General features: G+C 51.2%; 4 protein-coding genes and 1 long non-coding RNA gene across 9 annotated transcripts; 1 reads left to right on the plus strand and 4 right to left on the minus strand.

The window, feature by feature from the left end:
* Positions 1–389: 389 nt before the first annotated feature.
* MRPL21 (mitochondrial ribosomal protein L21) lies at positions 390–17,114 on the minus strand. Of its 2 annotated transcripts, XM_082318596.1 has the most exons (8): positions 17,041–17,114; positions 15,220–15,280; positions 11,149–11,234; positions 8,604–8,717; positions 7,935–8,098; positions 6,335–6,387; positions 1,249–1,352; positions 390–561 (listed from the first exon to the last, which is right to left on the minus strand). In XM_082318596.1, the coding sequence occupies exons 1-8, from the start codon at positions 17,072–17,074 to the stop codon at positions 497–499; spliced, it is 681 nt and encodes a 226-aa protein (XP_082174722.1). In that variant the 5' UTR covers positions 17,075–17,114; the 3' UTR covers positions 390–496. The 2 variants fall into 2 exon arrangements, with proteins under 2 accessions (XP_082174722.1, XP_082174723.1); XM_082318597.1 differs by lacking the exon at positions 8,604–8,717.
* Positions 17,115–17,127: 13 nt separating this feature from the next.
* Positions 17,128–61,712, plus strand: IGHMBP2 (immunoglobulin mu DNA binding protein 2). 2 transcript variants are annotated; one of them, XM_082318598.1, is made up of 15 exons: positions 17,128–17,227; positions 19,018–19,187; positions 21,058–21,250; positions 21,983–22,080; positions 30,402–30,565; positions 30,966–31,166; positions 35,232–35,379; positions 37,721–37,895; positions 48,227–48,409; positions 53,559–53,677; positions 54,525–54,619; positions 55,001–55,124; positions 57,222–58,055; positions 58,761–58,945; positions 61,376–61,712. In XM_082318598.1, exons 1-15 carry the CDS (start codon positions 17,154–17,156, stop codon positions 61,571–61,573), a joined length of 2,961 nt encoding a protein of 986 aa, XP_082174724.1. In that variant the 5' UTR covers positions 17,128–17,153; the 3' UTR covers positions 61,574–61,712. The 2 variants fall into 2 exon arrangements, with proteins under 2 accessions (XP_082174724.1, XP_082174725.1); XM_082318599.1 differs by lacking the exon at positions 61,376–61,712 and adding an exon at positions 60,118–61,367.
* LOC309593667 lies at positions 23,665–26,224 on the minus strand. Its single transcript, XR_014228920.1, has 3 exons — positions 26,112–26,224; positions 25,879–25,999; positions 23,665–24,278 (listed from the first exon to the last, which is right to left on the minus strand). It is a non-coding gene; the product is annotated as an uncharacterized lncRNA (long non-coding RNA).
* A 3,282-nt stretch (positions 61,713–64,994) lies between the features above and the next one.
* SYT12 (synaptotagmin 12) lies at positions 64,995–71,430 on the minus strand (the record flags this gene model as incomplete). The annotated part of the gene is made up of 7 exons (XM_082317274.1): positions 71,388–71,430; positions 69,578–69,771; positions 68,844–69,236; positions 66,528–66,743; positions 66,311–66,431; positions 65,947–66,080; positions 64,995–65,168 (listed from the first exon to the last, which is right to left on the minus strand). The coding sequence occupies exons 1-7, from the start codon at positions 71,422–71,424 to the stop codon at positions 64,995–64,997; spliced, it is 1,269 nt and encodes a 422-aa protein (XP_082173400.1). The 5' UTR covers positions 71,425–71,430.
* A 7,945-nt stretch (positions 71,431–79,375) lies between these two features.
* Positions 79,376–110,016, minus strand: PTDSS2 (phosphatidylserine synthase 2). 3 transcript variants are annotated; one of them, XM_082318516.1, is made up of 10 exons: positions 109,943–110,016; positions 105,615–105,697; positions 95,735–95,869; positions 94,667–94,717; positions 92,008–92,121; positions 90,439–90,557; positions 89,591–89,705; positions 87,463–87,608; positions 82,097–82,282; positions 79,376–81,855 (listed from the first exon to the last, which is right to left on the minus strand). In XM_082318516.1, the coding sequence occupies exons 2-10, from the start codon at positions 105,639–105,641 to the stop codon at positions 81,711–81,713; spliced, it is 1,038 nt and encodes a 345-aa protein (XP_082174642.1). In that variant the 5' UTR covers positions 105,642–105,697; positions 109,943–110,016; the 3' UTR covers positions 79,376–81,710. The 3 variants fall into 3 exon arrangements, with proteins under 3 accessions (XP_082174642.1, XP_082174643.1, XP_082174644.1); XM_082318517.1 differs by lacking the exons at positions 105,615–105,697; positions 109,943–110,016 and adding exons at positions 98,875–98,942; positions 99,723–99,936; XM_082318518.1 differs by lacking the exons at positions 105,615–105,697; positions 109,943–110,016 and adding an exon at positions 97,306–97,368.
* Between the last annotated feature and the right edge of the window lie 18,742 nt (positions 110,017–128,758).

The following is a 128,758-nucleotide window of genomic DNA, read 5'->3' on the forward strand; positions in this document are numbered from 1 at the left end:
AGCCTTCCGCGCGCTCGCGGTCCCGGGGCAGGGAAACTCGCAAGGACACGAATAACGAAGCGCAGCAGCGGGCTCTTTAAATTGCCTAATTATACACACAGATTCTGCCTCCCCCTGGGACGGGGAGGCGGATGGCCCTTCGCCTCCACAACCAGCGAAGCCCAAGGTATTTTTAAGACACAGCTGAGAGCCTGAATTCCTGAAGTACAGAGAGAGGTGCGCAGGCAAAAGCAGACCCAGGTGGCACGAAGCAGCTTGACAGCTAGCAACGGATCCTGGCTTGTTTAAAACTCCTGAGAAATAAACACCAGCACGGCTGAAATAATAGTTTAAAAAAATATTTCTTTTTTTTTTTTTTTTAAAAAAGAAAGTACATATAGATTTCCATTTCCAACAACAGCAAGAAGTCCAGAACTTTCCAATGACAAGGCAGTTTTATTTCCATAATTGCCTAAAGCAATAACAAACCCAAGCCACACAACGCCCGATCAATCAATCATGACAAACAGGGGAAAATTTCTATGGTGTTTATCCGAAGGACGGTCTGTGGGTTCACGATGACTGAAAAAGAATGGAAAGAGAAAAAAAAAGAGGTCAGGTGAGAGCACAAACCTGCTGCGTACCTTTCGGGAGGCTCCCGCTGGCTCAGCTACGTTAGCCGAAGGCACGCCGAGGCGTGACGGCCCCTCGGAGGGGGGTGCTGGCAGGCGCTGCCACGCGGGCAGGACAGCCGTACACCGCTGGTACGGCATCAACGAGCTCTAGGCAGAGCTCCCGTGGGACTGGGTCGGGCCGCTCAAGGTTTTAGCATCCGTTCCATAAAAAACCAGTCATAGTTTTTCTCTCCCTCAGTCCCAGCTGAGGAGGGGCAGGCAGTTGGCAACCAAAAAGCCCGCCACAGGATACTGTTAAGACTTGCTAATAGCTGTGATTACATACCCAATATTTACGGCTTTGGAAAGAGAACAGGGTTGCTTTTCTGCCCAGGATATTTTTTTTCAGCAAGGTCTTTTGCAAGGCTATCCAACAAAGGGTGCCGGACCAAGGGAACATTAAGTCACCGTGCTCCAAACACAGTGGGCCCAGCCGGGGCAGCGGCTGGGGAGAGGTGCTGTGCCATGAGGGGGCCTGGGGAGGTGGCGGACGAGTCTCCTTCCCCAGGCACCGCCCTTGTGCCGCGATACCTCCCTCTCCCGGATCCAGCACCAAAACAGCAGGGAAGGAAGCTCTGCATTCTTTTCATCTTACTTTTCTTCCTTTGGTAGTTGTGCCTCTTCCAAAAGCGCATGTTAATTTTTGGCCATGACTCCGTCTTTTCAATCACAGTAGCCTCCACACGGACGAGATCTCTCCTTCAAAATAAATTTTAGAAGTATCACTTTTTCATTATTTACATTCTCCTCTTACCAATGAGCAGGTTTCTGGGGAAAAGCGAGACGCAGATAACACATCCCGCCTTACAGAGCCCCGCTCCACAGGAGCTACAAAGTCACCATGGAAGGAGGGAAATCTGCCAGGCTGTTGGCCTCACGGTGCAAAACCCAAAGCCTCAAGGCGCTGGCCGTGGATCAGCCAAGCCGTGTGATAGTTTGCAGGGCAGTACCTCTCTGCCATGTGAGGGATAAGATCAGAAACAGCTAGGGAGGCAGCAGTGAGACAAACCTGCAGGAACTTGTAGGATTACAGTAAGATAAGTTCCCCTGGCACATTCACATCACCTGATGTGTCCTACTTTGCTCATGGTACAGGTTAAACCCAGCCGTGGCCCCTTCTCCTGTGCTATGCTGGTCACCGCTGAAGTCCTCCCTCCTTCTGTAAAGCATCACAGGCAGCTGGAAGAAAGTCTTCTCACCTTGCTCACCCGAGTAACTCCTGGCAAAGGCCCAGGGAAAGGAGATTTGGCCCACTGTTTCCAGCAGGAAGCACAGCTAATTGGCTGCTGGAGCAAGTCACTTCTCCTCCCACATGCCTCCCTTCTGCCTCCCACTCGTGGTCTGTCCTGCTTGTTTACCCCAAATCGGAAGAGAAGACGGGGACTCGCTGAGGACTTCAGGTACTGCTCCCCGCCCCGCAGCTGGCGGGGCTCAGGCTGAGTGGTGAGACCACTCAAAGACTCAAATTATTTCTAGATCTCATTTCTACACATGGAAATTCTCAGCAAGTAAACACCCTCTCTCCCCGAGGACGGAGATGAAGAGAAGAACATGGCCTGTACTTCCTTCGCAGGTGAGTAAAATCAGAGAGTGATTCGTCCCTCCACATTACCTTGCAAACACACCTCCTGCCCGCCCAGGGATGCTGCAGAGAATTCCCGCTGAAGTTAGAAAAAAGAGCGCTGGGATTTCTAGCTGCTCTCTGAAAAATGCCAGAGCTGGAAAACAAGGTGGTCTGAAGCACACGCTGGAGGACCAGCTACCTGTCTGCACAACAGCTCCTCTCTGGGAAGATAAGTGCCTCCAGACGAGAGCCAGACTAAAGCTTTGGAAAGCGTGGTTTTAATCAACAGCCACGATGGAGGAGGAAGAGACACTCTTTTATGCAGCATCCCTGCAGAATACTATTAAAAACTCATTAGCATGCTCACTTTGCCGCCGGAAGACATTTAAAGAACATTTTCCTGACAAACGACTCTGTCTGCACTTAAGGGGGGTAGAGGGGAGAAGCCCATCTAGCCTAACTGTTCCAGCAAGGTCACTAGGAGGCCAAAGGCTTTGAGCCATTTACCATCTCTCTTAACATTTACTCTCTGGGGTGTAATATATATCGGAGATTGAATCCTTGAGGGAGGAGGGAAGGACAGCCAGAGGAGAAAACCGATATATCTGCATTAGTGACTAGCCCAGAAGCAAATAGACCTAAGATAAGCTAGATTTTAAGAGACCACTGGGTGTCCCTGACATCCCAGCTAAAGGATGTTATCCAGATCCAGCCCAGCGACGGGACCCAACAGCACTACTGAAACACACAGCAAGCTTTGCAGCGCTCGGAAAGAAACCAAAAAATGAGCTGCGCGCCAGGGGCTGGCCGCGTTTTACCACTCTGATTAGGGACGTAGACTTTCTGGGTCTAATTCCTGCCCACCGAAGGCAAAAGGAAAGCTAAACTCCCACTGACTTCTCCCAGGCTTGGACTGCAAAGGCATGTAAGAAACTCAGTAATGATGATCACGTGGGAAAACTGGACAGCGGCCAGGCCAGATAGAGTGACCCAGTCCCTGCAATCTCCGTGCTGCTCTCGGGAGAGCCAGGGTTTGCAGCAGCACAGCAATCCCTGATACAGCTCTCACCGCCGGACCACGCTAGCTGTCCGGCCAAAAGGAGAAACACCGACACAGATCTGGAGATAAGCGTGTCCCCCCGCATTGCTCACGGATGTTGACGTGCTTTCAAGCAAACCTTTACGGGTATTGTTGAGACATAGTTGAGTATCGAAGTGTGGCTTCACTCTGCAAGACAAAGCTCAAGGCCAAGAGGCCCCGGTGAGTCCTTCTGTTGGACAAAGCACCAGGTCCTGCTGGCTGAACGGCTGAAGCACAGCAGAAACCAACTTGCTGGTGAAGTGCATATGAACAGAAAAGTTCTCAGCAAGAGAGCTCAAGGAAAAAAAAAGTCCTTATCGAATGTTTTAGGTATGACTGGAATGTCCATAAAAATAAAAAGGGGGTCACACATTTCCCAGAGCCTGACACAGACAGTCAGGCCTGCTGCTTTCAGCCGCAAAACGTTTCGTGACAAAGCACATCTATCAGACTCTCGCAGGAGGCAAGAAAAATTCACGCTGAAATCTCATAGATCTAAGTTGGGCTGAAAGCTATTGTCATGAAGCAGTGAAAAAGATCCAGACAGCCTACAGCCCCAAAGGATCATAACTCGAGGCGATAATTTCAGCTGACAGGCTCGCTTGCTCCCTGCAGAAGGTGACTGAATCCCAGCCTGGCTGTTTGGGAGAACAGGTCCAAGGCCCTTTGTCATTTCACTGAAGCCACTGCAAAAATGGGCAGGTAGGAGGAGAAAGAGCAGGGTTCATCTAAAGGAAAACATTCCCATCAGCTGTACTTTGTCTAGAAATAAGCTAAACTTTCTCATAGAGGCACCATTCATTTTACTCAGGTCTAAAATAGCCGAGGGCACTCAGCTGATGGCCTGCAATGCAAACTGGCCCGAGGTTATTCTCACTTCCAATGACAGCTTCAAAAGTGCACAACCATTTCTGCATTATACAGCTAAGCAAAGTACAACTGCATGCTGCTTGATACGCTTGTGCCAATCGACCAGACAGCAAGTTGCTTGAACAAACACAAACCCCAAGAGATTCCAGAGCAGAAGCCAGCTAGAAGTTCCCAGAATAGCCTCTGCCACGCAGATACGTTTTGTTGCACTGTTGTTTTTTAAGGCTTTAGAGGAGTGTCATCTTGGGAGGTATCTGACTGCTACAGAAAATTAAAACATGACCATCTGTCCAAAACAGGACAAGTTCCTACCCGCCTCCGAGTCTGAACAGGGAGGGCAGCTGTAATGAACTGTCTTACGCAGACGCTGGTGCAAGCATTCACGGATGTGTTTACTTTTAAAACAATAGAAAAACAAAACCACCTTTGTTTGCATCCAGCCTCTTATCTCCCCTGCAAAATGTTTGTGGCTTAGGCACGACTGGGAACTACGTGGCAGATCTGGAGCCCGCGTTGCGGGTGACCCGCTGGGTTCTGCTTTCCTCTCCTCAGTCCGTACCGCGGAGCCGGGACCCAGGAGGTTTCCCTCCAGCTGGGAGGGAGGACGGCACCTCTCCACCAGCCTTTCCTTCTGCCTGCTCAGCCGCCTCCTCCTCCCAGAGTTACTGGAGTTCAAGCTAACGCTGGCAGATGTGCGGTGTGGTCTGCTTCAAGCAACTGACACCAATTTCCACACATGTAGAGCACTTGCAGGAACCAAACAGCTGTTTTTCTTCCTGTCCCAGAGCTCCTGGGTCTCGAGCCACACGCCAGGTCCCGCACGCAAACTGAGCGGTACAAAGAACCACCCCAGGGCCACTAGTGGAGAGAGCCAGGTGAAGGATGGTGCTCCTAAACTGCCTGACACGGCATATCCCCGGCTGCAGAACCTGGGCTCTCATTTGAACTTCTGCAAGATGACATTTCTAGTCCTAATGATGAGATTCCCCTTCCTAAAATCTTTCGCAACTGCAATATCTGGCAATAATCCAAAGACTCCTGACATTCTGCTATTCCAGATCTATTTGCAGTACTGTTAAAAGTACTGGCAGCCCTCAAAATCCTGCCTAACACCGGGAACCCGAGGCAGTTCAGCCAGTGCAACTGAAGTCATGTTATCAACTGTACAAACATGCTACAAGTCACTCTCAAGTAGCAACAGCCCCCTGGTACCACAGAAAGCACTCCGAAGTGAAACCGATCTGAAACCACGTGGTATTTCTCACCTGAATCGACAAGCCACCAAGAAACAGTTCTCAGATGTACAAGTTCCTCCTTACCTGACCACCCTCTGCCAAAGTTGCTGCAGTTCAAGCCAAGACCTAAACGTGCGGTTCAGCCTGCAACCAGACCACAGCCAGGGCTTCCAGACACTTGGAGCACCCGCGACCCACCTTATCTTGACTTGCGTTTTACTACTAAAACCTCATGTCCTGGGGAAAACAACAGTTTGTGACTTCGCTTCTGGCTCGTGCTAAGAGCTGAGCAATAACGCCTGGTCTGCACACCACTGCCCTTTGGTAACGAAAAGGCTGAAGCGCCAGGTGTTCTGCCAGCGCGTACAGCGAGGCCTGCAGCACTGGGATGGAGATGGGGCCAAGGGGGGAAACGCCTGCTCCCCAGTTCTGTGGCTGCTGGACTATGTGACTAGGAGGAAGGGAAAATTAGGAACTCTAAAATGAAGATTAAGGCCTGCTGGGTTAAGACAAGGGCAAAAGGAAATGGGTTAAAAAAAAAAAAACAAGTCAAATTAAGGGATTAATCCAAGATGACTATCACCGAAATTAGGGTAAGGGAGTAAAGATGTTGAAGAGCAAGATGTACTGCTAGTTTGTGCAAGGCTTATACCATGAAAAAAAGATCCAACCCAACAGAGGTGAACACCCTACAGTTACCTTAGAAATGGGTACTGCTGCTCTACCCTGGCACTGTGGCAATGGTTAGAGCCAGCAGAGGCTGATGAGCTGCTTTTGTTGGGGACTCTTTCAAAAGCCACGGGGCTGGGAAAAAAAAAGCTAGTGCTGATAAATCCAGGTTTCTCTTCAGTTTCGGGGACTGTAGGAGCCCTGAAGCTACAACTAAGTATAAGAATTGTCTTGAGGATAATTCTCGTATGAGATATCTTACCCCAGGAGCGGCCTTCCAATCAGCGTGAAGTCATCAGCACCAACCAGCAAAACCTATGGAAAATAAATCAGACATATATCACCGGTTCATTGTCCCAGGAGAAATGCAAACAACATCTTCCAAATTCTACAGCCACCATAAAGGAGTCAAACTGCTTAAAAACAGGCCTTTACACATTTCAAACCTGCCACTGTTACTAGAGCGGGATGGTGGGGAAAGGCAGCTAACAGGCAAGAAACAGATTCATTAAACAGACAGTCTTCCAGGAGAGCTTATCCTACTAAAACATACTTCAGAAGTATCTTTCATGTTGATCAGAACACACTGAACCTTCCTGTTCTGGCTCACCAACAGTTGTAAAAGGCAGGGAAAGCAATACAGGGCAGAAGAATAATATGCCTTGTGTGGCATCTGAATGAATGGCAGCTCCTAAAATCATTGGGTTTTTACAGCAATTGCTACATACCCCAGTGGAGAAAGACCTTCCTCATTCTCCTCCATGAGGCCTCAATTGGGCAATAAAGAAATGAACATCGCGGGGGGATTCACCAACCAAGGACCAGCCCTTTTGCTTCGGGGCATTTCAACCCCCTGCCCATGTAAAGGAGCAGGCAGGACAAAAGGATATTGTGAGAAGAGGCAGCATTTCTTACAGCCTGCCTCCTTCCCCCCGCTAATTGTACCGCAGCAGTTAAAAGCAACGTATAAATGGTCATAAGATGTTCTGACTTTTTTTTTAGGCAGATACTTGCCAGTGAAATCCCCAAGGGATTATGGTGGTTAGGAAAGTTTTTCACCTTCTTCACTCCCATCTAGACCTTTGCATTCCTAGCTGGCTGCTCCATGCAAATCACCCCTCTCTGTTGTACACAAGGATGCAGGACACGGCTGAAGGCATGCCTGAAAAGCTGCCTCAAAACTGGACTTCAAAGCAATGGATGAGTAGAAAGACTGCCCGGCTCTCCCTAACTGCTTCCTTGGCTCTAACAATCAACATTAAGATTAAGCCAACAGAATCCCACTTCATAATCTTTCATTTAAGATTTGGATTAATGAGCCTCTACAAGTTGCTGCTAGTTAACCAAAGCTAAGGATAAAGCTATTGAATTGCACCTTGGCAACTCTCCCCCACAGGCACCATCCCTCTCCCTCCACCCAACACGCTCAGCCTGATAAGGATCTTGCAAAGCACTGAGCAGTGACAGTCCCTCTGGGAGCACTGCAAGTATTTTGGGTGTTGGAGGCTCAAGGTAAACACAGTCTTCAGCTGCCATCTCTAGAATCAACAACTGTAATTTTCTTTTTTTGGACGGAGTTAGTACAACAAAAATCTGTCTCCTAACAGAGTCTGGCACGACTCATTCCAACCCTGGTCAACAGAAATCACAGTAATGTTATCACTAACAGAGTAACTGGAATTGGAACAAAACTAAGGCAAAGCAAATAGCTGGAGTGAGAATGGGAGAGCCGACGGGAGCTCTTCAGGACGTGTTTTTAAAAACTGGTTATGGGGTTTGCCTCAAGGAGTGCTCGCAGGCAATCTGCTCTGGCCCCATACACAGCACGGCATCACAGGCGCTGGGGAAGCATGGCACATCACCTTTTCCATCCGGATTCGGTCTCCACACTCAGCCTCCAGTACATTGTCCATCATAATCAAGTCTTCACTGGTTATCTTCCACTGCTTGCTGGCAAAGTGGACCACAGCAAAGAGCCTTCCGTACTGCCCCGCTGCGATCATCTTGTTCACCTTTTGTACCACTTCTGTTGGCAAACAGCAGGGAAGGAATCAGTGTAGAAAACCCAGCAAGGAGCGAAGAGCTGTTCAGAACGAATTCAGCCACACTGCTCTCCCACCAAAACTCTTATCTTCCGGGAATCTTTAAGCCAGGATCAACAGCAATGTTGTTTCCTACAGGGTGTGAGCCTCCCTTTCGTAAACTTAATGACCTACTTGTATTTTAGTTGCTGGCAAACCCATGCTTAAGTAAACACCTAATATATACTGTGCGGCTAATCCAAGACTTGACTTCTCAGCCTATTTCTTAGGCATCCTAAAATGCACTGTATTCAGATATAAAGCGTTCCAGAAAAGAGCGCTTGCCCATGCATCCAACATTTAGAGGGGAGCTCCCCTCCATTTCCAGAGGGGAAGGCCCAGGACTCTGAGCACTGTGTAAGGCACGCAGGAACATCAGGGAGAGTCTGGCAAAGCACACAGGCAAAAGGGCTCCAGCATACCAACAAAGCCTGGCCTGAGAACTCGTACCTGCAGCAGAGACAAGAGAGACCTCTCCCTCGCTCTTTTCCAGCAAATCTCTTCCCGTACGCACATGCACGCAGAGCAGGTGCCCGGAGCAGTACAAATCCCAGGGCCGAGGTCCTGCACATGAGCAAACTCTGTTTTCTGTGATCAGCTTCCCATGCAGTGAAGCCAAAACCAATTTTTATGGGAACATCAGAAGGTATTAACGAGTGCCATTCCACTGCCAAATAGCAGCTTTTCCACGCTCTTGAGCTGGTCAGAAAAAGAACAACTTTTCTATAACTGGAAAAATAGATTTTCTTCATTGTCCTCAAAAGTAGCTGAATCATTTTTTCTTGGAATGTAAGCAAAACAACATCCATTTGGGGCAGACAAGAATTTAGCAGCCAGTCAACCCAAACCCAGCCCTTACAGGAACACGCTGAAAGTGTCCAAGTTTCAACCCAGCAGATGCAAACTATTAAAGGTAGTGATAAGAACAGAAATTATTTGCAAGGCAGTAGCTGCTGCAGTTCCCACTACGATGAAGAGTTTAGCTTTTGTGTTACTGAAATTGCCGTCCCAGAAGAAAAATCCCCTGGGTACTCTTTTTTCTGATTCACAGTGGTCTGCTACAAGAAGTCCAGAGAAAAAAATACAACCCCCTTCTCTTTATGCCCTCAACGGCACAACAGGTACAATAAATTTCTTCCAGCTCTAAACTGCTGCTCTAGGTATATCAGTAGTCCTGTGGTCAACATTTCAAAATGAAAATTTCAAAATGCTGGCCTACAATTTTCTCTTAGCAAAAACCATGCAGAGGCATGCTCTAACAAGGGTTATTTCCTCGTCAAATTTCAACTTTCTGCCCTGGGGCTTTCTCATCTTTTTCTAACCAAAAAAGGTACATTTTCTTCACTGTACTTGGGCTCTGAAGTTGTTGATAACTCTTCCAAACACCTCTACTGACAGGAAACATCAAGTGATGTTACCATTTGATTGTTAGGGTGCCTCGTATCTCAGCACCGTGTGGAGCAACCCTTCCTAAAATACCCGTGGCTGTTTCCATAGCCAGCAGGAAAACAGAAGGCAAATTCACATGCTCTCGCTGTCATTAGCTTTGGATAAGCACAGCCAGGAGGTAACGATGCAAGCTCATAAACAGCAGGAGGTTACAAGGCAGGGAAATCACAGCAGCCCCGAGGATCCCATGTGAATCAGCCAGGGGGACATGGGACCCTGCTCACCACAGGGCTTCAGCAGATCCAACTGAGCAGTTTATGGTTCACTACTGGGTCAAATCAGGCTCCGGGACAGAACGCTCATCTGTCGCTTCAGCAATCCCAGGAGCGCAAAGGAGATAAAAAACAGGATGAAAAACAACCAGAGAGGAGACCTGGAGCAGGAGGCTCTCTCCAAAGCACATCGCTCACGGTTACTAACACGCTTCAGGCAGATGATAGCAGACCATCTGCAAGAAGGCGGCCACAACTCAGCTTTTCTCCTCTCGCTCTCTCCTTGTAAAACCACTCCTCTCCTTTACTTTCTGGGTCTCCCACCTAAAGCAGCGAAGTCAGGTGCCTTTCACAGACGTCCCAGGGGCTAACGCAAGGAGACAGCAAGACTGCCTGTTAATATACACGGGAGCTCATTGCCTGCATGAAGCGCACGACTCCTAATTGCCACCACCACAGCAACTGCAGAAGCAGCTCACCCGCTGGGGCTCATTACTGCCTGGTTCTGGAGACATCCTGTATACGTGTTGGCTTCCCCACGACCGTCCCTAGCACGGTCTGGACGACAACAGCCCCACCTGGGCAATATGAGGCTAGACACATGCCTCATTTGTATTTGATTTTCACATCCCCAACTGCCAGGGGAACCTGTGTCTGGTTGCAAGTGGAAGACCGACATGTTCTAGTAAGGCTAGGCAATAAGGATGGTTGGGAAACAGCTACGGGCACTTCACTCGCTGACTCGGGGGGCTGACCACTGCACGCTCCACGTGCTCCTTTCAGGAGGACCCGTTCAACGGTCCTGACTAGATGTGGGGACAAGAATGTGTTCACAAACATTACGTCACTGCCCAGCTGCTCACTGCCTTATGTCACACCTCTGCAGCTCTGTCATGTGCCCACCATCCAACTGCTTATGCTGGCTCTAGCGTTCTGGTTTACGCACTAAAATACACCAGCTCTCTGATGTGCCCACCATCCAACTGCTTATGCTGGCTTCGGCTTTTTGATTTACCCATTAAAAGAAAAATAATTGTTTTCTCCTGTCCAAAAGGCTTGTTTCATGCTTTAGAAAGCAACATATCACATCAGGTAAGATTCCTCTGGGAGTGCTACAAGCTGTCATAAACTAAGGAGACCTCATGTTCTACCCAAATCTCCAACACCAGCAGCTGGAGCACAAGTCCAGTGACACTAACACATGCCAGAAATGAAACAAAAATGCAAAGAACAAAAACTAGCTCCCATCATTGAAGACACTCATTTATGCTCAGTCAGGCCACCAGTGGCAATACTGGAGTGCCAGTCTCCCCTCGGACACGCGAGACCATTACCTGCATGAAACTTCGCTTCTTCTACTGGATCTGGAAGTTTCACTTCAGGCCACGGGGGCGAAGTCAGAGATGTTTTGGCAACAAGCCTGTGAATGATAAGGTAAGAGTCACTTGTGGCAAACAGATACTGTCAAGAGATGTAAAACACGAAGAGAGGAAAAAAAGGTAAAAGAAGCTGGAGAGGGAGTAGAAAGCGGTTTTCCTCTGGGGGAGCAGAAGTTGTACAGGAGACTTAATGATTTGTCAGTATGAAAGACTTGACCCAAAGCCCACGTGGGCCAGAAGGCAGTTTCCCACACATCACGTTTCACTTTGTAGCAGCTCATGAGCAAGGCGAGGTTTTCTATCCTGGTCTTAAGCGTTGTGGACAGAGGGCGGCAGGCAAGGCCAACGCCATGTTACCTTCCTAGGACTTAATCCCACGGAGGACACTGGATACGGCAAAGTCCCCAGACCTTCCTCCCAACACCTGGCAAAAGCACTCCAGGAGGACGAGAAATGCTGCGAAAGTGCTGAAGCTGCAGCCCGTATCAGGCGGCTGTTCAAAAACATGCAGAAAACACTTGGTCTCATTTCTGAGCTCAGCCCGCAAACACTCCACCAAACACAGTCGCTGCTCCCGGGGCTTAACGTCATTTAGGTCCACCACGAATTGCAGCAAGCTTAAAGCAAAAGGGATAAATGCCTCAGCGGTTGGTTTGCTTTACTCCCATCCTATCATAAAGTTCAGTATGGGGAAATTGATTTATTTTTTCCCCTTTTGCTGTTTGTTTGGGGTTTGTTTTTGTTTTATTTACTTCCCATTTCAGAATGTTATTTGAAATTGTTTGAAACAAAGGAAGAGTGCGGGAAGAAACAGACTGGAAATTAACCGAAAATCCACGCGGGCTCGGTTAGCTCTCGTTCCTGACCTTGAGACCTGCAGCTGGAGGTGCCAGTGGCGAGCAAGCTCGGCGACCACCGGTGACTTTCTACCGCCTTGTTTATACAGACTGGAATTTTGTCACCAACCCCAATGGAAAGAGACCTACCTTAAGCCTTGCTTACACCTGAGTTTTGGATAAAAGGCTCTTGTTAAGCTTTTCCAGGTATAGATACAAGCTACCTCCAGCAGAGCTGAGAGGCTGAACGCCTCAACGCTCCTCAACCCACTTCGGCACCAAATCCAAAGCTCTGAAGTTATCGGGTAGCGGGGAGCATCCGGGAGGAGGCAACGTGCCTTTGATGGGGAAGAAGGGCTAACGAGCATTCTTAAACAAGCCTCCAGCGCTACACATGAATGACTCACGCATCCTTTTTTCCTCTGTGTTTTGAAGCTCTTCTCTGTTAAATAGATAGTTTAGAGAGGGCCTTAAGACCACAGCTGGGATCTTTGCAGGAGAGTTATGAGGCTGCTCTTCCTTTGTCACTTACAGCTGCACTCCCTGAATGGCAATAATAACGGCTTCTCCCACCCCCAGTGCGATTCAGCATTTAACTCCACAAACATTTAGCCCAAAAGCCTCTTCTGTGCTGTTACCACCTCTGTCTGCAATCGACGATACCACGCTGGGTAGGGACTAGCAGAGGCACCCAACAGGACTTCTCAGACCCAGGCCTATCTGGGTTCAGGCTGACCACAGAAGGGAGCCGGAGCGTGCACTGTCCCACGTCCAGCCAGCCAAGCACAAGCGCCGTTCCTCACGATGACTTTGAGCACCAAGATATTTTACTAAAAGGTGCAAATTAAATCCTTATTCTTCTTGAAAGGGTGGCTTCCACTGTTGTGATACAGAGTCGCTTTAATAACATCTCTTTTCAAACACTCTGCAACCGCACCGCTGAGACAGGAGCCTCTCCGTTTCCAGACATCGCACCAGTCCCTGAAGACCCTCCCGGTGCCCAGCCCGGGGGACTCCCCAGCGTCACAGACGCGTCCCTTTGGCATCGCTCAGCACTCGCACAATTGCAGGAGCAACCACAGCTCAAACTGCACCAGCACCTGAATGACAAATTTTGTGCAGAAGACATCTTACCTGAAGCCTGCTCTACTTTCTATACTTAGATGTTGCTCTTTACTTACTGAAAATGGTATATGGCTGGCACAACACGCGACGCCTTCAGTTTAGTGAATAAACTGGGGGCCTGAAGGCAAGCAGGCTACAGTATGGCTACAGAACAAAAGACTGAAAACTGCCCGGGGCGTTTCAGCTAGCAGCCAGCAACATGTTCTCATTAGCTGTCACGGTGGATTCTTTCTGTTTTTCTCAAGATTATCTCTGGGAGGGATCCTCTGCCTCAAAACTGAACTAATTCCTGACCGCCTCAAGCCCTGTACAGTCAGTACCACAGGTATTTGCATGCACACGCCGCCTTTCTTGACAGCGGCACAGACAGCACTAAATCACGAGAACCCCGTCTAAAACATCAGAGCTGAACAACAATTAATGCCACTCAAATGTGCCACAGGGTGTTAATTCAAAAATGAAACACTGCGCGAAACTCACAGTGTGAGTTTGAGTGGAAAAAATGCAAATGGCACTTGCTTATAATTAGCTGTTTTTCAAGATCTCTAGGACAAGGAGCAACAACAAGGAGGACCAGAGGCAGCTGTTTACATCTCTGCATAAAAGCCAGTTACAAAAACTATTGATTTGTTCCCAAAGAACTGGAGAGCAAAGCACCACTCTAAGCAGGGACAGTACTTCAGTACTTCCATCAGAACTGCGGTACACGCTCCAGGGGGCAGGGAAAGGAGGCACCAGTCCATCCTGCAGCATTCAGGGATTATCCTGAGAGACGCCAAATGCCTTGACACAGAAAGAGGCACATGACCAAAAGGCATCAGATTATAGTTCCTTATTAAGCAGGAATCCACAATACCACAGAGAACCTTAGAGTTAAAGAGGAGGGAGATTCACCCTAGGTCTCCATGAGATGACCAGAAAGGTATTGGTTTCTGAAATTTGAAGAGAAAGGTGCTGCTCAGTAAACACCGTCTCCATCACGAATGGGAAATTCAGAACTTCCTGTGCGCTCAGATCCACGCTTTCTATAAATAACACAGGATGCACAAACTGCATAAAATATTCAGGAAACAACATTAGATGCCAGTGAAAGAAAGCAAAATTAACACAACAGCAGTTGTGTTTCATCAGTTTACTCTGTAATGCCCAGCAATGCCTCTCAAAGGGCTTTAAGTTCACAGAAACTCCAAGCGCTTGCGAGCAAGTACGTAACCACAAGCACCGAGGCTTCGTGGGTCTGTTGCGGGGTTTAGTAACAACGTTGGGCGCTGCGGCACAGAGGCAGAGATCCAGACTGTGTTCCCACACGCTCGGGGACCAGCGGGAAGAGGCCACCCCCCTGCACCCTTCAGCAGCGTAGAGGGAACGAGCAAATCTTGCCATTTTTCCCCCCATGCCGCTCACCCAAGTTCTCTATTTCTGCAGTGTCCCCTCCTGGTTAAAGCAAGCAGCAGCACAGCCTGCAGCTCTGCCCAGACACCTCTGCCTGAGATCCCAGCAGGGGAAACAAAATAAAGACACAAACAAGCAGCTCTCAAAGTGCTGAAACAGAGGAAGCCTGAAGTTCCCTGGCTCGCTGCATTGCAGTGCTTGGGCTGTCAAGCACATTTTATGAAGATGGCAGTGCAAGTTCAGTATTTATCAGATATCGGAGACTCCAGGCAGGAGATGAACCGTGCCTGAGGAGCAGACTACCTGCCCTAAAGGGACGAGCGCCAGCTGAAGCCCTTTCTGCAGTTGAGGAGTTTGCAATGTCCTGACTTGAGCGGCTTCTCTGTTGCCTACTACAGGCTGAGCCCACACCGCGGCCCTTTTCTCCGTGGAGGATCTAATTATCTGTCTCTAGACTCTGCTGCTTAATTTCACAAATCAATGGAAGCATCCTTCTGGCAAAGGTGACTGAAGGTAGGCAGAGAGTTCAAAACTTATTGGGAAGCGACAGACCGACAAAGTGGTCAGACGAGCCTCCTTTCCAAAGGAAAACCAAGCTGCCCTCCCCACCCCCACCAAGGAAGGTCAGCATTTCAAGGTGCAAAAGGCAAAGCGGAAAGTCATTTGACATTACCCTTGCTGCGGTGACGTGCTCTGGGAACTCTGGTGCCGTACTGCAGATGAAAGCAGGAAGGCTAAAAAGGGAGAGAGGGGAAAAAAGAATTAAAAATAAGCAGCAACTGCTGGGCTTTTAGTCCCTGGCAAGGCAGCATTACAGCAATGCTGAAGCGCCACAGCGCTGGTCAGCTTCGTGGTACCCTTCTTCTGCCTGTAAAAGCTTTGTTCAGTTTTATCATGAGAGGCAAAGGTAAAGGGGGAAGCAAAACAAGATACACGATAAGAGGAAGGACCCATCAGTTGTGTGCAGCATTGCAAGACAGCACAGGAAAGGCCTCCCCCTGCAAACACACTTATTGCAAGTGACGCTTCCAGCTAGACACAACAATTTAATATGGATCCACTCAGAGCATCCCACCTCTTTTGGAAAACAACGTGACCGAAAGGCAGAGGGGAGGAACACGCAGCCTGAAGAACGCTGTGCTGCACTCTCTTAATCCTGAGGACCAACCGACTCTGCCAGAAGGATCCTTCCCAGCCCCCGGCCCTCAGAAAGGGGAGGGGAGCTATGACACAACATTTACCAGGTGACTCTCAGCAACTTCTACTCAGCCTTACAAAGTGTCCGCTCCGAAAAGAGAGAAGGGAGACAAGGCGCACTGCCAGCCACTCACTGGCTGTTAGCTCCCAAGCAGACACCGTGATGCCAAGTGAAACCCGGTGAACGGGGCAGGTTCAGCAGATTTGCTTTTAACCCTCCTGTGCCTGGGTTTTCACTGTCCCAAGCACACCTCTTCCTTCTAGACAGGAGGAGTGGAGGAGCTACGCAGCTGAACAAGTAACAACAACGGAAGACGGGAATTAGAAAAATGTATTCATGCTTTTCAGAGTGACATATACACGAGCTAACGCTCACTGAAACAGCGAAGCTGTGTCACCGTTCCAATACACAAATATTCCAAGAACAAGTGGTTTACTACAACTTAAATTACACTTTGAGTGTAGGTTCAGCACTTTTTGGAAAGGAGCTGGCCCCGCACACACTGTTAATCAGCAGAAAGAGATGAAGGCCTAAAAACGCATGCTTGGGGATTTACCCCTGTGTTATCTCAGGGACAACAATACGCTTTCTGGAACAATTTGCTTAATTACAAGACAGACTGTGCACAGCTTCTTTGCAGGAACATTACCTCTTTCACCCCCCAGCCAAAGCATGACCAATACCAGGGACTGGAAAGACCTCTTAAAACCAAACGTACTTAACCACCTCTCTTGCAGAAGCTGCGGCTCACCAAGGTCGCACTCAGCCGGCACAGAAACCAAAGCCAGGGCCCCCGAGCCCCCCAGCCTGCTCCCAGGACCAGCGCCCTGCCAGCTGCCCAGCCCAGCGAGGCAGGGAGGGGTCGATGGAGTCCCTACACCACCCCCCCCCCCCGGATTTGGCTGAAAGGTTCACACCAGGCTAGAAAAAAGTGTGTAAAGTTAATTCTCCTTTTTGCTAACGTTCACCCCCCTCCCAGCTTTCTGGCTGCTCCACGGCTGATACTGGTGAAGACCTGAGTCGCTCCTCTTGTGCTCCAGTCACCTCCCAGGCCTTCCCCCACGGGGATAACCCAGGGCCAGGGGCCGGCCGCGGGCTGGAGCCCTGCCCTGCGTGGGGAGGCCGCGGGGGCTCGCCGGGCCCGCGGAGGGGCCGGGGCCCCGGGGGGAGGCCGCGGAGGGGCCGGGCCGCGCCGCGCCGTTCAGACTGCCGGCGGTGGAGACCCTGCCCCGCCGCCCCCCTCCTGCCCTCCCCGGCGGAGCGGAGCTCGGAGCGTCCCGCCCTGCCCTGCCTCACCTGCCGCCCGCCGCCCGGCCGCCGCCGCCGCCATCGCGGTGACCCCGACCCCCGCCCCGGAAGCGGAAGTGCCCGGCGGGGCGAAGGGGCGGGGCCATGGCGGCGGCTCGGCCATGGCGGCGGAGGCGGCGGAGCGGCACCTGGAGCTGCTGCGGGAGGAGCGGGAGGCCGAGCTCGCCGAGAGCAGGTACGGCCGGGCCGCCCGCGGCGGGGAGCCGCAGGGCCTACTGCCGCCGAGAGCGGCCCGGGGCACCGCTCCTGGCCAGGCCCGTGGCCACCTATGGGAAACCCTGATGGGCCCTGCTGGCACCTCTGGGAAACCCTGCTGGCACCCCTATAGGGCCTGCTGTCACCTATGGGAAACCCTGCTGGCACCCGTGTAGGGGCTGCTGTCACCTATGGGAAACCCTGCTGGCCCCCCTGTAGGGCCTGCTGTCACCTATGGGAAGCACTGCCGGCACCTGTGTAGGGCCTGCTGTCACCTATGGGAAACCCTGCTGGCACCCCTATAGGGCCTGCTGTCACCTATGGGAAACCCTGCTGGCACCCGTGTAGGGCCTGCTGTCACCTATGGGAAACCTTGCTGGCACCCGTGTAGGGCCTGCTGTCACCTATGGGAAACCCTGCCGGCACCCGTGTAGGGCCTGCTGTCACCTATGGGAAACCCTGCTGGCACCCCTATAGGGCCTGCTGTCACCTATGGGAAACCCTGGCAGACACACCTCTGAGGGACTCGCTGTCACCTATAAGAAGCCCTGCTGACTCACTCCTATAGGAGCTGCTGTCACTTAGAGGAAATGCTGCTGTACTCGCTCCTATATAACCAGCACATCCCAATAGGAAACCCACCCTATAGGGTCCGCTCTCACTCATGGGAAACCCTGCCGGACTCACCCCTCTAGGACCAGCTCATCCCTGTAGGAATCCCTCTTAGACTCAGGCTTTAGGGCTTGCTGTCACCTGTAGGATCCAAGCTCACACCAGCAGCACCTTGGGGCTCCCCGTCTCCTCCCCCAGACCCCGCGGGGTGCTGGGACCCTGCAGCCCCCCCAGCTCTGCCCTCCTGCCCCGGGGCTCCAGCTGAAACCAAACCCCACCTGGCTCACCTGGGTTCGGGGTGCCGGGGCAGGCGGGGGGATCACCAGGCCCTGGGGTCGCGTGGGGCTGTGCCAGGGGCGCAGGCACCCCCACCTCTGGCGCTGGTAAGGCCTGGCCTCACCCAGCCCTGAGGACGCAGGGTGCCAGGAGGAGGCCATCCCACAGCTGCCTGAAGTTCCCTGATGCTTCAACTCCCTACAGACCAACCTACAAACCAAACTGGGGGACTAAGGAGAATAAACCTGGGGGATTTTCCTTTTTGTTTTGATCTATTCAAAAAATAAAGACACCCCCCCAGGCGAGGCTGTGGAGCAAACGCAGCTGCTGCAGCAGACTTCGGGCCCAAAGGACAGCAGTCTGCAAAGCTACTGCCTCTATTTTGTGCCATAGTCACTCGTAGCCTGCAAGTCTGTGCCAGACCCGCTCCTCTTCCCCGTGCAGCCGCCTGTGGGGTGCTTGTTGGAGGTTAGCGCAGCTTCATGTAAAAGAAGGGTAAATCTTCCATTTTAGCCCTTATATGCGATAGGAGAAAATTCAGGTTATTCTCTCCTGGGTCGTGGGACATGGGTAAGTGGGCAGGTCCTTCCTTTTCACACCTGGACAGGAGAGGGGAAAACACACAGAACCAGCTGTTGCATCTTCTCCAGGCTCTGTGAGCATCTCCCTGTTTCTCAAAATAAGCCTGTGGAAGCCAATCTAGTTACATCACTACAAAGCGATCGTGTAAGCCAACACCTCAACAAGCTGATGTCTCTTTTGCCACTGCCCTCCCCCTTCTTTCCCATCTCCTCCCCCTGTCTTTTTCTGTTTTGTCATCTGAAGCTTTCAATCTCAGCTTCAGTCCAGCAAATGTTTTTCATGCCTGTGTGTGGTTTCCAGGGCCTGGCAGGAAAGCGTCTCCCTGAAGGAACTGCAGCGCAGAGGCGTCTGCTTGCTAAAACTCCAAGCTGCCAACCAGAGAACCGGCCTCTATGGACGGCTGCTCGTGACGTTCCAGCCTAGGAAATACGATGCAGACGCCGAGCTGCCCTATAACAGTTTCGGGCCTGGTAAGTGATATTCCTGTCGGTGCGAAGTAGATAGAGTAAGAGATGACCAACGTCTTCTTCCTAACATCTTTCTAGTGTGATATCTGTAAAGACTGAGCAACTGATGCAAAAAAGGAAGGGAGAAAATGTTGTTGCTACAGGTTGAATCTAGAGAAAAACAGCCTCTTTTTCCCTTGGCTTGTTACAGACGTGTATGTTGCACCAGAAAATAGTGCTGGTGATTGAAGAGCTGGCTTTCCTCCTTCTGAATCCATAAAAATGAAGCCTTGGTCCCTTGTCATTAAGGATTTTGTGGCATTCTTTGTACAAGCCAAAGTGTTCATGCTTATGTCTTGTGGTAGGTAAGGAGCTTTTGTCGCTTAGACTTTAATTGCCAAATGGAAAGTGGATTTTCTTTTTCCTTCCTGAGTTGCTGTATTTCTGCCCTTCCCGGTACTGTTATTTTTGGCGAGGACGAGAAAGAAGTATGTACCATTATTAGTTGACGCGCCTGGATTTCTGTTGGAAGTAAAGGTACTAGAGAAACACAGAGTCACCAGCACGTCAGCTGGTGCCCTTTTCACTTGTGTCTCACCCTGTGCCGTCACTTCCACGCAAACACGACCAGGGGTGACAGAGCTGAGCTGTTGCCGGTATCCGAGGAAGGCGAGGGCGCTGCCTGCCACGCTGTAACCGGCTGTGCAGGCTCACCCCTTAGGACTTGCGTTTGACACTGAAGCAGTTCCAAGTGAGTCTGCAGTATGCTCTCTATTTTTGGCCTGCAGAGACCCTTCTTCTCTTTTCCTTAGGCAAGAAGGATATTGCCTTGCACTCGCCAAAACTGGTCCACAAGAGAGAAGCTGGCTGCACCAGATCACTTTCTGGTTTCGTTTAGTAATTGTCTTGGTTTAGTTTGCTAGATCATTGAGCTTGCTAAGCAGGTGCATCACGGGGAACCAGACTGTGGCTGACCCCGGTCGCACGATGGTGCTATTTTGAAGTGTGTTGAAGTTCGGTTTGTTGGTGCATTCTTTGTCACCCAGGCCTCCGAGCTGCTGACCTTTGAAATTAAAATGACTTGTTGCAGATTGGGGTCACAGCCTTGGCAGTATCTGCCGGTGCTCTTCAAAGAGAAATAACATTGCTGTAGCAGTAAATTATTCCTGGGATGCAAGCATTTTAATGTAAGAGCTGATGGACCTTACGGAGGAAAGCTTCCATAGTTTGTAAATCTGAAATTTAATCCTCAATGGATGTGAGCCCCAGCTAAGTTACAAACTTAGTCAGACACCCTGCTCAAAATCTCCATTTCACCATTACACTGTGTAATTTGACTCTCGTCGTCTCACCGTGACTGTGAAAAGCTGTAGCGAGTCCTTAAAAATCTCTGGTCTTTCTTAGTTCTGCTGACTGGCATGCAGCGGTCATCTGGGGCACATATTGTCATGCAGACCCCTCGGCTATTATTAACAAATAAAATGGATGTCAAACGGTTTGTCTGAGAGCTCAGAGAAGTCAGGTCTGCATGAAAGCGTGGTGGCTTTCTGAGCAGCTCTGGCTATGGGGAGCACTGCTGGTCTCCACCCCAAGACCTGTGGTGTGTGGAGGCCCGAAGGCAGCTGGTTTGTTGCTCTCTGGTGTCTTCCCACTGCTAATTGTCCTTTTGTCCCCTCTTGCTGTGTGCTGTCAGCTAAGAGAAGGATATTCTCCTTCGTTTATGGGCTTGACACAAATTCTGACCTTGGCGGGAAAGACCGTGCTAGAGCTGTGGGTGGTGTAGGTGGTTCTGCTGTCTGCCCTGGACCGTGCTTGGTCGCTGGGCTCCCCAAAGGAGCTTCTTTTCAAAATGTTTGCCCCACTTCACGCTCTCTCTTCAAACTTGTCTTTGCAGGGGACATTGTGGGCCTGTACGATTCAGCTGGCCAGGGTGATCAGCTCTCCACCGGCATTGTAACCCGCGTCACCTCCAAAGCAGTGACCGTTGCCTTTGAGGAATCTCGAGATGGCATGCTGAGCTTGGACCGAGAGAGCTCGTACCGCCTGCTGAAATTAGCCAACGACGTCACCTACAACAGGCTGAAAAGGTAAGGGCCGCGGGGCTGCAGCTCACCTGCGGTCACTCTGCTCAGGAGTGCAAAAGCCAGTTGAAAATTGCCAAGTTTATTCTGGAAAAGCTCTTCTGAGACAGATCTCGGGTTACTTCACTCGGCTTGGTTTCTTTCCTTCCCTATCTTATTCCTCTTACTCCTACAGCAGCTCCGCTTAGGGGAGGCATCCACCTTCTGGATGTGCCTTTCTTTTTCTGCTAGCTACTGGGGGAGCCCATACTGGGATAACTCAATTGGATGTGTTATGCTACAGTGTCACAACAGCCTAGATTTATCTACCTGCTGTCTGGTATAGTCCTGCTCTTCCCTCTTCCTCTGCTGCCCCTCATCCCATGCTACGTATTTTGGTCCCGTGTTGTATCGCTTCTGGTACTCATTGGATTCTGTGTAGAGCCTTTTCCATCCTGGCAGGAGAAGTGTGTAGCTCTTTGCTGAATTAATGTGCTGAAAAGGCTCGGCACAGGGTCTGACTGTGTCAAACTGGAGTAGCAGCAGAAAGCAGAAGCCTGGCCAGCGTAAGGGACGTGTGTGCGAGGGCTGGGGGATGCAGCAATTAGAAAGGATTAGTCTGTTGTGGGGTACCATTTTTCAGCTTTGGAAGAGTTGAATCTGTGCCCGCAGTCTTCTGTCACTGGGCCCTAAGGTGCGCAGGGATCTCTGAAGGAATTAATGCTGTGCACGTAACCTGGCTATCTTCTTCTTTGACAGAGCTTTAAATGCACTAAAGCAGTATCACAGCGGACCAGCCTCTGATCTGATCGACGTCCTCTTCTTTGCTTCCGATCCAAGCGCATTCAGTGAAACAAGTAAGGATGCTTCTTTATAAGACTTATAGCAGACTGATGGCAGAACCTTCACAGCCAAGTACATAGAATCATTTAGGTTAGAAAAGACCTTTAAGATCAAGTCCAGCCGTAAATCTAACACTGCCAAGGCCACCACTAAGCCATGTCCCCAAGTGCCCCATGTCCCCATCTTTTAAACAGCCCCAGGGATGGGTACTCAGCCCCTGCCCTGGGCAGCCTGTTCCAGTGCTTGACAACCCTTTCAGTGAAGAAGTTTTTCCTAATACCCAACCCAAACCTGCCCTGGTGCAGCTTGAGGCCGTTCCCTCTCATCCCATCGCTTGTTCCTGGGGAGAAGAGACCGACCCCCCCGGCTCCAGCCTCCTTTCAGGCCGTTGCAGGGAGCGATGAGGGCTCCCCTCAGCCTCCTCTTCTCCAGGCTGAGCCCCCCCAGCTCCCCCAGCCGCTCCTCCCCAGCCTTGTGCTCCAGCCCCTGCCCCAGCTTCGTTGCTCTTTGGACACACAAATACCTTGGCCAGAGACATGCAGAATCCCCCGCCTGCATCCATCAGGGATACATCTGCAGCAAGGCAGATCTACTGTTTGGCAGGCCTCTTAGCCAAGCCTGGCACCAAAAAGCATGCACCGAGACTGGTACTGATTTTAGTGCGCCTTAGCACGTGAAGCTGAGAGTTACGCAGGTGGAGAGCTCTTCTGGGTGGACTGCTGAGAGCAGCAATGTTGCTGCTCTCATGCCAGTTTTAAGAAAAGATACGGAAAGTTATTGTTGGGAAAGCAGGGGGGAATCTTCACTCTCCAGAGCAATCAGTAAAGCCTGAGCTTCCCTGCCCACAGGATAAGGGCTCTGTCCCTGCCCAGTTAGGAGGGTGCTCACCTCTTCAGATGTCACATCTGACAGAGGCAAAGAGCCAGAGCCTTAAGTGATGACTGTGCAGGCATTTCCCACGCTGTGCTGCCATCACTCCTCTTCCAGTCCTCCCAGTCCTGTCTCCGGGGATGCCCAGCTGAGAAGGGTGCTTGTGGTCTCTCAGTTCAAGACCCATTCTTTGAAATTGCCCATGGGAACATAAATAATTCCGATCTTTGCAAAGTTTTTATCCGCACCAAACATGCGGCTTGCTCTGCTCCAGGAAAGGCCCGAGTATTGAATGTCAGTAATAAGTGGTGTTGCAACTGGCAGCCCTGAACATTTACTTTTCATACTGGTTTATGGGTCACTGGACACACTCTGCTCATGTAAAGACCCTTGTCATCACTGAGAGAGAGACTATTCAGCTAGCTAATGCTCACTTTTCTCAGAGTGTACCAAGTAAAGCTGAATTCTGGCATAAAACAAGCAGGATTTGTGATGGGGGAATTTGCACACATTCGTGAGTCTGAAATTCAATTTAGTTTATGAGGCATTTATTATTTGCTTCCTGCCCCAATCCCATCCATAAACTTAAAAGATCAGAAACTGCCAGCGCTGCTTCTATATTGAAAATCCAATAACTCTGCCTTCATGAGAATTAAGTGAATGTGGAACTACTGCAGTTTGAAACAGCATGGGAACACTGTTATTTTTATTTTTACAGCCTTCTGATTGTGTTCAGTCAAGTTGGAGATGTACAGGCTGCTCTGGTTTCATCAAATACTTAAAACCTCACAACTTGCTTTTACCAACAGCTGTCAAAAAAAAAATGCATACAAGTAGAATCCCCTTTTAGTCCGATCTTTTTTGATGTGAGTCTTTGGGAAAATGAAAGATGAAATTACACGGCTTACCCTTTCAGAGAAACCGTGGGGAAACCAAAGCCTCTGATCAGCAGAATATCCGAGTGCTCAGCAGCTGCTAATGAATATTATCCCTTGGCAGAAGGAAAATATCATCTGGGCTGCAAAAACCAGGGAATGGAGGCGAGGGTGGGTTGAGCTGCCCAGCAGGATCGGGCCGGCAGTCCGTATCTAAGCCACGTGGAGAGCTCAGGTCCCTCCTCTCCCCACGCAGCAGCATGCCGCGGGCGAAGCCATCCACCCCGGCCTGGTTCCTTGCCGGCCAGGGTTCTGCTCCGTTTCCTCCCCACCACAGCTCCGTGTGCTCTGTGCTGGCTGTTGCAGCTTTCCTCTTTCTTTGATTGCTGTGTTTGGTTGTCCCCAGTGGTTTGCCTCTCTCACACACAGGCTCCCGTTCCCCTGCAGCGTACCTTCAGGCTACATAGCTGATACGATATACCGAGGACAAAGAATTAATGTTAGCGTGAGTCATATCTCTGTAGTTCTAAGCACTGAGCTTAGTCCAAGTTAAACCTCTTAGCCTTTCGGCTACCTCCTAGGGACCTTGTCGTACTCTGGTTTTTAATATTATATAAAAGAATTAAATTTTAATGAACTAACTTTCTTAGTAGCTTCAACTCTGCTTTTTCCCTTGTGGTAGCAGAACAGCCTCTCTAATGAAGATAAACCTCTTTTTCACCAAATTGCTCAGATGTGCCAAACTAAGCACAGAGATTAATTTTACATCTCCCCAGCGTTGAGAATATTGATTGATAGAAACATGCAGCCCCATTAGACAGAGGAGATGCAATATGAGAAGGCAGCATATCACCTGAGAACAGCAAAATGCTCTGGCAGGGTGGAAAGGCCTTCCATTTACCTGCTCGATTTATAGCTCATTTCTCCCCAACTAGAAAGCTGTTATACTAGCCAGGAATTAAATAATAATGACTTTAACTTTAAATAGGTCCTGCAAGGTGCCTTGAACTGCCAGCTTCCACTGAGTTGAAGGGGAAGGCACTCAGCAGCTGGCTGGATAACTCCCGTCTCTTATGCTTGTGTGATGGCACGTGCAGTTCCCCAGGTGTCCCGTACACCCTGGGACACGTGTCCCTGCAAATAGCATAGAAACTCGCAGATGTGTGGACTGTCTGCAAAAGGCAGCAAGTCTTTCCCAGGTGCATGCCCTGACACGGAAGGATAGAAAACCTCACAGCATTTCAGGCTGCTTCTCCTCCATGACACAATATCTCCTTTCATGACCAAGCATCTTTTAGCCTGGTTTCTTAGGGAGATGCTTCCCTGCATCTGTCTCATCCCATCCATTATCTGATTTCAAACAAACCCATCAGGAGTCTCAGAGTTAATAAGTTCTGTACATCTCAAAACTGGCTGTCTAGACACACATCTATATTAATGCCATTCCAGGATGCAATAGAAGCTCCGCTTTAATCAGAAGCCCAGAAAGCCAGGGGTAGGACTGAGACCACAAACACCCACCCAGAGAAAAAGCTAGCGCTGGCACTTGTGGAGGAAAAGAGGAAGGCCCAGAGTAGATGAGATCCGTACCTAGAGGGGGAGCATTTGTCACTGTCTTCTGTACAAACAGTGGGGAAGAACCAAGTTACAAGGAGATCAAGAAGCAGAGGGGTCAGTGGAAATCACAAGCACCCAGCTCTATGCCTGGATGTTCAAGGGTGTTCTCCCAAGGGCAAAATAGGCTCCAGCAAGTGATATGCGCGGCAGCAGAACCCTAAATCAAATTTTTTAAGTGTGGGGAAAAAATTAGAAGCCTCATTTCTCAAGCATGGAAGCCTCAGGGCTTCTAGGTGGGTTCTGATACCACTGTGCATTTTCATAAAGCGTGTAGGCACTTGATATCAAGTCAGTTTGAAACTGCTCAGCAGGTTCAAGTGTTACGGGGGTGTGAAGCCAAAGGGCAACAGACAGGCAGCGAGGCTGTGCCAGCTTCACGTCCTCGAGAAGGCGGGCTGTAGGTGCCCAGGCTGCAGCACACAGCGCAGAGCTGAAATGCAGAACGCTCACCGGTACCGTTGAAAGATGCAGTGGTTCTTCCCGGCAGCAAAGCCAGCGGAGTCTCAGTGCCATCCTCTGCGCCGCTGCTGCTCTCCGCTGGTGGCTGTTTCCCAACATGGAGCACTGTAACCTGGAGGGAAAAGGGAAAAGCATAATTTTTCTTTTTTTTTTTCCAAAAGGTTGGTTATACAGGGTCTCTTTAGGGTATACCCAAACAGAGTTACATTATCCTTGTGGCCTACCTGGTAGATAGCTTTTAGTTGCTTATTTTTTGCTGTGCTGCATTGCGATCTCATGACTGGATCGCAGCTGCCTGGGTTATCTTGGGAGAGCAGGCTGTCAAGTGCTGTGCCTGGAGGATCTATATTAAAGTCTGCGTCGTCCCACGAGGGTGCCTAAATCCAGCCACCAACCGATTAGGTTGACAAGGAGTCTGATAAAGCCAAGGGAAACATGGTTTTGAAGTAGTTAGTGGCTGCTGGTGTCCGACCAACACATGATATTGGCTTCTAAAAACACCCCATCAGTATGCACAGAAGGGTAATAATGACAAAAACAATTTAGTGCCCTTTTACCCAGCTCCTGATGACGGGCAGAGTTGCTGCTGCTATGCTAATTTGCACACAGCCGTTTCCCCACAGTGTCAGGAAAATCCTGCTCACTCCTTGGGGGATGAATCCCTCCCAGTAGTAATGGGTACAGGCATGACTCCCCCAGAACAGTGTCCTGGAGCACATTTTTGAGGAGTGGGCTTGTGTAAGATGGAAAAAAATGCCAGGCTTTTGACCCTAAGAAGCCCGAAGTTAGTTTGTACCCACCTTCTCATCCCACGGTCTTTACAGGCAACGGGAAATCTCACAGCTGGGGTTCCCACACCATTGCTACTGCAAGACGCTGGGGTTGCCCCCCTGGGCCTAGCCAGGCGTATCTCTGGGCTCGGGGCTGAGCAGGGCCAGGCCTGATAAACGTTCTGGGGTCTGAACTGTGAGGGGAAAGCCAGGGGCTTCAGGCGTGATTCAGAAAGCCGGTGGCTCCCCAGCGGGTGGGAAGCGGCAGGGGTACGCTGGAGGCTCTCCCCTACGCAAAGGGCGTAGCTGAAATGCTACTGGAGATCGTGAAGAACGTCAGCGCGCTCTCACAAGCCCACACCCCTTGCGTGGCCAGCAGGGTTGCATTAGCCGAAATCTGTGCTTTTCACCTCTCCTCCTCAGCTGCTGGGATTGTGCATAGGTTGAGGTGTAACCTATAGCAGTGCGCATCAAAGCCTCAGTCCTTTCAAAACACTTGAAAATGCAGCTCAGAATAAATATCTTTGGTATAACACAAAACCACTAGACAGGCTCTGGGAAGAATAATTATGGAGTAGTCGAAAGGAGCATACGACAGTATCACCAGTGGGTAAATGGGATCTGCAGCTAAGAATGGGACTGGTCCCCGCCACAAAGCATTTCCAACCCTTACCTTGCTGCCTCCAGAAAGGCACCAAGTGGGAGAATAAGCTTCCTAAAAGGCAAACTCTGAACTGAACAGGATTTCTGCTCTTGGCAGACTCTCTGGGAAGCAAAATCCAGAAGCCCATCCATAAGAAATGCTCTGCTTGGCTCTCTTCCACTTTAACCTGCACTCATGGGCCAGAAGCATTTAGAGCTTTCACACCAGAAGTCTCGGACAAGAAACCCTTCCCTGCTCACAGCTGCTGTCTTGCAGCATCCCATACGTTGTTGTGGATGCACAGAGAGGCTTTGCTTGCCAGCAGAGGCCAGCATTGCTCTGCCTGCTGGATGGACACGTTCCTTTTTCTTTCAGAAATAAGGTTATGCCTTATTGGAGGCATAATCCTGTGCAGATCACCAATAGCTACCAGCTCTCTCCTGTAGTCTTGGTCTAGAAAAAGCCAGGGGCTGTTCCTCTCTGTGCCCAGACACTGACTGGCTTGCGTGGTCACGTGGAGTGCAAAAGGCATGGCTTATATCTAATTATGCCTATTGCTGTAAAAAGACGTTTGAAAAGAGAAAGAAGGAAGAAGAAAAAGCCTGGTGGAAAGGCAGGGGTGTCCCCAGTAAAAGCCGACCCAGCAGGTAGAGCACTGGGGAAGCACCAGGGATTTCTAGCAAAACTTCCCCGGCTTCTTGGCACAAGTCCCACACATGTGCCGAGTCACCTGCAAAAATCTCAAATGCTCCTCGTCCCTCTGCCGTGGGATACCTCTTGTCATCCCAGAGCCCATGAAGAGGCCCTCGAGATCTATGGGGAAAACTAAGCAGTCCAGACAACCCAGCTGCCAAATACTTCACAGGGAAAGTTCCTTGTTTCGGGCTTAATTACCCACCTGGATTTTGTCCAACAGCGTTTGGCTGCAGTTAGGTTGTACCATAGAGGAGCTGGGCACGGGGTCCGGTTTGCTCTTGGTGCCCATACACACCGATGGCGAAGAATATACTTGGGCAGGTACGTTGAGAAGTGAGAGGCTTCCAGCTCTGGAGAACTTGAGCTCTTCCTGGCAGGAGGGACCGTTCCCACCCATGTTTGGTGCAAAGACCCCTTTCCTGGACTTGAATGTCACCCTCCAGCTCACTTCACCTGAACTGCTGGTACTGTGCAGAACAGCGTCTCGGTTCCTGGAAATGTTGTTGGAGAACCAACCTTGATGGCCAAGGTGATTTTTTTCCAATGCTACACTCCTAAATCAAGTTGTGCATCAGGGGCTGACCTACCTGACCACCAGCGAGACCCATCCCTGCCAGACCCAAGGACGGAGATTTACGTTCATGCTGCCCATGGTCTGCGGCGGGGGGCTGAGCTGGACAGCCTCGGGCAGAGCAGGAGGCAGCAACGCAGAGCGGATGCCACAGGGCTAGAGCTGGGTTAACGGGTGTCTGCTGGGAGCATCTGTGCGAATCCTAAACTGATTGCTTATGAAGAGCCCTTGGGCCAGCCCTGCTGGAGTGGATAAACTGCATTTCTTCGGGTGAGCCTACTTAGAGCCCCGCTGGTGGATGGAGAAGAGTTTAGAGGAGCCACAGCATCCCTTGACAGGCTCTGCCCTCCGCCTCACCACTAGTGCCCCCAGCCCAGAAAAGAGGCACATTTCCCAGCCTGCCCACACAGCAACGTTTGGCAGCCTGGGATTAAAAGCAAAGAGGGTGTGCATACGTGTGGAGAAGCCTGTTTCTGATCTCATTCCTTCAGCAAGGAAATATCAATGACTCCTACGTCCCGGCTGTTCCTCATTGTGGGAAATGCCTTTCAGTTTTTAAGCTATTATTTCATTTTTCCCCAGCCCATGGGATGCTTCCTAGGCTTCTCTTAGTCATTAGCACACTAACTCAAAAATTATGTATAAAGCAAGAGGCAGGTTAACGGGAAAGAGTACCATTAGTCCTGTTTCTCTCTTCCTCACCAAGCATCTTTTTAACAAGTGTTATTTGTTTAACCTGGACACCTCATTTAGTTGCGCTGCTGCAAAAGTCAGTGCCAGAGGTTGCGTGGGAGTTGCACACACGTTGACCTGCCTAAAAGCAGAAGAAACATTCATGCTTTTAATCAAGCCCTTAATGCAGAAATAGCGATAAAACACATGATGCCCAGCAGGGAGCAATGCCCAGAGATTTGTCTTACATAAGCTTTTGTGGGAACATTATTTTCGGTAAACCTCAGTGTAATGAGTCATCATCTCTGCTGTAATTAACTTCCGTAACGAACAAGGAGATTAGCAGCAGGATTATGGGGGATGAGCATAAATATGGGTTTAAATTAGATAAATCTGGGAGGTAAAAAGCAGCTTGTGAGAATTTGGTCTTCTCCAGGGAAACCAATTCTCTCATAATGCAATATGCATACTCTTTTCCCTTTTTTCCTTTCTGAACATTAAAGCCCAAACTAATTTTAGTTTTCGTCATTTATATTGCTGGTTTGTATCTTTTTCCTGCCTTCCTTTTCGGTCATTGTTGAACAATACAGGACTGCTCTTTTCTGCTCACAGACACTGTAGTTTTTTCTGCTGCTTTTTCCCTGGTGCTGTGTTGGGTTTGTTAACGGGAATAGGAGCAATTTGTTTGCAAGATCAACTACTTCCTCCCCTCTTTTTATTGAAGGTTTACTAAATATGCTGGCTCACCTTTAAATAAAGCCAGAGCACCCTCCACCCCAGGAGATCCTACATGTTTGATGCTATAGCAAGTAAACGCCTCTTTAAATGCTGAAAGGTTCCAATACAGACTAGCTGTGTTCACAACTGAATGCTCGCTCCTTCTGCAAAACAGCAGAGTAGGAGAGAAGGGGGAAGGCGCGGATGCAAGATGGGCAGCCTCTTTGTTTTGAAAGCATAACAAGCCTTACTTTTACTAGTTTGTGGTCTTTTAGCCACCTAGGTGGTACACAGTGCATCTTCCTCCCCAGGAAGGTTATTCTCGTTATCAAATTGATTTGGGCCAGCTACTGAGAGCTGCTTATTTGTATTCATGGATTTGTGCTTCTCAGCAAGCACCCAGGTGGGGGCTGAGGTCCAAGCGAATCTCCTGCTGTCTCCCCAGAGCCTCTAAAGCTGTACAATGACTCACTGGATGCATCGCAGAGGGAGGCTGTCTCCTTCTCACTGGCGCAGAGGGAGCTTGCCATCGTCCATGGACCACCTGGCACAGGGAAGACCACAACACTAGTAGAGATCATCCTGCAAGCTGTACAGCAAGGCCTGAAAGTGAGTATCAGTGGCAGGACTGCAGTGACAGGGATCCCCTTGGGTTATTTTGCAAACTCATTGGGCTTCATGGCAGCTGGAGCAGATCCAGTAACAGCTGTGCTATGCTGCAGTCTGGCTGGGCTTGCAAAGACCAGGGAGTTTCCCCTATCAGCTGAAATTAGGTGCAAAGAGAAGCTTCAAAGCTCAGGTTTGCTATTTATTGAAGACCCTGCACAAGTGCTTTGAAGAAAGGCGAGAATTGCTTTTGGTGTCTGGAGGCTGTGGAGATGTCAGTGGTTTATTCCTCATAGATGTGCGTTGGTCTCCCTCTCTGCTGAGCATCTTCCTGCTCGGACACCGTTGCTCCAGCATTTTGCTGTCCTCGGCAGTAACGAGCACTTGGTTTCTCTCCTTGCAGGTCCTGTGCTGCGCCCCTTCCAACGTCGCTGTGGATAATCTGGTGGAAAGGCTGGCTGGCTACAAAGCCCGCATCCTGCGGCTGGGGCACCCTGCTCGCCTGCTGGAGCCCATCCAACAGCATTCCTTGGACGCAGTCTTGGCCCGTGGCGACAACGCCCAGATCGTGGCAGATATCAGGAAGGACATCGACCAGGCCTTTGTAAGTGTCCCTGCCACGTGCCCCCTGTGGGTTACCTGGGTGCCAGCTCTCTACATGAGCAGTCCCTGATCTGCAAGCCAGGCAAGCTACTTTGCCTCTAAAACTAAGGAGCAACTCTGCCACTTCTTGGATGTTCTTAGAAGACAATCGCTACAGCCAGGTGCTCTGGGTTGCCCCAAAATCAGTGGCTAGAGGCAAGTCACAGTGACTAGTCCTGATGTGAGCCACAGGCAGCATGCAGCCAGCCTGCACCCTGGTTGAACCTGGTATTTGTGGGTTCAGGGCTCCACAAGCCCACAGTGATCTTACTGTATACAGGCAGGGGTAAAATATTGGTGGGCATGAGCCTCTCTTTGTGGTCAGTCCACAGTAGAAGGGGCGCTTCAGGGGAGAGGAAGGGAAAAAATAGCATAGGGCAGGGGACTAACAGTGACAGTTGGAGATGCTTGTGGTCTGGATTAATCCCATTTACTCTGGTTGGGAGGCATTTAACCTTGGAGGAAAGGAACTGAGCTGCAAGCCTGGCCATTTTAGAAATGGGGAAGGCTTCCAGCCTGAAAAAAAGTGTCTCAGAGAGCCTCTCTACCAGGGGCTGCCTGAGCCTCCTCGGTCATCTGCCACCAGTGCTCATCTTCATCTGCTGTAGAAGGAGCTGAGCGCAAAACTCCTCCTAGCTGAATTCCTCATTGAAGTGGCAAAATCATAGTCATTACTGCTGCGTGGGGAGATGCTGCAGTGCCCTGCTCTCCAGATTATCTGTCTGGCATTGTTCATGCAATCCTCTTCACCAGAGAGCGATAAGCATTCACATCATTAATTCACTTCCTAACAAGATGTCTGGCTGTCCTGACACTCCCTCCTACTCTCAGCCACCTCAAGTGGAAAGCAGAGCACACTATAAAAATGCATCCTTAATTTCTTCTTTCACAACCTAATTTTCCTAAACTTAATTTACGAAGTAGCATTTTTACTTGAGATGATAGGTTTTGATACTAATTAGATTTTTTCCCCTCCTCCATCTGGTGGCAGCATTGTCCAGAAGCCATTTTGCAGATGCATCCAGCTCAAGAGAGATCCTGTCTCTATCAAAGATGCAGGAGGGCATCTTCATACCCTGCACACATGTTGTGTCGTACTTACCCAAGTACATCGCCCTGCCCTTCAGTAAGGCACTGCATGCTTACCTTTTTTAAATGATGCAGACCAAACACAGCTTTCAGCTCCAGCAACATTAATCTGCAGCCACCACTGGCAGCAGCTTCAGTTTTCCCAAATGTGGTTATGCATCGTGCAGCGTTTCTGCTGCTGAGCGGCTGGGGAAGTCACTTGGCAGGCAAGTTGTTCTTGCAGGTAACACAAGGGAAGGAGAAGGCATCTGAGGGCTGAGTAAAGTTGTACTTGGAGCTGAGAGGCAAGTTCATGAAGGGGATGTATTTATCTGCTGGGATGGAGTCCTGGTTGTAGTCACAGCTCTACACCAAGTCTTTTTTACATCTTAATTTATTTTCTGTCTTTCTCACTAGTGATTAATTTTCCCTTTCCTCTCCTTAGGAGGCACTTTGAAAGGTGGGAGGAGGGTTTTTTCACTGTTGATTTTCCATAATAGAAGGGAAATCAGGGAGAAAGCAGAGCCTTCAGCACTAAGGTCTCCATCCGCTTCCTCCCTAGAGCAGGGGGTATGTGGTGATAGGGGACAGGAACTGGCCACCAGGGCTTGTTCTGCCTTGAAATACCAAGCAAAAACCCAAGAGCTAACATAACAAGTCAGCTTGCACAGCAATGCTTTGAGCTGCCCATGATCAGGTCTTTCGCAGAAGGTGCGCCTGACTCATTAGCATCTCTGGCTGCAGAGGGCTCACCCCTGAGGTCCTGGCCCATCTTTCCCTCATCCTGCCTCAGTTTCTCCCCTACTTGCCCCATAATAATTTCTTCTTTTGTCCACTCCACATTTTGCCTCTTCTCGCTCCTTTTCTTCACCACTATGCCCAACCACAGGGAAAATAGTAATATAAGTGAAAACCCAGGCTCTCTTTGCACATTTCCTACCCCTTTGTCTCCTTCCCTCACCTTTTCAGGCTTCAAGCTTTCCAGACATCACCAACAAGGGTGCAGTCCCACAGTACCTGAGCAAGAAAGGCAGTGGGGTCCAGCAATGTTGAGCAGGGTCAGCCAGCAGTCCCGATCACCAGGCAGGTCCAGAGCGATGAGGCAGGTCTGCAGTCAAAGCCAGACCTAGGACACAGACCCTATAGATCAAGGAAAGGGCAAGGTCTGGCCTTAAATGCAGCTCCCAGACCAGTGGGTGGGGGCCCAAACGAGGCAGGTCAGGACAATTAGAGCCTGCTGGCACCCACAGAGCTGTAACGAGGAGTGAGTGGGATCCGGGCTCGCAGTGAGCCAAGCGGCGTCCTTGGGGCTGACGGGCAGTGCTCTGTTACCTCGGGGCTGGGCCCCCTGCTCCCTCCGCTGCTTTCAGAGCTGAGAGTCAGCCAGGTGTTTGGATCTTAATGTTACCAGCCAGCATCGGAGAACAGTTGCTGTTTATTTACTAACTAGATCTGTTTTGCAGAACAGACATTAAACTCGGCCCTACTGGCACCATCAGTTTTGCTCTTTAATCTTCCTCTGTCTCTAGCAGAGAGGAAGCGGATGCTAATCTGCTTCGTCCTTCAGCTCAATGAATGTCAGGACTGGCGCCCACCCTGTCCTTACAGATCAGGCGCCTGTGTGATCACGTTATCCGTGTATCTGTCTGCGATCCCTCCCCTGAAACTTCTGAGCCTGTCAGCCAATTTTGATTACGCTTGACAGACATGTAGAGGCCTCACAGGCATTAAATACCTACAAGTTTAACCAAAACAGGTGGCTGAGTAAAGGAGCAAGACACATGAATGTCTTTGCTAGGGGAGAGGCTGCAATATGAGCTGAACCATGTTAGACACCGGAGAATCCATCCATATGAGTACAGGAACCATCAGGTCTTATTCATTTGGCTGCTTATAAAAGCTTCTGTCTGCAGCTTTTTTAGTTTTCTCAAGTCGTCAGCCTTACCTCCAAGGAAATAATCCAAATTTCTGTCTGAGAGTGTGGGTAGCTTTCTCAAGGTGACTTGCAGCGAACGATAGCTTGGCCATTGCCTCATAGCTGTTGGTCTGTAGCCGGGGAAGTGCTAGCAACCAGTGGTGATGATTTGATGTGTTAGATATATTTAATAGGCATTGCTAAAAAAAGCCATGAGCCTGTCTAGATATTGCTCTGAATCATTTACAGCAACTCAGAGATGCCTTTTTAAAAATGCAAAGCCACTGCTTTGGCTGGACATGGCACAGTCAACTTGGGGAGCCCTCCTGCTTCAAGGTCACTTGGAGCCAGAGGGTCCCTGCTTCCCCTGAGCAACAGAGCAGAATGAGATGGGAAGTCCCGGTTCCTCACCCAGCAGAGGCACAAGACCCTTCTTCCCATTAAGCCCAATCACCATTATACATTGCTCCCTGCTTTGTGCCCGGATGCTTTGACTGGTGCATGGACTCAGCCATCGGATGGACTGAAGCATCTGACCTCATCCTGCTGATCTTTGGGGCATTGGGAAAGTACAGGGCAGAGCAGGACAGGCTGAACAGAGGATTTAAGGACAGGGAGTTACTCTTCAACACGTTCTGCTCACAATTCAAGACTATCAAAATGTGCAGCCAGAGGAGTTTAAGCATGGGCCAGCTAAGTCTGAGAAATCGCTGTCTGGAGCCAGAGTGATGGTGTTACTCCTGATGCTCCCGGATGGTCTGATGGGCAGCAATATTCTCATTTTGCTGCTTCATGCTCAGAGCCTGGGGTTGTATTGATATAGGTCATCTTTTGGATAGACAGAAATGCCTCAAGCAACACTGATTGTGGAAGGGGCTTTCTGGCAGGAGAGGGAAGAGAAACCAAGGTTTCGTGGGGCTGATTATGATAAGCCATGTATCATGGTGGACATAGAGAAGCCATGCTGTATCTGGGTTCTGAGAAGCTGAACATATCCCTAGGACTAGAACCGGTTTGCGCTATCTTGATTTTTCTGTTTTGTAGGCAAAAACCAAAAAGGCTCAAGACAAGGGAGAGCGGAGCCATTTTCTCAGTGAGATTAAGGCACTGAGAAAGGAGCTAAAGGAACGAGAAGAAACTGCCATGGCTGCAGCCCTTACCCATGCCAGTGTTGTCCTTGCTACGAATACAGGTGCGAGATCCTCTTTTCTTTGCAGTATTTTACCTCTCTTGCCAGGACTCACGTAAAACACGTGCCCTGCAGTGCAGCATCCTGCCAGGGTAGGAGGGGGACTTAGTCTTCCTGCTCCGAGCTCCTGGGAGTTCATCAAGTTTGCTGCAAGCTCTCAAACTCCTCCACAGCAGGCTTCTCCCTGCTTACACTCTGGCACATGATGTTGTTGTTTAGCAAAGAATATGGGTCTAGAATTTGGTGTGAGCCAACGTGGCCCATCTTTGCTAGTTCTGAGCTTTCAGTGAGTAAACAATTGCTATTGTAGGTGTGCAATCTGCTTATTGATTTCATAAGTCACATGGAATTACTTTCCTGCTTGGATAATTTCCATGACTGATCGAATACAGCACATGTTTCCGTAGCCTGGTCTCAGTCTGCATGTATTTGGTTATTTCTGTAAGTCTCCCAAGTGGTGTGAACGACATGGGATTTAGGGAACAGGTCCAGGTATTCGTCGGGCAGCGCATGGAGGCACACCTGCATCTGCAAGTAGGAAAGTAATACCCTAGCAATCAAAGGGGAACATAAGTGCTTGAAGTTTAACACGTGCTAAAGTGCTTTTCTAGATCAGATGTATAATACTCCAGGGCCCACTTACAATCTTCAGATTCGGTTGCTCGGGGATTATTTGCTGAAGGGAAACATCAATAATTTTAGGTTGTAAAAAAGAACCTCATGGGGCATTCACAAGTTACTAGTGTGAAGGTTAAAGGAAAGATAAATCCTTCCAGTGCGTTATTTGCTGGGAATTGGCCTCTCACTTCTTTTAACTTTGCCTGAAAAAATAGGGAGAGGTTTCCTTTTTTCAGTCAAACTGGTATTTTGTGCTGACCGTTGTGTTGATCAGATGTGATTTTCTCCTGGGACTCTGGGGCTTGCTAGCCAGTGTGGAGGTCTGTGCAGTTCTGCTTCAGCAAAAGGTGGTGGACAAACGAGGGGCTTGGATTTTATATTTTTCTCAGTTAAGCAATCTTGGTATTTGTCTGAAACCACGTAGTTTGATGGGAATTATAATTTATGCAAGCCAAAGTGCTCTGTTGCTAGGTTCAGCAGAGAGAGAATTTTATCATGGCAACACACAGGGACACCAGTGACCTTTAGTTAATGGGAGTTCAATTGACTCAAGTCGAGCTGCAAGGCTGTAAGGGAAGAAAACCATCTGCACAGCTGCATGCCATGCTGGAACAGTCTTTTTTGGATAGGGAGAACCTTTCTACTTTTTTCCTTTCACCTTCAGCATGGCAAAATTGCAAGAATCAAGTTCAAACTCTATGCCCCTTGTTACCAGAGTGAGTTCATATAGGCTGGAAAAAAAAATTCTAAAGGAAAACACAGTGTCTCAGTTGACAAACTGTAACATCTGAACTGGTGCAAAGCTGTAGAGGCAGCAGGATTTACAGCGGCAAAGCAAAGTCACCCCTGATCAGGCTGCTTTCAGACCTACACTGCAATAGCACAGGAGCTTTTGAAAAAACATTTCTGTGAACGCCGTGAAGAAAAATCTCCTTGTCTGGCATGCTGGCTTCCTAATCCTCCTCTCCTCCTTTTGCATCCCTTTTTCTTACGAATTGCAGTGATATTTTTGATGCCTCTGAAATTCACAGTTCTGATCAGTGCGTGGATCGATATCGGTTCATGGCTGGATTACACTAGGACGTGCGTAAGGGTTCTTCGTTTGACGCTACAAATGGACGTCTGATGTAAGAAAACAGCCCTTGCCGTGGCTGGCTGAGTACGGTCTCCTGTGCTTTCCCTTCTCCCGGTGCCGGGGGGAAGGACGGAGGAGCACAGCCGGCGTCAGCGGGGCAGGGCGGTCAGGGTCTCAGCTGCTCTTTCCCTGGCGGGGTGTCCCCCGCTCTACCGGGCAAGGCGACTCTCCAGTCCGTCCTCCTTTCAGTTTTGGGTGGTGAGAAGTTTTGTTTGCATTTGAGGGCAGAAGGAAAGTGGGTGTTCATTAGTGCTTTTGCTCTGCTCCTGCTCTGGGTGAATATTCGAGCATATCGTTCTGTTTGTCAGCTGGGTTTCACTGTTGTTTTCAAAGATACTTGGAAGCTTTTGGGCCCAGATGCCAGGGCAAAAAAGGACAAACAGAAATTGGCAAAAACAATTCTGACGTATACATATAAATGTATACGTATTTGGCATGGACTACAGAGCTGAATTTCTAAATCTCTGCGAAGAAACATTATTTTACCTGCCTCCCTCAATCACAATTAAAGCGTGTGTGGTTTGTTTTAAAAACAGGTTGCTGGCTCTTCCGTGCTTCCCTGCTAAGCTGTGCACCTTCTCCTTTATTTAGGTGCTTCCTCTGACGGCCCGCTGAAGCTGCTTCCTGAAAACCACTTTGATCTCGTGGTGATAGATGAGTGTGCTCAGGCCCTGGAAGCCAGCTGCTGGATACCTCTGCTGAAGGCTCCCAAGTGCATCCTGGCCGGGGATCACAAGCAGCTTCCCCCCACCATCATCTCTCACAAGTAAGGAGCGGTTCGCGGTCCCGGGTCCTCCTCTGATCTGTGCAGCCAAACGCTTCCGAATGCCTCGAGTGTCAAGAGATTTCATTAATGTGGGTTATTTATTGGTATCCCCCGTGAGCTGGGTTTGGTCACGCTGCCAGAATTACGTCAGACCTGTTTTACTGATAGCCACTGCTTAAAGTTTAATGCGGCTCCATCTGAGCAGGCTTTCTTATCGCACGAAGACGTGTCAGTTGGTTGTTTTACCTGCTGCTGAGCGAGCCCCATAATAGCAAAGCGTGTGTAGTCAGCGTGGCGCTGGAGAGTTGCCTTTTGTGCTGAAGAGTGCCTGCGGGGCAACTGCTCCAGGGCTTGCAAGGGTTTTGAGTTTGCAGACAGGGAGAGCAATCTGACGGGCAGCCTTCGGCCCTGCTCTGGAGATGCTGGGAATTCTCAAAGGTGTGTGCACCTTGCCTGTGAGGCTCTCATCCGTGCGGGAGCAGAGACGCGGCCTGCAGGATTGAGTTTTATAGGAACAACCTTAGGTGGGTTACCGTGGTAGAGCTGCTAAAGCAAACCTCAGGAACAGAAGGTGATTCTGTACCAAATCCTGGCCGTTCGCAGTGGGAATACCTGCTCACGCGGCGACAGGGAGCTGTCTGCCTGTGAAACACTGCCGTGCTCATTGTGTAGCTGTTCTTTAAGCTGCATCAGGGGCCCAGTGCGGCAGCTAGAGTCCCAATCTTCTCCAAGATTGCCTTTTGTCCTTGTCCACATTCACTCAGGAGTTGTGTGCCCACGACAGAGAGGGTCCTCTGCAGAAAAAGCAGGGCAGACAGGGAGGGTGAGTGCAACGAGGCAGGAAGAACAAGCAGAAACTCATGGCAAACCGCGTTTCGGGGAGATCTGTTGCACTGGGAACGTCAGAGGTAGCTCTGCAGCATCATGGAAGCAGCTCTGCTCAGAAAGCCTTTGTAGCGGCGTGGGGTCCTTCCACTCGCTGCCGTGGCCTCTGCGCCAGATGAACGGCGTGCAATCAGGGGGTCCTGTCCTGGCTGGTGCTGCTGCGGGACTGCCGCTTGCGCTCGGTGTGCTTGTCTGCATCCTCCCCTCAGCCACCTGAAACGTGCCCCGGCTCCAAAGGGCTCAGTGCCTCGAGCTTGCCATGCTTGCTTTGCTTTTTCTCTTTAGTGAGAAGGAGTACTTACGCCAGGTGCTACTATTGGATTACTCAAAATTGTGTATATTTTGATAGATGTTTTTCCTGAGAGACATGTCGTCGGCAGAGATATTTTTTCAATTCTGCTTGCCTAGCAGCACTGTGTTTGAATTCTTCGTTTTCTCTCTGTTATTCAAAGTAATTTTCAGAGTGGTTAGAAAAGTTGTTCAAAAAACAGTTTAAAACAATCACGTCAGCCATTCGAACTAGTAAAGTGGTAAGCAAACAGAAGGTGAACAAAACAGAGACACAAATCCTGTTTTCACTGACCAATATTTATATACAAACTCTAAAGTGTTTGTTTTTAAATCCTGTTTTCACTGGCCAGTATTTATATACAAACTCTAAAGTGTTTGTTTTTAAGAAAGATAATCTGTTTTTCTACATGAGGTTTCCTTGCACCTGGCAAGACGCGTGGCCTGGTTTACCTCCTCTTTGCTGACTGCAGGCTCTGTAGAGTGAATTCAGGCTCCTACTCAGTTTAATCCAAGTCTTCTCTTCCCTTTATTAAATTCTGCTTCTGTGGTTGCACATTTATTTACCGTATTTATGTGGGAGTTGGCCCACCGAGATGCTGCATTATCATACACACCACAGTGGTTCTAAAACCTCGCAATACCTACAACGTGCATATTAAGAACAATTAGTTTGTGGAAAAGATCTGTGGCTAGTGTAAATTGCCTGTGCTTCGAGGGGGGTGCTCCTAATAGTCCTGGGGAGCCTTCGGGTTGTTTAAAATATAAATGTGTGCATGTTCATCTAGCTCTAGATCTGCAATTACTGAACCGTTGCTGTGCAGAAGCAGAGAAATAGGGCTGACTTCATAAACTTTCTCTCCTGCTTCCACAAAGCAATGAGCAAGATACATATCTATAATCGCACTTGAATTTTGAACAAGGGAAATGAAATCCCAGGGCGGCAGCGGCTCACAGCAGGTGGCTAAGAGGTGGTGCAAATAACGTTAAGGCGCTGTATCACCTCCTCATTTTACCATCAGCGGATGCAGAAATGCCTGTTGTTTTGCAGATCTTGGCAGGTGATAAGCACACTCCTCCGCTGTCTGGCGGAGGTATCTAGGCTGCTGAATTGCACAAAGCCTGTCCAGAACCCCCTGCCCTTCTTGTCTCGCTGTTTCTTTACTGTGGTTTTCCCCATCTATAAACTGGGAATAAATAATTTTACCTCCATGCGGAAGCTGAATGGCTAGCCAAGGCTGGGGAGCTGGAGAGAGGCTGTAATCCGTGCTGAGCCGACAGATGTTATTAGCCTAGGGCAGGAGGAAGCAGTCACGGGCTAGTTGGGGGCTAGAGCCTCCTTGCTTTCATTAGTAGGGAATTGGTTTAATCTGGAGTCAGATAATAACACTGTTCCCAGTAGAGAACAACTCCTGGCCTGACGTGCAAGGTACTTTTTGGAGTAAGTATCTGGTTACTAGCAAGAAGAAATTCACGGTTTGGTCCTTCTAATTTAAGGTTTATCATTCTTTTCTTTAAGTGATGTGTAAGGCTCATCTTCTCCACCGGAGAAATTGTAAGACAGCTGCATAATGCCCCAGTCTTCGTGCTGTCCTCGGCCAGCAGGATTCATCTCGACTGCCATTCTGAGCAGTGGCACTGGTTTGAGATTTTCGCTCCTCTCTCTGCTTGTGCCAACAGTGGGTGAATGGGTCTAACGCTCAGCTCATGTCAGTTTTGGCCCCTCTTTGAAATGAAGCAGATTTTCTTCAGAAGAGCTCCAAAACCATCATACCTGGCTGATGCCAGGAGCCTTGGCTGGTGCTGCATCATGGAGGCAACAGCAAAAAGCTCCTTACCGGTAGGACCCATCTGCTGCAGGTCTCCTGGATCTCCTCCTGGTCCTGCTTGAGGAGTTGTGCTTTTCTCTCCCTCAGTTTTGAGTTCATTTGACTTTGTGGTGGAAAGCTGCCACTAGTCTGCATCTCTCCTGTGGTCACAGGTGACTGTAAGGTCCTCTTTCTCCATGAGAAACACTGGTTTGCTCCTTAGATCCTATGGGTATGACTTGGACCAAGCTTTTTGTCCTTGCTGCTCCCATCGATTTCTTTAAAATGAGCTCAACAGTTTTGTTGTGCATTTTGCATGTTTTCTTTCCATGTCTTTAAAACCTCAGCTGCACGAAGAACTCGTCTTTGTAAAATTAAGAGAGTGTGGGTAGAACTCAGACCTTCTGGCTCTTCAGCCTTGGCAGGGTGACCAACTGTGCAGGGAAGTCAGTTGTCAGGTCCGCTCCCGTCTCTTGGGGGGTAATCGCTTTTGGACGAGAAACCTTAGGGATGTTTAAACACTGTGTCACTCTGCCCGTCCTGAAGTTCAACAGATTTAAAAGAAAATAGAGCAGAGAGAATGTGTGCCTGAATCAATAGTGTTAACAGATTTATATCTCAGCCTGGCTTACCAGTAAATTATGATCCGAAAAACTCGCTACATTAAACAAAATTATTGCTCAAGGCATCAGCAGGTCCACGACCCAGGTGCTGGTCAGACAAGACACCAGTCACCAGAGCTCAGCCTCGCAGACAGCTGCCCTCTGGAAGATAAAGGGCAAAAAGCCAAGCTGACTTCAGCTTACTGGGAAGAATTACGGGCTGTGCTCTCAAACGCTGCCGCTCTCCAGGCAAGTCTCTCTGTTGTAGCCCAAAAGGCAAAGCTGCTGCCATGCTGCTGCCTGTGCCAGCCCATCTTCTCCCAGTTCCCCAAGTAACTCTTGAAACCTGTTAGCTAACGTGAAGCAAACCCGTCAAAGTGCGAAAGTCTGGGAGATCTTCAACTCTGTAAAAACAGGTAACAAAGCCGAGACCCGAGTTTGTTCCTGCACTCGGGGGAAAGCCATCGTGCGAACTCGGCCAGAGCAGTGGCTACAAGAGAAGGGAACCAGAGAGAACCCGGCTTGCTGTGTTTATTATTGGAGTATGTCAGTTTAGCCCGGGAGACTCCAGCTGATGGCCTGCTGTGTTAGGCATGGTGTGTACGGTGAGAGGTGGTCCCTGTTATGATCTGAATAAACAGCGTGAAGAGGGAAGAAGGATTACTCTCCCCACTTCATCCCACGTCTTACAGGAAACCTGTGGTGGCTTCTAGGACTGAGCAAGATGTCTTGAACGCCAGCCTGGGGTTTGTCTGCAAGTCCATCTGTCCTGTCTTTCCCCTCACTTCTAAAGGCTGACATCTTGTTAAGTAAAATTATTCAAAATTGGGTATTTTCAAGCTTTGCCCGTTGCTCAGGTGGCTGACAGTTGGAAGACTAAGAATGCAGGAAAACAAATGGAAAATAAAGCTTTTTGAGCTATGTATGGCCTTACCTTTCATCTCAGAGGGAGCCCTTGGTAGCAGCCCCGCAGGTATCGATCGCAGATGGGTACACTGGTAGGTGTGAACTGGACGGGCAGAAATTGGAGTGGGTGTTCATCAGGCAGGCGCTGCTCTGGGCCCTTCCCCTCTAATCCCAGCCTCTGCTTGGGAACAGCAAAGTTTCCCCCTCCTCTTTCCAGATGACCAGCACGTCCCTCAACGCTGCTGGCTCTGCGGAGCAGAGGGCTCTTGGACAGACCATCTGGGTCTGCAGAGGCTTTAAAAGCACCATGCAGAGTATTTGTCCTGTCGAAAATACCTGGGATGACACATGTTATCCTGGTAGGAAGCAAAACTGCCTCATGCCGAAAGAAAAGAGTTTCTTTCTGTCAAGCTCTGTTGTTGTCTAGTGAAACCCCCAGCCAGCCTGTGATGGAGAAGACGTGCGGTGAGGTCCAGCTGGAGCGGCTGACAGTTTGGCTCAATAGCCTCCTAATTAAATGCAAAAGCTAACAAATTTTGATCAATTAGAACAACTTATTTTGAGAAATCCAATTACTTTTCAGATAAACGCCTTTAAAAATTATTAGCTCTTTTCCTTGCAGATCTGAGCTCTGGCCTTGTTTTTAATTGCTGCCCCAGTAAAAGCATTTGCTGGACTGAACGAGGCACATGGCGCAGCTCTCCTCTTGCCAGCCCCCTCGCCCTGCGCGATGCAAATAAAGCAGACGCTGGAGAGCACCGCTTTGCGCTTTTCGCAGTCCCTGCAGGCTGTGAGATGCAACACAAAGGCAGATTCCTTCTACCTCCATCTTGTTAGGTGTTTCCAGAGATCTAATTAAGGCACCGAATCACCTGCCGTCTCCTCTTCGGTTAATGGAAAATGATAAGCTGTTTCCAGGGATGATTCATGCAGAGGACTCAGACCCTCCCGCCTACCTTCCCCTTCTCCTCCATTGATGACAGCAGACCTGAAGTGGGTGGATTCCTATTTTCGGGGCCTCAGTGAAGGGTCTAAAGTTAGCCGGGATGAATCTGGGCTGACAGAAGGATCGTCTGTTACTACAGTATGTGAAGTCAGTCCCGCTTAAGCAGGAAGCCTGTGTTAAACAGGAATGCTTTGTAGGAGCCATACTGCAAGTGCCGTCAGACAGCGAGGCTTCCACGCAGCTTGTGCTCCGTCAGGGAGCCGGGCCCTCTCTGCTGTAACCACCTCCTTGTTACCTGCTTTTTCCTCCATCGATTCAGTGCTTATCAGTTATTATCATCAGGTTTTTTTCCACTTGAGGCTAAGGCGGTTCTGGTGGAGGCTCTGAAGGGTGCTCCTCTTTCTTGCTTTTTGACACACCTGGAGTTATCTCAGGGTGCAGAGGGCGTCCCCGCACATACCTGTTACAGTTCATTCACCTGCATCTCGTCCGTGCTGGCTGTGTTCCTTCTGAAAGGCCTCCCAGCGATGGCAAATGCCAGTCCCCTGCTGTTCCCCTCTTGGCAGCCCGCTCCAAAGCTCACGGACATCAGCTTCCAGCCTCCTGCTGGGTTTTGGCCTGGTCCCAGGGGGCATCTCAACGCCAGGACCCTTTCTGCCATCCGACAGGAACATTGCTTTTCCTTGTTTTCATTTCAGTCCTCATTCCATCCTTTTCTGACATCCTAATTAATTTGTCTTCACATCAGGGCTTTGATTTGTTAATTTGTTTTTACACTCTCCAGATACCTGCAGATACTTATCAGACCTCTTTCTCTCAACTAGTTTCTTAGAGAAGCACAGGAATATGTTGCCATCTTGTTTGTTAGCAGTCAGTCCGGATGTCTCCGCCATTCCAAATCCACGTGCTGGTCCTCCGTGCTCCGTAGTTTGCTGATTCGCATGTCAGGTCCAAATGGATTTGCTTTCGCTTTGTCACTGAAGAGCAAGTGCCAGGCCTTGGTTTCCTTTGGTAACCTCCACAGCTGGAGGAACAAGCTACCGTCCTCCATCGTATTTGCAAGGGTTAAAAAAAATCCACAATATCCAGAGAAAGGGGGAGTTCTGCATGGCCTCACTTGCTACTACTACACCTATTTGTGAGGCCTCTTAAACCTACCCCAGGATAGAAAAGGCCAGGGCACAAAGCAAAGGATAGCTAATACTTTGCACGTCCACAACAGCCTCAGTCTGGTTTGACATCCAAGAGCACAACGCAGAGCTCTTGAGGTGGGAAGACACAGTGGCATCCTTCTCCAGACTTGCTGTCTGAATTCGGTGGCGTACAGCAGAGATCAGAGTCGCACCAGCGTCTCTCTTGGGGAGGAGACCAGCTATCCAGAGGATGAATAAGAAGAGATAACGTGACTGAGGGCACAGCTCCATCCCTCTGTGGGAAACACTTCCCTTTGGTCCCCCTGGTAACGATCGTTCATGACATCTACACGGCAGGCTGACTCCTCGCACCCGGCCCGTAAAGGCTATTTCACACCGCGGTGGGCAAAAAAGCCTTTGAAATATTTGGTTCCGCTTGGCTACCGCTGTCCCCGTTAACGTGTAGCATTTCTTCCCAGAGCTGGAGGAGGAAGCCCTACCTGTGAAGAGCGGCAGGGCCTCATCCTCCCTCGCCAGGATCTATCCTGGTACCCCCACTCCCTCCCCGGGAAGGTGCATTGGAGCAAAGTACGGCCTTTTCCTGCGTGTGAAGGGAGGTGAAACCAGGTTAGCCGCAAATACTGGCTGCTGTGGGCTTGTTTCAGTAATTTTGGCTTTCCTAGCATTACTTTAGGTACTTTAAAGTAGATACTCCTGAGCATCGGGTGTGTGATTCTGTCTGTCCAACCTCCTATCCCAATTTAATTTCTCTAAAGCAATTGATACTTAAAATGCTTTTGCTCAGTGCTCTTCTGATTTTGTTGGCATAGAAATCAACCATTGCAGGAATTAACTGAGCGGTAAAATAATAGGAAATTTATTAACAGGTGAAATATTCACAAGCAGTTTAATATCCTCATTATTAATTCAACATATAACCTTATGTAGATCCCTGCGGTGGAAACTGTGCTGTTAGCGTATAGAAGAGCAGTATTTCTAAGGCTTGCTGTGAGGTTTAATGCCTCCCCCACGCTTTGCTGTATATCATTACAAGAAACACTTCGGAATATTTGTTGTTGAAAACCACCAGGGTTTTCCTGCCAGTTCTGCATGAAAATCGGCTTCAGGCTCACTCTTAGATTTGCGAGAATTTGTGAGCTGAGGGAGGGGAGTAAAGGCCAAAAGCAAACGGAGGTACCTTTGGTTGGTAAGGCTGGTAAGCTCGCTGCATCCCCTTAGCACTTCGAGAGCACCTTGTTTTGGTACCCCTCGCTTCTCACTTGAGTCGCCTGACGTGGCTTACACAGCAGCAAAGACCAGGAACAGCGTCGTCATCAACAGGGCACGGTCCCGCGGGGTCTGAGCGGAGCCGGGGCTGGTAGCGGCGTTCAGCAACAGCTCCAGCAAGCTCCGAACCAGGTCTGGGGTCCCATCAGGAGGCGGGCTAGAAACAAAGCCACGACACGGGTCCAGGATCCATCTAGAAGATACAGCTAAGGACAGGATCAAAGTGACCTGCAACCCAGATCCAAGGTCCATGGATCTCTCCATCCAGGAGGCAGAGCTGGGACGTGACTCAGGCAGGGACTGAAGGGCCGGTGCTGAGCTTAAATGGGGCCCGTGGGTCCCAGGTGAGGCTGGTCAGGGCTTAAAGCCTCCTGTGCCCTCTTGGCCCTGAGAGCCAGGTCACCTCTGGGCAACTCAGCATGTCACCTGCTGTCTCGTTAGCCTGTCCGGAGGAGACGGCTGGCGGGAGGAACCAGAAGCACTTTTATCTTGGTGATAGCGGTCACTGTCACTGGAACGAGCTCCCCAGCCCCACGTCCTGCTCTTTCCCCTCGCCCCACCTCATCCCCTCCCGAAAACCCAGCCCACCGCTGGCGGACTGCTGTTCACCCCCGCCTTCCTTCGCTCCCCTGCTCTCAGCTGGGGGCGTAAGGATCCCCGTGAGTACACACCAGTAGCAGCACTGGGGCTGGGCAGCTGTAAAGGCGTCACGGTCAACTTCAGCGCGGTTCATGGTCAGCAGCAAAGTGCGCAGCACAGCTGGAAAGCTCTGTTGTGTAAAGCACAATCTCCTTATTGCAAGCCTGCCGACCCTCCTCCTGGCTGCTGAGCCGGTGTGTGACGTTCAATACTTGTTAACATTTCAACAGCCTTTGAAAAAGCAGCGCTGTCTCCGAAGCCCTGCAGTTGCATCCACGCACAGTTTATGACCCCTTTTTTTCCCTGTATGCTGCATTCTGTGATTTAGCAAGAAGGAGGGCTAATGAGACTCAACTTCTCGGAAAGATCTACCCTCAGTTTTCCCTTCTGCAGTTTTAATGAATTTGCAGTCTCTTGTTATATTTACCAAGTGCCCTGTTGTTAACGTGACAGGGCTGGCCAGCACAGCAAACGAGACGCTCGCTGTGGTGCCATGTAGTAACGTAATGCTTCCCACGGCAGTAATTGGATGCGTGCTGTGCCCCTTAGCCTTGACGGAAATGCTGTTCTCTATCATCATTTAGTCCTCTTTGTTCTCGTTCATTGTGTTCTGGTAGCAAGCAGAACCCCTCACCATGAACCGCAGTCTTGTACAAGGCGCTGGATGTGCAGCATGAAAAAAGTCTTTATGCTCTGAATTGCTCAAAATGCAAAATCAAAGTACAGCAATTCTTGTCCTTCTTCCTCAGACAGTACCATTAGGCGATGCTGCTAACAAACCCTTTCTGTATGGTGAAGAGAAAGCAATTAGGCTCCTGAAAGGCTTATTTCATTAGGAGCTTTATTAATTTGTGTCACAGATATAAGTACGGGGCCTTTGCCAGGAGTGATGGAGTGTTGGTTTTCTTAATGGGTAATAAAGCCATAAGCGCTGAAATGCATTAGCGCGTTAGTCTGGGGTGAGCGGCCAAGGAGTAATGAGAATGCTTGAGCCGCAAGTGTCTCGATAAAACATTCGCAAGGTCTGGCTGTGTTGACACCAAGCGTTTCAAGATTTGGGGTCGAGCTCTGATCCCAATTCATTAGATGATTCCGATGCCGTTGCTGAGCTTGCAGTAACGCGAGTGTAATGTTACACTGACAGAGGCGGTATCCAGAGCTCGTTACGAGCAGTGTGACTAAGGACGTTGATGGCATGAGTTTACAGGTCGAGAGGTTTTTGTTCTGGAGCTGTTTCCCCAAGCAGAGATCTTGGGCATCCTTGCTCATCTTGTTCCAACCACACTGAGCAGATCTGGGTGTGAGGCGCGACTGCTGCAGGCAGGGATAGCCGATACCGCTTGCGTTACGGTGGCAACACCCCTAGGTATTTCCCTACGGGAAAGGGAAGCAGGCATCTCTCCGCCCTGGCGTGTTCAAGCTGATGGGATCTCCATGCAAGGCAGAAGGCTCTCCCTGAGGGTCTTCGCCCTCTTGGGGAGCCTATGCTGAAAGGTAACGCTTGGGACCCAGCAGCCTTCTCCTGCTCGCTTTCCACTGTTGGTACCCAAGTGAAACAGAGCAGGAAGGCCCGGGAGATAGTGCCATCCCAGCGGAGCCGCAGGAGGGTGCTGAGCAGGGTCCCGAGTGGCACTGCGGGTGCTGCGATGGCATTGCGACTTAACCCCGTTAGCACTGAGCAACGCTGCGTTCGGTTCCAGCTGCAGCACTGCTGGGGCTGCATCTGTAGTGAGATGCTGCTTGATTCTCTAGTCCAAAGAGGGTTACATCTGTACCTTAGCTCATCACTGCAGATCAGACAGCTAGACTCCACTTCTGACTTGCTTTTCCCATGCAGGGCTGCTGCCAAGGGCCTTTCGCTCAGCTTGATGGAGCGTCTCATCGAGAGGTACGGGGAGAAGATTGTGAAGATGCTGACGGTGCAGTACCGAATGCACCAGGCCATCATGCAGTGGGCTTCCTGGGAGATGTACAGCGGCCGCCTCACCGCTCACCCATCAGTAGCCCAGCATTTGCTCAAGTAAGTGACTCGCTCTTCGCTGGTCCATCAGCAGAGACGTCCCTTTCGTCCCAGCGCATGCAGGGTTTGTCCCTTCCCTGTGATGGGTTTCCCATTCCTCCTGGCCCTGCGACAGCATTTCTGTTTCATCCTTTATTTCATTGAGGAAACATTAGTCAGGGAGGGGGCGTCCTTTTTTCTATGTAACAAGAAGTCATGCGGAGTTATCATCTTCTGTGTCCTCCTTTGGTACGATAAGCAAGAAAATAAAATCCCCTTGCACCTGGTGAGAATACATGAAGGCCTGAGCTGCAGTGGGCATACCCCAAGCAGTGTCCCTCTATCTCAAGGTCCCGCTGAGGGCAGGACCAGACACCAGTCTTGTCTTGTGTTTCCGCATGTCCAGGTGATTATGAGGGCCAGCGTGCGCCCCATCTTCGGTCCCAACATCGGCATCAGAAAGATCAGAAAGCAAGATTCCCTTTCCAGCTTGGATAGTTTTCCTGCTAGGACAGCACCTGAGGCAGGTCCGATGGCGTCGGATCCATTCCTTGTCTGCCGTGGTTTCCCTTTTCTTTGCTAATTTAAAGGAAGGGACTAGCATTTCATTTCCATTGCACCCTGGGACAGGCAGTTGTTTGCCAACACGCGCTGTGACTGTCAATAATTGCTGCTTTTTAAAATTGCAGTCAGTGCGGTTCTGGGAGGCGGATGGGAAAACATTCATCCTCTCTGTTGGACTCGCAGAAGCAAGAAATATCACAGTGCTTGTCTGCATGGTGCTTTTGTATTTTTAGCAATACTTTTTTTAAATGCAAATATTTAGGCATCGGAAAAACTGATATTCCCCTAGAATCTCTCCATTTCATAGCAGATCCAGTTTTGGACAGAGATAGCTGGAGAGGCCATTTTATCATACTTGTTTCAAAATAATCTTGCATGTGAACAGTGCGAGCAATACTGCCTGGGTGGGAAGAGCAAGCTTTGTGTTCAGGACAGCCCCGGCACCCTCGTCTGCATCCGCCGCCGCCAGCACGGGGATTTCTGCTTGTGTCAGTGTGCTCTCCATTAAGGCTTCAGGGCTATCGAGGCTTCAGCTCAGCTTACGCCAGTGAAGCTATGCTGACTTCTCTCTTGGTTTATATACACATTTGTGTATACGTTTGTAATTTTAGGGGTGAGTGTGGTGGGTTCTGTAGGTAAGAGTAGGCAAGGCCGGTTCGTTATTGCCAGGAGGAGCTCCGCTGAGATGGGCGGGACTCATCAGCAATGTTTTAGCCATACGGATCTAATTCCAGGATCGGTGCTGTACAAAACCCTCTTCTCAATTGCTCTTGTTCCTTGCCATGCCTTTTTTTCCATTTAACTTTGCATATTAAAAATAGCAACTAGTGAAGAACCCCAGGCAAAATGGTTTGAAACTATTAAAATAGGAAACCAATTGAAAAGTTGAAGTCAGGCGACTTTGTTATTCTGATGAGCTGGTTTATTTTTATAGCCGATGAAGGAGTGAATGTTTTTCTTTCCAGTCCACAGTGCAGCTTAGTCTCCTGCTCAGGGCTTTTTCCTACAGACGCTGGTTTCTAAACTCATAATCAAAGCTGCCAGTCCCCAGCCCTGCTGACGCATCGCCTGACTACAGCAATCCTCAGTTCAGGCACTGGACCCTGTAAAGTTTCTGTGCTTCTGTAGGAGACCAGGTAACGCAGGAGCTTGATATTGGACCCTGATCTTCTCACGTCTGGGATGCTAGTACAAATTCCTTCATGATATTTGTGAGCATCTCGTGTCTTTTGTTGGCTTAGGCCAAATGATTTGCTTAATCCCTTACCTGAGCAAGAAATAAGTAAGTTTTATGCTCTGATAGTTCGAGGAAAAGCTCTCCTCTAAGCAGAAGCATCCTAGGGAAGTGGAAGGCTGGCGAGTGCCCACAGGAGCTCCCTGCTCATACGGGAAAGCCACCAAAGCCCAGCTGCAGCTGCAATTGCAGCAACAGCATCTGACAAACGCCGGGTCTATAGCTTTTTGTTCCCTCCTTCCTAAGGGCTGGTGGGTGACGGGCGAGCAGCCTGAAGAGTCCCCGCGCACAGTGCAAGGAGGGGGATCTCCGTCGCTGCTGAAAGCGTTTTGAGGTCTTCCTTTGAAGAAAGATCTGACTGGGGTGATCCAGACCGTAGCCCCCGCCACACCTCTGGCGCTGGCAGAGCCAGCCCACATGGCTGTATTCTAGCCTTGAATTTACAATGGCCTCGGTGCCGTTCTGAGAGGTGAAGCTTGAAGAAGCGTGTCCCAATCTCGAGATGTGTGGCTGGGAGGAGGTCCAGGCACAAACACCTGCTGCTGCAAATTGTGGCAGGGAGTTTTTGGTCCAGCGGAACTTGTAAGGCCTGATACCCGTGGGCTTTCATTCAGAGCGACTCTCCAGGGTATAATCCCAATGTCTGATAGCAAGGCTGCACTCCCACCACGACCTTTCCCTGAGCAGCACTGTTGATGCAAGTCTCATCTCCTTTACCTGAAGCACAGAGACTGGTCTTTGGAAGAAGCGCAGTTCTGCTCTGAACAACTTCATATTTCCTTACCAACTTTTGCTCTGACATGGGAGGCGCTTGGGAACTCTCGGTCTGTGATCTGTTAGAGATTTCTGCAGCACCATCTTTTCTCAAGGAAACTTTTCAGGGGCAGAGTATTTCCAAGGGAGCAAAACCTTCTTCCCAAATTTCCCTTCCTTCTGAAATGGGTGACGAAGCACATCAGAAACCCCCGCACATCTCCAGAATTAAGTCAGAGAGCCTGCAAGCAGTATTTTTCACATTCAAAATTTGTGACTCAGTCTGTGAGAAGACGGTTTGCAAATCACCAGCCGTTCCTGCTGTCAGTTTTTATCCAAGTACAGTGTCAGGTGTCCCTTCCCTTAGCACTTTTTTTGGGCTAACACCCCCTTGCTGATGGGGAATATGGGGGAACCCCCCCAGTAGTGTGAGACCTGGAAGATGCTCAGAAGCCAGAATGCCCCTGGGTTGCGATGTGCAACACGCCCAGCTGGGATCACCTCCTCCCAGACAAAGCACGGGGTGCCTGGGTGCTGCAGGGACAACCTGGTTTGTCATCACAGACCAAGAATCTCTCCAGGAACGAAAATCCATCTGTGCAGCTTGGGCTGGTTTGCAGCAGGTGGGAGACGTGCCTTTCCCCTTCATCCTGAAGGGATAGCAAAGCACTGGACAGCTTTTCTGCAAGGCAACAGCCAGTTCTGCTGCAATCTCCCTGACTTAGAAGAGCATGAATTCTTCTCTCTCCTGAAAAATTTATGTAGATAATTACTTCTCTAAAGCGATGTTCCTGGGGTCGAGATTTTTCCTGGCACTGAGAGATGCTGCAAGGGCTTTCACAGTGGCCACTGGAAGTAGGCAAAGAATCAGGATTGTCTGCATGGAGGACTTGCCTTTTGCTCAAAGCCTTTTGTCTGCACAGATGTGGACAGTGGCAGGACAGTAAGCGGGGCAGGTCTAAAGGAGATGAGAAGCCTGTTAGGTTTGACGTTACAAAGAGAGGGAGATAAACCTGTCGTACCATCCACAGGGGAGGAAACGCTCTAACGGGGAACTGGAGGTGGCCCCGCTCCAGAGGAGATCATGGAAAGTAAAGCTGGTTGCTGGTCCCTGCAGTCCTTGAAATGAGGAAGGTACCTTGTGTCTCCGTTTGAACCCAGTCGCTGGGCTGAGGCAGTCAGTCCCCAAAGCCAGGGGAAGAGCTCTTCCTCTGGGCTCTGCTTCGCCATAGGGCTGGGGAAGGTGCACCCGGGGCTCTTTTGCTCCCTGTCACAGCTGCACCGACGGCCGTACCTTCCTGGCCGTGCATTACAACAGCAATAGCTTCAGACAGGAGAAAAAGGAGTTCCAGTCGGGAGAGGAGAATTTTGTTGTCAATGGAGCGAGTAATGTCCAGAGTCCACGGGAAGCGAGGGCCGTCGGTGGCATACAAATGCAGAGGAACAGACGTGCAGTGCCGGGAGTCCTGGGAAGGAGAGGCTGCAGCTGGGGGCTTGTCTTGAACTGGAAACTGCCTTTGCCCTCACTTCCCCGCCCATCATTTGGAGGTAATCCTCCTTTTGGATGGCTTGCCGTCTGCCTTGTTTATCTGCAGACTCTCCGGAGTCCCAGCTCTCCATGGTTTGTACATGATGTACAGTAACACGTTGTTTCAGAGCTCTCCTGCCATCTCCAGGCTTTCCGTTCCTGCCCTCCGTCGCCTGTCCCCTTCCTAGGCTACGAATTCAGCTAGCAACTTCCTTGGGTATTAAAATATGGTTTATTCATATTTTTTTTGAATGCAGCAGCTTTAGATGTAGAAATGATGTGAAAACCCAATTCCTCTGTGGTTCCTTGTGCTGTGCTTGCTTCTCTTGCCCGACAGCACTGCTGTCAAATCTCTGGTAATACTTCAGGCACTCCTTCTCTCTTCTCAACACCGTAAAAAGCAGAAAGCAGCTGCCACATCTCCCTAGGTCTGCGTATCTTTCCTGTTTGAGACCATTTAAGTGAGACACTAACACCCACACACTGTACCCTTGCCTTGCAATAACTGGCTGGTGAGAAAGCTCTCAGCACTGCTGGCTGGCCCCCGTGACACCCTCCGGGGCCCTCAGCTCGTTGTTTGCATTTTGGGAGAGCATTTAAACGGCACTCCCATGGTGGGGAGCAATAATGGCTTTTCAGCTGTGGCTTTCTGGCGTTGCCGAACTCCCCTGGGCCCCTCGGGACTGGCTGTGCCGTTGGTTCTGGCTGCCGTCCTGGCACTGCACCCAGGAAGCCTGGAGCTGGGAGCTTCCCAGAGCTAAAGGGCCCTGCTTAGTTATTGCTGTAGGTGACATGCTCTTCAGCAGCATCACTGCAGGTGCAAAGGGATCCCAAGCTTGGTGGAGCAGAAAGGGGCAACCTCAGTTCTCAGTTTCTGGCATTCTTCACCACCTCCAGAGCCAGTCTTGCTGCATTTTCACCCCACAGGACACCGCTGTTGGTCTGTAGCCTTGTCCCTCGGTAGCAATATCCAGCTGTTTTCCCTCTGTCCTTGCAGCGTTGTTGGGAGGACTAAGCAACAACACAGCTGATCATCCCTTTGGCGTAACTTCAGCCTTGTTAACTGACCGTTTCGCAAATACCTTGTGCAGGGACCTGCCGGGCGTCACCTCTACAGAAGAGACCACAATTCCCTTATTGCTCATAGACACTGCTGGCTGTGGCCTGTTTGAGCTGGAAGTGGAGGATGAACAGTCTAAGGGGAACCCAGGTACCATCATTCAGAAAATTTTGTTGGCCAGAATTGAGAGCCAAAAAGACTTGTCTAAGAAAACTCGGGGATTCTGAGCAGGGGATTAAATGCACATCTCCCAAAATTTGGGAGGCAGCCTTTTGGAGCAGCATACTGCAGATTCTGGATTTTTAAACCTGTGTTTTGCTGCAAAATGGAGGGTAAAGTCAGTCCAGCCAATAAACTAGTGAAATAGTTCACATTTGTATTTAACTTGTCCTCATTAGATCTCTCTGAACCAGCCACCATCCTGAATAGCCAGTTGCTTGTGGCAGGCTTCCTGCAGTCTCTGGAAGGTCTGAGCACACGGATCTGAGCATGAAGCTTGTTTATTTGATCATGGGGGTTTAGAAATGTGGGGACTTGAAAAAGCAGAATAAAAAGGAAAGGTGGAGTTTTTTCAGTTGCAGCATAGAGAATTGAATTTTTAGTGAGGTCTAGGGTCTTGCTTCAGAGGGAGAATAATCCATTGCCTGGATTATCTTCGATTTCTTGGATTGATACGGGAAGGCCAGAGAAAGCCAAGTGCTGTTCAGAAAGCTCTTCTTAAGCTTAAGCGAGCTGGTGACTTGGAAAGGCAAGAAGCAAGCGCTGTGCAGCCCTGGGAATGGGGCTGTGTAGCACATTGCCGTCTAGCCGAGCCAGCCAGGTTGGGAATCGTTACCCTGGCGCAATGCTGGACTGCAGGCAGGACTTCCCTTAGCTTTTCCTTGCTGTTTAAGGGGAGGTGGGCAAATTTCTCTGAGCTGCAGCGTGTCCAGGCTGGTGCTTCGGCCTCTGCCTGCCAGCCGGTTCCCATCACCACCCCTTCTGCTTTCTGCCCTAGGGGAGGTGCAGCTGGCCGGTTTGCACATCCAGGCCTTGGTGGAAGCTGGCGTGAAGGCACAGGACATCGCTGTTGTAGCCCCCTACAACCTCCAGGTGAGGTGACCCTCTCCTGGCATCTCCCCTCTCTTTCCGCATGCACGCAGAGCAAACGCACAGAGGTGGATTCAGTCCTTGCCATCTCCGGGAGTGATACCAGACCGTCCTCAGAGAGATGGAGGGGCAAGTCAGCAGAGCCAAACTGTGTAATCAGCATTTGTGGCCAGCTTCTCCACATTTAAGCAGCTTGAGGCCATGGAGGGAAATGTTAGTCGGGTATTTTCGACTGCTAGCCTCAGGAGTCAGTGCTTGACCTCGAGGAGATGTGAGCGCTCATCCTTGTGGGTTTGAGAGGAAGGGACTTTACCAAAACAGTGCCGTTTTAATCCTTTTCACCTTGCGCTTTTCTTTAAAAGATACCTATCGCATGTTTTTCAGGTGGACATGCTAAGGGAGCACCTTTGCCACAGGTACCCAGAGCTAGAAATTAAATCAGTTGATGGTTTCCAAGGAAGAGAGAAAGAGGCAGTGATCCTGTCATTCGTGAGATCCAACAGGAAAGGTAAGAGTTCCCTGCTGGAGAGTTACTCCACGGGGAATGGGAAAGAAATAGGAACTGTGGGACTGCTAAAGGTCGCTCGTCGTGTTGCCAAGTGCTGCGGTTTAATTGCAGTTCTGACAGTCTCTAGCACTTTGCTCTGAATGAATTTACTGGCAAGAACCTTCCTTTTCAGCCTTTTTTTTTTTAATGAACGAATATATTTGCTGTCACAGTTGCAGAGGAAGGCTCCCATGCTAGGCAGCAGGTAAAAAGGAAGCCAGGACTGCTTAGTTTGAAGGTTTTCAGGCTATTGAGGCCTCAGAAATTATTTAAACTGGGGTCCTAAGAATGGCACATGTCAGATTAGCACCACGTTTACTGGGGTGCTGAGCACCTCCCGCAAAAGGTGAAAATTCAAGGGGCTTATTTCTTGGGTTTGGAGCCTATTTTGGGTCACTTCCCTGAAGAAAGCAAGCAGGAGCTGGCATTACAAGTCATGCGCAGAAAATGCTTCTTTTGGGAGCAAAATCTAGAGCGGAAAATCGAGTTCTTTCCTATCAGCAACTGCAGTGAAACTTAATAGCTGGAAAAAAGCTGGTGCCCCGGAGCCACGAGGCTCCTTTGGCAGAGCCATCGGCCCGTGCTGAAGGGTTTTGTGGCAGCCAGCTCGAGCGGAGGGCATGAGTGGGACCGCTCCGTGAAGCGCCTCTCTCCTGTGCACGGATCGCTGCCCTTTTCAAACCCGCAGTGACACACGCCTCTTGCCCTGCTACCTTTGCTGCCAATGCTGCTGAAGGTGAGACACTGTGTATGTGCTGGGAGTGCTGATGTCTAGGAGGAAAAAAGGGGAAAGGATGCATGGAAGGAGGAGGCTTTTTCTTTTTTTTTTAAAGAAAACCTAGAGCAAGAAAAGCAGCGTTGGGGAGAGAATGGAGGTGGGGGACAGGACTAAGAATAGTCCTTATTCATGAGTGACTCACCTCGCCTTGGCTCAGTGGGAGCTGGTGTCCTCCGTGAAGGCGTGCGTCCCCCAGCCCCCTTCCCATGCACAGGCAGCAGCCAAAGCTCAGATGCGGTGCAGGAATCGCTCGCTTTCCTGGCGGCACGAGGCAGCTTCTCGTGGTGTCTGGGCATGGCTCTGGTCTGCATGGGGCACAAGAGATGTTGTTAGCGCCCTCTGAGACCCTTGGGAGAAATCCATACCCTTTCTGCAGCTGCATTTCTCAGCTCAGAGGAGGCCAGGGACCTTGAACAGCAGTGCCTGGCGCTCTGCAGCCATTCCTGATCCAGCAGGAAGCCCTCTTGCCGGATCAGAGGAGTTGGACTTGCCCCTGCAGTCAGGCGAAACCACATCAGAGAAACTGGAAACCATTCTCTAAGCTGCAGAGCACAGAGAGGGATCGCCCACACCCTGTTCCTCAAAGGCCGCTCAGACTAGACTGCTCAGCCACGGCGAGGCGAGGCAGAAGCAGAGCCAGGCTGGTCACCGCACCGGCGGAGGCATTAATTTCCTCCCGACTGGCCTCCTCTTTATCCCCGGGAGCTGGAAACTCAAAAGCCGCCCACACTACCCTGCTCGCTAGCTGATCCTCACTGAGTCATCTTGGCATTTGCTAGCTCTTACTGCTCTTCTTTGAGAAAATAGCCAGAGAGCAGAAGCAAACCTTGCAGAGTTGCCTAAATGGCTGTTACTGTAAACCCGCCGAGAGTCTGGGGGCAGGAGGGGGGAGCTGTATAGGACAGGGTGCATTCCCCTACCTGCAGTTCCTCTCCTGTCGCAAGGTGAGCCTCTTCCACCTGGCTCCATATTGCATTTGCTCCCAGGTCCCAGCCTGATCTTGTGTCATGGACCACCCAGGAAAATATTTCTCCTCTCCCCGTGTCATCCATCCTCCTCCCGACCCCAGGAGCTAAGTGGGGAGCCCTGGCTCTGGCTTGCAGGTGGTGAAATGGAGGCAGAAAGATGAAGGTGACGGCGTGAGTCAGGGACCAGAGTCCAGCAAACGCTGGCTCCCACCCTTTGGCTAAGCAACCCTTCAATCCTTTGGGCCAAATCTAGACCTGGGGCCAACGCTGCACCCACTGACAGTCCTAAGCCCCTTGGTTTCTTTCTCACAGGCGAGGTGGGCTTTCTTGCGGAAGACCGGCGGATAAACGTAGCAGTGACCCGCGCCCGGCGCCACGTGGCTGTCATCTGTGACACCCGCACCGTCAGCAACCAAGCCTTTCTGAAGCGGCTGGTGGATTATTTCAGCCAGCACGGGGAGGTGCGCACAGCCTTCGAGTACCTCGACAACCTCGTGCCCGAAAACTACGCTCAGGAGGGCCGCGGTGAGCAGCAGCAGGGTGCAAAGCTCCCCGCAGCATCTGGCCCCAAACCGCAGCTGCCTCTGGGGGGGAAACTCAAAGCAGCAACCACCAAACCAAAGTGTCAGAAGCCAGAAGCGCGTTTCGCCCCGAACGCAAGCGGAGCTGGGAGAGAAAGCCCAGGGACAAATGGCATCGCTGACAGATTCAAGGCCATGCTGGTGGCCTTCCTAGAGAGCAGCGAGACGCAGTTGGATTTCCCCCCGTCCCTCAATTCTCACGATCGGATGCTGGTTCACCTAATGGCAGAGGAGTACGGGCTGCAGCACGTGAGCAGCGGGGAAGGGAGGGACCGGTACATCAGCGTCCGCAAGAAAGAGCCTGCCGAGCCTTTGCCCCCCACAGCCGCCCCCCCCAGCAAGCAGCTCCCCCTTCCTCAGCCACAGCATCCCAGCAGGGAAACTCCCGTCCCTGCCGAGCCAGGAAGAAGCAGCAAGAGCTCAGGGGAAGTGGACCTGAAAACCCTGCACCTGGAGAGAGTTCAGAGGGAGAAAGCCAGGCGGGAGGAGGCAGCGAGGGAGGCTCAGGAGCCCAGTGCCAGCCTTCAGGGCAGCAGCAGGAAAAAAGACAAAAGCAAAGCCAAAGGTAGGTCGCTCTCTTCGTAAGCAGCACAATTAATGGTCTTCCCTGAATGGATTGTGCTACTTAATCCCCATGGTTTTGCCTCCAGGCCTTGGGATTTGTCTGCACGTGTGGAGCATGGGATGTGCCTCTTGGAAAGCTCTCTGATGCTTGTCACTGCAGAGATGTGAGAACTGGCAGGAGTGTGCATCAGTTGGCTGCAGCATCTGGGGGAGAGGGGGTTTGGATGCCTGGAGGCACATTTCTTAAGTTGAAAGAAAAACACTGGGGACCCTTTCCCAGGAAGAGAGGCTCAGGAGTTAGATGGGAGGCTCCCAAATGTAGGGAGAGGAGCTAAGAGGAGTACCTGGCCCACACTGAAGGACGTGGCTGGCTCCTAAACGCAGAGGCAGGGGAAGACTGAGCCACCAGGAGCTGACGTCCTCTCTGCCAGACATGGTCCCTTCCTCTTCCCCAGCCCCCTTTTAGCAGGGGGAAGCACCCAGGCACGCTGCGGGTGGGAGCCTCGAGCTCCTACTAGTGCCTGTGAGCACAGGCCAGAGTATACTGGCACGACAGGTCTCACAGGGGCTGAAATCCCAGTCGCTGCAAACGGTGACTCCCTGGACCCGTGCTGCTTCTCACTAGCCCAGGCTGTAGCTGCCGGTTGCTTCTCAACTTCTAAGCAGTGGTTAAGTGGCCAGGTCTCTTCCCCTTTCTTCTCCCCAGGCAAGCCAGCAGTTAAGAGTGGAGCAGACAGCATGGTAGAAGAAGATATCGACGCTCTGATTTCTGCTGTCGTTAAAGCTGACAACACCTGCAGCTTCCCCCGCTGCAAAGCCAGCGTTACAACCCTGGGACAGCTTTGCCTCCACTGCAACAGATGCTACTGCCTCAGCCATCACATCCCGGAGGTACGCGTGGGGCCGGGCAGCCTGCCCAGGGGTTTGAGCACGGAGGGGGCTGGAGAGGAGGAAGATGTGCCAAGCAGCATGGGTTTAACATGGGAATTTTCCCCACCGAGCTCCCCAGGCAGGATTTCCTTGCAAGGAGGGTAAAGCAAAACCCTCTCTGCCAGAGCTTTTGCTAGAGCTGCAGGTAGAAAGGGCTGCCAGGCATTAACATGTGGGCTCTGCACACCTCCTCCTGAGAGCTTTTCCTTTTTCCCCCCTTGCTTTGAGCCTGTCTTTACCATTCTCTGGCATTTACACTCCCGGGTTGTGCAGATAAAGCAAGCAGAGAGGAGAAATGAAGAGGCTTGGACTTAAGGCAGTGACTTGAGGGAGCCTGGGCACTTGATTCCCAGCTCTTTGCAGATTCCCTTTCCAACCTGGGGACAAGTCAAGGCTTGAGCCCACACAGAGCAGTGCTGCGTGCCTGCTTAGCAATTAGGCATTTCCTTAAGTGCCTTGCTGGCTTGGAGCTGCGTGGCTCCGCACTGTGCCGCCTCAGCTTTAGCTCCCATCCATACCTGAACGACAGCAGTCCCTCAGCCTCCTCTGCTCTGCTTTCTTGTGGCGGAGGACTCTCGAGCAGGCATCTCAGCAGCCCTGTAACGTCCTGCACCTCTGTGGGAGCAGCATTGCGGTGGCCGCTGAGCCAACAGCTCCTTCCTTGCTGTTCTTCCGCAGCTGCTTGACAGCCCTTTCCTCCCCAGATCTGGGAAGGAAGGAAACTGAGGTTAAACTGGTGTCGGGCTGCTTCTTTCTGTTCAGGTGCAGAGGCAGGCAGTTTAAACCCCCAGGGTTGGCAGCGTGATGCTTTGTGGTAAGCTGGCCTCGGGGTTTGAGTCCTGCGGGCAGAGCTGGCGTGGCTGGGTGGTGGCTGTGACGAGTACGCAGGCTGAGAGGTGATGATTTTCCATTTAGCCACAGCCTCCCATGCCCGTCGTCCCTCGTCCGGCGTCACCCAGGCATAGCTCTTTGCCGCGTGGAGCCTCCCGGAGCTTAGCAACGTTTCGCGAGCTGACCTATAAATCCTCCGCATAGATTTTCCCCTTGTCAAGTACTATCTGTTTCCATGGCAAAGAATGGTTGTATTTATGGTCATTCACAATCCAGTTGGGATATAAATTTATTTCCTGCAGAATCGCCTCTCCCTGCTGAATTGTAATGAGAACGCCAGTGAGAAACAATTGGAAGGATAAAATCCACAGCAACGAGTTTTTCTTGCTTCTTAAAGTTCAGCCCTTTTTCCAGATGTTATCAGGTGTCGATGTGAAATAGCCGGGGACCTCCTACCCATGCCTGGCCCTAAGCGGGGCTAGCGCGTACCTGGAGCCATCTCAGGGGGGCCGGAGCCTCTGCATATGGGGGGTCCCTGTTCAGAAAGCGCTCGTGCCCCCCTTTAGCAGCCCCCAGCTGCTGAACCCCTCCCCATCTAGTACAGCACAGCGGACCCCACTGGATGATGTTCAGCCTGCGCTCCAGCACCTCCCGAGCAGGAATTACTGCCCACTTTAGAGCTGGTCTGGAGGGTCTGTTAGCTACGGCCGGTTTAGATCGGGCAGCAGGCTCAGAAATCCCAGTCCTGGCTAGGAGCCACATGCCAGGCGCTGCGCACGGCTATTCCTGGCCATTGGCAACCTGCTCCAGCAGCACTAACCGGGCGGGAAGGTTGGTCACAGCGCTGAAAGAACGGGCTGGGACCCTCCGATCAGCTTATGGTCGTGAAAACATCCAATGACTTTGGGATGGACCAAGCAGAAGGGGTACGCTTTTAGGATCTCTAATTTAGACCTGGTGGAGATGATTCAGGATGGTGCTGAACTTGGCTTAATGCACCTTAAACACGGCCTGGGCTTCAGCGCAGGTGGGTTTTGGAAAAGGTTTGCCTGCACAGAATTAGCATAATGAAGCTTTTCTGATTCCAATACAGAAGACAGATCTAATTGCACTAAAGAAGCAGATATATGGCTAAAAAGTCTCTTCTCATTTCCCAAGTCACCCTTCCTGTTTCACTCCTTTTCCCCCAAGTCATTCTGTATTGGCAGGGAACGTCATCGGGAGCTCAGTTTTATTTCTAGCTCTGATGCGAGAACCGTGACAGATCCAGCTGTTCAGATGAGCGTGAGTTTCCCCCAGATGTTTAAAGTTTTGGAAGGAGACACTTAAACCGTCCAAAAGGATGATTTACCTGCTGTGTAGATTCCAGAAGGAGAAAAATTACCTTTGTATTTCGTTCCGTGTTAGAGGAGCTATAAATAAATAGGAGATGGTTTTAGGGGCGTGCAGAGCAGGTGGAGGAGGAATTCCAGGCTCCAGGAATGAAATCGCCTGATTCCCACGTACGCGATCACTGCCCTGTTTCCCGCCTGCCCCCAGTGTCGGTTCTCTCTCCGCCAGGTTCACGGCTGTGGGGAGAAGGCCAGGGCCCACGCGCGGCAGAGGATCAGCAGAGAAGGGGTTCTCTATCCCGGGAGCGGCTCCAAAGACAAGTCCCTGGACCCAGCCAAGAGAGCCCATCTCCAGCGGCGCCTAGACAAGAAGCTCAGCGAACTGACCAGCCAGAGAAAGAGCAAAAAGAAAGACAAGGAGAAATGAAGGACCTGAGTGCTGCTTTTTTAACCTTGAAGTCACGGGTCAGGCTACATAAACCAAAGATGCTGTTAAAGCTACAGGGCTGTGCTGAGCCCGAGAGGGAAATGGGAGCTCTCATTTTGGGTGGTAGACAGCTTGGAGCCAGTGTGCCTGAATAAAGTCGCTGGGCCTCCCTGAACCACAGAGCTGAGTCGGAGGAAGGGGAGCAGCTTTATTTGTCCTGGTTATCCTTATTGACAAAGTAATGGATGTGCACAGAGGGGCTGGAGAATGCCCGTGAAGACGGAGATTAAAACACCTAAAGCAATCAGCTGTTGCTGTGACATTTCTCCCTGCTACAGTAAAAAGATAAATGTCCGCGAGCGGGGGCGTGGGAGGAACTGAAACCCCTGGGTGACCCTCTCCTCCAGGGAGGGTGACTAAGGAAATGGGTGCCTCCAGCTCCGTTTTCCCAGTCTAGCAATCCTCCCAGCACGGCTTGGAGTTAGAATGGCCTGGCACGGCCACACGGCAGCCGGCAAGACCCGAAGTCCCGTGCTGCCCTTTGGGAGCAGGCAGAGCTGGGCCGCGTCCCCTCCCCACCGTGCAAAGGGGCTGCGGGGCGCGGGCTCAGCCCCACCGGCCTCTGCCCTGCAGCAGGATGGGGCCCATGCAGGGCTCAGCCCTGCTCCGGGGCGCCTGGGGATGGGGAGGCCTCGAGTCCTTACCTTGCTGGCACCACGGCGAGCTGCTCCGAAACGCCCAGCCTGCTGCTCTGGGAGAGCCGCCGTCCGCCGCCTTCGCTCGCCAGCCCTCCCGGTAGCACTGGTGAGGTCTCTCCCTCTCCAGTGTGTGCCGTTCCCTTCCCCGGCACCTCCCAGACCTGCCGAGGAGACGCGTTTCTTTTCCCTGTCCTGCCCTTGCTACAAAGCTCCTTGGAGGCCGATGGCCACTGCGACAGCCGGCAGCAGCGAAGGCAGGGTACGGCCATACGAGCTTTGTGCAGCCCTCCCAGGCAGGAGGGAGCCTCGGTTCAGCGTCACCCGTCCCGACGCGTTCCCTACTCCTGTACCCCCCAAAACTAACCCATCTCCCATGTTGTTTTCTGCCTGCTGAGCCACATCTCCAAAGCATCTCTCCATCCACCCCAGCCCCCGGCCGTATCCCCTCTCCTTGATGGCTCCGAGCGGGTACCGATGCATCGCACGGGGTCCGCCACCCCCTGGGGAATAGCTCAAGAAGCCACTTTTTGTCCCCAGGGTGGCACATGCAGGCCCCAGGGTGAAGGAAAAGGGGCCGAGCTGCCTCGACAGAGGAGTGGCTGGAGAGGGGCACAATAAAAAGCCCCAAACCACACACGGCCCATCATTCTGGGACTGAGCACCGCAGAGCTTGCCCAGCGGTGATTGCGGCACCAGTGGAAGGCACTCATCTCATCCTGACCAAAGGCTCAGCAGTTTGCAGGGGCTGCAAGACAGCCAAGCATTTCCATGTCTGTCCCTCCTCCCAAGTGCTGGATGAGGTAGCTAATAAGCCAGTTTTCCCCCAAACTGCAGTGCCTGTTGGTACTGGCTGTGAACACTTTCCAAAAAAAACCTTCCTCATCTGTCAGTAAACCTCATCCTTCAAAAAAACCCTCCATCTGCAGCCCCAGTCCCGGGCAAACCTCATGCCTCGGTCCCCGGGGCCGGCCGTGCGTCGGCCCGCGGAGGGATGGCACCGGCTCGCGGCAGCAGATGGGACATCGGGGCTCCGGGAGGGAAAGGTGGGGAGGGGGCAGAGATGGAGCACGGGAGAAGAAAATCTGTGCAGCGGCGAGCGGTGCGGGCATATACGGGGGGAAGAGCCGGAGCAGTGCCTGCGAGGGGCTGCGGAGGGGGAGGACGCGACACAGAAATCGCAGCCTCGTCCCAAAGCGAAGGTCAGGCAGAGAAGGCAGATGAGCAGAAAGGAAAATTGCTGCCAGCTCCGGGTACCACCACGGTGTTAGCTTTAATCAGGGATAAGTGGCTCATTCACACTTTTTTCCCCTGCTCAGATCATTCAAGCAACCACATCCCTGGCCGTGCTCACCCCTGCCTGGCTTCCCACCAGCATTCTGCAGGCAGGGAAGAGCCAAGGCTCCGGCTGAAGCGAGGGATGCGTCCCCAGGGCATCCTCTGCCCGCCAGCCCGTGCCATTGGGGAGCCCCTCACAGCCCTCCAGCTGTCACCCCCAGAAAGCCGAGTGGGCATCGGCTCCCCAAAAAACCCCAAACCTTGCCCAGGGGCTGCTCCTTGCTTGGGCCAGGAGCCCACGAGCAGACAGGATCCAAACAGATTTTTCCCCTCCCTTCCCCCTGAAACAGGAGTTGGGCTTAAAAACTCTGAAATTAGGGGTATCTCACGTCCGCCTTCGGTCGCAGGTCCATGGCCTTCCTCTGCACCCAGATTTCGGATAAAACAAGCGAGCTTTGGGGTGAGCAAGTCAAAGCGTGACTCCAGGACCAACAGCTGTACAAAGTAACCCCCAGTCGCGAGATTCGCCTCAAAAGAGCAGGACTTTGCCGCGCTGTTGGAGCAGCCCTGAGGGTTAGTTCAGCTGGGAAGAGGGGCTGGGGTGGGAACCGCTGACCCCAGCCACGCTGGACCGTTGGGGGATGACTCTCAGCCTGGATCTGACCTCAAACCTCAAGAGGCTGAAAAACCACTCGTCAAGTCCAGACCCCTCTGCAGCCAGCAGGGAGATGGGCAGAGATTTACTCTGCCTGGAAAAAGATGGAAGGAAAAACCGTATATAACAACAAATGCTTTTTCTGCTGTTATTTCTCTTTTCCCATTCTCACTGGAGACGTTCAGCCCCAGTGCAGCGTACCAAAATCCTTCCGAAACCCAACAGAAAAACCACACACGCTGAGAGAAACCACGCCGTGCCGGCACTTTATCAACCCCCTCTCCATTTTTCCCCGTTTGACCACAAACCGCCTTCCAAAGAGATCCACCCCCTCCCCGGGCGCCCTCGGGGTCCGCGTTCGAGGGCCCCACCGATGTCGGGGTCCGCCGGGGAGCACGTGGGATGCTCGGGAGCCCGGCTGGCGACCCGGCAGCGGTTTGGGGAGGTGGGTGCTGGTTTTGGTCCATCTGAAGGGAGGGCTCCTTTCTCAGCGGGTCCGTTCGCAGCCCCCAGCGCATGCGAGGGCGACCTGGGTGGGGAGAGACGCAGCCGAGGAGTTGCCGCGTCCTCCAAATACTTTGGCAGCAAGATGCTCCGGCAGCGGCACGCCGGCAGCTCTGCCGTTTTAGTGCTACAAAGTCTCGCTCAAGCCCTGCCCGGCTGCAAACGCCGTGTTGTGGCAGCTCCCAGCCGAGCCGCCGGCCGGGCAGACCCCCCTCTGCCCGCTGTCCCCGGGGCAGAGCCGGTGTCGGGGTGCGGGACGCCGGGGCGCGACGGGCTCCCCGCCAGCAGCCTAGTTTCGCCGGAGCGGGTGCCACATGGAGACGGGCTTCCTCAGCGTGGCCAGCATCTGGTTCCAGTGCGTGATGCCCATCCCGCTGGCTGCCGGGCCGATCAGGACATGGCCCGTGTTGTCGGCGCGGCCGTCCTCGCCGCACTCGGCCACCGTCACCCGCAGGGAGAGGTCCTGCGGGGGAGCGCGAGGCCATCGCAACGATCCGGCATAGAGCGGCCGCTGCATTGCTCGCGCTGCCGCCGCCCCCCGTACGTACATATCCCCGACCCTCCCCAGCCACACAGGCACACACAGCGTACCCCCCAATACTAGCCCATACATACGCATCCCCTATATCCCTCCCCCTGTAAACACGCATCCACAAAAACAGCCATACCCCGTACCTACACATCCATGAAAACGGCCATACCCCGTACCTACACACCCCTCTCCACCCCCACCCCATTCATACACCCCCCCATACCCCGTTCATACCCCGCACCTGCAAACTGTATATACTTATCCCCCTACACAACCGTACCCCATATATATGCATCCTGCTACACCTCGCCACCAGTTACACATCCCCCTACTTCTCCCACATCCCCTAGACCCGTATATGACCCGTCCACAGACACAACCGTACCCTGTACATGTGCATCCCCCAGTATCCCCCAACCCACACACACATCCCCCCCAACAGCCACACATTCACATCTCCCCACGTACTCAAAAATCACGTACGCACATCCCCTATACACACACATGCCCCATACGTACACATCCCCTATAGCCCCTACGTACATCCCCCCAGCCAAACATGCACATATATGGCCCCCACCCCACGGCTCCGATGATCCCCCGAGCCCCTCGCGCCCCAGGAAGCCCTCACTAGCGCAGGGATTTGGGGACCTCGATGGGATGTGCCCCCCCCCCCCGGCTGCGCCGTGCCCCCCCAGCCGGGACGGACCTGGAGCACGATGGCCGGCACCGAGAAAATCATGGCCTCGTTGAACACGGGGTTGGTGTCGTCCCTCTTCACCGCTGTCTTCTTCTTGCTGATCTTCCTCCCGTCCTGCAGCAGGTACACCTTGACGAAGGGATCTGCTCGGGTGGGGGGAGAGAAAAGCCCCGGGGTCAGTCATGCGTTTGCCCTGCGACGTGGAGAAAGTGGGGGGAAGCCTCTCTGGTGGACCTTCCTGGTCGGGTCCGTCCTCAACGGGAGCCACTCCGATAAATACCCGTGTAGCGTGGCAGGCTAAGCCAGGATGAAAGCCCACCTCCCGCCTGCAGAAGACCCAGGCCCCCGCGCCCACCAGGCAGCCCCTGCTCACCTGCGGTCACTTTGCCGTTGGTCCACACGAGGTTCTTGGCTTTGACCACCACCACCGTCAGGCGCTCGGCCGTGGGCAGGTAGCTCAGGGAGAGCAGGATCTCCCCCACCGTGTCCACCGCCTGCGGGACACAGCGTGCCATCGCCCATCAGTCCCAGCCCGCCAGGGAGGAGAAACCCCCCAAAATCCCAGGTGGGAGGTGGGCCGCCCTGCTCACCTTGTTCATGTCCTGCAGGTAGAGCCAGGCGTTGAAGGGACGCGCGGCCAGGTCGAGGTCGGAGAGCTTGAGCTCGGCCACGCCGGTGCTGACGTTCCTCTCGTCCTCGTCGATGCCGAAGACGGAGAAGCGCAGGCTGTTCTCCTCCAGCGCCGCCGGGTCCAGCGGGATGGAGAAGCGCTCGTCGAAGGCCACGGCGTAGGCGCTGCGCTGAATCTGCCGCAGGGAAGCGGGGGGGATTGCCTTGATGCGTGCCAGGTTTGGGGGCTGCATCCGAGATCTACCCCGTCTCTCCCGTGGGAATCGCAAGGAGCATGCGGCGTTGGGCGGCGCGAGCAGGGCATGCCCCCGCCCGAAGGAGCTGGCGGGTCCCAGCCTCCACGCGGGCAAAAGTTATTTCCCACCCGACCGCAGCAGCCGCTTGCCGATTGGGGTACAAAATAGGGGCTGTGGCCTGCCCTGTTGCCTATTAATTCTTTTAATTAACAATTTAAGGTTGCTCTGGTGCTGTCAGATGCAAAAGCCAGGCATCCCTGCGCCCTGGAGCTCGGATGTGCGGCCGGCTCGGCCGCTCCAGGCTACAGGATTTGGCCGAGGGGGTGCAACCCCAGCCCCGCTCCGAGCCGGAGCCGGCGGGCTTCGCAAGCCCTACACGCGCCAAATGGGGACGATGCTTTTTGCCAGACATCATCTCTAGATCACATGGTTCACTTGGAGCAAATGCAGCAGCAACTCCCCAGGGCCCCATCCTGCAGGGTGCTGGTCACTACCTGGTCCCAGAGTGCTGGTGGGGGAACTGCTCTGAAATCAGGCCTTTAGAGACTGGTTTTCCCCTACCCCAGCCCTATTTCTTTGGGCACCCAAGGTACCACCCAGAAATCAGGGTTTTGTCCTGAAAGGAGGCCTGGCGCTCCCGCGGGATGGAAAGCCGCAGCCCCGGACGGTGCGGAGCAAAGCGGAGCCACCCGCTCCCCGCCACCCATCCAACGCCGGGTGCTGCGGTGGAGAAGGGATCCCACCGCGGGAGCGGGGGGCTCGGCCCTGAACCCGTCGGGCTTCATCACCCCGAGCCGCCGGGACTCCCCAGCAGCGGTGGGGAGATGGGTCTTCTCATCCCGAGGGCTTCCTCGTGTCTGTCTGTCTGTCTGTCTGTCTGCCTGCCTGCTCCTAGACGTGCTCCATCCCTGGATGAAGGACACGAAGCAGCCGGCGAGGCGGTACCTCGCTCTCTGTAGCCCTGAGGGCTGGCTGGCTGCAGCCACATTATATTTTGGGATCGCTGGATGAAAGGTACAACTGAAATATTAGCGGCTATTTAAAAACAAAAAAGCCAAACCATAAGTACTGTAAAGCATTAAAGGCAAAGAACCCAATGTGTCTTTATGACTTGTCTCAGGACAGCAAAAGAGGGTAAATAGCGCTGGTGAATTATAAATCATGATGCTAAATAATAAATATCTCCAGAGCATAAATAAAGAGCCTGATCTCTGGATGGAAAATGGTCTTAAAAGGGCGCTGTGGAAATACTTTAAAGGCAGTGGTTTTGTGCTCGCTGGAGCGGTACCTCCACCCCCGTGGAAAGGTTTCGTTAGCGGGATGAAGCTTTCTGCTCCTGCCTGGAAGAGCCCGATTAAATCAAACCGGCTGACCCTGAGCTTTGCAAAAAGCAGCTGCTGAAAGAAAACCGAGGCTCCTGCATTCCGAGAGCAGCTTTTGGGGCGCTTGAAAAGGGAGGGTTTGCCCCCAAACACCCCTGGTTCTGGTCCTGCCGGAGCCGGTGCAGCCGCCCGGCTCCTGGGCCGCCGCGTCCCGGCGCCGCGGCTGCCGCAGAGAGGAGAGGCGGCTGCGGGGCTCCGCGCTCGGGCTTCCTTAGCGCGAGTCAAGCGTGCGGGGCCGGGGCGCGACGCCGGCAGCGCGTGCCCAGAAGGCCGCCGCTCCCCAAATCCCGCCCCAGACTGCGTCCTCCTCCGCAGCATCCCCGGCCCAGGGGAAGTCGAGCAGGAAAACTTGCCGCGAGCCACGCTCAAGACAACAAGGTCATCTCACATCCCAGGCAAGAGGGAAAAATTTCTGCCTCTGCCGGGTCTGTGATGCACAAACCCATCCGGACACCCCGCACCGCAGAACGCCGCAACCCCCCGAGCGGGGCTCCAAAAATCCTGCGCCGACTGCGCCCAGCCCCAGCGCGTCCGGACCTCCCTGCTCCCAAGGCCCCGTCGCCGTCTTGGGGAGCTCGGCCGAGGGGTGCTGCCACCAAAAAGCGAGCGACGCCACGTACCCGCAGCGTTTTCGTGCAAAGAGGGGCGAGCGGCTCACCCGGGAGATGCCGACGATCTGCTCGGCCGGGAGCAGGCTGATGCGCATGAAGCAGGACTCGAAGCGAGCGTCCTCCTTCTCCAGCAGGTCCTTGCCCTGCAGCAGCGTCACGTGCAAGGTGGCCGCCTTCCCGTCGTACTCCATGGAGACCTCCACCTGCCCCACCGTGAAATCCTGCCCAAAGTTGTTCCCGATGGAGGAGATGGAGCTGAGGGAGTCGGCCGAGATGGATTTCTTCAGAGGGCCGTAGGGGGCCAAGCCCAGGTCTTTGCTCATCAGCTCCAGGCTGCCCAGCTCGTTAATGCTCTCGAAGGTGTCGTCTGCCCGCAGGCTGCTCCGGCGGATGGGTGAGGTCCTGTCCAGCGCCCTCTGCGAGCCCGGGGCCATCCCTCGCTGCGAACAGGGAAAGGAAAACCAGGCGATGCAATCCCCTCCCTTCGATGCAATGCCATCCCTTCGCACAGAGCCGGGGACAGCTGGGATTCGCTGCCGCCTTTTTGGATGCCTGACGGCCCCTGCTTGGCCTCAAGCTGCCGCGGCAGCAAAGCCTGCGCCGCCTGCAGCTCCCAAGCCCTGTTCACAGCTCCGCGCCGATCCCCCAACCTCTCCAGCAGCACCAGGTCGTCTCCGACTGCTTTTCCCCCCGGGAGAGGATGCGGGTGATATTTTTGCCCCTCCAGCAGCTTGCGGATTGCAAAGGGAAAGGAGGCGAGCCAAACTTTTCGCCCTTTTACCTTGTGTTTAACGTCTGAACACGCCGCCCCGTACTTTTGCTCCAGGTAGCGATAGTCGTAGTTGGGGAAGGGGGAAGGCGCCGGGTAGCTGCCGGAGCGCCAGAGCTTCCAGAGGTTGACGGCGGCTATCCCCAGCAGCGCCAAGGCGCCGGCGGCGTAGATGCCGATCTCCCACCGAGGCGGGCTCGTGGCGACTGCGGGGCGACAAGAGGCACCGTCAGCTGGCCGCGGCCCCGGGCCAGGGGCTTCATCCTCTGCTGCTCCCACGCCAGAAACTCAGCTCTGAGCTACGAGGATGGGATCGGCCAAGGGGGGGATAAACCCCAGCCTCTCCCTCGGTCGGGTTGCAAATGGTGTCGGGCAGCAGCTTTGCCAGCCAAAAACATCATCGTCCTCGCTTTGCTTTCCTGGGAGGCGAAGCGCACGCGTACGTCAGCCCCGCTCCCCAGCAACCGGGGGAAATGGGTGAACGGCTGCGTCGCCCCGGGGCGCTGGGGGCCCCTCACCAGCTGCGGAGCCGTCCCGCTTACAGATGTGCTCAGCGCACATCTGCATCGCCCCTGCCACCACGGGGAAACCCTCGCTGCTGCCTGGCTTCCCACGGGCAGGGGATGCCAAGAAAATCCAGAAACAAGGAAAAAAAAAAAACAGAAAACCACCAAGCAAAAAGCTTTTGGAAAGGGGGGAGCCCCCCCGACTGCTGCTGCTGCGATCCAGGGAGGAGAAAGCCCGGGCTTGCGGCTGCGGAGCGGGGAGGACGCGGCAGCCCTGCGATGGCACGCTGAGCAGTTGTTGCTGCATTGCACCAGCCTCCATCGCACCAGCGACCGAACCAACACCAATCACTCAGCGTAACACAAAAAAAGGGGAAAAAAAAAAGATTTCTCATTACAGAGCGCTGCCGGGGAGTCCTCCCGCGTCACGCCGCGGCGCTCCCTCCTTCGGCAGCAGCTTCAGAGCCAGAAAAAGCCCAAGCCAGGCTTACTCCCACATCGCATCCGAGCAGAGGGACAACCCGCTGCTCCCCCCGCCCCAGACCTCCTCGGCAGGAGCCAGCAAAGGGATGCAGCAAAAGCAACCAATATCTGCACCCAAAGCACCTCATTCTGATCCCTCCCGAGGGCCAGGAGCAGCCCAGCGGGACCCCTCGGGATAAAGGCTTGGGGTAGGAGCCAGATCCTGCTTCTTCCACCCCAACCGCAGCCCCTCACGATCCGCACAGGGCTGTGGTTTGTCCCCCGCGCCCCGGCTGCGGAGGCTGGGGAAGCGCTGCAGCTTTCTGGGGCGCTCCTGCGCACGGAGGGGGTCAGTGCCATCCGGCTCCAAGGAGTTTGCACGCTCCTGCTACGGCAGGGGGGCAAAAGCAGGGCAAACCAACCCTTTACTGGCTCCCACTTCGGAATAGCTCCGGGTACAAACCAACCCTTTACTGGCTCCCACTTCGGAATAGCTCCGGGTACAAACCAACCCTGTACTGGCTCCCACTTCGGAATAGCTCCGGGTACAAACCAACCCTGTACTGGCTCCCACTTCGGAATAGCTCCGGGTACAAACCCCAGCGGAGCTGGAAACCCGCTTCCTGCTCGTAGCCGCCCCCCTTCCAGGGCTGAGCACCACAGGCTGGAAAGCTTGGGGGTTTTAAGGGTTTTCCCCTCGCATTGGGGAACTAAACCCTGTCTGCAGGTGCAGCAAAGGGTTCCTCCTGCAGAAAGCAGGGAGGAGCAGCAATCCCCCCGAGAGCAGCTCGGCGTGCAAGCCCTGGCCGGCTCTGCCCCCAAACCCTTCCCGGGGCTCGCTCAGGAGTACTCACCGCTTAAGCGGTAGCTGCTTACGTGCCCGTTGTCCATGGCAAACGCTCCCCGCTAGCGGGACAGCCTGCAATGCGTGAGACAGTGAGTTAAGATAAAGGGAAAAAATTAAAAAATAGCTGCCTTTTGATTTTTTTAGCAGGGATGCTAAATAGCTGCTCCCACTCCATCGCTCCTGGCCTTGGCTCCTCTTGCAGGCACAGCGCAAACCTGCACTAAAGCATCTCCGCCACTAACGGAGGAGCTAAAGGAGGGACCGAAAACCCCGCAGGAACCAGGAGAGCGGCCACGCCGGGACGCAGAGCCGCACGATTCACCTCAGGGCGTTTAATGGGTGACGTTTTCTGTCGCTCTTTGCGCGGACGTCTCCGCTCCAGGAGCCCTTTAAGCCCTTTGCTGCTTTTCTAAGCTCTTCTCCAGCTCAAATCTTGCTTTGCCTTGCACGGCTTCCCTCGGCCTCCCCGGGGCCGCTCTGCGCGGCCGCGGGCCGGGGGAGCAGCCCCGCTTCGGGGTCGCGGCAGGGCTGGATGATGCCGGTCCCCGGGAAGCGATTCCTGCAGCGGGAAAGCTCGATGGCCTTCCTCCCCGCAGGGGCTTTCCCAGCTGAGGCGTACGCGAGAGCCATCCCAAACGTAAGGCAGCTGCTCTTCCGAGACAGAGCCCAGCGAAGGCACCGTGCGATGCCGAAGGGGATTTCTCCAAGCCAGCTGCTTCCCGCTACGCGAAGGAGGTTTGGGATCCCCTGCAAACACCCAGCAAGCAAATCCAGCGCGAACTGAGCCAGCACCCGCCTCGCTGCCGGGCATCTGCGCCGGGAGATCGCGGCCCGCGGTCCACCGGTGCGGTCCCCCAGACCGCGATCCCCGAACCCCAAGCCCAGGGACACATCTTCAGCACCACACAAAGTCTCCCCACCAGAGCCCCCCAAACTCCCTGCGAAACCCACGGAGCCCCGAAGCGCGCTCGCCGCGCGGGAGGAGGAGCGGGCGCTGCCGCAGATGGACGGGCACTCGCGATTTGGGTACCACCGTGCCGCCCGCCTCAGACGCTCCCAGATGCAGGCGCTGTAGGGGTGATCAACCCCCCAAAACCATCCAGGCTTGGATTTTAATAGCCAAAGGTGGCAACTGCAGTGCATTATAGCGTAAATTATCAGCCGTGCTGGCCTGGCACGGCTGGGGCCCCTCTCTGCAAGGGCCACGCGGGGCACCCTTGGGGTAACAGCAGGAGGAGGGGTTTCTAAATGTAATCGAGCCACCAACCCAAAATGACAGCAAGGCTGGGACAGGGCTGGGAGACCCCCGTCTCGTCCCTCGCCTTCCTTCCTCAGTCATAAACCTCTGCGTGCAACGGAGAAACCCTCAGTAAAAAAAATCTCGTCTGAGAACGTGCTAAACTCGTGTCACGTATGGACTGAGCTCAGCTTAAGGGACACTTTGCTGCTTAGCGCTGGAAATCCACACTGACACCTTAACGGTGCAACACTGCGGAGATTTACCCCAGGCAGCCTCTTTTCAGGGCCTGACAAACTACCGTCCCTAATTAAGAGGCTCCGTTTCTTTTGATGTTTCCCCATGGTTTTTTTTAATAAGAAAACACAGAAGTTTTCAGGACCAACTTTCTCTGCAGAAGGGCAAACACCTCTTTTCAAAACCCTCCATGTCCAATTTTCCATTTCTTTCAAAGCTTTCTCCCCCAAAACATCCTTTTCTAATGAGCTCTAAGCAGCAAGGGAGCCAGATTTCCAAGGCATCACCCAGAGAGACACGGAGCGACGGCAGGGTTCAGCACGGGAATTAAATTAGGTGGTATCTTCCCATTGGCAAAACAACATCAGCCTTGCCTGAGCAAACGAAGGTGCGAGGCGCTCGGGGAAGGGATTTATTGCATTTTGTGTTAACTAAGCTCTCCCCTGCGAGTGTTTCACGGGGACGCCGTGTCGTCCCCCCAACCTGCCTTTCAAATCCCTTCCTGGGAAAGCAAACCTGAGGGACGAGGAGGGGACGGGCACCGCGCTCGCACCGCCGGCAGCACGGGGACGGACACTTTTCCCCCCTGGAGACCCCGAGGCTCGGCCGAGCCCCCTCCGCCCGCCGCAGCAGCCTCTGCCGAGGGACCGGGCAGCTCCGCTTCCCTTGGGAGCTGCTGCAGGGCTCGGGATACCTTTTTCCGCTTGGGGGGGACGATAAAATGGCTCGATGCGGGGAGAGAAATGGCAACGAAAGGGGGGGACCTCCCCCAGACTTCGGGGGGTTTGGCACATTGCTGCGCCCTGGCATCGTGGCCGTCCGAGGCCCGAAACAGCTCGCCCAGAACCCCTGGGTCTGGTCCCAGGGCACCTGGGCCAACGCGGGTACGGCCCCGCGCCCCGCAGACCCCCCCAGAGCGCCCTGCAGTCCCGAAACGTCACAACCCAAGGCGTAAAGCGCAGCAGCGATCCCCGCGTTCGGCCTTTCCTTCTCGCCCTAACCCAGACACCAACGCCCCGTTTCGCCAGGCCCCTGAGACCGGGCTAAACTCTCCTCACCGGTGAGCGTGGCCCTCCAGCAGCGCCCGTCCTCTCCTCCAGCCCCGACCCTGCCGCTCGCACGCACCCATCCCGGGCTCTGCGCGAGGCTCTTCACCCTTCCCCATCCCGCTCCTGCCGAAGGGGGAAAGCCCCGTCCGGCCTCGATCCGCAAGGCAGAAGAGCAGGATCGAGTTTGCTGCCGGCACATTTGTCCAAAAAAAAAAAAAAAAAAAAATACAAACGCATCCAAAACTTGCAAAGCAGAAAGGTTTGGGCTCTGCCCCTCATCCACGCCGGACCCCAAACTCGCTCACCCGTTGCCCTCCCCATCCCGCCGCCGGAGCCGCAGGAGGCGAAGCAGCCACCTCCCCGCAGACCTGCACCTCGGGCGGCAAGCGGTGCACCGATCCCACCGGTCCCACCGGTCCCGCCGATCCCACCGGTCCCGCCGATCCCACCGGTCCCACTGATCCCGCCGATCCCACCGGTCCCGCCGATCCCGCCGACCCCGCCGACGACGACCCTGCACCATCCTGCAGCTCCCACGGCCGTGAGGCTCGGCCTGGGAAACGCCGGCTTCGCCATCGGCGACAGCCCGGCTCCTTCCCAACGCGTCTTGCTGGATTTTACCTGGGCCGGTGAGAGCAGCGCGGGCAGCCAAGCAAATCTGCGGGGCCGGGGGCGAGGCGCGGGTCCCGGCCCGCAGCCGCCGCATGAGCCGCGCAGCAGCAGCCGTGCCCTCCGCGCCGGCCCCGCGCGGGGCTGCAGCGACTGCCCCGCTCCCGGAGACCGGGAAGCGGCGGGGAGGCGTGGGGAGCCCGCTCCTCGCTGCCCCCAGCTCCCGGTGGGTGCCGAGTTCGGCGGGGACGGCTCCGGGATCCGAACGGGCCCCCGCTCCGATGGGCGACGGGCTGGGAGGCTTCGCCGCAGCCGACCGGCGATTTGGGACGGGCTGCCAGGCTCTGCCGCCTTCCCCTGCCGGCGCCGGCTGCGGGCTGCAACCCCCGGCTCACTCCTGCAATGAGTCGGGCGGTCTCTGCGCCCCCGGGGGGCCGGGCCCTCCTGACCCCCCGCCAAGCAGGGGAGAAGCATCCCCCGCCCCGCCGGAGCGGGCCGGGCGGCCCGCAGAGCCCTTCCCACCCGCGCTCCCCCGGCCGCGGCGGCCGCCGCTCCGCTGCCGGGAGCCGCTCCGGGGTGGCGAGGAGCCGCTCCGGGGTGGCGAGGAGCCGCTCCGGGGTGGCGAGGAGCCGGGGCTGCCCGGGGCTGGCGAGGAGGCGGCTCTGCTCGCCCGCCGCGCCGGGGCAGCGGGGCTCGGGGCGCCCGGGGGCGCCGGGGCCGAGGTGCCGAGCGCTCTCGCTCTGCTTTGCCTCCCCGGCTCTCAGCACCCAGCCCCGCGGGCTGGCAGCTTTCCTGGGGAAAACCCCCAGCCGCCCCCCGAGCCCCCGGCCCCGGCGGGAGGAGCCCCGGCCCCGCAGGGCAAACGCGGGCAGCGGCCCCGGCCCCGCTCCGCAGCGCGCCCCACGCTGCCGCAGCCCCGGGGCTGGACCCCGAGCGGCCCCCGCCGGGCAGAGCCGCCCCCCCCGCAGGGCAGAGCCCCCCCCCCGGGCAGAGCCGCCCCCCCCCCCCGGGCACAGCCCCCCCGGCCCCGACTCACCGCTCCTTTGGGGGAAAAAGGCGCCTTTCCCGGCCGGCGGCGGGGGGACGCGGGCGGTGCCGCCCCGGGCTCCGCCTGGGCTGGGGGGGGGGGGGAGCTCCCGCCCCCGGCGCCCCCCACGCTGGGGTGAACCGGGGACGGCTCCGGCCTCCCCCCGTCCCCCTCCCCCAGGTTCGGGGCTCCCCGGCATCGGCCGCCTCCGGCCCCCGCTCCCACGTCCAGCGGGGCCGCCCCAAACCCCCTCCTGCTGCCCGGGGACCCCCACCCGCCCCCCTCCTGCAGCGCCTCTGCGCCCCGCAGCTCGCCCCCCCAGGGGCCACCCCCCGGCCCCTGCTTCTGATTTCTCTCCATCAGGAGCTGCGTCCCCTCCTCTTGCCCCTCCGAGGGTGCTGCTCCCCTCCAGAAAAGCCATTTGGGGTCTGTGGATCATCACCCCCGAGCCAAATCCTTGGATCCTCACCTGTCCCTAGCGCAGGCTTCCCGGCTGCTCCTCTCTCCTGGAGGGATGGGAAGGGTGGCGGCAGCCTCCTCCCTCCTCCATCCCACCTCCCCGCCGCAACCTCGGGGTCCTGGGCGTAGCTGGGGCTGCCCAGCAGCGAGGTCCTGGCTCTGCCTGTTCGTAAAGAAAATCCATCAGTTCTCCGTCAACGCGGCAGAAGGCGAAGCTCCTTGTCAGAGTGCCAAGTGGCATTTACACGGGGCTTGGCCCAAAAAGCCCTTTCAGCAGCTTGGAGACCGAAAGACGCGGGCTGCTGGCGGGTGCCTTCCCCGGTGACGACGTGGTCCGCAGCCAGGCCTCGCCTGCACTGCTCTCGTGCGACGGGCGCAGAGATCTTTCCCTTCCTTCCCCTGGCTTCGTACCCACGTTTCCAGCCCCCTTACCTCAAACGCCAGGCCACCGTGATTTCAAACAGCGAGGGAATCACTTTGCTTGAATTGGAGAAAACGGAATAATTGCAATTTTGTGGGGGAAACCCCAGGCACCGGGAGCAGAGCCGGCCCCAGCTGGCCGCCCAAAATGCTGCCTGGGTGGGAGAGGAGCCTCATCCTGCAACCAAGGCTCCTTTCCCGGGCTTCCCGGCCCCGCCAGGACTCAGGCTTTTCCAGAATGCAGCCCGTCCTCTAGGTGTATAAAACCCAGCTGGAAAAAGAGCAAGCCGCGGCTTCCTTCCCCCGCTCCCAAACCTCATTCCCAGCAGAGATGAGGAATGGGGCTCCCGGGGGAGGCGGCAGGCTGGCCCTCGCCGGGCGCAGCCCCGGCCACCAGCACCCTCTCGCGGGGCCACCCCCCGGCTCCCTCGCTTCAGCCTGCGGGCAACCGGAGCGACCTCCGGAGCTGCTCCAGCGGGGCTGGGCTTGGCTGCGGTTCGGCAGCCTGCGGCGGCCCAGTCTGGCAGCCGAAGATGCCAACTGATCTATTAAACATCACTCGTATTGCTAGCAGACGGCACGAGTCTGTTGCCACCCGTGTGCGTGGGTCAGGCCTTAGGTAACCGCGAGGAAAATTGAATAACAGCATTCGGCAATGCAGGCTGATCAACAGCCCCCCAGCCACCAACCCCGAGCTGCTCAGCCGGCAGCAAGGCGGTTGGGGTTTGCTGGTTCCCAGACCGCCGCGGGGATGTAGCAGAGGCCCCTCAGCCGGCTCCGCTCCTGCGGCACGGTCGGCGGCCCCCTGCGCAGGGACAGCCGTTCGCTCTGGGCGAAAATCCTCCAGCCGAAGCCCCCGGCAGCAGCCGGCCCCCGCATCTGGCATTTTCCGGATGGCGGCGGCGTCTCTCCCGTGCTGGCCGTTCCGATACGTTGGCTTGCGGAGGGGGTCTCCCCTCGCACCTAACAGCGGGCAGCGCTTTGCCTGCTCGTTCAGCCCCAGGTCATTCACCTGAATTACTTTCCCCTGCCCAAGCCTGAATTCCTGTAGGAAACACCACCCAGAGCAGTGCTCCGCAACCTTTTAAGACTAAAAATAATTTAAAAAGACTGCTTATCCACTTAGGAAAAAAACCCACATAAAAAATCCAAAAGAAGATGCTCAAACCTAAAGGCCAAACTGTTGGGGCCGACGGGCAGGGAACGCCCCGACGCCGCGCAGCCCCCGTCTGTTCGCTGCAGACGGCGCAGGCGGGGGGAAGGCGCCTTTGGGGAAGGGGCACGAGAGAGCAGGAGCGGCGACGGCCCCGCGCGCCCTCCCGGCTACCGCCTCGCAGGGACAGGATCGCTGCGGCTCCTGCGCCTGGCGTTCACCGGCAGGCGAGCAAGGGCTGCTGCCCACTCCCTTGCTAGGCACGGCTTAGCAAGGCCAGCTTAAAAAAAAAAAACCAACCAACCAAAACCCAAGAGAGCAGAATACTTGTGTCAGAAGCTGATGATGCATCATACAGGCCAGCACAGGACCAAAAAGTCATGGGGAAAAAAAAGCAGCAAAGAAACCCTGGGGCAGCCCTGGCTGCCGCCTCCCGGCAGGAGAGGCGGCTGGGTAGCGCCGGGGGCAGGGGGTGGCGAGGTGGGCCCCCAGGCTGGCGGCAACCAGGCGTCACGCACCGCGGGGCACGGGCCGCCTGCGCCGAGCCCTTTTCTGGCTGCCCAGGTTAGCGCCTTACCGCGAGCCGTGCCGCGGGCGCCTGGAGCGCCGGGCGGCAGAACGACGCGAAGGGCGCTGCTGGCTGGCTTCCGAAGCAGCTGCTGCCCCGAACCCGCGCCCGACGCGGCCCCACGCAGGGCCGGCACCTCCGGCGTGCACCAGCGGGGGATTCCGGGCAGCCCGGCCGCCGTCCGGCCCCACGGCCGCGGTGGTCCCTAGAGCTGCGTGGGCAGCGAGCGGAGGGGAACAACCGGCCTCTACGGGCGGCGGAGCACAGCCGCAGCGCGGGCCAGCAGGGACGGGAGCGAGGGCGCGGGCAGGCGGTCTCCTCCGGAGCTGTTATCAGAGCGTTACAGACCCAGAAGCACCACCTAAAATCCTGTCCTACCAAATCCGACAGTCCGCACAAGCGGGCTTGAGGGACATCAGACCCATACACCTCCAAGCAGGGCCAGGCCCCCGCCAGCTTGCCTCCAGCCCAGCGAGACGCTTGCACGAGAGGTCACCGCTAGCGGAGCACGTTCTCGCCCACCCAACCGTTCCCTGCGTTTTTCCTTTTTAAAGCCTACAACTTACCTTTGGTAAACCTCACTACAAATACGAGGGCGTACCCTCATGAGGAAGGTCTCTTGCTCCAGTTTTCCGACAAAGGCAAGCTACGGAAACGCGCAGCAAGACAGACGCGTGCGGAAGGGGGAGACCGCTGCCTCTCATCTCCACAGGCATGGTCTCATTTCATGCCACCCCAAATGCTATTTAAGTGAGGCTTATCAGTTGTCCTTTCATCTTCTCCGTATGAAGGTGCTTTTGAGTACTCCTCCGAGAGATGATCACAAAAGGATTCCTAAAAGCCGGCAAGACTGCAATTAGAGCCCACCTGCCGCACCAGGCATCAGTCTGCAGGGGAAGCACCGAGACTACGAATTACCGACCGTGCCGTGCGTAGCCCGAGTCCCCTTCACACTGGGAAGATCCCCTTGCAAATGCACCGCAAGAAGCATTCCCGAACTCCAACAGCGGCCCAAGGGCTTGTGACATCCCTTCTCTGAAAACAGGGACAAGCTCATCACCGTACGGCCCAGCGTCCGTCAGGGACAGCGCCGGTGCCTTCGACAGCCTTTCTGCCGGAGGGGAATTCAAACCAAGCCCCCTCGGCCCCCCAGTCCCACCTGCGAGGCGACCGGCAAGACAAACCACGAGCAGGCACATGTTGTACCAAAGAACACACCAGCAAACATCGCTTTATTACACCGGTTCAGTTATCCAGACTAACCATAAAAGCTGTTTAGATGGATGTAGACGAACAAGTCAGTGGTTTATGTATTAGGTGAAAGCTCCGGAATCGCTACCAGGGAACAGGTATTCTTCAAAACTCATTTCAAATGTACAGAAGTGGGTCTCTGGCGGGGAGGGGAGGCGGCGGCGGGTGCGACAGGCCCTCCCGGGGTGCCTGCCGCCACCCGAACCGCGGCAGAGCCGGGAGGCCGTCCTGCGAAGAGATGGCGGGGGCCACGGCGTGAATCAGCACAGACAGAATGGAGACAGACGGACCTGAGCCTCGCTCAGCTGGGACTACACAAGCACAACACACTGGTACGAGCTACCAAACAATCGGTGAACAGTTCGTAAGACTGGTCTAAAGCTGGAACTAGAACGACTCCGGGTGGAAAGGCATAGAAATAAATACGTGCTCCGCTCAGCATTCTCTGCCCATTCACAGACTTGTCAGCATCTAGTTACACAGCCATACATTCTTCACTACCTCACAGCAGCAAAATACTAGCATTTAAGAGCAGCCGTTGAGCGACTATCCACAGTACGTTGTGCATACTCGAGAAAGCAGCCTGACGCTACCCCTCATGCTGGTCACCCTCCTCTCCGTCTGCTCAGCAAGCGGGGCAGCCCCCGGCCCCCAAACCCTGCTTCGTCCGCTGAGCAACGCGGATGCAACCAAAGCGCTCGATTAGCGGAGGACTGCCCTACTGCTAAGCGCCCGTCCTTTAGGGCTGGCAAGTATTTGGGTCACCCTGTAAACATGGGAGAAATGCGGATTTTGGTTGTCATTCACGTACGAGACCAAAACGGATCAAAACTGCGGATGTCTGCTAGTCAGCGGCTCCACAAGTCTCCTGCCACTTCAAAAGTCTGGGGTTGCACTCTTGACATTTTACTGGTGGTGTTTATGTCATTTGCTTCTGGATAAACACTTCCCTGAAAAATACGCTTTAACAGCCAGATTAGATCACAGTATTTAAAAAGTGATATGGTTACGGTTACGTCAGTGCCTTAGACGCCGATGCAAAGGCTTAGAGCAGAGGTTACAAAATTGATGTGTAGTGTAGCACTTACATTTTGGAATAATGACTTAAAAAAAAAAAAAAAACAACAAACGCAGCCCAGGTTTCCAATTTCTTTTCCTAGATGCTGAGTCACCAGCAAAACTGCTGTCTAGCTTGGCCTGCAGACCTCCGCTGCTACGCGGCGCCTGGGGAAGACCGATGCACTTTGCCTCAGCTCGCTCCTTTGGCAGGGCTGGCGGCACGGTGACAGCTACTTTGTGCGTGGCTGCAGACAACGCCTTCCCCAGTCGGACTCGGGAGACTGCTCGGTCTGGAGTTACCTTGGGAGGAACGGGGCAGCTCTGAAGGATGGCAGAACCAGACGTGTCCCGTACAGCAGACACCAAGAATGAAACCCTCTTGGTAAACAAACTAAAAGAGCTGAGAATAAGGCAAATAACTTAAGACTGATGGAGCAACTCCCAGTTTTCTGCTTGTAACACATTTTACTCCACGAAGCAAAGGAAAGGCAGGTTGACCTTTCTTACTTAACCTCCCCTTACACTTAAGAGATGACCAAGACTAAATGAAAAACTAAGAAAAAAAAGAAACCTAAGGAGAAGTCGTCTGTCTCCCTAGAGCTGTGACACAACGTAAAACTATTGTAGGCTATTCCAGGATGTTGAAAGTCAGTTTAGAGAAAGGCAATAAGCCCCGTCTTAAGGGGCTGTAACAGTAGTGTTCTGTATTACATTCTGTGCAAGTTACGCAACTTGTTCACAAGCTTCAGTTTATCTATGTTTATCTCACTGCAGTTCTGTTAATTGGTGGCTGAACACTTTAAACAACCTTACTCCACAGCTCAAGGTAGTTTCAGCAGAAAAAAATTCCCTTCCTGTGTCTGGTATCTGTACGCTCCAAAACAAGTGTTCCTAATGCCCAAACATCGAAACCTCGCAGTTTACTGGCAATAGATCAGCTAGATTCCCTTTGCGCTTTGTGCTAAAGCCCCTCGTCTCCACCCCTGGTTTCCAGGGAAGACATACGACACGCCTGAATGAAGATCCCGTCTCGCTGCAGCGGTGCTGGTTCTGATTTCCCTCTACACAGACTTTCTCCGACTCTGACTAGGTGCACGTCAGGAGAAAGGGTGTGTACGTCAAAGTGACATCTTCTCCCCGAGAGGATTTCCACACATTGGAAAGCTAACAATGAAAATTACAAGTTAGGTAGGATAAGGTTGAAACTGTCCACCAGGCCAGCTTGAGCACTACGAGTTCCTTTGAGCCCTTTCTCTGCTGCTCAGAGTTTCCTCTCCCTTAGTTTGTTCCCGTTTTGTTCATCCAGCATCGATGAGTGTCCGTCACCATTGCTCAAGCATTTGTCCTTTTCATATTTGTGCTCTTGCTTCTGTCGCCTTATCTCCTTATACCGCAAGGTGATGTCACTAAAAAGCAAAACACACAGATGTGAACTAGTGATGTGAATAAACAATGCTGATGTTCAATAATTCTTACACAAAACCACTGCGGCTTTAGCCACCCAAAAGAGTTGCAATCTGTCTTCAGGAGGCACTGAAGGCCAACGACAGCATGCATTTGAAGATACTCTTTTGAACGGGTGTCCAGAAGAACTCCCCCCGTAAGACCCAGGCTAGACCCGAGTGTCGCACATCAAACACTGCCTACCGAATGAAGAAGCGCCAGGCTGTCCAGGTGAGCACAAGTATAATCCCCAAGATCCAGCACTGGGTGATGTAGAACGGAAGAGAAAGCGTGAGCGTGTATGGATCGTACTTCACGACAATCAGGAACTCCGTGGCAGTGATAGCAGCAACCAGCCATGCCTGCTGACCCAGTTTCTTATGGAACTTCCTGCAAAAGAAAGGCACAGATAAAACAAAGCTACTGCTGTAAAATTAAGCATTCAGAGAAATATTCGTAAGAAGACAGCTGGCGTAATAATTTCATTCAACTTTGCACTATTCTAAAAGTCTAGTTTGGATTACACATGTACTAAGCCTACGCAGGCTGATGACTTTCATGTCGGTATCACTTAAGTTTCCTCCGAGAGGCTCTGAAAATACGTGAAAAGTTAAACTGCATCATCACGCGACACCAGGAACTATCCCCATTTTCAGGGTATTGGTAAAACCACATCAAACAATTACCTGACCAGCTTGAGATCAGCTGAGGTTCAGGGTACGGTACGAAATAGGAGCCCTACTCCTAGAGTTCCTCTGCGAATGCCAAGTCACACTGCCATAGCCATATTTAACCCCTATATAATTGCATTCCAAAACTTACTCTCTTCCCAAAAAGGTATTCAATGAGCTGTCACTAATGATCTCTGAACAGATTTTAAAAGAAGCAAGCTTGTAACAAACAGGCAAGATACTGGAAGACACAAGGACGGCGTTTCACTTCTAGGACAACACAACCTCGGGGCAAATACATGATTAATATTTAATCCCCAGGGTTTGTTTTTAAGCAGTCCCAGACAAGGCAGTGAGAAGCTGCAGTGCTATGTACAAGTCTAGTGAAGGACTCATCAATCAGCAATGCCAGAAACCAAACTGCAGTAGAATCCAGACATCTATTCCGAGGCTCTGCTTGCAGAAGGAGAGATTGGAAATACACCATCTTTGGGGTCACCTGTTCCTGCACGGGAAATACCTAAAACCAGAACACCTAGAGGAATACCTTTCAGGAAACCTCCTTACCCTCACAGGTAGTAGCCTATCGCTAGAAACCTGGGGAAGTTGCTCCATCTCATCCAGTTAGATCCTCCGCTTCTTGACCTTGTCTGTTCATGTCGTTTCTAGACCTGATGTTTTTACAGCTTACTGACCTGACAGACCAGGTGATTCATGTGTCAGTAATCAAACGGGGTTCTGTTTGGGCAACAGAACAAGCCGGTTTTTATGCATTGGACTGCACCGAAATCCTGCCCACCGCAGCACCACTGTGCCTGCAGATGTGCTATCCAGCAGCACAGAGTCAAGTACATCACCTCCCGCCTGGCAGACTAAATTTTTGTTCTTCCATCACCCATCTTCTGCATCTAAAATGGGATTTTATTCCCATTAGAGGAAAGAACCAAGAGAAAGCTACTACAAGTTGTATGTCCTTTTTTTTTTTCTTTTGTTTTTTTTTCAAAGGCATGACTTAATTAATGTTTCCTGAAATCCAACTGATTTGAATCAAGGAAGACTGAACTTGAGAAAAGCAATACCCTCGACCACCATAACCACAAACTGTTTCACCAGCAAGGACACACGACTTTTCTCAACAGCCTTTGGATGCTATCTTTTACTCAAAAACCACACAAAGAAGCATTCACTTTCCTGTTAGCCCTAACCCTGCTACATTATCTGATGATTATGTCTCTGAAGATGTCCGAGAGAAACCACGCAAATAGAAGCGCCACCAACTAAACGTAAAGGCGGCTGTTCTTTTTGCCTGCTGCTATTCCTTATTCTGCCTTTGTTCTAGGTGCCTCTGCTTTAATCACAGGGAGCATCTATTCTGCAGAGGGCCTTGCCCTCTCACTTGACCACAGCGTATTCTGAAGTACGTTTTCCTACCAGGTCCTTTCCCTTTTGTCCAGCTTACTGTGCTATTCCATTCCTGCCACAGCGTAAGGTGCGAAGTGAAACACATCCAGGAAGAACTCAGTGTCAAGTGGCAGGACTACCGGGGCAGGACAGAGATGTGGAGCGAGGCGATACAACAAACCTAGAGAGGGCTGGGGAGAGAGGGATGGACGTGTTAAGATGACCTCTGCAGTACTTCTAGGGCATTGCAGCAACGGGAAATTCTAGTCTGGTCTACGACTGCCGTGATGCACAGCCTCCTGTCTGGCTGAGGCACTGATTTAGTAAACGCTGTGATATTCAGTAGCCACGTAAGCTCCTTGGGCTGTATTTTCTTGCCGGTTTTGCCATGCAGTGGATGAAAGAGAAGCCACCTCACAAATCCCTGATTAGGATTTCCTTGGAGAGTGGCTGCTCTGCTAATGCTTCCCTCTGCTAGGCAGAGAAACAAGCCCGCCTGCCGCCTCCAGCTAGCGTACTGCCCGGTGCGCGCACATCAGAGCAGGCCCCAGGCATCCCCAGTAGCGCTGGGGCAGAGGGAGCTGCAACTGCACATCTGCTCCCAGTTTCTCTTTCCCTGTTCCCATCAGATGCCAGCAGCTGCACTGGAGAGAGCGTCCTTCCTTTAGCAGGTGTTTTCCTGGTGCTCAGGCATATCTGCTCCACTGCATCCCCTTGGATTCTCAGATCTGGGAAGGGATCTAAGCATGGAGGGCAAACAGAGCTTCTCTTCGCTCTCCCGAATCCAGGGGAGTCGTTGCAAGTCAAGCACACAAAACACACAGTTTCTTAAACACGAGGCCTGAGAGTCATATTTGACACCAATGCATAAGTTCAAACTACACAAAATCGTCGAAATACCCTGGAATAAAATATGATGCAGTAAATCAAGCATAGGTTACTGCTGATGCAGATGGTATGACTGCATTCCATTTAAAAAAGTATCCTGCCTAGGCCAACTCAGATGAAAGGACTTCAGAAACTGCTCCAGGTGGTTCATCTGGTACAACAGATTAAATGGGCAGAAACCAGCCTTAACACATGGATAGAGAGAAAAAACGAAACAGCAAATCTCTCACTGTGAGCTCAAGCTGTTCAGATGACAAGGTCAGCTTTCTGCTTTGCTGATCTGCTTCCTCGTTTGCCATCATCTTCTTTCACTAGCTTATGAGAGCACACTGACAAAAAAGAATTAAAGGTAACCCCAAGAGAAGAGCTGTGCAGAACCTCAAGCTGCCAAGGAAGAGAGTTTGTTTCCTGCCCTTCTACTCGTGAAAGATTTTAAAGAAAAGTCCTTTTTTTGTTTGATGAATGAGATTAAAATTCATGGCCTCAATGCAGACTCCTTGGAAGAGACCTGAAGACTAGAAACCAGGAAGATATGACACAGTCAAATGCTACAGACTCTCGCATCAAGATATTTCTGGTCAGGACCATTTCACATAGCCAGTCCCCAAGAACTCAGAGGCAGCATGTTGTTCACAACAGGAGCGTGGTATGTAAGAGCTGGAAAAAGCTTCGAGAACCACCCCTCTTCTTGGACTATTTCAATTCTACGTACTTTATTGTCACCATGCTCAGACCAAGTTCCTGAAAGCAAAGCCCTAGAACTGTCTGCCGATACTAAGAATCCTGAATGGGAAAAAGAGAGTCTTCATATTTGAACTTCACTACTTTCTAGACTAAATACTGCAAGGTTAGCTGAAGAGATCTAATCGGTTTATCTCAGACAATCCCGTCACTACCAGACAAGGCAACGAGCCATGTTTCTGACAAGGAAGGTCAATGGAATATTCCAGCCTTTGTCCATTAAGAAGCTGAGTGCGTTTCCAAAAGAAAAAGGTCAGGAAGGTTTCTCATATGCTGTTAGCTGGGAGCCTCTGGTACAGCCTGCTCTTCCCCAGCAGCTTCGCCCTACAATGCAACAGGAAGAATCCAGAACAGTTCCTTGGTTCAAGACGATGTGCAAGTGAAAATACACCCTGTTAAGTTGGTAAAACGGGGGTAGATTATCTCTGCTTGGATGACCTGAAATGCATGAAGGAATTGAAGCCCAGTTGCAAAAGCCTTCACAGAGAAGATACTAGGTAAGACCAGATGCTAGGTTCTAACATTTTGCCAGAACAGTCTGATGAGGTCAGCTCTGTGGGGCGTCAAGCAGAGCCACGAACCTCAGAAGCGAGGGGGCTAGTCACCTTGCCCACCAGGACAAATGGAACAGTAGGTGGTGGCGGCAACGATGAAGACATGCAGTTCAAGATGAGAGCCTCGGCTTGCTGGATGGACTTCTCCAGCTCATTGGAAGAATGGCAACAAGCTGAATCAGCAATGAGGCACCGGTGACTGATGATTCTCCTACATTTCAATGTTATGCCATGTGGTTGAACCGAGGGCAAAGGAGTTTTTCCAACCCAAACACAAGGACCAGAAGATTGTGAATGGTGCTAAGGAGAGGAGCTCACCAGTGAGAGGCAGAGACCTCTTCTTACCTTTGAGTTGGAGGCACGTCCCAAACCAGTAGGTCCGACACCAAAGGCAGGGGCAGCCTGCCACTGCTGAATGTCCTGAAATCCGACTAAGCAATGTGGGTTGACCCTTCTTCCCAGTTCTAGGAGTCAAAGCCTTGCAAGGGAAACTGATCTTCATAGAAGGTTGGAACCCTAAATTCTGAACACAGACACTTTTTGCGTTGGTCAGCGACAGACAATGAAACATCCCTTGAAGCCAGACGTTGTCTTAGACTTAAGATGTGGGCTCAGGCAATTTGTGACATTACTACTAAAACTTAAAAGAAAACGTGATTTTGAGAACAAAGCTTTCTCAGGTCTTACATGGTCTGCAGAAACAAAAGCAGCAAGGACAAATATGATGCTTAAGTAGGAACAGTCTGCAAGTACATGCACTGTTGTGTATGGGTGCACTTCGCCTTCAATACACTCTGCTATAAAGCGTCCTCTGATCTGCAAGAGGGTGCCACAAGAGCTCCAGAGGACCAGGGACCGGTTGGAAGATAGCTCAAGAAAAGAAGCGCCTTTAAGAAACATTTTTTTTTTTTTTTTTTTTTTTTTAGTTTGGGCCCTGTTGTCCTTAGAAGGTACATCTAAGGACTGTAGTTCCTGGCTGTCAATCTGAAAGTGGAGTTCAGTACTCCTCTGCCCACAAGCCAGTGGCCCTCCAGCTAATTTACGCATTACGTTCTCAAAAGAGTGATCATTTATTAAAAACTGAGGTTAAAAACAGTGCACATCGAATGCCCTTAACAACAGCTGTTCTCTAACCAGATGTAGTCAGAATTTTACCTCCAAAACAAAAGAACACAAAGCAGATGCTTTGGGATTAGGCCTTTTTGTCCCCGACAAGCTGAACTACTGCCCTGAGATGGATGCCAACAAGCTGGAGCAAATTCAAAATAAAGCAAGTGAAGCTTGACATGGTATATACACAAGAGGACTGGCTTACGGGTCGTCCATGAAGTCGTAGATCTCCCTCATAGCCACACCTCCCACATTGACAAAAAAGACAAGTCGTAACAGGACCAAGTAGTGTTCTGGTGGCATCCAAAGGACAAACTTCAAGTAAAACGTGTTCAGCTCTGCCAATAAAAACTGAGAAAAAGGACATTTTAATTACATTCAGAAGACTTCACTGCATGAAGCCTGGAACCTCCCTCTCTCCCTGCATGACTCCCCCCGCCATTTCTCTAACGCCACGACTCCTACTCAGTATTACTGAGCGCACCACCACCAGCTGCGACGACGACCAAGGACAGCTGGGGTTGTCCCACAAAAATTTTCTGTGTGTTGGAAGAGGTATTAAAAAAACCACAACAGAAACCTGGACAAGCACTGCCTCTAATTTTGAACAAGTTTGTCGGGAGGTTGAAGTACTTGCAGACTACTGATAACAAATCCTAAAGGCAACAACTTGTCCTTTCACTACCATTTCAAATCTGACTGAGGGAACCCCAAAATAACAAGAGGCATACGCAGCACGTCCTGGGGTTTTTTGGTTTGGTTCGGTTTTTTATAGTTATGCAAATGCCACTGCCAAAGCCGACTTAGGAGAATTGGTTACACATTTATAGCAAAGTGTTCTCAAGTGAGCTGCCCTGGCGATGTGATTAAGTGAGCCAGCAGACAGAAGTTTCTCACTTCAAAAGAAATTATAAATGGCATTAAGCATTGTTTAATCCAAAAGAGCAAACCAATACCTGAAGCTGCTTATAAACTGTCAGCTGAAGCTAGGCTTTGCTAAAAGAAGCATTATTATACCAAAGACTAGTATAAATTCAATGGAGCCACTCAGTTGCAAAATCTGCTCCAGCACCTAAAACCCGGTTTCTTCGGGGTGCAAAAAGCTGGGAGTATGCACACAGTAACCATCCGGAGAAACACGCATTTTATTTCTGCATGCACATTTCCTTTACTTCTCCCGTAAACTATGGGAGCCTCAGCAAGTCTGTCGTGCTGCATGAACTTGGCAAACGTCTTATGTAGCGGATATCAGGGGATGTGAACTCGTATTCAACCGACTGAGTTTGCAAACTGCCTGGCACTCACTGCTGGCACTGCTGAACGCTGCTTGTGTACTCACAGACAGCACGCTGCTCCTGAAGCAGCTCAGGTCTGCAGTTTGACATCGGCGTAAAATGCAATGCTACTGCGAGAGAGAGGCGGCGGTGGCTCGCCGAGCTGACTAACGTGTCCCACTCAGCAAACTGTAACAGGGCACTTCACTGGACAGACCCCAAAATAAACCATGCTCCCCATATTTCAAGATGCTTAAAGGCATGCTGTTCTAGCAACTGTTAAAAAATACACGGGGTTATATCCCGTACCATAGCAGTAACACAGAAACTGGTTAATGCCCACCGTCTCTGGAATCACCAGAAGTGTTTTTTTAGTTAAACTTCACAGTTGCTGAATTGAAGTAAGTTTGAGTCGCTCAAAGCAGAGCCAAGTGACATCCCAGGGACAGCACAAAGGCCAAAGTCCCCCGGCTGAGAAGAGGCAGGAGTGGGGAAAGAGCACTTAAACCGCCAAGGTTATCCTCCCTATCAGTGTCGTGTGCGCAATACCTGCGACTGCGAAATGGAAGTTACGAAGTCAAGATGATGCATTCCCATAATACAAATTCAAAATATTATCTGAGGCAAAACTGTGCACTTCAGGAGCCGTGCTGCTCAGAGCTAACGTACAGAAGCCCGAGGCCTTGGCTGCAGTCCTCTGCAGCTGAAATGCGACATATATCTGCTTAAGATTGAGAGAAACAAGCCACTTCCATCCAAAGCCAATGTCTTGGTAGCAGCAGTTACTTGCTGAATTATGGTAGATCACAGTTTATATTGCTCACCTTGCCAATCAACATTGTTCAGCAAGCAAGAGCAAATATTTATGCAATGAATCTGTAAACGAGAAACATGGAAACAGACACCTTTTCTGCCGGATTGGGAAGTGATCTCTTCCAGCCTCAACTAAAGAAACGTCACCGTGTCAGAGTTTCAGCCTAAGTTACTGTTTGTACAGCTGCTTGAGTGTCACAAAACATTACATCAAATGACAGAGAAAAGACAGAGAAGTTTCCTTACTACAAAGATTATGCCACAAACTGCTAGCCATCTGCGTAAGCTGGACGCTGGCTTCCACTCAAATTTGACCCAGCTATACGGGGTGAACTGGAAGACAATTCTCTTCATTTTACCTCTGAAAGAAAAGCAGAACACATTCTTGCAATTTTAAGAAACAGCACATAAGGGACATCTACTAACATTTCCATTTGGGACCCAATTCACATATGCAAAATGCCTCCATTTACTCCATAAAAATTACGACTTAATGAGATTAACATTCTGAGTTGGGGAGAAGCCTGTTATTTGAACTATCATTTTAAACTTTAATATACTACAGCCACTGTAGTAAGCAGTTCCTCAGTTCTGCTTTGCTCAGCAAAGACACGCTACAGGAAAGGGTAGCTCATTACTGGTACAAGGCTACAGGGGATTTATTAAATTTTAAGTTGCAGCGTCCCAATTACTGCGAAGTTCTGATTACTAGGGAACGCATTATTTGCACAAGGACCAAACAGATCCTTGCTGGGAATGAAAGAGTATGATCCTGACTTGGATTCCTGCACCTCCTTTAACAATTTCATTAAACAAGCTCATTTCCACAAGATGCCCTCACTCCTAGACATCAGGCAATGCTCCTTACAGACAGCTGTATTTTCAGTAATTTCATTCGCAAGTTAAATAAAACTCTCATAAACGAGCTTCCATGCAGTAATAAGTTCCTAGATACTTGAGTCATCTAAACACACGTGAATTCTTTCATTCACATTAACCCCAACAGAACACCTTTCAACAACCAAGACCTTTAGCACCGGCCCAAGCTTTACGCTGTGCTGCTGCTTGCGGAGTGACTCTCTACACCAGCTTACTTGTATGTAGGAATGTTCCAAAGTCCTTGCCATTTGTAGGTTTTCAAAGAAAGCCAAGACAGAGTCTTCATCCCACAGTAAATTCCTAATCCGTTACATAAGATCACATCCATGATCCACTGAAAGGAGAAAAACACAGTGATGCTGGAGAAGAAAGAGGGAAGCTTGTAGAGGGACGAGACTACAGGTACCCATACGTGCAGACACGCTCTCAGCCACCGGGACCGAACGCCCCCAGAGGAGAGAGGCGCGTGAACCGCCGGGAGAAAGAGCCTCAGCTGCCCAAGTCTGCTCACATAAAGCCAGTGTGTTCCGCAGATCGGGGCTGCAGATTCTCTTTTGCTGTATTAATTCTGCTACAGAACAGACCTCCTCCCACTTACTATCAGCTCAACTCCACGCTATTAACTGAGAACTTCAGAAATACACCAAAAAAATCTGAACGTGTTCCTACGGACTGGATTTTATTATGCCCAATAACTTGACGTGCTCTTTAAGCTTCCGGCTGCCTCCTAAAGAAATGACTTATCTCCAGGCTCAAGATGTGAAATTAAACACAGGATTTCTCCCCATGCTCTGTCTTATTGCCATGCGTTAATTCTGGAGATGGAGCTCTTGAGCTGAAAAAAAATTGGCTGTTCTCTGCATTCGAAGAAGCGGGGCATAGAGTGTTAATTTCCTAAGTTTTTTTGAAGGCAAAATAGCTTTGCTTGATGTCTCTATACATAATGCATTTACTTTTATCAATACAACCATGTAGCAAATCATTACGAGCTTGGGAAAGAGCTCGTACTGTAAGAATAAAAACAAGCCAAAGTAACATAAGAACCATAGATGTGTGCCCTGAATGTAGATAATTTTGATCACTCTGGTAACCAATTTACATTTCATAGGAAAATAAAAAAAATGAAAAAAGTGTCACTTTAAGGTATAGAGCTTGTTTTTTCCACAGAGAAACTAGATCACAGTAGTCTCTCCGGCTTGAAAAAATACACACAAGCAGTATTTTAGGACAAGAATGGTTACAGACTATCACTTTTCAGTAAGACCAAACCTTTATCTTTTAAAACCTTTTTATAAGCCACAACGGAAATTCTAAACACAATAATATTTACTGTTTTCAGAAAACAGTGAAGATAGGTTTGCACAGAAGGAAATGCTGGACACAAATGGCACTGAGTCCAGCTTTGTTTGTTTTTTAACAGGCAAGAAAAATCACCATCTGAAACTTGAAACACAAAGTTTTACCATCCTCTAAATTTCAGATTTTATGGTTTGTACCATCACCAAATATTTGGAAACGTTCGGGTAAAGCTTTAGATTCCTCTCTGGTGCGAAATGAACCACAACAAACATTTAACCACCTGCGATAGTCTGAAAACCCACAAAACGATACCAACAGTGACAAACAACACAGAGAAGCACCGATGCTCCTGAGCTGCAGCAGTCACACACGCATCTTTGGCCACAGGCACATGATATAATTTAGTTCTCACCACTTCCGACCCCCTCCCATTAAAATATCTACTTCCATTTAGACAAACGTATTATGATCTGTGCAGTACATACGTGATCCCACCAACATTCACTGAAGTTCGGAAGCTGGTGTTCCAGACTGTACTCCAGAAACTCGAACATTACACTGATGATCATACACATCCACCAGTCTCGAATCATCAGCGTCTATATAAAGGGAGAAGGAGTCTGTCAAATATCCACAGCAGTTGCAGCGTACCAAAAACCATGACAAAAATGAATACTTGCACACCAGACTGAGCAGAACCAGACACCACTTACACTAATGCCCTTTAGAAACCTAAATAAAGGAGAACTCCATAAATACTGCAGAGACACCGCTCAGATTTACAGTTTGCAACAGTGTATGGAAAAATTAGGATTTTTTTTTTTCCCCTAATTTCAAAACCGATCACTTAAGGAATACGAGATTAACCCTTCTGGACGCTGCACACAGAGGACACGCATGGTGTGCTTTGTTTGCTGGTTATTTCTACAGCTCAATATCTTGTCTCCAGTACCCAGAAAAGGATCGGGAAACTCATGACAATCTTATTTTTATCCTGTGATAGTCTAGTAAAGCCAAATGCCCACAGGCCTCTAAACTTCTCATGGATGCAGCACAATAGACAAGACAGGCACTGGAGAGTAGAGATGATTACATTAATACCATTATATGAAAGAATAAAGGCAGGCAAGACAGGATTCAGAAGGAAGTTAGTGAGTTAAATGGAATTACTGGGTGCTCGACCATCACTGGTAGCATCGTCCTAATGCTGCTCAAAAAAGGCTTTTCAGAGCCTGCTTAATGCAAGCTTTTAGTCACCGGCACTAAATCTCAGCCCTGGCTGTGCTGGGACACCTGAGTCCACTTTATATCAGCTAGCAGCTTGGCAGGGCGAGCAACGCAGAGCAGCATCTTCTTCCACGTTCAGCATAAGGATTCAGCTCAACTGCGGTCCTAGAACATAGCTATCATCTCAGCCTACTGTCAAAACAAGGGAAGAGATTTGTGGTAACACTTTATTTCATATTTGTAAGTGGGTAAGAGCACAGAGGTCTGCTGTACCCTCAGCAGGGCGCCTAGATGGGAAGTGGCAACCCCGAATGTGCTAGTATTGATTCTGCAAGAGTAAATGTAGCTTGGCATTGACCGCCTCAGCCAGAAGACGGGAAAATATAAGCTATGCATTATCCATGCTAGTCTGACAACATGCGATCTAAATGACTCCAAAGCAAACAGGGAGGCCCACAATAATTTCTGATGAATGAGGCACGCTCATTTTCCATATTGCCATTCCAGTGCTTCGAGATGCAGCTGAAGAGTCTGATACTCAAACCAGACAAAAAAAAAAAAAAAAAAAAGACAAACCCAAACACATGCTCATCTCTGTGAAGACACCACACTCACCATCCAGCGTTTTAGAGAAAAATACGCTAACTGACAATTAAGAAATATAGCAGCCAGTTTCCTTCGAGCATAGCAGCACAAGCACCTTGTGGAGTATGCTGGGCTCTTCAAGTCAGGCTGCAGGTGGACAAGACGACACATCATCTCAAGCACTTCTGCAGAAACATCTCTCCAATAACAACCAGGCTTCTTCCAGAGGCAGGCAGGTAACAGCCTGATTGCGTGACTGGCACATCGCATTCTATCCCATTCTAGTTCCTCGGGAATGTGTTACTACTCCCCTTATGTCTTGTTACCAGGCTCTCACTATCTAGGCATTTTTTCCTCAGTATGACATTATTTGTAAAAATAAATACAGAATGTAACTGAAATGCTATTCTGATATTGACGTTTCTAATGTAATTCTCTTGGATGCAGAAAATCCAAGTTCCTCCAAATTTGCAATTCTGTGTACTGACAGCGCAAGCCACAGACCAGCTGATCTGAAGCCAAGGTCTCCCCACGCCTAGCATACTTATCTTTTGGTTACAGGGGAAAAAACAGCACAAAACACAACACTGATAGGAATACACCTGCACTTTTGAAAAGGAAAAACAAAACAACAGTTATAGTTTATTTTTAAAATGGCCTCAGCTTTTTCAGTTTATTATATACAGTGGTCTTGCAGGTAAAAAAACAAATGAGGTCTGCAGGGCAAAATAAAGTTAGCTAGTAAGTTTGCTCAGGTTAAAAAAAAAGTTAATATTTAGACCAAAGTAATCAGCAAAACATGTGTTGAATGTGTTCTGCCAGAGCCAAGCACAACTGGAACTCCTTCCGCAGTCGGTTGATATTGACTGAGAAGTAACAAGAACGAAGCCACTACCCTTTTAATGATTTAAAATCCCGATCGGGATGCCACTGGGAAAAGCCTGCCTTGGATTAGCAGTAGTGCAGCATCGCACACCTACGTTTGGGTAACAGCAGACTTCCACTGCCTTCTCTGAACGCTGCCTTCCCCATACTCTACGTTCAAAGGTCATTCAAGCATCTATCTTGCTACAGGAGTAAAGATTTTTACTTTTATTGATTGGACCTCAGAATGAATTATGGCGGAGGAGGGAGCTTGCCAATGTAACGTTACTTTGGAAAGAAATGAGGTGACCTAACATGGCCGGGGGGAAAGCCTTTCATGTTTTGCAAACACAGTCTAGTTCACAGATGACTGCCTAATATAATTGATCACGAAGACTGGCATCACTAAAACAGAAGCAGTCAAGCTTTAAAAGTAGAATAGTACTGTAACAGAAGACCCATTCTTACCTTCAGGTACCAGCCAAAAAAGTGAGCAGGAACAAATCCATCCAGTTTGTCCTATAAACCAAAGAGAGAGTGTAGGTCACTTTGCACTACAGACAAGAACCCATTAAGCCTTACTTTTTCCAAGAAAAATGCAGCAATAAACTCCAGTTGTTTCACATATAAATACTAAATGCATTTTATGAGTGAGTTTGTTCTCAAGTACAGTGAACAAACAAGCTGTCTTCAAAGCAAAGTCACAATTTTAAGGGGCAGAAACTGGAATTAGGATCATATTGATAAAGCAGAGACTACCTTTTTAATGCTAAACGTCATGTTCCTTGCCTTCCAAGGGGAACACATTCAAGCCAGAGCAAGAACGTGCATTTCTTCACCAGACCCCCATCTTTTATCTAGCACAACTTCTTACATCTTATCAGTCCTGCCACCATAAACCCCTGGGCAAAGCGTGCCTTTCCTCCTCCTAGTTTTGGTGCAAAACTAGAAAAGGACAGCTGCAATTGCTCTCAGTTATTCCAGCTCCTGATGCACTGAAGACTCACGTGGTAGACCCGAAGCATTCAGCGCTCCTCACTACACAAGCGCTAACAGCTCTATGCAATCGGCGAGTTGTAAATAATCAGAATTCCTCTGCCCTTGAATTTCAAGTCTTCTGTTTGCCAGCGGGAAACAATAACCTGGCAGTTTCTGGTATTCAGAAAAGTGCAACTTAGGGGTTGCTTGGCAACATGCAACTTCTAAACTTTGTGCCTCAAGGTGACTGGAAGTAGAAGATTCTTTAAGCACACAAATAAACCCAAACTCCCAGGGGAAAAGGTTTACATCAATAATCTGAGAAACAAGGATTGTTAAACAGTTTACTCTCTCTCCTGGGCAATGTAATTAAAGAGAGTCGTCTCCATCTGATCGACAGGAAAGGTCAAGAGAAGACAAACAAGAAAACTGAAGAGTCAGTCATGACCTGTCAACGCTCAGACAGACTCATGACTGCACTTCGAAGAGTTTAATTAAGCAACCTTTTATCAAGAAAATAGTCAGAGTCATTAGCAAATAACTTTATTTGTTGCTTACCCAGATGTTGTGAAATGGATCCGTTTCATTGCCAGGATCATAAATAAGGCAGTTTCCACCGTAGTCTCTTTCCGGCAAAGGAACACCTAAATGTGGATCAATGTACTTCATAAACTGTCTGCCGTCTTGTACAGTCTGCAAAAGGAACACAAATCCCATGTTTTCCTCTTAATAAGTATTAATACACAGAAAAGTACAAAGAGAATTAATATCAACATTGTATCCTCGAATGTTGTTTTTTGTTTTTGTTTTTGTTTTGTTTTTTGTTTTGTTTTTTTTTTTTAAAATGTGTTGCAGGACAATTCTTGAAATATATTCAGACCTCAGAGCATCACACAGCATATATACCTGACTTTCTGGGCCTCCAACGCTAAATACCAAGGAAAAAAATGACTACGGAATGAACTTAAGATTTCTTAAAGATGAAAAATGAGAGATCTTTCACTCCGTTTCCTAAGCCTCCCTCCCAAAAGCCTACCACCCGAACGGGCACACAATTCATCCTTCCCACCGACCCTCTTGCCCCTCCTCTCCCCGCCTCGAGCTTGGCGAGGGCACAGCAAAAGCAGCCAGTGTCTCAGGACAGGCTCGTTTAACGCTGCATCTCCCGCGTTAGTGACCTCCTGCCTTCCCAGAACGGGAGGGATCCAGCAGCGCTTTAAACACTCGGCTCCGCGGAAATGCAGTACCCGCGAGCCTCAGCGGATCGAGCGCGCCGACGACGTGCACGGTTAGCGGGATTGGTCATGCGTGTGTGCTCAGCTCGCTTCAGCTACAGAAAGTCGAGAACTGCACTGCATTTCATGGCAGAAAAATTTCGCGTAGCTCGTTGAATAAACAGTCATTTCAAATAAGTCCCACTAGCAGCACAGGTAATAAACTTGAAGCAAACAGCAAGGAAGAAATTGTCAAAATATTAGTTATAAACAGCGACCAAAACTTGAGCTAGCTTACTAGTAACTCGCACAGACATTTGCTGCATTAGTATTGCCCGATGAAATTGCTCACTGTTGTGGTCAATGTTTTACAACCGAAGCAATGTAACATCTATGACAGACTAGCAGAGAGTAAAAGCAGGGCAAGGCCAAAATCAGTTCACAGCAATAATAATAAAATTATAGAATAAAACCAGTAAAGTCACATTAACTGTAAGACAAGTTTCAACTATGAGCGAGCTTGTATTTGCTTTTAATGAAGTTTAGTCACTTACAGACTCAGCATAATTTTAACCTTATTTAAACTAGTGCAAAGTAATAATGTATTTTTAGTAAAGAGCTGAGCAACAGCTAGCAAGCGTCCTTAACAACTGAACGGCTGGCAACGTAACGTACCGCCAGAGGAAAGCAAAGCAATTCCGGGCTTTTCTATTAGAATTCGGAACTACAACAGTACTATCAGATAAAAATGAAACATATCATTCAGTCTGACTGCAGCCAGTCAGGAGCAGCATTTACAAGGATGCCTGGAAAAAAACCCAGGGTGACATGAAACAGTAAGAACGTAAGAACAAATTGGAACTGAGTCAGTATTCCTCAGCGGCGAGGAATAACAACAAAAACGGCAAGACAGACCTGTTCATGCCTGCGAAAGGGTCAGAACTCCGCTCCCTCCAAGCGGGACAGGCAGCCTGAAAGAAACCCTAACGAGACATTAGGGCCCTGCGCAAGGGTTTACACTGAACCCCCAAGTCATGTCAACGGGACAGGAACGCGCGGTGGTGTGCGCTGAGCTCCTGCGGACACATTCCAGCTGCCCGCTGAAACAAGCCAGGCAAACAAAAAAGGAAAAAGAAAAAAAAAGGACAGTTTTGTGTTCTTAAGAAAGCTTGGCACTGACTTGTGGGGAGGCTCCAGGAAAGCCAAGCAGAACACAAAACGCTGGAGCCAAAGGAAATCTTTGATTAGCTGGAAAGGGTTTGATCAATGTTAAAAACTTGTTTGCAAAGCAAATACCCTACTCCAGCAGAAGACAGATGCCATCCTGACACCTCTGAATTCCAGCCCCACTTCAAGCTCACTTGGCCTCTAGAGGCAAAACGTTTTTTTTAAACATGTTCCTCATCCTTCTCTCATCTAAAATGACTTTGTAAAGCTCCCTGCTGAGTAGGTGATGTACTTGCACAACCCTTTTATACTACAGAGCACCACGTTACCCAGATATCAGCAAGAAGGACCTATCCAAAAATGAACACCTGGGGACTCTAACTGGAACGTAAATCTGAAAAGCAGCCAGCTGTAGGACAGGACAGGACAGTCACCTCTCATGGTTCACTACCTCTACCCTTGCTTTTGGTTTCAAACCACGCTGTTTCCTGAGGAGATGACCGCAATCGTTGGATGCGTAACTGAGGAAAGGTGAGTCTCCTTCCAAACCTCGAGCTCGCTCTTGGCGCTCAGACTTGCCTTGCAGTGGTGTAAGTGCACATATAGGGACACCGCGGCTTCGTTAACAGCGTCAGGTTCGCTGTTCTTGCTCATCTCAGAATATTTTACCTCAACTGCTGCATTTCTGAGAAGTCATAGAATTGTAAAGGCCAGGGGAAAATTCTCAGTTTACTAAAGGATGAGAATATGGTAAAAAAGAACATGCTTTATTTGGAAGTACCGATAGCATGTCTTTCTAGAAAAACCATCATCCTCAGTTTGCTGCCACTACACAAAGTTGTGCCTGAGGTTTCGGTTTATGGCAAAAAAACGTTCAAACCACGTATTATCTAAGGTAAAAAGTATTCCAAAAGATTAAACAAGATGAATTCACTCCACAATCTGGAGGATCTAAGAAGCTAACAGCTGGTACACAACTTCAGCAAGTCACAGCAAGTCCCGCAGAGCAGAGACGAAACATCAGAAGCGCCAACTCCTGATCACTTGAGCTAAACAAGAACTCTGCCTTCTCATTGACTCATTTGAGAACACTTCACGGCGGTGTGTAACCGAGGCTGAGACTAACTGGAGGTGAGACAACAAGGTGAAGTATTTCTGTAATATTATAATTTTTCCTCAACCTAGAAGTCTCAATGATTTGATTTCACAAAAATGAAGAGCATCTCCTGTAGTCAGCGAGAATCCTAAAGAACACCACAAAGGCTTTTATATCCACATTAAACTGGCATTTAGTAACTAGAGGTCTAAGTTACTTACCTGAAAGAGTATAAAGATGAGGAAGAGCTCATACACAACACTGACACACAGCCAAAACCTCCAGTAAGCTACAGAAACAGAAACGGGATGTTAGCAAGCTTTCCAGCAAATCAGCAGTCAACTGTTCATTTACTGTAACATAACTAAACATTTCAAGAAGAGATGCTCCCACCAAGGAATTCTAAAGCCCAGCATTCAAGTAAAGCCTTCACCATCCTTCCTAAAGAGTACAACCAGAAAGGCTCTTTACCTACCAGACAGGCTGCTCTGCCAACTTCCCAGAATTGCCCAGGCAATGACCTGGATCTGTGAGAACGGACCAGGATCCCCAAGAGCGCCCCAGCCCAATGAACGAAATATTTAAGAATTGGATGGAAAGATGCATGCCGCTTGCAATGCTTTCTAGCAGTCCTTGGAAGAGAACTATAGCCTTCCTGAACTAATCCGATTTCTTTCTCCACGCTCTCACGTAACCTGACCTGTCCGGCTTTGGTTTTCCCAGCCCTATCGTGGCTAACGCGCTTTCCCGACTCCTGCCTGTGTACTGCTAAAACAGGCAGGACTAAGGCCAGCAGGAGGAACCACTGCCTTCACTTTCCTAAGCCCATCTTCTTCCCTGAAGACAAGGTTGTTTCCTCAAGGGGTAGAAAGCATTTCAAAATACCAAAGATATTTTCACTTTTACTAGGCATTAAATAAAAAAGAGGTACCAAAGGTTTAGCAGGTGCTAGATGCAAGACCTATGAGATCATCTGAAACTCTTCATAATCAGAGAAACATCATGCAAAACTCAGCTGCTTCGGAGGCTGCAGCTGTTTTTCACCCTCCGGAGATGTGCGAGTACAGACCTTCTCACGCTGAAGCAACACCTGAATCTGAAGGGTACACAAATTAAAGTGTTTGTACGCTTCCAGCTCCATCACTGTCCCCTCGGTTCTTCTGAAAGACTCAGTCCGGAGGCAGCAGGCTCTCCGACTGCCCTGGGTGCAAGCGCTGCGGCCCATGGGCTGCGCCCATGCCCCCAGTTCATCCTGCTCCACCCAGAGACTGGTTTGGCCTCTGTTCCCCAAGTGTCTTCTGGGCTCTGAAATCTCATCCAGCGTTTTGTTACCTCCTGTACAGGAGGAAGCAGGTTAACGTAGAGCCCGTATGTGCACAGAGCGCTCCAGCGTTTCTTCCTAACCCCATCCAAAAATTTACACACGGTAATTCAGCAAAACTTGACTCATTCCAAGTGGATATTTAAATCTCTCAGTAACATCACACACTAATCACCCTGGAATGATTTTCATAGACTTTCCTTCGGGTGTTTCCTGCTCACACTTACAAAACAGAGCTCTCCTTCCATGGTTACATCTCGGCGATAGCTAGAATCGCACTGGGGCAAAAAGGGACCGAGAGAGTTGTTCGTGTGGGTGAGTGGAGACAGCGGGCTGTTCCGCCTGCGTGAACGTGCCTTGCCATGGAGTGAAAAAAACCAGAACCTCAGGCCTGATTTGGGCATTTATCTCTCTTCCCTCCAAGGCAACTTAAGTATGTTAATGGGTAACAGCAGGACCATGACATGAATAACGCCAGAACTGAACATAAACTCCAGGCTTGCAAACATACTGTTGGTCAGCTCAGAACCTGAAATCAGCTAGCCGTGGTGTTGCAGAGCCTCCCACAGGCTTGCTTGCCCCCTGAAACAAAAAAAAAAAGTCATCTTTGCCCAATTCAGCCTCAAGTAGCAAAAAAACCCAACCAAACAAAAATATTCCACATTTTTAAAGAAGTCTCTAACAGCCTGCTTCTGACACCATCATTAAAATAGACTGAAATGTGAGAAGGTGTGACCTTTTGTCAGCAAAGCTGCTAAATTAATTTCACCAAAATGGCCTACTTTACACTTCCAGGGGGGAAAAAGGAAAAATAGAAAAGGCAGGTGTGGCCTGGACAGCGGGAAGTTCAGAGCTCTGGGACAGCTTTCACTGGAAATTTGGAACTTTTAAGATTTTTACTTAAAGTCTACAAACATAATTGTCATTTCTTAATTATGCAATACAATGAAGTGTCTTCTCAGGGATCAGACATTAAAAAAACCCAAACCAACCTCTAAACGCACGTTATGAGGTGGGTTTGCCCCTTGGTCTCCTCGAGGGAAGGAAAAGCAGAGTTCAGCCTACCTTCTCCCTGGAGAGGCAATAACTAGCGCCTCTTGTGCGGCTCTCCTTACACAAGAGTTGCAGAAAACACGACTTGAGACTTCTGTCCTTCCTTCAGATTTGATTAACTTTCAAATCCACTGGCAAATCTCTCACAGGACGGACCCGGCGTGTGCGTGCACTCTTCTCTTTCTAGAATGCAGCTCAGGAAAACCAAACAAGCAAAAAGCCCTCCCTCGGCCAAAGGATTATGTGGGAGAGAGGAACCTCTCCCGCCCCGGCACCGCTGTGCTGCCGAAAAGCACTTCGGCCTTCTGCATGTGAGTCTGCAGGACAGAAACACAGCGGCGACTTAAAGTGATGAAAAAAACCAGGTTGTGTTTGATACGGTGTTTTCTATCCTTTCCTATAATGACTGCATACCTTGAAGGTTAAGCACCGTGTTCATGCCAGACGAATTAACCTTGCATTAACACACTTCTCCCACAACAACTGAGCACTGCTTCCTTCAAACATCACCTCCAGCCTATGAGCCTTAAAAACACCGAGTTTTTTCTGACCTATAAAGCCTTGTATGACAGATTTTACATTACTCGGACATAACGTGGCAGACTAGTTCTGAAACTGATGTACATATAGTTCAGAAAGCAGAAAAATCTAAATCCTTAGCTGCACTTTTCTCCTCCTATATACATAGGGGTCTGGCAACAGAGGATCTGCAGCTGCTGAACATGCTCAGCAACACTTCATCATAAAAAAACAAGATCTGGTTATAATTTAGTACGCTCTCCCCGGCCGACCTAAGTACCCCAAGAGGTTTTGAAGACTACTTTATTATACCTGTGCGTGTACACCAGAAACAAGATGTTTTCAAAGCTGTACAAACATTGTGTTCTCTCTCTTCCTGGACTGGCCTCCGCTTTAGCCATAAAGTTATTTTTGGCATACCTCTAATATTTGTTTTCCGTAAATGCACTTGTCACCATGAACCTCCCTCAAATTAGGACCATCTTCCTGATTAAGTAGGCTTCAACTAACCATTTACCTGATAGGTTAGTGATTACTATGCTCAAACACTAACCTGGTGCTGCTGTAGGGAGGCTTGCAAACACAAGATGAGCACTTAACAAGAGCGCGCTGCCTGCCTGAGCGCACAACCAGCACTTACCCCCACTTATCAACAGAGGCGCGAGTTTGACCTATGCCACCTGAAAGGCTACATGAGTAAGGGGAAAAAAATTCTAAGTTATTTGCCCAGGCAAGGCACTTACCTTAGAGCTGCGAAGCGGGTGGAAGCTATGAAGTGCTAATCAGAAGTCGCACAGGGCCCGAGCAGGGAGAACTGTCTGCTCCGAGCAGCCCCGTGAGCCTGGGCCAGCACACGCCTGCTCCAATTACCGCTCCGGAGTACACGGCTTTCCACAGCAAGCTCAGGTTCAAAAGCACCACCCATGACCCGAGAGTCGCAAGGAGCAGGAGGTGGGACAACCAAGAGAGCAGCAGAGGCAGGCCAGCCCTCCAGACTACTCCTAGCTCCATGTGGGCAATTTTGTATTTCTAAATGCAATGCCTGAACACATTAAATGCTACGTTAAGATAGAAAAATATGAGTTAAAAGCTCAGCTTGTCCAAACCCCTACATAGAGTCATTTATTCCACCCAGTCAGTGAAAAAGCAGCCAATTAGTCTCACTATCCCAATAGTCCAATACATTTATGCAAAACCAGTGGTGAGTACGCAGATTCCTGAATTGTTAAAGGAGTTGTCAGGAAGAGGCAGGTCACGTACTATTCCCTGGACAAAGTTCTAATGAAAGGATTCCTCCTTTGCAGAATTACAAGGCAACCAGCTGCTCCATCCAGTTCCATCGGCGGCCCGTTCCGCCAGTGCCTTCCACCCAGGGACAGAAGAGACCCATTTCTCGCCTGCTCGTTTCCAGCCACTTCAGCCCTCCAGCCTACGGGTCAGTTACAAACTTCATACTTTAGTCTCCAAACTGCTTGTGCTGTCAGGCATGATGTATTAAGTCAAAATAACTGTTGGCAAAGGTTGGGAATATTAAAAGCGATTTCTTAGGGCATTAATAACTGTCATGGAAAATTACAACATGGGCACGTAAGGAAGGCAAAAAAAAAATCCCCAGTCTGGATGGGTACCACTTCGGTGGTGGGTAGGACCAGTTTCATTACTGGCCTTAGCGAAAAGTAGGTTAATAACACAAAGCACAAACAACAGCAGCAGGGAAGACGGGGACAGCAAAGAGAAAATCAGATGATCTCCAAGGACCAGAGTGATAGAAGAGCTCGTAACACGGTTTCACACTTAGGAACCGGTAAGTTTTCATGTTAGCCCATCAGTTGAAACAGAAGGATTCGGTATTATCTGCTGTCACTGTAATACAGCCATGAAAAAAGCACGTGCGCTATAAAGACAGCGACCAAGGTGCTGCCAGAGGGATACTGGGAAGCAGTAACTCTGCCACAAAACCCATGAAGTTCTCCCACATCTGCAATATCCTGCACAGTTCTGGACAGCCATTTTCAAAGACGAAGACTCAAAAGACACAAAGAGAAGAACTACCAGAACATTAGGAGGAAAACAGACTTATAGTCAGGGGGGAGACTAAAAGCAAAACTTGTTGCTTTAGCAAAACCAATGACAAACTGGTATATGTGAGTTGTGTATAAATAAATCAGGTGGATAAACACTGAGTAAGTAGAGCTATTTAAACAGAACAACATTAGCCACAAAAAGAAACCAAAATATAAACCACCTCGGAGCTGGTCATAAATAAGTGCGCATATACTGAATAACAGGGCTCCGAAGTCACCCGACAGAAGCAGGGCATGAAACCTAGCTACATTTGAGACACAGCCTGAAGAATTCACGTAACAGATCTGATGTGGCTGGCTGTGACCGTAGTGACCCGGCTGACCCAGAGGCTCCCTTCTGCCCTATAAATGGAAGCAGCGCACACCAGCGGCCTGCGCCGCCAGTTCCTTTGAGATGAGATCTTCCTCCCGGAGCAGCACCACCAAGCCAAGGTCAGAGACTCAACCGCCTGACGGGAACTTCCTAACGCACCCCCGGCAGCTGGTAAGCTGCCGCTGGACCTCAGCGGGCTGCAACGCCATGCCCTCTGCTGCCTGCAAGAGACTTCCCACGGGAGAGGCACGGAGAAAGACTGTCAGTCTCCTTTAAACCGGCACCCAGACATCCCGCCGTGACCGTGCACGTACCCACTGTCCTAGCCAAGTGCTACAGCCCCTGCAAACCACGCTTCAGAAGATCATCCCACCAAACACGCTAGAGGAAAGGTGAAGTTAAGACAAAAGACGAGATGAATACACTCAGTATTTGAACTGGTTGAATACATGGGAGCTTCTTCCATCACCCTGTTTGTGGATGATTTGATTCTGCTGAAGGATGCTCAGCTTCAGTCCGGTAACTGCTGTATCCAAGAGAGTAGCAGAGAGAGGTGGTACACGCTGGCTCAGTCTACGCTAGAAGTTTGCTGTGGAGATCTCTGACCTTCGGACTTGCCCCATCCAATTTGTACTACTTTGTTCTAGGGAATAAAAATGACTTCTGTCCCAGACAAAACCACTGGATGTGCTAAAACTGAAAGCACTCAAATAGCACTGGTGTCCTTGAAAGGAGTCATTTGTCTTATGGGAGGAACCAGAAGTAACCGTAACAGGAAGGGAAGACTAAAACCTGCTATTTAGTGAGACCTCAGAAACGCAAACTTCTGAATGACACCTTAAGTCTGCAGAGGTGTGCTGTGGGCATTGCTCTAAAACAGCCTCTGCTTTATCGACCTTTTTAATGTGTCTGCCGTTTCTCATATAGAATAGCATGCCCAAACTGGAAGGTTAAATTTTTGGCATAAGAAATACTTACAGCTTCATTTGACTGCAGGAGAGCCTAATGCTTTCAGGACTATTATGTAAGCCTATATAAATTCCCTTAATTCTTTCTCAATGATTCCCATCTAAAAATAGGCAAAAGATCAAAGATATTGAAGTATTTTCATACTTCACCTGATATAACTCTACATGGAAGAGGTTTTGTGTTGTGCTTTCAAATGCTTTCAGGACTTACAGTCTTACTGGAAATCTTTAAAATCGTAATCAAGGGTTTCTAATCTACCAGTTATTGTGGATAATGGACACAGAGCAAAGGGAGCGTAGCGCTCCAGCAACCAGACACACGGTCAGAAGTGCAGTCCCATTACAGAAAGGAGGAGGAAAAGGAAAAAAAAAAAAGGGGATAAACAAGGGAAGTTAAGGTTTCAAGAATCTGGCAGTTCACACAAAGCTTTTTACTAACAACAGGAAGCCAAAACAGGGAGATCCAAAGAAAAAAATGCTATGCTACATGCGGATTGAATGCACCGAAGGATCGCTGTGCTGTTTGGAGGCTGGGTGGAGGCTGGCAGGCAACCTGAGACGTGTGCAGTGTTAATGAACCTGTTACTATTATTATTATTTACATTAGGACTTACCTTCGCTACAAGCAACACAAATATTTACGTTCACCATAAACCATGCAATTGATCAGAAATATCCGAGGGACTTAAGCAACTTAAATTACCTGGATGAGGTCTTGAAAACGGTCCATCTTTAGCTTGCGTAACTCCGAAACATAAGAAAACCAAAATACTGGCAACAATACCTCTGAAAGTGAAAAAGGGAACAAACTGTTTATATTGCGTCATCCTCCTAATGAAATTGTAAATTATATTCTTTGATGCAAAAACGGTCTGGTCTGTTTCTTAACTACTAAGCACATCAATCAAACAGATGCCTTTTGGAGACTGTATTTCAGGGAAAGGGGTACAAATTCCTGTACTTTTAAGGGTGGTTTCGTGACAGACTGTTGCAAAGCCTGAGGTTTACCCATCCATCCTCCTCCCTTCCTCCCCGCTGCCTGCATGCTTCCCTGCCTTCCATTTTGCCGTCCTTTACTGGGAGCCGGCCAGCCAGGCGAGGAGCCCCGTCTGCCCGAGAACGCACCCAGCGAAGCCAAAACACAGAGAGCAGTTCCTCGGTCCACACGATGCGCCCTAGCCCCCAGGGGATCAGGAGGTGCACAGTAAGGCAAACGCTTCCCCGTGTCTTTGAGCAGCTTTTATGCCCACTTTGTCAGAGACACGTAAAAATTTAGCTGCGAGAAACCTCTCAAGTTAGAGAGCTGCTCATTGCGCCAGTAAAATGTCAACGACATTTAAGAGATTTAAATTTAAAAGACATTAACTAGTAAAGCATGCCTACAAAAATAATTTTAGCACTTAACCGAATAAGAAAGGGAGAACATGGCAACAGTTTCATTAGTACAAACAAGCTCTTGTTTGTGTTATCTGAAGGGTCGATTCAGAGACGCAAGACAAGGAAGGCTGGCTGAGGGCCTGTGCATCGCCCGCTGTTGCGGGCCGCCAGCGGGCAGCTCCGCTCCCTGCCCCTGCTCCGGCTGCAACCCCCCGGTGGCATCACGAGCTGGAGAGCCGGTACGCTGGCAGACGGAGCCCTGGCCACCTCGGTACCTTGCTTTCTCTGTGGGTGTTCAGCGACAGGAGCTGGAGATCATCAACTTGCAAATACCCATACACCTAGATTTGTGACCGTGGCTGAGCAGCAATCAGTTATGGCCAAAAACTCGTGTAGAAAGGCATCTTAGAAGAGAGACTGTTCCGTGGCTTGGAATTCAATGTATAATCCTGATGCATACGGGATTTTTTAAATGTGAATTTGTTTTTTATGTGGGGAAAAAAACCCAACAACTTTTTTCCCCCCAAGAACCCCTGCTCAGCATTCAAAGTATTTGGGAGATGTGGACTCCTTCCACGGTATGCAAAGGAGGTCACTCAGTATTTATTTAGCTACCCTGAGAGCTGGAGCTCAGCCCTGTCAGCTCCTCCTGGGTGCTTAACGGCAGCGGAGAAGTCGACAGTTGTCAGATGGGATGGGCTGTTTCAAGGCTGCTTTGAATGCTGTAGGAACTGTGTGAATAACAAGTCTCATCGATCAGACAGGTTTTGCAGCCCAACATCTCTTTGGCTAACGAAGTAAATTTTCAACTGCCTTTACAACAGAGGCAATCTGATCACATATATCCCGTGATCACAGCAGCATCTGTGTGTATGGTCCTCGTGAACTTTGACTAGATTTACATATATAACATTTCTATAAATCTTATCTTAAAGAAAAAATTCCTGCTTTAATTACCTAGCATGTTGCAGGAAGGAAAATGCCACTTAAATGTCAGCATATAAACAGATGCAAATATAAATCTTAGCTATGGATACCACACCCCATGGCCTCACAGGTTCACGCTCTCATTTGGTTTTTGTCCACCATTTACTGATGACTTCTTGCATGAATCCGGCCACTCGCCCTGCCCTCAGCTGCTTCTGCGGGTGACTGATGAAGCGCTTTATGGGGGAGAAGACGGGAGCCTCAGATGACTCCCTATTGCTTTCGCTAGTCCAGGCAACACAGCAACAGGAGCTAGCACAGCGATTCGTGTTCTTTGCTTCAATTTTGTCTTCTGCTCTAGGCACCTAATGCAGTTCGCGGGCACTCTGGCACCTCTCAGCAAGAGCTCGAGAACAAGGGAGGTTTGCAAGCATTGCACCTAAGCGCCGAAACACTGCTCCACTGTCATTGTGCAGTACTTGGAAATAAAAAAGCGTGACAGCTAGAGACACTGCTCATTGGTAATAAAACTACTTCTGTTCATTAAACAGGCAAGTGTTCCCATGAAATCAGTGCACGCAGCGCAGCCTCATGCAGGCCAAAATTTTAGGTCAAAACACACAACAGCTCTAAGTTAAGACTGAAAAAGATCTCAGGGTAGAATAAGGTATTTTAAGTTATGGAAGTAAAAAAAAAAAAAAAAATCTAGACTTAGGCATGTTGTGACCGTTTTACTTCTGCTCTGAAATGCCTCTTTGTTCCAATACACACTTAAAGAGCCACATAAAATTGGTCAGGAACAAGGAGATACAAGACAGCAGCAGGCACACGGATGCTAAAGACGGTAAGAACAACAGCTGGGACATGAATTGAGCTGGAATCCTTCATGCTTAATGGTGCTAGACTTGGCATAGCACTTACCTCAAAGACCTTAGAAAAGAGATTTAACTGAGACCAGATAGGAGTTCACTGAAAATTGACTCAGCATAAGGAGTGTGCTGACCAGCACAGACACTTCCATCCAGTCTGTAAATCAGGGCCAAGGCAACAGAGGTGCAGCTTAGGAGAGGCCCACAGGACTCGTGCATTACGTCTGCATTGAGCTTTTGCTTGGAAAAAGTAATGATGTGGCCAGGTTACCTACTGTCTCGGAATTCGGCATGTAGCTTGAACAACTATGGCAATAGCATAAGGGAGCAACATGAGTGGAGAGAGAGATGTATCCTTCAAAACCAATAACAAACCCCAATATTTGGAAGACGGTATACGATTCTCAGGATGCTGCTTTTCAAGTATTTTTGCATCTAGATATTGCAGGCAGTATTCCAGAAGCAGAGATGCAGAAGTGATCAAAGAACATTCGCTACTCATTGCCTGGTATGATGCCGTTAAATTGATTTTAACAACTGGACACATTATCCCCTGCACTGAACATGCAGAAAGCAACTTCTGTTTCATGAAAGAGAGGTTAATACACTCATTAATCTTCTCTGGGTTTGTTTTTATTAAAGCACTAAAGGCTCTAATCTCAGTACTAAGATATTCCACTGAGTCACCTTAGCTCTGTATTACTCCCTAATGATGTGTCATCACTTCTCACTCAGCTTTTCCCCTTCTTTATTTTGAACTGCCATTCCAGAGAACGTCAGGCCTCCGTCCGTCCCCTAGACTCCCTCGGTATAACTGGGAATAAAACGGCATTTGTTCACACCAAAGCCTTGCAGAAATTTTCCCAGCTCCAGACAGGGCATTGTGTTCCAACCTGTTCCATTTCAGCCCCACGCATGAAAATACAAACCCCCAGCTGGGCACATGTGCGAGCGTAAATTACACTGGCTGCATCAGCCGCCTAACCGACAGAATAACAACCAGGATTAACTCAGGAAACACCCTAATTCCTGCATCTCCATGACAATGAAGACTACATCCTGAGTCACTTTAAAAAAACGTAAAAAAATAGGAAAAAGCCCTTTAATAGCAAGGGGGAAAAAAACAGTGTTATCTTTAAGAAACCAGACCGGTAGAAAACAGAATGATTTTCATGCTCACAGCAAGGATGCTTTGCAGTCCGTAAGCATCCCCTTGATTTTTAAAATATACTTAGATTTTTAAAAGACTACTGCTTTCCCCCCTTTTTGTTCCCTACTGTATTTCTTTAAAAAGAGGAGAAATTCGACTACATTTAATCAGTTTAAATTATGGTAAAAACAGACCACACATGTAAGACTCATCTCATTCTTATTTTCCAGGAGTTTCCCTTGGGGCTACAAGTTCTCATGTTAATTTTCAATGACAGATAATGATCCGTATTGAAATCTTGAACAAAATTTGACAAAAAGCACTTAAGTCAGAAACATTTAGTCACAGCTCACATAATTTAGAAAGTTCAGTTATTTTAGGAAAAAGAGGCAGAGTCATTGCCAAAGAAACACAGCCAGGACTTCGAGGCTTTAGAAAGAGTTTCGTATTTTGTTTTAAATCACACCCGCACGGCAGCCACCAGGTATGACAACGAGTGACACTAAACTGATTAGAAATTAAATTCAACGACCAGCAAAGGAGCTTACAGACTTGTGCTTGGTTTTGGCGCTTTCTAAGGGTTTGGGCATTTAAACAAGTTAATGCAAAGGTCACTTGAGGTAGCTTATCCACAAAAAAAAAGGCATGTACATACATGCTACCCTTTTCTAATATACACCTTATAGAAACGCTTTCTCAAATATTTACCTCTTTGTATTGTAGGCTGTATCTTGTGGTGTTTCTTCAAGCAAGGTTACGTAGCCCAGCGCACACGTGAGGATGAACAAGACTGTTAAGGTATGAGCTCTCCTACAATTTAGAAGAGAGAAAACTGACATCAGAAAGGAGAAAAACTTACATCTTCACCTGTCAGTGAAGCCTCGGTAAGCCTAACACACAGACGGCAGTCAATAGTGCTACAGAAGTTTTATGTGTTGTACAGCACAGAAAACAGAGTTCACCCCGGCACTAAACGTAGTTCCCAGTCCCCTGCGCGCTGGCGTGCGACAGAGCCTACGGCGAGAACGGGGCTTGCTCATTTCCCCCCAGAGCTCTGCGTTAAGGAAGATCTGGACAAACGCTTGCCAAGTGAACAACAGCAACTTGAAAAACTTAGCACCAGCTGTGCTCACACTTCGATCTGAAACCCTCCAGATTTCCCTCCTGGTTTGTCAGGTATATACTTGACGGTGCTGCTGCACAGCTCTGTTTCAAAGCCTATTAATAAAAACTGCAGCAGACTGAACAGACTCTTAAGACAAAACAGAAGGGAATTCACTCCAGACATGGGAATTACACATGACAAGAAAAACTAGTCATTAAAAAATCTCTGAATGAGAACAGTTGCAATTGTAAGAATTACGATGCTGCCTCGAGATGCCTTATTTCCAGTAATCCTTACAGTTCCATTTCATCTCGGATCTGAAGGGCAGGTACGGGCTGACGGCTAGAGGTCTGCGCCCGCAGAACTACCTGCGGCCCCCTCCGCACGAGGGGTTTCTGCTGGAACAGGGAGGCTTGGTGGTGGTGGATCTGCGCTGTCGGACTGTGCAGCCCTGCTGGGGTGAAGCGCTGGTACAGGCAGAGCAGTGCCAGTGTACGTGGGCTCACAACTTCTCACATTCCCCATCCGTGAGAGTCCATTTGCTTATTCTGATTTTGGTAAAGCGCTTACGTGTGGAAGAAAAAAGAGCTAAGTACACGCAGCCAGACCCAGGAGTTAAGAGAACTTACTGCAGCTAGTTGATACACATGCACGTACATCTACTGATTACGACATATATAATAAGCTTATATTGCACTGTCTGCATTTTTTTTTAATTTAAAGTTGAAAATTCCTTTCCTAATGAGAAGCCATTTGTCGTTTTCAGTGGAAAACTTATCGGACCTCGGCTCAGAAGCATGGGAAAGTCTGGCCATTTAAGATCAAATCATGAAGACACGAGTTCTGTTTTAGAGGACTACACAGCGTCTCTTAATACAAACAATTAAAATCACACAGGTATAAAGCATCAAGCTGAGAGAACAGAAGAACTGTGAATGAAAATGACTGTATGTGACAAGTATTTGTACATACTGGCTCTTTTTGCATTTTCTTTTTGTATTACGTTGTAAGAGAAGCTAGCGTTACATTTCCATTTTATGCCAAAAGACCAAAGTTTGTATATATTCAAGCTGCACAGCGCACAAGACCCGGAGATCACCAAGGATTTCCACGAAGTCCGCTGACTTACCTTTAAACACCAAACGCAGTAACCTCCCTAAAATTGCTCTGAAAGCGAAGGTAAGCGTTATTTGAACTACAGTTTCATCCTAATCCAAAACGCAGCCACTTCTCACTGCATCCTTTTAATCCCACTGGAAAACACATGCAATACCTCATAAGCAGATACAATCCTCTTCTGCCACTGCTAAAAAGGTGTCCGGCATTTAACGCTATCCTTCCTTGCAGTCCGGAGGACACAGACTAACCAGCTCCAGGGGGAAAAAAAAAAAAAAGAGAGAAGGACCCACGAGTATGTTCAAAATTAGCAAGGAATAAAAAAAAAAATACGCGAAGGCTTCGCAGCAGCAAGCCTCCTGCTCACCAGCTGCATTTTCCCTACTTGCCTCCCAGGACGCCAAGCCCCAGGTGATTCAGGCATCATATACTTAACATTCACGCACCGCCACGTGACTCGGCGCCTATGCCACAGCAGCTGAAACCTACAGGAGCCTGAAAAACTACACACAGCCCTCTCCAAGGAGGCAGTACAGCAGGGGTCTGAATTAAATGCTCTAGTTCACTTAAATCAGACCATGGTCTTGCTCGCTGCCTTTCTATAGCTATATAACTAATACAAAACCAACCTATATTTTGGTCATAGAAAAAGGTTACATTAACTGCAAGGTTATGCGTTATATTTTACGCCTTGTTTTATTGTTCACTTTTTTGAAACTAATATCTAAGAGGCTACTAAAATAAACCTAGAAATGCTGTCTTCCATCCTCCTGTTTCACCGTCTGAACACCTATAGGAAGTCAATTACTGTTTCAATGCGCTGAGCGTCATGTAAATTGCCGAAAAATCAGTTACCGGCATGCCCTCATTTAGAGAAACACATCTCCGCACAGGTGTGCTAGAACAAGGCTGGTCCGGCTTCGTTCACCCCTGCGGGGAGCTTGTAAGCGGTCAGTGGCTGAGAGCTTCATGCGCCCCGCGTTCGGGTTATTTTTGGTGCTGCAACCAGCAACCTGAAATTCAACACCCCCCCCGTTAAGGAGGAACAAGAGGCTATGTATCTCCTCCTCTCCCTTTTAGTTCAGCTTTCATTTCCAACTGAAGCCAGATCCTCTTGCAGCAAGTTCTCAAGATGGTTAGTCACGCAAACGTACTTTCAGTCTAGCACGAAATCCCGAAGCCAGGATGAGAGGCTTGCTCGATTGGTTTGTCTTCTGGAAAGAGCAAGCTGGCAGCTCTAACCAGAAACCTGCGAGCAGTGACAAAGCAGCGGCAGCTGCTAGAGGCAGCAGAGCATCGCCCAAACCTACCTGTCCGAGGGGAAAAAAGAAAAGGCAAGCAAAGATAGATACACACCATATCTTTCCACAGCGTGAGAGTTAAAAACCATACGGAACAAGACAAAATGTGCAGCAGTTACAGGAGCCAGAAAAACAAAGAGCACACAGGAGTACTCGTATGAGTGAAGTCAGGATGACTTAAACTGCGCAAGAGGGATTATTTTCAGCTCCATGTACGCTTTAAAATATTACAGCAAGAGGAAGACAACACAGCTAAGAACATCCCCAGCAAGGTAAGCATGACAGGAATTATGCAAAGGCTTATGTTCTCCTAGGCTGGAGCCTGTGGAGACTGGGAAGAGCTAAGCTAAGCAGACCCTTGGAATTATACAGAGTTTGGGCAACACACCAGGAGCAAGGGGGGACAGACTGCAGCCAGTTCTAGAAGGTTTTATGTCAAAAAATCCGAGAAAGCAGTGCCTAAAAGTATATGCACACAAAAGTATGTAAGGCCAGGAAGGTCAAAGAGAATCCACAACAAATCCCCAACTACTAAAAAGCCGGAACATTACGTAGCTTATTTTTCTCCACTAGCGTTTTTCTGTCTTTCTTTATCTTACATCTCGCTCTTTCCCATTTAAACACGGGGGCATTTAAGTGAAATAATCCAAGTTTTGTTTTTATAAACACGCTTGCCCTGCTAACTTAGTCGAACACCAAGGAGAGCAATACAGGCTGCCCAACAGCCCTCCCCCAGCCACTACACCCCCCCTGCACCCCAGCGCACAACGAAGCGGGGGCCATCCCAGCGTGCCGGATTAAGTTCGATTCTAACTTCGCTTTGCCATGGCAATCCATTCTTCCGTCACATTTAGAAACCGTAGGTTCTCCACGGACGTTAGTATCAGAGCTGTTATTTTCCAAATAAAGCGTATGACAAAAATGACCTAAGGAAACGTTTGAAGCATCTGGTTTTTGGGGGAGACTGGGGCAGGGAAAGGGGGGAGCCGCACGCCGGCAGAGCGCGCGGGCCACGACCTCGGTCATCCCCAGCACAAACCCAAATCCGCTTCAGTCAGCGGGACCGCACTCGCGTAATCCATTGCTTTGCTCCGTGTTCTTGGTTGTCATAAATGACGCGATAACTACATTAAAAACAATAGCAATGACTGAGAACACCATGCAAAGGGTTTCTTTATTAATCTTTTTGTCGGTTCTCGAAGTGAAACAAAATTCCCAGGAACAGCCAGTACGGTTTGCCTCTTTGGTTTAAAAAGTTACGTTAATAGTTACTGCTAGAGAAAGAATCTGTCAACAAAAAAACCTAGTCCCATCTTGGCCTATCATCAACTTTTTCTCAGAGGAACGGGTTTTTTCTTGATTCCAGAGAATGGTAAGGTCATAAAAGCATTTCTGAAAGAGATTTTAAAAGATGAACGAATGTCAAAGCCCTCTACCCGCCATATACCAACACATCATCTGACACATGCTGGGAACTCTAAGAAAACATGACAAACAGACGGTACAACCGATCTGTTACTTCAACGGCAGTATAGTGTTTCAGTTATTGTGAAGAATAAGACACAGGAAAATGCAACAAAAATTAATAACAGTTTAAAACTGACCAATATTTTGGCATTCAAAATCAAAATCGTAACTAACAGAGAAACAATCGTGTTTGGATATACAGAGGGTTTTGAAACCTTCAACAAAAAAAAAAAAATCAACCTTGGTCATAATCGTGATAATACATCCAAAATCAGAGACATGAAACTCAGACGTTCGTGTTGCACAGGGCCAAAGCAAGCGGTCAGGCCTCAACATTTCAGAAATAAGAGGCTGACTGCCAGTTTGCGACACGCGATCTCTCTCACCCACCTAGATCACAACAAAATAATCAGGGGCAACCGAACCAAAGTGTGTGCTTTGTCCGTGACACTGCCTGGAAGCCCCAAGCACTACATCTGTAACGCAACAGAAACGTGGCCGATGGTTTTAAGCTGCAGGCTGCATTTTAAAATCTGTTTAAACTCTCGGAGATAATAAAAAAGTACCTATTCTTAGCCCAGTAACAAGTCTTCAGCACATCTATAAAGGTACACAACGCTGATTAAATTTCTGTACATACTTGTGACGCTCCAAAATAGTAACGTTCCTTTTCCTTGCCATAAGCTGGCGCCTCTCATAAAATGATCACTCAGTAAGAGAGTGATCCATACACAAACCTCCATACAGAAACCAGAACAACGGATTAAAAAGCAAGGCTTCAGCAAATTAGTCGTTTTCCTTTGAATGAGGAGAGAGAAAAGACAAAGTTTCCATTCATCCCTTCTACAGAGTTCACAAGTCAAAGTTCCCCAAATGATCTATTTTAAATATTAAACATTTTAATCTGTTTAAACCTATTGAAATCTTTGTCTCAGGTTTTAGTTTAAAACAGTTCCATTGAGACTTTGCATTACAGGTAACACACACTTTAAGCAGGTCTTTTAAAAAAATGGCAATAAACGGGAATGGGAGGAAGGCACCCTTGTGCCAGATCTAACTGCGTAAAAGCACGGAGCTAATCTTGCGGACTGATGATCCGTTTTGCAAACTGCTGTAGAATTCCAGTCCCGTGGCAGCGCCCCGATGAGCCAGGGTTCCCCGGCCGGCAGGGAAGCAGCTCTCTGCAGGGAGCTCCTACGGGCCCGGCGCTCCCCGGCGCTCACACACGCTCTCTGCACACAGGACATGCCACTGGGAGGAAAGGGATTTCCCAGGGCGAGACTGATCCTGCGCCCTCCCGGCACGCTGAGCCGCTGACTCCACCGCCCCGTGAAACCTCACTTGCGTTGCTTGCGGGAGCGGGGGCCTGTCTTCGCGCTCCCCCCCGAAAGCACCCCTAGGTACCCAGGCGGACTCCCACCAAGTTTTCCCTCATTATCCTTAACATTTCTGGAGCGTGTTTACAAAAAAAGAAACTGATACAGAGAATTAATACTGGGCGGGGCGTTAAACTCTCACAAGGTCTCTGCATGAAGAGGTTTCTTCTACACTTCCAGCTTACTTGAACTACGCAATCCTTCCCTTCAGGAAAGGGCAATAACGCAATTCTAACACTGCGACTCTCGGGAGGCAGCTACCCTCACCTGCCGCAAGAGTTAATGCGCCCAGCCGGCTAATGTGCCGTAGTCGGGTTGCACAACCGCCTCCTGGATGCTCGAGCAACCGGACACTGCCAGGGCATACCGAAACACTAAAAAAGCACCGGCTGAGCGACACATCAGTAGCCTGATGCAAGATTTCTCTGCTCGAGTTAAGCAACATGCCTAAACTCGGCCAATTCTGACCAGGTAGGGGATCAGCAGAGTGGATCAGCAAATACAGACCCTCACCACGGCCCGCTTTAAGGCGGCAAGCTTTTGTAGTATGGAAAAAAAAAATCCAGCAAATGTTAAGTTTCTAACAAGCTTGAGGAAGCGGTGCAGCCAACCCTCACGGAAGGGTACAGAAAAAAGTTCCTGCCAATTTGCAGATCTATCTCCCTAATCTCTCGTTCAGATAAATCATCGTCTCCTCCGTCAGACAGCCTTATAGGAAAGCTCATGCCGTGCAAGGTGAGTGTTTTAGAGATAAGAACAATGTATAAGGAACGGCTACGCAATACTTTGTTTTGAATACCGATCCTGTATTTCCAAAAATGGCCGGTTTGCACACACGTATCCTTATTTCCAAGGAAATGTCCCTGTGCTGGCCATCAGGAAAGATTTCTCACGATACCGAATAAAACAAAACATCCAGGCAGAAGCATCTACTGACTACCTTTTCCTTAGCTGCGATTTCTCTGCTTTTTGCACCAAACAGGCTGAAGTAATTCCTATGAAAGCTGTATTAGCCCATAGAGTCTTCTACCTACCATTTCCCTCTTTCTTTCTTCTTTTTCTTTTTTTTTTTCCCCTTTCCCTTTTCTTTTTTAAACTTCCTGAGCTCCATAGATATCTGCTGCCACACTATGACTTCAGTAACTTACATCATATCCACATGATGGCAATATAGAATTATTTAGTGTGAGAGACAAAAACACATCAATAACCAACAGAGGACATTAAAGCTAATTAAATTCAAATTAAAGTAAGGCTTAGTAAAAGCAATTAACCCATACAGTCACAACGTAATGTGGTGGCAAAGATGCATCTGGCACCTCCCAACATCTTCAAATCAAGACTGGAAGCTTTCCTGGAAGATATTATTTGGCGAAATACAAGCTATGAAACATATACAGAAATCAGAGGTAACAGAAATTTTAGGAGAAAATCATACACAATATCTAACTAGATGATCCCAAACTGCTAATCCAAGACCCGGCTGGGCCGGCATGCAAAGACTCAGCACGACGCCACCTTCTGCTGCCTTTCACTGGCTACTGGGGGGGGGAACGTTTCCTCTTCTCTTCAAAAAAGTTGCTGCACACCTCCACATTTATCACATAGCGAAGATAAATCAACCGTACCGTTTCACTGAGCTTTTTTGCTCCCCCACAGAAAGACACCCAGCTCCTCTTTTTCCAGTTTCAAGTATCTTTAGGCATCTCTCATGGTCACTGCTCACAGGTAACAAAACCCCAGCTTCTATTGGATTCACCTTTTCCCATACGCAACAAAGTCCCAGCAGCAAAAACCTGTAAGACACATCAGCACTCACTCTTCCGCAGGTTACAGAAACCAAGCCACACAGATGTTGTAGAAAGCTCCATATGGGGATATTTAAAACAAACAAACAAACAAAACTGGTGGTTTTTCCATGCTAGCTCAGTAAAAGTATCAGATCTACTGTGCTTCACACTGTACAAAAAATAAAAGTCAAAAGTCTCAGCCACAAAGAGGTCCTTTGTTAGCGTTCAGAAAGCTAACTCTGTAAGCAGCCGGGCAAGAAACAATCAAAGGTACTGGAAACAACAGCGACCATGCCTGCCTAGGAGAGCGGCTCGCCAGGCAGGCCTGACAATTTCCAGCTCTCTGCTAGTAGCAATAGATGTTTTGAAATTCATTCAGGGGTAAAAGATAGAGAGGCCGCCAATCTGTTTCATAAAGCTTCTTCCCATTTCCTCTCTTTGACAGTTCCCGAAGACAAAAAGAGCTGTCAAGGTACTGACTGAGCAGGTTCCAACAACATAAGTAAAATATAGTATTTTCCAGTTTCAGAGGCATTAAACAGCATGTAACTTGTTTTTCAAAATTTTAAAAAGATTTAAAAAGAGCAGGCAGACAGCTAGAAAGTACCACCTTTCCCAAGGGTCGCATTTATAGTGGTAAAATTACCTTTGCAAACTGAACTACTGTACTTCTAGAATGATTTCTGACTGTGTCTACAAGTTCCAGATTCTTGAATTTTCGCAACCTGAGCAGGCCACGTGGGTAAGCTTATCCACTAGCTTCTGAACTTTAAGGAGAAAATGTATTTTCCATACTTTTCCACAGGGGCAAAAACAGAGGGCACCTACTCTCTTAAATTTCCATTTTCTGTGACCACCTCCGTAACACACAGCGCAAGAAGAGCAGGGTCACAGGAAGAAAATCGTTCCTCTGTATAATCTTTATTCTTAGCCACTGTAAGAACTGAGTCATTACCAAAGGATATGCTAACACACTCAACGCTGTCATGCACAGGTCAAAAGGAACAGTAGGAAAAACCTTGAAACTTTTACAAGCGTTTAAACTCCTGGCTGCCAGTGCAAGCGACATACACTACTAGGGAAAATAAAATCAACTAAATATCTAAGTTAAGGAACAATTCAACAACACGCTTGTCCGCGCTGCCCTCCTGGAAGGGACGAGCCGACAGAGGGGAAGCTCCCTAAAGAACGGTGGCACGCTTGGACTTTCAAAAGAACAATTCGCGTGGACGAATTAACTGCAGTTACCGCCTTCATTTTAGGATGACAATCCTGTACTGGTGGCAGACTGCGTGCTGGCCCCACAACAGGAGAAAGGTGCAACAAGGTGAGATTACACAATAAAAATGGCATTAGGTGTTTTTCAGGCATCACAAAACACCTGGCAAGAGCCACCTTAACTAGACAGTAAGAAAATGAGAGTTTTACCCATTTTCCATTTATAAGATGGCACCACTCCGCAGACCTCGGCAGGATCCAGGTATTCAATCGCTCACTCCGCCTACATGTGGCACCGCTAACGTGCTCTCCAAGAAAGTTCCTCTTGCCCTCAAGACGCCGCCGCCCCTCGGCTACACTTGCGTGCCTCAGGCTTCCGCAGAGACCACCCTGCGATGATCCAGCAGCATCTGAGCGTCTCTTTGCAGTTCGTACTGGCAGAAATATCACCTAGAATCAGCGGCTTCATCAAGATCAACACCCCCCGCTCCACTGCTGCCCAGATTGGCAGGGCGAGAGCCAAGCGCCCTCCCCCTTGTGCTCCTTAATGTCAAACTCGAGCCAAATCATAGCGCCCTCGGCTCATATTCCAGACAAGGGACTTGAATGTCAGCGTGGTTTCCTTAACCAAGAAGGACGTGCATTTAACACACACAGGAAAGCTACGGACGTACACACACGTGTGCTGAAGCCTATTTCTGGAACAACTCCAGCAAATATGGGATTTAGAAGCACTTTTCTAGGAACAAACACATCTCTTCCTGCGAGGACTGAACTTAACAAAAACCGATTCGCCCCATCTGGCCTAACACAGACAGACATAGCTTTCTGCACTGCTTTTCTGGACTGAGGATGCCACAAAACCATACAAAATACCTGACCAGCAGAACTTAAGCATAACTTCGGCTTTCTAGCAGGATTACAGGAAAGAACATGGACAGAAAAGGCCTCTTCCAAGACTGAGGGGGGGGGAAGAAATAGGTGGAGTTCATACACACGATGCTGATAAAACAACCGGAATCGAGCACTCGAGTTTGCCCGCAGAGCGCGGGCTCCCAGGTGCCCGAGGACACCTCCAGGCGCCCAGCCGGCGAGGCCAGCCGCCTCGCTCAGCAGGACGGACGCTGCTGGCCAGGGTTGGCGACCAGGATCGAGAAAGGAGGTCCCACTGCCAAAAGTCACTCCTAAATCACTGTTAAATTGCCAGGAAACGATAATTAATGGTAGCACAGTGCCAGGAAAAAACATCTTCAGACACAGCCTACGGTTTCTCAGTTTTAGCACCGGGATCTGTTGCAGCGAAGCCAGAGCGACGCAAACTGCAGGCGATGCACAGCAGCTTTCCCTTCTCCCCCCGGAGCCCCCGGCCCGCTGAGCCCCCGCGGCGACAGGCGGCCCGGGCAGCGGGCGGGGAAGCGGGCACCGCGGCTCGGGGCGGAGGCCTGCTCGCCGCTGGGACGGCGAGGGGAGGGGGCCCGGCCGGGCCGCGGCCCGAGGGGGCGGCTCTCACCAGAAGAAGGTGTTGGTGCCGTCGTCGTACACCTCCGACTCGGTGCTGCGGCGCAGGCCGGGGCCGTCCCTCTCGGCGCCGGGCGGCGGGGGCCGCTCTGCCGCCGCGGCGGGGCCGCCGCCGTTGGGCTGCGGGGGCTGCTCCTCCAGGGCGGCCTTGCCCGGGGCCGCGCCGTGGCCCCGCCGCTCGCCGCGCCTCATGGCGGCAGCGCCCGCCGCCGCGCCGCGCTCCTGGGGAGGGCGGGGCCGGCCGCGCGCCCCACGCGACCCCACGTCGGCGCGGAGCGAGCGCCGCCTCGCGCGGCCGGCGCAAGCGCGGAGCGCGCCGGGAAAGGGGGGGGGGGGGGCGTCCCCCGTTGCCGTGGCAACCGCCCGGCCCCCCCCCCCCCCCCCCCCCCCCCCCCCCGCCGCCGCCATGGCTGCCCCAGCGCGGAGGCCGGCGCCCGCCCTCACGGGAGCGGCCAGGCTTCCTCCGGCCTCCCCGGCTCCGGGCTCTCCCAGGGAACAGCCGAGGCTGAAGCGCAGGCCCCGGCCCGGAGGAAGAGGCGCCCGCAGCGTCGCTGCTCCCCCGGGGCTGCGGGGTCACCCCCTCGTCGGTGAGGAGATGCCTTGACACATCGAGGCTTGCCCTGCTCGATATCCTCACGGCCCGAAGCCCCGCGGGCCCTGAGCTGGAGGCTGGAGTGGCGTTTTGGTGCCACAAAGCACCGCTGCGGGGCGGGAGAAGGGAAGCAGGGCTGATGGAAAGGGCAGCAGGAATCCGGGCACGGGGAGCCGGGTGCTGAGGTGACCCCGGGTGCTGAGGTGACCCCGGCGCTGAGGTGACCCCAGGTGCCTGAGGTGACCCCGGTGCTGAGGTGACCCCGGTGCTGAGGTGACCCCGGCGCTGAGGTGACCCCGGTCCTGAGGTGACCCCGGCGCTGAGGTGACCCCAGGTGCCTGAGGTGACCCCGGTGCTGAGGTGACCCCGGCGCTGAGGTGACCCCGGTGCTGAGGTGACCGCGGCGCTGAGGTGACCGCGGCGCTGAGGTGACCCCGGGTGCTGAGGTGACCCCAGGTGCTGAGGTGACCCCAGTGCTGAGGTGACCCCGGTGCTGAGGTGACCCCGGTCCTGAGGTGACCCCGGCGCTGAGGTGACCCCGGTGCTGAGGTGACCGCGGCGCTGAGGTGACCGTGGCGCTGAGGTGACCCCGGGTGCTGAGGTGACCCCAGTGCTGAGGTGACCCCGGGTGCTGAGGTGACCCCGGGTGCTGAGGTGACCCCAGGTGCCTGAGGTGACCCCGGCGCTGAGGTGACCCCAGTGCTGAGGTGACCCCGGTCCTGAGGTGACCCCAGGTGCCTGAGGTGACCCCGGCGCTGAGGTGACCCCAGGTGCTGAGGTGACCCCAGGTGCTGAGGTGACCCCGGCGCTGAGGTGACCCCAGGTGCCTGAGGTGACCCCGGTCCTGAGGTGACCCCAGGTGCCTGAGGTGACCCCGGCGCTGAGGTGACCCCGGCGCTGAGGTGACCCCAGGTGCCTGAGGTGACCCCGGTGCTGAGGTGACCCCGGCGCTGAGGTGACCCCGGTGCTGAGGTGACCGCGGCGCTGAGGTGACCGCGGCGCTGAGGTGACCCCGGGTGCTGAGGTGACCCCAGGTGCTGAGGTGACCCCAGTGCTGAGGTGACCCCGGTGCTGAGGTGACCCCGGTCCTGAGGTGACCCCGGCGCTGAGGTGACCCCGGTGCTGAGGTGACCGCGGCGCTGAGGTGACCGTGGCGCTGAGGTGACCCCGGGTGCTGAGGTGACCCCAGTGCTGAGGTGACCCCGGGTGCTGAGGTGACCCCGGGTGCTGAGGTGACCCCAGGTGCCTGAGGTGACCCCGGCGCTGAGGTGACCCCAGTGCTGAGGTGACCCCGGTCCTGAGGTGACCCCAGGTGCCTGAGGTGACCCCGGCGCTGAGGTGACCCCAGGTGCTGAGGTGACCCCAGGTGCTGAGGTGACCCCGGCGCTGAGGTGACCCCAGGTGCCTGAGGTGACCCCGGTCCTGAGGTGACCCCAGGTGCCTGAGGTGACCCCGGCGCTGAGGTGACCCCGGCGCTGAGGTGACCCCAGGTGCCTGAGGTGACCCCGGTCCTGAGGTGACCCCAGCGCTGAGGTGACCCCAGGTGCCTGAGGTGACCCCGGCGCTGAGGTGACCCCAGGTGCTGAGGTGACCCCAGGCGCTGAGGTGACCCCAGGTGCCTGAGGTGACCCCGGTGCTGAGGTGACCCCAGGTGCCTGAGGTGACCCTGGCGCTGAGGTGACCCTGGCGCTGAGGTGACCCCGGCGCTGAGGTGACCCGCGCAGCCGGGAGGACGCGTCCCCAGCGCCGTCGGGAGCTCCCGCGCCGCCGTCGGTGGATGTGCCTGGGGCTTGTGAGGCCGGGAACTGCCGGTGTTGGAGCGGGCAGGCCTTCGCTCGGTCGGAGGGGAAGAAAAGCAGAGAAGAATGCTGCTTTCTCTTTCCAAGGAAATATGGGGGGGGCATAAAGAAAAGAGTCATTTCAGCTGTGACAGGAGAGTGTTATGCTATGCACATTTGCAAACTGTAGCAGTATTGTAGCAACATTTGATGCTAAAATTCTCTATCTTTTGGCAAAAGTAACCAAAGAATGCCGATTAAAGAAACTGGCTTAATTCTACGTGCGCTCACTTGAATTGCTCGGGGACAAGTGCTCCCTGCCAGGCTGCTGTGCTTCCCGGTTAGTCCCATCCCCGATGCTGCGGCTGTCCCAACTCCCGCGTCCTTCCGCAACGCAGCGTTAACCGCCTGACCGCCTCTGCGGTCGCAAAACCGGCGGTGTTCTGCTGGCAGGGGCTCTTGTCTGCACGCAGAGGGTCTGGCCGGGGCTGGAGCCGCCGGCTCGCTTCTTGGGGTGCCGGCTGGGCCGTGTCCTAGGGCGAGGGCGAGGGCGAGGGTGAGGGCGAGGGCGAGGGCAAGGGCAAGGGCAAGGGCAAGGGCAAGGGCGGGCTGCTGCCTGCTGCTCTGCCCTCCAGCCCTGCCCTGTTCCTACAATCCCTCAGCCCCCTCGTGGGATCTCCTACCCGCAGCAGGGCTTTCCCAGTTTTTCTCTGGCGTCCACCCGAGGAGCGGGCTCTGCCACCCGCCCAAACCAGGGGCAGGGCGGGCAGCAGCGGGGGGTGCCGAAGGGGGAGCCCCGCAGGAGCAGGAAAACAGAACCGGGGAAGCAGGGGAAGGACACGTTTACGCGAGTGGAGATAAATGAGCTGGCCACATGATGGCAGCAAGAGCTGGGCTAGAACAGGGCTAGGAACGGGGCGGGGGTTTAGTGGCCACCCTGGCTCCGGCAGCAGCGCTTGCCCTAGACCAGCAGCGCGGAACCGTCAGAGCCGTTTCTATATAGAATCACAGAATCGTTAAGGTTGGAAAAGACCCTTAAGATCATCGAGTCCAACCGCTAACCCAGCGCTGCCAAGGCCACCACTAAACCATGGCCCCAAGCACTACATCCACCCGGCTTTTAAATCCCCCCAGGGATGGGGACTCAGCCCCTGCCCTGGGCAGCCTGGGCCAGGCCCTGACAGCCTGTCCTGGTTTCAGCTGGGATAGAGTTAATTTTCTTCTTAGTAGCTGGTAGAGTGCTGTGTTTTGGATTTAGAATAATGTTGATAACACACTGATGTTTTGGTTCTTGCTGAGTAGAGTTTACACTAGTCAAGGACTTTTTAGCTTCTTGTGCTCTGCCAGGTGCATAAGAAGCTGGGAGGGGGCACAGCCAGGACGGCTGACCCAGACTGGCCAAAGGGCTATTCCATACCATAAGACATCATGCTCAGTATATAAGCTGGGGGAAGAAGAAGGAAGGGGGGGACGTTCGGAGTGATGGCGTTTGTCTTCCCCAGTAACCGTTACGCGTGATGGGGCCCTGCTTTCCTGGGGATGGCTGAGCACCTGCCTGCCCATGGGAAGTAGCGAATGAATTCCTTGCTTTGCTTTGCTTGTGCGTGCGGCTTTTGCTTTACTTATTAAACTGTCTTCATCTCAACCCATGAGTTTTCTCACTTTTACTCTTCCGATTCTCTCCCCCATCCCACCGGGGGGGAGTGAGCGAGCGGCTGCATGGTGCTTAGTTGCTGGCTGGGGTTAAACCACAACACAGCCCTTTGGGGGAAGAAGTTTTTCCTAACATCCAACCCAAACCTGCCCTGGCGCAGCTTGAGGCCGTTCCCTCTCGTCCCATCGCTTGTTCCTGGGGAGCAGAGACCGAGCCCCCGGCTCCAGCCTCCTCTCAGGCCGTTGCAGAGAGCGATGAGGGCTCCCCTCAGCCTCCTCTTCTCCAGGCTGAGCCCCCCCAGCTCCCCCAGCCGCTCCTCCCCAGCCTTGTGCTCCAGCCCCTGCCCCAGCCTCGCTGCCCTGCTCTGGCCACGCTCCAGCCCCCCCATGGCCGCCTTGGGGTGCGGGGCCCAGCGCTGAGCACAGCATTCGAGGGGCGGCCTCACCAGTGCCGAGTATGGGGGTACGATCACTGCCCCAGTCCTGCTGGCCACGCTATTCCTGATACATATATATATATATATAAAGTACATATATATACATATACACATATATATACACATATATATATAAAATATTCTTTATGTATATATACACATATATATATAATATTCTTTATATTCTTGATATGAAAGGAGCTTTGCTGTGTTGGCAAAGCCACGGTCCTGCTTGTTTTCTCCCTCAATTAGTAACAACAGCTTACGTTGTGTAGTTGCCACATCCATGCAAGAAGGATTTAACCACCCATTCCCCGAGAAGGTGGCAGACTCCTGCCCTTTGAGGAAAACCCCCACAGGTCTGCAGATGTATAGGGACGCTTCTGGCTGCTGCACAAGCCCCTGCCAACCTGAAGCACTCTCTTCTGGCCACCCCGCTGTGCTTTACGAGACCTGGAGGCACCTCGCTCGTTCCAGGAGATGCCACCTCCCGCTGCAAAAGCAAAGGCTGAGGTCGCACAGCTTTCCGTCACAGCGGGGAGCACCCACCACATCTGACGAAGGAAATGTGAATAACACCCTTCGGGTGTCCCTTCCCCCCACCCTATAGCCATGAGGTGCAAAGCATCAAAGGAAAAACATACAACACTCACGGGGTGGCGGATAATTCGGCTTTCTGCAGTCACGGCAAGCACCGAGTCCGGTCCAGGCCCCCCAGTCACTTCTGGCCTCTCATCTCCCTGCGTCTGTTGGCACGGGCTCTCCCAGGGGGGGAACGCCGATACCCTGGGGGTGATGTGTCGAGGTGAGTCCGGCGGAGCTTCGTCCGCAGGCTGAACACTGTCAGTACACGAAAGCAGTCCCCGAGGTCTCGGAGCCTCCCACACTAGCAGGTGGCGGCACACAAAGCCTTTCCCCATCCTAGGAAAGGAGATTCACTCTCCTAACCACCCAGGACTTTTTAATTACAAGCAGGGCTTCACTCCAAACCACATCCTCTGCTGTAATGTACCAACTGTAGCCCCAGGGACACCGATGGACCTAAACAGACTAGGGTTTGGGTGAAAATGCCCCGGTTTTACAGGAGAACGCAGACAGTTGTACTGCCACTCAACTCTACAGCAAAATGGCCTTTGGCACCGCAGGACCCAGCTTTTCAGAGACGCTCACTGGCCTGGCACGCCCAGAAGCAGTGCACAAGAGGCCAAAAACGTACAGCCAGAGCAGGCGTTGCAGCAGAGGCCATAAACTGCCCTTGGAAAGTGCAGTTTGGGCTTTAGGAGAAGGTTTTTCCCGAGGAGGGCTGCAGCAGCGCACCCGAGGGGCCGGGGGAACCTGCCTGGGGGGCTTTCAAGGCTCGGCTAGGCAGAGCCCTGATGAGCAAATGCTGGCCATTCTCCCACTTGGAGCAGGAGGTCGGACTAGGGAGCACCGGGGCCCTTCCAACAGCGCTTCCACGTTTCCATGACTTTGGGGGTGACGTGAAGCCTCCCAGTGCTTTTACCCAGAGCAGCACCACGCCGCACAGCCAGAGGAAGGCTGCGCGGCTCTGCCGGCACCCGCGGAGCCAGCGGTGGGCCAGCCTCCCCGCAGCACGCCGGCCGCCCCGCTGCCCGCCTCAGCCTCACGTCTCGAGCAGCTTTTGGCCAAGACAGTGGAAATGCTCCCAAGCAGAACCACTCCTGCTGAACTATCCCCAAAGCACAGTTGGTGGTGCTAGACGACAGCAGCTTCAGTGTTCAGACCCAACATCTTCTTGCCAGGCGCTCAGTTTCTGGCCAGCTTGCTCATTAGCGCTGTTTTCTAATAGGATTTTTACTAGCTGCTGAGAAACATAGACACTACAATCAATCCTAAAGCCTAACAGGTTCAACAAGTATTAGTCAGGCCTCATATGCTGGTTCAGCATCACTGGCTGCTGTTTGAGGCTTGTCTTCCCTCTCCTTTTCCAATAGCCCGTAGGACGCAAGCCTTACATTCATTTTCTCCAGCCCATTTCATTTAGCAGGTTTTCCCAGACACTTCTACCTGCTTCTGACTGATGTCTTCAAAATGAAGGCAGAAAGAAAAAGTCCTAATTTTTTTTTTTTTTTTATTTTCCCCACCCCTTTTGTGCCACTCATTACACAAACTGAATCGCAATTTCTTGTAGTAGCTAGGGATATCTCTAGCGCTGGGCTCTCGTCTGAAGCTGAGCAGCCAGCTCCTGTCTCTGCTGGAGCAACGCGGTGCCTGGGCAGGACGAAGAACCTCCGCTTCAAATCAGTTCACGAGTGACATGAAGGCGGCTCAGGGAAGCACAGCCCCGCTACCTAGGCAGCTGCGGTTTGGTGCTGAAAACACCTGAACAACGTCTTCTGAAGGATTTCTCTTCTTTCATGTCCTTCTAGCCAGATACGCAGGAAGGCAATATGCTTTAAACCTTTCTCCTGGGGAAAAAAAAAAAAATCCAAGACCCTGGGAGCTGAAAAGAGCAAATAAATATTTTAGCCCCATCCTAAATTAGGGATGCTTGGATGCAGGATAGCCTTTGCGCCACAGCTCCCCGTCAGAAAGCGTCGTTGTCAGGCAGGGTGCAGACAGGCATCCTCTCTCCAGCTGAAGCGGTTTCACACACGATAGCCCTCAGCGGTGCGTTACCGCTTCTCCGGTGGAAATTACCATCTCCACATCCAGCCAGCATGACGGGGTCAAGGGAGCGCTCCCGGAGAGCTTGGGTGCCAGCTCGCCCAGTGTGGGCCAAACCGCTGCCCGCAGCGGCTGGAGTCTGTCGGGCTGGGGCAATGCCGTGGCAGATTGGGATGGGAACGTGGGACCGGCCCTAGCAGCAATAAACAGGGGAGGGTGATAATATCTGAAATAATGCTAGCTGCTTACAAGGGGTTCGTGCGGTTGCAATACCTCAGCGCAGATATGAGCCACAGCTCCACAACACTTCATCTCTTATGCAGATTTTTCACCAGTAGACTGGAAGGTACATCATCGCCCTCCCCGATTTTAGTTTTCCATGCTGCCATCCGCAGCACCAGTCCCCCAAGAGCAGTAAGTGCTGAGAGGGTGCGTTGCAGGAGGGTTGCCTGGGAAGGAAAGCGCTGAAAGAGGAACACCATCAATTTGATCGCCTGCCTTGCTGCAAAGGGAGCTAAATCTTGCCTAGGCAAAGGCAAATTCCTCCTTGAAGAAGGAGAAGCAGCGCACTGCCTCCTCTGAGTGCCGTGAGAGATGCTGCGGGGTCGGATGCCTTGGACAAAGCCGACCTGCAGGCACAGACTCACCTTCCCCGCTGGCTGGTAAAGCCCGTGAGTTTTCGGGGCTGCTGCTGGATGCCCGCATGCAATTAGCCGGCCTGCCTGGAGAGCAAAGTCCTCGCAGTCCTGCTCGGCCAGGCCTGCGGGAGGAAGGAGATGGGCAGGTGGAGCGACGTGGCTGTCCCACCTACCCGTAACCCCGTTCCCGTTTAACCCAGCAGTGCTCTTGTCGCAAAGAGCTGCGGTCTTCTGTCAGGAGGTGTGGAAAGCACCATCGATCCTACTTTACAAGGCTTCACTCTCTCTCCGGGTAAACACGCACACGTTCTCCCACGCCCACAGAGAGCTGCTGGTGATAAAGACAGTGTTCCCCTCCTGGCCAGCCCTGCAGATTGCCTCTGGGAGGCTAAAGGTCTGCCTGCTCCTTCCCCTGCTCTGCTCTGGACTTCGCACACAGCAGGAGGTTTGGAAGATGACTTTTTCCTGTCTTTTTTTTTTTTTTAAATTTGCCGGTCTGATTCGGAGCCTGTTCAAAGCACTTGGCAAAGCCGCAGAGTGACGTGGGCTTGACTGGAAACAGCACTCGGGAAATTCTGGCTGCCTTTCCCGCCTGGATGCAGCCGGGTTCCCCCCAGGACTTACTGGAGCTAAGAGCGAGCCACAGCCGTGCTGTTGGAGAGCAGAAGGGAATCCAGACCAGTTACTGGCCCTTCTGCTGCACCCAGGGAAAGGCAGCTCTTCTTGTCTTGGAAACTAAAGCCACAAAAACCCCAGACAACAGGTAGAAGGAGAGCTGCCAGACCTGGCTTACACACAACCACCTTTTCACTCACCCTTTTTGTAAAAAGAGAGTTATACCCTGCTCCGAGCCGTAGGTCCAGGCGGATCAAGCCTTTGTGAACAAAAAAAGCAACCAGTGATTTGG

The sequence above is a fragment of the Platalea leucorodia genome (genome assembly GCF_965183815.1).
Source record: "Platalea leucorodia genome assembly, chromosome: 7".
Lineage (NCBI taxonomy): Eukaryota > Metazoa > Chordata > Aves > Pelecaniformes > Threskiornithidae > Platalea > Platalea leucorodia.

Coding starts and splice junctions, on each gene's coding strand:
- PTDSS2 (XM_082318516.1), bottom strand. CDS start 105,641: ATGGACCGTTTTCAAGACCTCATCCAG. Junction 94,718..95,734: donor ATCCATTTCACAACATCTGG/GTAAGCAACAAA, acceptor TTTGGTTTATAG/GACAAACTGGATGGATTTGT. Junction 89,706..90,438: donor TGGAACATTCCTACATACAA/GTAAGCTGGTGT, acceptor CTTTTCTTTCAG/AGGTAAAATGAAGAGAATTG.
- MRPL21 (XM_082318596.1), bottom strand. CDS start 17,074: ATGGCGGCGGCGGCGGCCGGGCGGCGGGCGGCAG. Junction 15,281..17,040: donor GGCCGGGCGGCGGGCGGCAG/GTGAGGCAGGGC, acceptor CTCCCTTTTTAG/CCTTCCTGCTTTCATCTGCA. Junction 562..1,248: donor CAACTACCAAAGGAAGAAAA/GTAAGATGAAAA, acceptor ATTCTTTTTCAG/TCATCGTGAACCCACAGACC.
- IGHMBP2 (XM_082318598.1), top strand. CDS start 17,154: ATGGCGGCGGAGGCGGCGGAGCGGCACCTGGAGCTGCTGCGGGAGGAG. Junction 21,251..21,982: donor ACCTACAACAGGCTGAAAAG/GTAAGGGCCGCG, acceptor CTTCTTTGACAG/AGCTTTAAATGCACTAAAGC. Junction 58,946..61,375: donor TCAGCCATCACATCCCGGAG/GTACGCGTGGGG, acceptor TCTCTCCGCCAG/GTTCACGGCTGTGGGGAGAA.